The sequence below is a fragment of the Hippopotamus amphibius genome, chromosome 3 (assembly GCF_030028045.1).
Source record: "Hippopotamus amphibius kiboko isolate mHipAmp2 chromosome 3, mHipAmp2.hap2, whole genome shotgun sequence".
Taxonomy (NCBI): domain Eukaryota; kingdom Metazoa; phylum Chordata; class Mammalia; order Artiodactyla; family Hippopotamidae; genus Hippopotamus; species Hippopotamus amphibius.
In genome coordinates, this window is record NC_080188.1 from 115,717,432 (window position 1) to 115,850,759 (window position 133,328).

A 133,328-nucleotide genomic window follows, 5' to 3' on the forward strand; every position below is an offset into this window, starting at 1 on the left:
TCCACATGCAGTATTGAAGATCCAATGCAGCCAATAGATTTTAAACAAATAAATAAATTAAAAAAAAAAAAAGGTTGGGACTCTTAACTATGAACTATTCACTCCTACCTCTTTTAACTATTCTCTATTATTCTCACCTCTATTCTATTCTCTACGATTCACAAGAAATTCCCCCTAGAGTTTGACCTTGGCATTATCCAAAAAATAATTTTCTATGATGATAACTAGAACCCGGTAATGTTAACTAAATTCTCTTGAGAAATCATTATCAAAAAGTGTGCCCACTTGATGTTTCATCTGCATTCACTCATTCATTCAATAATTATTTATTGAACAACTGCTAAATACCAAGTACTAGTCTGGGCTCTAAGAATATAGTAACATACAAAACAGGAAAAAAAAAAAAAAAAACCTGTCCTTGAGGAACTAACATTCTAGTCAATGGGAAATAAACAATAGACAAGTAAACAAGTAAAATATTAACATACTGTGACTAAAGAACAAGGAATCTGCCTCTGCCATCCAATCTGCCTCTAATGAAGTCATGGGGCTACAATTGGGTGTCATCCTTGTCAATCACAGCTGCTCCAGGAGAAGATGCAAAAGAGGGCATGAGATTTTCTTCCTTGAGATAGATTCCTGATTATGAGGAAATACCTCCTGTTCCAGTTACTATTGCTGTGTAACAAGCATCCCCAAAACTTGGTGGTGTAAAACAACCAAGTTATTACACTCACAGATTCTGTGGCACAGAACTTGGACATGGCATAGTGGAGAGAGGTTGTCTCTGCTTCATGATTTCTGGGACCTCTGCTGGGAAGACTCAAAGTTGGCAGTGACCTGACAGGTGGAGGTTAGAATCATCTGGAAGTATCTTTGCACATGCCTGTCAAACAATGTGGGTTGTCAGCTGGAACACCTTCACTGGACTCTCCATGTGGTCTCTCCACATGGGATGATTTGGGCTTCCTCACTGCATGGCAACTAAGCTCCAAGAGTGAGAACCCCATAAAAGCCAGGCAGAAACATGGCATTCTTTTAATCTAGGCTCAGAAGTCACAGAGCAACAGTTCTGCCATGTTTTTTTGGCCAAGGCAATCACAAAGGTCTGTTGAGGTTCGGGCATAGGGATGTCACAGACCCTACTACTCAAGGGAAAGGGTGTCAAGGTCACATTGGAAGAAGAGCACATGGATGGGAGACACCATTGCAGCCAACTTGTTTAAAAAAAATTATTTATTTATTTATTTATTTATTTATTTATTTGGCTGTGCCGAGTCTTAGTTGTAGTTCATGGGCTCTTAGTTGTGGCATGCCTGTGGGATCTAGTTCCCTGACCAGGGACTGAAACCAGGCCCCCTGCATTGGGAGCACAAAGTCTAAACCACTGGACCACCAGGGAAGTCTCGCAGCCAACTTTTAAAAATGCAATCTCCAGGGACTTCCCTGGTGGTCCAGTGGTTTAGACTCTACACTTCTAGTGCAGGGGTGGCAGGTTCAATGCCTGGTCTGGCAACTAAAATCCCATATGCGGCACAAAAAAAAAAAAAATCCATAAAAATGCAATCTCCTACACCCTTTGTGTCTAATTTCAGAAAACAAAAAAAGTGGGGTATCTGGATCTACCCAGAGTCATCCCACAGGAAGAGAACTAAAACGACTCAAGCAGGGAGTGATAATATCTGAGTGTTGTGTAATATTTTACTTGGAATAGAAAATAAAAGAGCAGAATAATCCTTTGACTGATCTGCCTTGTTCTGTGTGGAAGGCATACAATTTCTTAACAACCTGAAATTTCTACCTTGGGACTTATTTTTAAATAATCAAAAATTAGGCCTAGGCTAAAGAAAGGACTTTTTTGTTTAGGTCAATTGTCTAAAATACAGAGGCAGAGAAGTGTAGGTGAAGGTATACCCGCTTTGGAGGCAGAGTCATGGATTCAAACCCTCACTCTGCCTTTCTCCAACTGCCTGTCCCTGGACACATTCCTTTACCTCTAAAAACCAGAGCGGTAGGACTAATTTCCTCATAAAGCTGCCTGAGATTGAATGAAATAACACCTGCAAACACCCTCCATGCTCGGTAGCCACTGTGGACAGGATCTCCATCATTTAAACTGCTTTTGGAATTGGTATATTTTTGTTTTTCTAATCTGCAGCAATAAAATGTCTTCTTATCAATATTGCTATAATTTATATGTCCTTAAAATTTACTGTAAACACAATGCCTTTAAATCTGTAGGCATATGAAGGGGCCTTTAGGGGAAATGATCTGTTTGTTTCTATAATGATCCTTTGGTAAAGCAAAGCTTAGGGTGTGAGGTCCAGAAGGATGAGCCTGGCTGATCCACTGGGCCCCAGGAGCATCAGGTTCTGGATGAAGTATGAGAGAACAGAGAAGCAAGACTATTGACTAAGAGGAAACCTCAACTCACCAGTTCCATCTAATACAGGGCTGGTTTTCGCTCACAGCTACAGTGTGCAGAGGGGGAGAGAGAGCAGAGATTCCCCTGCCAAAGGGCTATCAGAGTCCCATCCTCAAATCAGGGACCTAGTTGGTCTGTGCTTCAGAAAAGGGGCCTCATAATTTGCTCCTTGGTCCCAAGGCAAGATCACCAGGGGTTGCCATGGAGACGAGACTGCCATATTGGATAAGGGAGACCACCCTCGCTGGAGCAGATATGGCACTGAGGAAAGGCCAGAGCTGCAGAGGAACCAAATGTTAGAGGAGGTGAGAGGAGAGGGATAAGCGAACAGTGAGGAAGGGAGGGCAAGTGACTCCCTGTGAAACTCTGCAGTTATCCCAGTCTTAGAAGAACTGAGTTGTGTATGGGCATGTGAGGAGGTGTGCCGATCTGTCAAGCTCACCTTCCACCCATAAGGATGAAGCCCCCAGCTGTCACCCACGGACACAGGTCCAGGGTCTGTAGCTCTGTCATCTAAATCCAGCCCCATGAAGCTAGGATGGCTCACAGCGAGATTTTATTTATTTACTTATTTATGCACACGGGCTTAGTTGCTCCGCGGCATGTGGGAATCTTCCTGGAGCTGGGATCGAACCCGTGACCTCTACATTGGCAGGCGGATTCTTAACCACTGCGCCACCTAGGAAGCCCTCACAGCGAGATTTTGAATTGAGAAATTCTGAGTTCAGGTCCTGCCACTTAATATTCATGTGACTTTCAGCAAGGCACATAACCTCTCTGTGATGCTATTTCCCCACCGGTGAAACAGGGATGATGATTCTTGTTCAGCCTTCTTCCAAGGGTAGTTTGGAGAATCAAGTGTTTAATATCTGCGCCCCGAGGCAATGTAAGGAGGCAGGGACCACAACTGCCCTGCTCCCTGCTGTACTCCTAGTGCCTCTCAGCGTAAATATTCAATCGGTATCTGCTGAATCAGTAAATGGTAGGATAACGGGGAACTCAGCCCCTGCCCTGTCCAGGAAGGTAAAACAGGAAATCTCTCACTCCCTTCAGCAGGACACCGCTCCTCTAAGTGTGGTCCACGTGCCAACAGCGGCATCACTGGGGAGCTTGTAGAAATGCAAAATCCCAGGTCCACACCAGACATACTGAATCATCATGTCTGGATTTGGGTCCAGAAATCTGCATTTTAACGTCTTCCTTGTGATTTTGATGCTCACCCCACCCCCAAGTTTGAGAAGCATTGCTATTGGACACATTGGGGCGAGGGTAAGACGGGACATGAGCTACCATGCCCCCTTCTAGGGGTCTCTTCCTCCCACCTGGCACAGGCGTTCATTCCCTAGCCCACCCCTGCCCAGGGCAGGGGAACAGACTGTAGAAGCTGGCGAGGGCCTGGGGGGTGGGGAGTGGGTGGGCAAGGGGAGGTCTTGTCACACAGGCGGTAGCACACCTACCCCTTCCTGTTTCAGTGAAACCTGTAGATGCTGTGAGAGGATCAGGAGATAAGCTTTGCAAGTACACGAGAGCTTTGCAAAGGTGTCCCTTCCCAATCCAGTCAGCTTCTCTGGACCCTGGCAATGCCCAGGTGCCACTCCTGCCCGTCCTTCCCCCTGGCCCCTCTGCTTAGGTCTCTGCCCCTTCCTCTTGAGGATCTGAAACTCCTTGCGAGCTGCTGGGAACACGCAGAAAAGATGAACCTCCAAGATAAGAGCCCATGATAAGAAATGACATGATAACCCTGCTCTTGCTGCAGGTTCCCAGCAGAGCCTGATTCATGGTGCCCAGAGCAGCTGTTCACACACACAGAAGAGGAGGGGGCAGGAAAGACTGAAGGAGGAGAACAGGGTCTCCAGAGAAGTCAAAGCAACATGCAGCAAGGTCAAACGACACATCCCACACTTGTCCAGAAAAAGCCAACAGCTCACGTCCAGGATCCCGGGATCGGCAGCTGGAACCAGATGGAGGATTTCACTTGGCAGCTCACGAATGAGAAAGAGGATGGGTGCCTGGCCATAGTGACAGAAACCATGGAGCTGGGAGGTGAAAAATCCACTCGGCTCTCTGTGGGGCAGTCAACCCTGCGTGCCTGCGGGAGCCCTGGACACCACATTCTGGAAGGTTGTAGAGAACCAGTGTCTTCCCCAAAGACTGACTGTGTTGTGGGAGAGACAGCTGGAGGAGCAGATGTTTGGCCAGGATAAAAGACAATTCTGGGGAAATTGTCTTTTCCCAGAAAAACTGTCTTCAAATACCTGAGAAATTGAGTGGAAGAGAGAGCAGCCTGGACCCGTGTGACTCAGTGAAGGGCAGGCACTGGGCAGGCCAAGTCCGGTGATGCCTACACTTCATCGGGTCCTGCCCTCACTCCAGCCACACTCAGCGACGTCCCAGCCGTCAGATCCACCCTCCCAGACCAAGGAAGTCCTTACACATCCTCAGCCCCGGTATCCTGATCCTGGGCACAATGGATGTGAGAGTGAGGGCTTGGATTTAGAGTCAGGAAGCCCTGAGTTCCAGCCCTGACCTTGCATCTTGCAGCGTCTCCTTAGGTCACCCTGTACCAGACCACAGCCTCTTCCAGCCTTGGATTTCCTTGTGGGTAAACGTGGGATGTTCCTCCCTACCCATTCCCTCATTCAGTTAACACTCATCCAACACGTGCTGCAACTGCCCTCCTGCACCAACGCCCCAGCAGATTAATGAGCACCCGGGGAGGCCTGGCACTGAGTAAGTGCTCAATGAGTGTGGCTGGTGACTGCCAGGACCCATTCCCCGGCCATCTCTGAACTTGGTGCTGAGCAGAGGATACAGGGATACAGGTCCCTGACATGTCAAACCTGATAACGTCAAACCCTCTCAAGCACAACATGAGTGGCTGGATGACCAACGGCTCTGAGAAGAACACCCGATACATATCTTCCATCATCTGTGGGTGCACGGTTTCCTTCAGTCAGCACATCTCAGGTTACATAAATAAGCCGGATATTGCCGATTCAGCACCTTCCACCTGCGCATAGGCAACCCAGAACCTCAGCCGGCCCAAGGGGAGATCTGGTACCTGGCAACTCCCAGTGCGCAGACCAGGATCAGTATGAGGAAAGGGTTAGGGAGGCCCACGGGAGGGGCAGTTGCAAGGCAACTAAGCTTGCCAACTCCAGAACTGTAGTCCTCACTCTTCGATGTAGAGCTGTGTGACTTTAGGCAAACACCTTAGCTTTTCTGTGCCTCAGTTTCCTTACATAGATAACAGGGAGATTTACTCCTAAGAGTTGTGGCTCTGCAGTCAGGAGCCCACGTGTGGATCTCACCTCCACCGTTTCTCTGCTGTGACCTTTGTAAGTATCCCAGCCTCTCTGTGCCTCAGTTTCTTCATCTGTGAAATGGGGGTAATAACAGCAACACCTGCCTCACAGTGTGGTTGTGAGAATTGAATGAGTTTGTACATATAGAGCGCTTGAAAGAATGCCTGGCCCAATAATTGCTTGTCCCAGTGTTTTTGGCTGAGTTCCTCCACAGCCATCTCTAAGACAAGGATTTAAATGCAAATTGTCTATTCAGAAAATGATCCCAGCAAGAGGACTCTCCTGGTGGTCCAGTGGTTAAGACTCCTCACTCCAAACGCAGGGGACACGGGTTCAATTCCCTGGTTGGGGAACTAAGATCCCGCATGCCTCGTGGAAAGAAAGGAAGGGAGAGAGGGAGGGGAGGCGGGAGAGAGAGAGGGAGGGAGGGAGGGAGGAAGGAAGGAAGGAAGGAAGGAAGGAAGGAAGGAAATAAATAAATAACCCCAGCAAGCATCTATAAGGGAGTGGGAAGCTGAGACAGGGACGGGGGGAATCCAAAACAGGATGCATGAGTGACCAGGTTGCGTTCGTAAGAACTGGTGCTCAGTCCTGCCGGGGCCTCTGGGAAACTGTAGAAGACCCGCCCCCCCCATCAGCATCCTTTCCCCCAAGGGCAGGAGGCTGGGACACCTGCAGTAGAAAGACAAGGAGCATAAGAGAACAGAGTCCCAACAGCGACTGTCACACCAAGCATTTCTGAAAAATTCAGGAGTGTTCCCAGGGCCCCTGCACACCATTTATAATGACAATGATGAAGTGAGTCTGGGTGGGAGGGATGGTTCTGGGCCAGAGTTCGCTTGATGCCTCTGTTGACCGGGGGTCTCCTCACCTGATCTGAAGGATGTCTGTAAAACATCCCCTGCTCTTACATCACCTGGCAGGGACCTGAGATCACCTTCTGAAGTATTTTAAGCAGAACCGGGATACGATCCAATTGGCATTCAAGAGTGATCCCTCCAGCTGAGGACAGGAGCTCAGGAAGCTGGGAGAGCTGAGGGGACCCAGGGTAAGGCGGGGCAGTGGGGTGGCATCTGGTCTCCTCCACAGTCCTGATAATGCATGCCAGGTGTGGGTCTGAGTGGCAGGCCATTTGGGCATCCAGGCTGGGGCAGGGGATTTAAGGAACTGAGAATTGGGCATTGGAAGAACTGGGCAGGGAGGGGTCTGAGCTGCTCCTGCGGTGGTGAGCTGCACTGCTGGGCTGGGGCCCTGAGACAAAACCTTAGCTGCAAGGACTTCCTTTGTCTAGGAGCAAGGGGCCCAAGGGTGCTGAGCCTGTAGATGGAGCCTCTGAGAGCAGCCAGGAAAGCAGGGACTGACACAGGATTCCAGCACAAGGATGCAACTATTCTGACAACCCGAAAGGACAGTTGAAGAAGCTGTGTCATCGCCTTACCCTTAAGGAGGTGATTCCAACAGGCTAAACTCATCCGGATGCATTTTGGATCCTGAGTGGCACCAGCCAAGAGGTAAGACGTCCCCTGGGATCCTCAATCCACTTTTCCATCCTCCAGGAAATGTGCCTGGGTTTTCCTCCTCCTCACCTCCTCTTGATCAGCAGTCAAGACACCCTGGGCCCCATCTGATACTCTCACTCCTCCTCCAGTGTTGTGTTGGCGGTGACTCAGCAGGTGGGGGCTGTGCTCAGCACGGAAGTCACTGGAGGTCTCTGAGCACCTCTGGACAACTCCCCAGGCCCACTCATAACCCCTCAGCTGGAGAAACAATGGTTTCTAAAAGAAGCTGCTGGGACAGCAGAACCATGACCCTAGGATGCCTGAGGGCCATCCCCAGGCAGTCCCAAGAATACACTAAAGAAGAGCTGGGATGCAGTTGGTCAGTTTCCAAGATGTTCTCCCTAAGAAAGCTGCCTAATGTGACTCAAAGCCCCTGCCTGAGTCTCACGCAAAGGACAGGAGACAGGTCACACTGGGGCGAGGACCACTGTCTTGGCTGAAAGCTCAGAGATGATCCTCAGTTTCTAGAACTGAGAGGATGTGCAAGCGTGGCTGAGGGCCCAGGTGTGCCACAGGACAAAGGCGGTGCGTCTTACCCATACTTTAACTCAACATTACGTGTAAAGTGAAAATGTTGCAAAGGCAGAGCTGTAGATTTTATGCTTGAGCACAAAATGTGAGAAGAGAAAGCAAGGAATACAATTTTTTTTTCCCCACGCTGTGAGTCATGCGATTCTTAGTTCCCCAACCAGGGACTGAACCCGCGCCCCTTGCCGTGGAAGCGCAGACTCAATCACTGGACCAACAGGGAAGTCCTAAGAATTACATTTCACACACAGTGCAGGACTTAAGTTTCGCACCTCCAAGATCCGCCAGGTACCATTCACTCTGGCGGTTAGGAGTACTCCGACAGGCTCATTTTATATACACTAAACTAGTGCAAAAGCACCAAATGAGAAAATTGAGTCCCAAAGAGGGTAGGACCCCTGCGCAATTGCGCAGGACTGAGCAGTAAAGTTTCCATCCACTCTTGCCTACAGGCTCCGTGGATCTTTTTCCAATCCTCTTCTCTCGCGAAAATGGGACCCCCTCTACCTTTTTCCGCCTGCACCCTCCCCCGCCCCCCGGGAGACGGAGTTGGCAGAAGAGGCAGACCCTCATCTCAAGCTGTGACTCATCAATCTCCGGCAAATGCGCCGAAGCGCTTCGCGTATGCGCCAAGTCAACAGGGGCCCTCTTTCCCCGGACTCCGCCCCACGCCTTTTCGCCCATCACCAACATGGCCTCCCAGGCAACAGCCCCTACTGCCAGGCACAGACGTGGCGGGTTCTGACGTCATAGGACGGCGCCGGTAGTCCCAGAGACTGCACGTGGGCTCGGATTTAGACACTCTCGCCGGCTATGGATACGCCGCTGAGACGCAGCCGGCGGCTGGAAGGCCTAAAGCCTGAATCCCCTGAGAACCCCACCTCAGTTTCGCGGGCGAGACGGGCCCTTGTGGAGTTCGAGTCGAACCCAGAAGAAACGAGTGTGCGGCCACTCGGCCCAGGGTCTCCCAGACATCAGCCGGAGACAAGCCCGGGATCACCCAGTCAACGGGAGGAGGGAAGCTTGGGGCCCCCCCAAAAGCATGCAGAGCCGGGCCCAGGGTCCCGCCAGCATCAGCAAGATCCAGGCCTGGAGTCTCCCCAAAGACAGCCGGAATCGAGTCCTGAATCCCCCCGACTTCAGCCAAAGCCAAGTGGGGTATCACCAAAGTTTTCCCAGGACCAAGAAGAAGCGGACTCGGAGTTGCTTAAGAGTAAGGAGGAGCCGACCCCCGGGTCCCCCCGACATCAGTTGCAGCCGGGCCCAGGGTCACTAGAGCCTTACCCGGGTCGGCAAGCGCCGGGTCCCGAGCCCTCGCAGGCACTACAGGAGCTGACACCCCAGTCGCCCAGCTCCCCACAAGATCACCATGAGCCGAGCAAGCCACCGCCGGTCGGAGAGCCGGAGAGAGACGGCCTCGGGCCAAAGAAGCGAGAAGGTTCTTCAGCCCAGGCCCCAATGTCCAAGAAACCGAAGAAGGAGGAGGTTCCTATAATCCCGAAGGGGAGGCCCAAGTCTGGGCGAGTGTGGAAGGACCGCTCAAAGAAGAGGTGAAGTGGGGGACGGCTGGGCAGGGATGGGGTTCTTTGTGGTGCCTGAGCCTGGGCGCAGCCTGGAGATAGCCCGTGGGTTGGAGAGAGCTCACATCAGTGGGGGAGTCACACAAACAGGTAATTATAACCAGAATGTGGTAAAAGGCACTGGAATCTCAGGGAGGGGTGCCCTCAAAGGACCCCTCGATAGCACCTCATCTGTGTGTTCATTCAACAAGCATTTATCCTTGTCCCTGCCCTCTCTAGTAAGGGGGCAGAAGCAAGAAAACCAGCAATGAGGTCTTCATCCACCGTTATCTGTTACAGTTATTTGCCTTTCTGATAAACTTTACTACCAAGCGCGAGTATATAGGACGCTGCTAAGCACTCTAGTGCAGATTGGCGTTTCAAACAGGGACCAGCGTGCATCTTGGCATTTAATCTGCCCATCAGCTCCAGGAAGCAGCAGGCGTTACGATTATCCTCATTTTACATATGAGGACATCGAGGCTCAGGGAGACTAAATGAGTGGTAGAGGCAGGACCTGAACACAGATCTGATTCCAAAGTGCACGTGAAAGCCCTTTCCCAAAGCCCTTTACCTGAGCTCTGTAGAACCGCCTTGCATTGAATTGCAGACTTTTTCTTTTATATAGTTGATTAACAATGTTGTATAGTTGATTAACAATGTTGTGTTTCAGGTATACAGCAAAGTGATTCAGTGATACGCATATGTGTATCTCTTCTTTTTCAAATTCTTTTCTCATTTCGATTATTCCATACTATTGAGCAGAGTTCCCTGTGCTGTGCAATAGGTCCTTGTTGGTTCTCTGTTTTAAATATGGCAGCGTGTACATGTCAATCCCAAACTCCCTAACTATCCCTTCTAAAGGGTAGGCGTGAGGTCTTGTCTTTCTGTGCCGCAGGCAGTAAGTGCTCAATTAAATGCTTGTTGAGTGAAAGAACGAAGAGGTTCGACTGAAGAAGGAAATGTTTAGGCTGCCAGGAAGGAGAGGTGGAGTCCTGTTCATGTTTTAGCTCCTGGGAACCACTGGGCAGGCAGGAATTCATGACTGTGAGGGACCATAGGATAGGGGAAGGCAGCGATTTTAAGGAAGAAGTGGACATTTACTAAGGGTTGACTGTGTGTCAAGCTTTGTGCTAGGCCTTTTCAGATGTCATATTGCTGAACCGCTAAATCCCAAGGCAGTGGGTATTATTCTTCTCCCCCATTAAACAGAGAAGAAACTGAAACTTAGGGAGTGATTTCCTACAAGTCACCAATCAGAGACTTTGAAGATGGAGTGACTATTGCACTTGGAAAAGTGGGTGGTAGCACTACCCCTCCACCTTGGTCCCAGCAGGTCCCAGAGAATGGTGGGGCCACTGATGGCCATGCGGGACCAGATGAAGAGGTTGGTTCCAGTGGGAAGAGGGTGATGAGCAAGTTGAGTGTGGGAGCCTGGGGTCCTGGTGCTTGGAAGGTGGTGGGGAAATGAGCGGGCTGAGCAAGAGGGGGCTGTGCCCATGCACAGGCCAGGAGAAGAGAGGGTCAGCAGAGGGTACCAAGAAGTAAGAGAAAGAGGGTATTTTGTCCCAGCTTCCTACCCAAGCTGAAACCCTTCCCGACTTGCTGTTGTTTGCTTGGAGCTGAGCTCGACTTCTTCCCCTCTGCCATCCTGTGCCATCACTAAGCGTCTCCCACACTGACCTCCCCTCCGTGTGCCCACTATAGGTGATGCTCCCTCCCAGCTCAGGGCCTTTGCACATGCTGTTCCTTCTGTTGAAAGGCTCTCCTCCTGGCCAGTCCCTGCTCATCTCTCAGGGCTCACCCCCTGGGAAAACCCTCTTTGTCCATCCCAACCAGGGTTGAGTCCTCAAGCTGTGTATTGTCATTGTGCCTTGCACTTCTCTTTTGTAACCCCCCATTTGCACAAATGCATATTTACTTGTGTGATTCTTGTCGGCTGCCAGCTTCCTCTCTAGACCAGAGGCTCCAGGAGAGTGGGGATGTACCTAAAATGGCTAGATTCCCCCCAAAGCCCAGCACATGGTTGGCACTGAGCTGAACAAGTAGATGAACGAGAACAGAAGGTAGTTCATTCATTCAACCAATTTATATTGCATTGAGCTACGATCAGGGGGTAAACATGGCTGTAAACAAAACATTCTAGTTGTGAGAAATGGGTAGCCAACATGTAATATATGTATGTCAGTAATGAGGGCAATACAGGAAAACAAAAGAGCAGGGGGTGCAAGGGTGTCATCACAGTGATCAGAGATGACTTCACTGCCACAGGGATGTGAGCAGAGGCCTGAATGAACATATCGGGAAAGAGTCTCCAGGCAAGGGGCACAGAAAGTCCAGAGCCAGGAGTGTGCTCCTGTGTTTGAGAAATACTCCAGAGGCCTCATCACTGGGTACATGGGAAGCGGTAAGAAGTGAGTGAGGTCAGAGGGGTCACGGGGCCAGGTCAAGTGGGCCCTTGCAGGGGACCTGAGTGAGTGTGAGATCCACGGGAGGTGTTGAGCAAAAGAGTGATACGACCTGACCTCTGCAAGGACTGGTCTGGCTGTGGAGCACAGACCGTTAGGAGGGCAGTGAGGAGAGCAGAGAGACCAGTAAGGAAACAGCTGCACTAGAACTAAAGCACCTTCAGAAGCCTGCGGATAAGGGCCAGAGGGGCTGTTGAGTGGGTGTTTGGGATCTTTGAGGGAAGCAGCTTCAGCGGTGGGTGAGTGAGCCCGGAGACAGCGGGGGCAGCACCTGCTACAGGAGGTGTCCCAGCAAAGGGGAGATGCAGGTGGAGGCAGCCGAGGCTGGGAAGGCCCACCTTTCATGCCCAGGCCTGATGCCACCCTCTGCCCAGTCCTGCCTGGGTGCGCCCTCTCCCTTCTCTGAAGGGTGGATTTGCAGGGCACCCACTATATGCAGAGCACTGTGCTAAGTGCTTCTCAGGCTGCGAGCCATTAATCCTCCCACCACCCTTTGCGATGGGAACGGTTCTTTTCTCCACGTAGCATAGACCCAGAGAGGCTGCCTTGCTCAAGGTCACATGGGTAGTAAGTGCTGGATTCAGGCCTTGGAACCAGGCCTGCCTTCCTTCAACCGCCAGGTAAAACCAGTGCTCTGAAACTGCACTGTCCCCAGTCAATACCTTAGCCACCAGCCGCTGTGGCTATTTAAATTTAAATAGTTTTAAATTATAGGGGCTTCCCTGGCAGTCCAATGGTTAAGACTCCGCACTTCCACTGCAGGGATGTGGGTACGAGCCCTGGCCGGGGAGATCCCCCATGCCTCGCGGTGCAGCCAGGAAAAAAAGAAAATTAAAGTTAAAAATTCAGTTCCTCGGTCATCAACCACTTTTCAAATTCTCAACAGCCAGTATGACTCAAGGCTACCTTATTGGACAGCGTAGATAAAGGGCATTTCCACCATTACAGAAAATCCTGCCGGACAGTGCTGCTCTAGCAAGATGCAGCACCGTGTCCTGCCTATGGCTCTGTGCGTCCAGGTCCCCACTGCCTCATCCCTTCAGGGTTCTCTTACCCCAGTCTGAGATGCCCAGCTTTAGGGGCGGGAGGGACTCTATGCAGCAGGCCTTTGGGGGCAGGGGGTGGGGGTGGAAGGAACAATAATGGGTACTGGGGTCAGGCAGGCAGAACTGGGGAGGGGGCAGAACCAGGCTGAGGATGGACAGGCCTGGGGTCAGGGTCCAGGCTGTATGTGCCAGACTCCTGTGGAACAAGAAGCAGGAAAGATGAAGCAGAAGAGCAGGATTGAGCCTTCCCCAGCGGTGAGGTGGGCTCTGCCCGGTGCCCACTGCAGCCTTCAGAGCCCGGCCCGCGTTACCACTTGGGGCGTGATAAGTGGACATGGATAAACAGGAGCTCTTTTGAAAGTCAGGAAATGATTGAGGGAGGTGAGAAGGCCACTATGAAAGGATCTGCTGAGGAGGAAAGAAGGCCAGTGGGACACCCAAACAGGCTTCAAATCGTTCAAGGAGGAGGCTTACAGAAAAGGGGAGGGGGGAGCACGATTGCATGAACCCCCCAGGCCCTCATCACTAGTCTCAGCAGCCCTAAGCATTTTCCTGGTCCAGTTTCCTCCTGCTCCTCAATGTTTTTTCCTTCTTCCTGGAATATTTTACAGCACGTCCTAGATAATGTAATCCGACCCCCAGATCCTGGTGGTACGCCTCCTTACAGAGGTAACCTCGCTTCTCCTGTGACTGTGTCACTATCACTCTTTAGAAAATCAGGATTTCCCCAGTGTTCCCTAGCGCCCACTCCATTTTCACATTTCCCTGCTGGGGAGAGAAGTTCTGAATCACTGCAGGGGACTGGGACCATTTGCACTATTCTGCAATGAAACAGGCGCCCTGGTAGGGAGTGAACCCCCTCTCCAGAGGCATCCATGCCCAGGCCCTCTGCACTTGGCCAAAGTAGCAGAGCTTGGTGGCGGAGGCCGTGTGGCCTGGATTCTGGTCACAGACTGCTCCTCAGGAGCAAGATGACCTTGGGCAATTATTTAACTTCTCTGAGCCTTGGGTTGCTCCTCTGTAAAATGGAGCGAACAAGAGGACCAACCTCAGCATATAACTAGGGCTTAAGAAATGGCAGCGGGTATGATCAGGGCCCTTGTCTGCCCTGAGTTTCTGCAGACCCGGAGTGTCGACTGCCCAGCAAGTGGGCAGGTGGGGAGGTGATTCTGACCAGGTTCCAGGGAAGAAGGCCCAGAGCTGAGACGAGGGAGGACACGGGAATCCCACAGATTCCACAAGCGCCTGCTCTCCTCCATCCAGGTTCTCCCAGATGGTTCAGGACAAGCCCCTGCGCACATCCTGGCAGCGGAAGATGAAGGACCGGCAGGAGAGGAAGCTGGCCAAGGAGTTTGCCCGGCACCTGGAGGAGGAGAAGGAGCGGCGCCGGCAGGTGAGGGGCCTGCCAGGCAGGGGCTGGAGTCCGAGGGCTGAGCCGGTGTCAGCTGTAACAGGCCGGGGTTGGGGGTGGGGCGTGGTCTTGGTCAAGAGCCATTCTCCAGCCTGGGGGCCTCAGGGACACAGGGAACCTGGCCAGAAGCAGAAGCACAGTAGAGGACACCAGGGTGGGGAAGCCACGTGGAACATCCCATTTAGCCAGAGGGCTTATAAGAGGCCCAAGAATGGGGGGGAAGCCCAGGATGAAGCCCCCGTGGCCCTCACTGGTGATAGGAGCATTCAGTGAGATGGGCTCGGGGGTCCCTGGCCTGGGACTCGCTCGGGCTGGAAAGGCTTACAGATGGGGGGCCTCATCCTGGGTGTTGCTCCAGGCGTTCTCCGAGACCAGCTGTCACACATCAGCAAAGTGGGCGGCCTGCACGTCCCTCCAGCTCGCTCCCTCTCGCTCATCCCGGGGCTGCTTAGAGGTTCACGCCCAGCCTCTTTGGTCTCCAGGAAACCCCAGCAGGCGGAGAGGGAGGTGGTGGCGGTGGTCCACCAGGAGGGGACTTCTCAGTGGGAGGTCACTCGCCTGAGAGGTCCCAGGGGCGCCGGAGGAGTCAGACACCTCGCCCTCAGCCTGCAGTCCCTGACTGGCCGTGCGGGGAGGGGGCAGGCCACTCACTTGGGCATCTGTCCCCTGCTTTGAGTTGCCCCAGCGCGGCCTATGGCTGAGGCCCTGCAGACGGTGTGCCTGCCGCCGTGTGCTGAGGCCTTATCTCGCTTCCTGTGCGGCCCTGGCTCCCTCTTGGGCAAGCCAGAATCTTGTCACCATCTCCTTCAGAGGTGGCCCTGCCCCGCCCCCAGCCCAGACTGTCCCCTGCCTCCAGGAACTCAAGTGTCACTTCTCCTTTCTCCGCACAGGCCCAAGCCACCCCTTCTACCCTGAGTTACCAAAACTTAGGCCCCAGATCACACCCGGCCTTGTGCCCACCATCCCTACCCTGGCCACACCAGGGACAGCAGTCCGCGTAGCCATTCCCAAGGAAGACTCCGTCTAGATTTACCCTCTAACTGTTCCCAGTGGGCTGGTATCAATCTTACGTAATCATCTTCGCTTTACAGGTGAGGGGTTGAGGCACGGAGCTTAAACCACTTGGCCGAGGTCACACGTGTAGGAAGCAGCAGAGTCGGGATTCACCCTGGGACCAGATAGCCCCAGAGCCTCTTCTCTGCAGCCTCGGCCCTTCCCGGCCCTCACCCCGACCCTTGCACTCTAGGGCCTCGTGGGCTTCAGGGGGAGAGCGGGGATTCTGAGAGGGTGGGAGTGAGGGAAAGCGCCAGCCACCCCTCCTCCCCTGGCAGTCGAGGAGAGGCACGGTGTGAGGGACCGCTATCCGCGTGGGCCTGCGTTTCCAGATGGGGCACCACCCGTGTCTTACCTCGCCCCGCCCCACCACCCTTCACTCCAGTCCTGACCAGTGCCCACCTTCTCAGGTGGAGTCACGAACTTCCCACTGCAGTGGGCCTCTGCGTGCTGGTCCTGGGGGCACAGGGATGGTTCCTTGCTGGCCCTCCACCCCTACAGCACCAGGAACAACCTGGAGCTAGGAGAAGGGGGCCTTTTGCCCTCCTCCCTGGGAATTCTGTCAGCTCTCACTGCCTGGAAGACCAGGGCCACCTCGGCTCCCAGACCCAATCCCCTTTCCCTGCGTGTCCAGGAGAAGAAGCAGCGCCGCGCGGAGAACCTGAAACGCCGCCTGGAGAACGAGCGGAAGGCAGAGATCGTCCAAGTGGTGAGTGTTGCCCTGCTTGGAGGATGGACCACCGTCAGGCTGGATGTCCTGTTCCAGACACCCTGGCACCCCTGCGTCACGGCCCCAACGCGTGCCACGACCCCAGGCCCCCACAGTGGCCTCCCTTTCCCTGGGGAACAAGGCGGAGACTCCAGCCACTCTAACTCCCCCTCAACCTCCCTCAGATCCGAAACCCGGCCAAGCTCAAGCGGGCGAAGAAGAAGCAGCTGCGCTCCATTGAGAAGCGGGACACGCTGGCCCAGCTGCAGAAGCAGCCGCCACAGCGGCCGACAGCCAAGATCTGAGCTCGGGACAGCTGAGGCCTTTCGTGGCCAACCACCGGGTCACACGGCAGCCCTCAGGCCACTGGCCACATGCCTCTGCTGACCCGGCCCTCCAACTCTGCGGCTCCAAAACGGGCTCCACCCAAGACGGGGCTCTGAGCCTTCCAAAGGGCTCACGGGCTGGTCTTTGTGGCACAGGGCCCCAAAGGGAGCCTGGGACCTGGCAGAGGCTGGAGGAGGGAAGAGGGTCATTTCACTGCTCCTCCCTCCCCCGCTCCTCTCCAAGTGCCTCCAAGCCAAGAAGAGTAATTTCTGCTTCCTCAGGGAGCTAGTGACTGGAGGGTGACTCCCCCAAATGTGTATGTTCTGTCTCAGAGTCCTGGGTCTAACCCAGACCAGGAGGCCAGAAGTCAGGAATCCACCCGCCCTCCATACCTCCCCAAAGGCTGCTTTGGGTCCCTCTGCAACTCACTGACCCTGTCACCCAGCAGACTGAATCCAGCTCCGCCCCACTTTTCAAGATTTAAGGTTAAAATGGGGAGGTTACAGGGAGCAGGGTCTCTCCAGCTCCCCTTTTCCTGTACCAGACTCTGCAGAAGCCCCAGAGATCTGATCGACTCATGCCATCCAGTCTACAGCAGAAATATTTATTGAATACCTGCTCTATGCAGGCACAATTCTAGGTACTGGGGAATACAGACAAAAGTCCCTGCCCTCAAGGATCTTTCATCCTAATGGAGAAAACATAATAAACAAGTAAAATGTATTGTGTGTCAGATGGCGCCAAGTGCTGGGTGAAGCAGGGGAGCAGGTAGCAGGGAACATGGACGAGGTCAAGATGGGATGTCCATTCAGTCAGCTGTTCATTGACTTCCATTTGCTGAGCTTTTGCTCTGGGCCAGGCCCTACCTGGCATTAAGATTAAACACTGGGCGCCTGGCTGCGGGTGGTGATACAGGGAACACTGGACCAAGATCCCAGGAGAGTTTCTCCCCCAGCTCTTCCACTGACATCCTATCCACCTAAAGTGTACTGTAGCAACTCTGCACCAGGCCCTGGGATGCCAAGCTAAACGGACGTGGTACGGTGGAGGTGCAATGCTAAGTTAGCCCTCACACTTACAAATTGGGGGTCAGAGCTGCAGCCCCTGTGCTGCAGGGAGGGAGGTGGGTGCTGCACAGATCTAGGGGTTACCAGCACTGCCCAGAGGGCATCCCAGGGAACTGTAGGCCGGCACGCATATTAGATGAGATAGGAAATGTCGCAAGCTGTGGTCTGGGAGTTTGCCAGGCACATTCAAACACTAAAGACCTTCAGTAAAGGTGCCCATTGCACTTCGATTAGCCCAGGTTTCCCAAACATTTGACCCCTTGCTTTTTCCATTTCAGGCCATGCTGGGCAGGACAGGTAGAGACGGGGGCTCCCACACAGCTACTCTCTGAAGGATCGAGGGTGGGTGTGGGGTGCGCTTTCACATACTAAACACTAATTGAACAAGTAATGCCTGATGGTTAGAATGCAGACCCTGTAGATTGGGCAGGTTACTTAACCTCCCTGCACCTCAATTTGCTCATGGTAAAAAGTGAGGCTTATGGAACCTGCCCCTCAAGATTGTGGGAGAAAGCATTTAGTTCAGTAAAGGGCAACTAAATGACCAAAGTGAAAAGGTTAGACTGGAACAGTGCTTCGCAAACTCTTCCTCTCTCACTTTCTACTCCAAAACTACATCACTAGTTTAATGTGAAAATCCACCCCACCCACCATCTCCAGGGAGATGCCTCCTGTGTACCTTGGGGAGTCCAATACCCTAGTTTGAGACTTCTTAGGGTTTTAACCGTGCTTTACTTCGAGTGTGGTCTCGTCGCCTCTTGGGAGCTTCTTAGAAACACAGAACTCAACACACCCACCCGGCGGCCCGTTCAATCGTACAGCATCCCTGGGTGACTCCCGTACAATGAAGTTTGAGAAGCACTGCTTTAATTTACTGCGTTTCTGGAAAGGATTCAGAGTCACGTGGGGGCGCTTTAACATACCTTAGCCTAACATTCCTTAGCCTTCCACTAAGAGCCCGAACATCTACATTTTAACATCGGGGCCCTCGGGAAGCTGCTGCGCCCTATCGCTCCCTGCCCTTGCCTTCAGGGGAGAATGGTCCAAGCCGGGCGACTCCGGGCCCGCGCCTCCTACCCCGAGGTACTGCTCAGCGCCCGGTTCAGGGGGCCCCGCTCGCCTTGGGATTGGGCCCGGTCCCTCTGCTGGGGCGCCGCGCGGCCGCCCCGCAGCCAGCCGAGCAGACGCGCGGATCCAAGCGGCTGCAGGCGGCGGCCGCCCAGCGAGAAGGAGGAGGCCGAGGTGTTGGTGGAGGAGGCGCGGCGGCGGCGGCTGCTGCCCGCGCCGCCCAGCTCGCTGTCGTCCACCAGCACGCTCTCCAGCACGCTCCGCAGCGAGCGCCGCAGCTTGCGCAGCACGTCGGGGCAGGTGAGCACGTAGATCAGCGGGTTGACCACACTGTTGATGAAGGCCAGGCTGGTGACGAAGGGCAGCCCGCGCCACACGAGCGGCCGCAGCGCGGGGTCCGCGTGCGCCCGCGCCTCCAGCACGCTAAACACGTGGTAGGGCCCCCAGCAGAGCGCGAAGGCAGCCACCACCGCTGCCACCAGGCGCACGAAGCGGCCGGACCGCCGGCGGCCGCGGTGGCGCAGGTGCGCGCTCACGGCCGCGTGGCTCGAGGCGATGATGGTCAGTGGCACCGCGAAGGCCAGCAGGAACTTGCTGACGGCCAGGGCCGTCTGGCGCGAGTTGCACGTGGCGTTGCGATCGGGCCCCGGGTTCAGGAGCAGCACGTTGTAGTAGCACATGATGCGCCCGTCCAGCCGCGGGATGGTGTCCCGGAACACGAAGTAGGGCACGGTGTTGAGCACGGCCAGGGCCCAGAGCGCCAGGCAGACCTTATGCGCCGCGGCCACCGTGCGGTGGTTCTGCGCCCACACGGGCCGCACCACCTGCAGGCAGCGGTCCAGGCTGATGGCGCTGAGCAGAAAGCCGCTGGCGAACATGTTGAGGAAGAAGATGGAGGAGTGCAGCTTGCAGAAGGTGGTGCCCAGCTCCCAGGAGTGCCCCACAGCCAGGAAGTAGGTGAAGAAGGGCAGGGTGGCGGTGGCCAACAGGTCGGACAGCGCCAGGTGCAGCACCCAGGTGGTGACCACGGTCTGGCGCATGCGGCAGCCCACCACGAAGAGGATGAGTCCATTCTCCACCAGGCCCAGCAGCGAGGCCAGCCCGTGCAGCAGCACCGAGGCGTGGTCTATGTAGCGGATGCTGGAGTTGCTGTGGCTTTGAAGGCGGCTCATCTGCTCCAGGATGGGACAGAGGGGCTTCATCGTGACATTGGCCGACATGGTGGGCTCTGCGGCAGAGAGGAAGAGGCGCTGTGCCAGGCAGTGCCGGGTAACAGGGGACCCTGGCCAGGAGATGGGACTGTGACCCGTGACTGTTATAGGTGAGGCCCCTGGGGATCCGTGAAGGTGCGCAAGGGCAGTAAGGTGGGGGGATAACATCCCAGCCCCACCGCCTGCTCACTGTGCAACCTTGGGCAAGCCACTTAACCTTCCTGAGCCTGTTTCCTCCTCTGTAACACAGATGGCAGTCATAGGATCTAGGTCATAGGGTTGTTGGGAGACTTAAGTGAATTAGTGCATAAAAGCATTTTAAGCAAGAGTAAGCATGCAGTAAGCACTACATCAGTGACGTTATGATATCAAGCAGATGGCTTAAGATCACTTGGAGAAATAGGACCCCAGGTCAAGCCATGAAGGACTCCTTTTCTCAATCCCCAGAGCACTGGAGTGGGAGTGAGGCCCCCCTAAAAGGCAGGAGGATTCAGCTGGGCTGCGGAATGGGAATGGAAGGAGGAGTCTGTGCCTTTAAGGATGCCCCACCCACCCACCCCTGACCTTACCTCTCTGCAGATAGGCCCTTGGCTCCCACAGTGGTGGCTGGTTGGGTGTGTTGACTGCAAACAGTGGAGACAGCCTCTGCTTTAATAGTTGAAGAGGAAATAAGATAAGAGCCGGGAGAGAGCTAGGCAGGAGGAACTACCAGATTTGGGCTCTGGAGGCCCAGGAGGGCCAAAAGACCTCTCCCTTGCCCAGGGGCAGCCACAGGGGCTCTGCCAGCCCCAAGAAACCCAGCCCTGTGTATTCATTTATTCTCTCACTCACATACTCATTCAACAGCTATTTATTGAGCAACTACTCAGTTAAGTGCTGGAAAAGCCAGGGTCTGGCCAGATGTGCAGACCCACAGCCTCATCAAGAACACGAGACCATCTGATGTGGAGCCAGTGGAGATCAGTGAGGGCAGAGGAGGTCAGGGTGGGAGGCTGCCTGCAGGAGGCGAGGACGGAAGGGTAGGAGGGTTTGGGAATTCAGATTGTCCTGGGCCTCCCATGACATGCCAGGGACTGCGGTAGGTCCTTTACCTAGATGCTCTCTTGTTCACAGCTCTAGAAGAAAAGTACTGGTACTTCTCTCCATCCCGTTTTGCAGATGAGGAAACTGAGACTCAAGTGTTTAAATCACTTGCCCAAAGCTTCCTGAGCAACACAGGCATGTAGAGGAGCGACAGTTTAGCACTCAGCCTGTTCTCTGTCCTCTGCCTCTGCTCTAAGCAGATGATGGAGGAAGAAGAGAAGGAAAGTGGGGGAGGGAGGGGCAGATGGCCTTCAGTATTCCTCTTTCCATGGGAGACACTGTTGGCCAGGTTGAGAAAATCCACACCCCTTTCGGGACCATGGTTCTTCGTGGGGTGAGGGTGCAGAACATCAAACTAGAATTTCCTTGGCAGGTGAGCCACTCAGAGTTGGGGACCTGCAGGTAGCGGGGAGGGGAGCTGTTGTCCCCACGCTCCCTGAAAATGCTTGCATTTCCCAACCTCTAGAGTTTGTACAGCAATTACATTCACAATGACCCTGTGAGACCCCGTTTTTTGAGAAGAGGAAAGGTTGAGGATAGCACAGCAATTTGTCCAGAGGCCCTCAGCTGCAGCGGGTGGGAGGGCACTCGACTCCCAGTAAGCACACTGCCATCCCCTCTCTGTGCTGAAACATTCCCTTTAGCCCCACCTAAGTCCCATGGGGATGGTCAGAGAGCACATCCTACTCTGCCCTGGGGACCAATCCAGAATGGGCCTTCTAGTTGATGGCGTTCTAGCCCTCAGCCTCCCAGGATTCTCAGGGAACCCAGCAGCGAGGGTCCTGTTTTGACCGAGGGCTGGGGTGCAGAGAACATCAGCTTTTTGGTGTCAGAGCCCTGGCTTTGAATCCCAGCTCCTCAATTTCTTGGCTGGGTGAACTTGGGTCAGTTACCTTAAGACTGCTTATGTAACCCTCCCACCCAGATTGCTCCTGAGTCTGGAAAGAGAAGCTTTAATGGTCTACGACTGTGCCTGGCATCTAGCTATTCCCTAAGAAAATATAGTCCTTCCCTCCTTGGAGCAGCAAGTCCCCTCCAGTCTTTGGTAAACCCAACCCTCTGGCATCCTAGCTGGTAACAGCCCTCTCCCCTGATAAATCTGCCTTGTCTCTCGGGTCCAGAGAGGGCACTGAGGCTGCCCAGCCCCTGGGCCACTGTCCCCTTACCTGGGCACAGAGGGAGCACAGGACTCCAGCGCCGGAGGCAGTCAGCTTCTGGCGGCAGCTAGACAGGAGGCAGCGGGCAGGCAGAGGCAGGGGAAGGAGGCTGAGGGAGGAAATAGCTGGGTCAGCCCCAGCATGTGTGTGTGTATTTAGGGGTGGGGTGGGGGGAGGCGGGGACAGCTAGAGAGTGAGTTGTCACACTGGTGTTCAAGTAACATTCATCTTCATTGATAGGTACTGGACATAACTGCCGGCAGCCCAGCTCATCCTGTCTTCCTTTACGAAGGAGATTTTGCAGAAGCCCAGGGTTAAGTGCAAGTGCACATGGGGACATAGTTGTGAGCCAGAAAGTGTGAGCCTGAGTGTGCATGGGGGGGTGCTTTTGAGAGTGACAGGTGTGTAGGGGAAGTGCATGAGGCGAAGGGTGTCCTGTCCGTCTGTCCGCTGTCCTGGACTGCTCTCTCCTGGCCCCATCATCCTCAGGAAAAAAACCAGTGAGGCTCCTCCTATGTGCCTAGGCAGCATGGGGGGCCCTGAGGGCTCTATGGCCAGGAAGGCAGGGTGGGGCCATGGTGAGAACACGGACCTGGCTCTTCATGCTGCCTGCAGCCCCAGCTGGGAGGTGAGCCACTTCCCCTTGCCACCACTTGACCGTCTGTGACCAGAGGAACAGTGTCACCTCCCAGGCTGAGCGAGGTGCCTTCATTTACAAAACACTCAGGACACAGTAGGGGCCCATAAAAATCAGGTTTCTTCTCTCTGGGGGAAAAATGGGTATAGGCTGTAGGGCAAAGGCAATACAGCTTTTATTTAAAATGAGCTGGGAATTCCCTGGTGGTCCAGTGGTTAGGACTCTGTGCTCTCACTGCTGAGGGCCCGGGTTCCATCCCTGGTCGGGGAGCTAAAAATCCCACAAGCCATGTGGTGCAGCCAAGAATGATAGATAGATGATAGATAGATAGATAGATAGATAGATAGATAGATAGATAGATAGATAGATGATAGATAGATAGATAGATAAATTTAAAAAAAGGGCTGAGCTCAGAGCCCATGCATGAGATGATTAAACTGTATACATTTGCATTGAACTGTTCCCTGAGTCTTCACTCTCGTTGGCTGACCAAGCTTCCTGGGGTCAGGGACCTTTCTTCCAACCTCAGCATCCCAGCATCCAGGAAATACTCAAAACATGTTAAGAACTCAGTACCCCCAAATCAGGGCCAGGGCAACCCCCCATACGATTGACTCTACCAAGCTCCTCCATTTTGGTACAGACTTAATATAGGGCCTGGCGCGTGATAAATTTGCTGAGAGATTCTGAGTGAAGAATGTGATGGGGAAACTATTTCTCACTGTCTTCCAAGAAGGTGCTTCTCACCCGAAACCCTTGCTCTGCTGACCCTTCCCCCACCTCTGCAGCTGAACCCTTTTCCAGACTGAAACCCTCACTCCTCTGACCCTTCCCCCAACCCTAATTTCCAATCCTGTAATCACTGTGGTGACTCCTCTCCCAACCATCCCCAAGGACAATTTAGGAAAAGTTACTAAAACAAACAAAGACAGTACTCCAGATGAGCAGCGCCTTAAGGCATCTTCTAAACAAGGAGGCAGAGATGTTTTTCCCTGTGGGGCCCTCGGTTGCGCTCCCACGGTGGAAACCAGCCTCCAGTGTGAGTCCCACAGGCTCCACATGGAGGCTGTCTGGGCAGGAAGAAATTGGGGGAGGGGAAGGGGCGTGGGGAGGATATGCCTCCTCCCTGGATGTCAAGAATCTCGAGCATTGGGTTTCAGCACCAGACACTGGTGAGCAGTGGGGACTCTGAGCGGGCGGGGGGCGGGGGGGTGGGGAGCTCCCTGGCTGAAAGCAGAGGACAGGAGCCTCCGGGAGAAGATGCAATCAGAGAGCCTCATGGAGGCCTTTGCAGTGTCAGCCAGTGCTTCAGGCAGGAGAGCACTCAGGCTGCCAGATGGTCCCTCGTGGCGCTCAGAGTCCGGAGGAGAGTGACATGATCAGGACCTCGGCGAACAGACCAGCGAGCCTCACCTTGAATGTGCATCAGAACTTGCTGCAGGGCTTGTTAAGTCCAGACTGCTGGGTCCCCATCCCCAGAGTGTCCAATCCAGCAGGTGTCTAGGCGCGCAGCCTGGGCACTTGCATTCCTATCAATTCCCCGGGGGATGCTGCTGGTTCCACTGGGATGGAGAACTCGGGGTCCTTGGGTCTGGTGCTCTCAAAGCAGGGAGCAGAAGCTGGTAGCCCTGGGAGGGCAGGCTGTCCAGTGACCTCCAGGGCCTGGAGAAAGATGCAGCCACCTTGGAGCACAGGCCCTCATCCCTGAAGCGCAGCCTTCTCCGTGGTGTGCAACTTGATGTCAGAGCCTGAAAGAGCCAAAGTCAGGTCCGTCTCCACATCAACCACAGGTACTGCCCTGGACGAAACAGATCGGAGCCTAACAGAGCTCTGTGGGGGCTCTGCTGCCTGTGGGAACTGTCCAGACACCTAACGCAGCCTTCGAGTCCTCTTGAGATCCAGCGCACTGCCACCAGTCCCTGTCCCCTTTCCCATGTCCCCAGCTACTTCATCCCCTCCCCTACTCATCCTGCAGGACCCCTGTCTGAGATCATCAGTGTCTCTGGGCTCCCAAGAGGATGCTCAGGGCATCAAGTGTGTTAAACAAACAGTCGAGGGAATGGGCCGACTACCCCCCAGCGGTGGAGCCCAGCCTTCGCCCTCTGGCCCTGCCTTAGGAAACGGGTCTTTGTGTTCCGTTCTGGCCTCTTTAAAGCAGTCAATCAAACAGGAAGTGAGATGCTCGACAGGAAGCAGGTGAGGCCTGCCTTGGAACCTTCAGCCCCCCATACTCAGGAGGCCCTGGAGTTGGCCACACACAGCAGAGAAGCAGGACCCCACGTGACACCTTGTGGGAGGCCAGGTTGGAGCTCCCTAATGCCACCGTCACCCACAGATGGAGGCTTAGTTCCTGACATGGCCAGAAAGCCCCTCAGTGATCTGGCCCTGCCTGTGCCTCCTCCTTCATCTCAGCTGCTCCCTAATCACATCCTATCATCAGTCAGCGTTTATCACCACCTCCCCACACCCTGTACACACCAGACTGTTTCTGTGCCTTGGCTTGTGCTGTTTGCTCCCTGCTCTAGAATACCATTTCCTCCCTTGGCCTCTTTGTGAGGTCCTAGTCATTCTTCAAAACCCTGGTCAGAGGTTATCTCCTCTAGCAAGGCTTTGCTGAGCCTTTCAGACCCTACCTCCCACATCCCTGCCTGGCTTCCTATACTGGACTTTTGCCCTCCATGGTAGCTTTCACATGGTAAGCTCCCCACCCTCACCACGGGTAACTGGAGAACAGAGACAGTTCCTATTTTATCTCCTCATCACCAAAGCCAAGCTGAGGGCCTGACCTGTGGGAGGGGCCCCAATGAATGTTTGATGAACAGAATGAATCTCCAGTGTTGGAGATTAGGCCCAAAAAGGACCCCCAGTTCCTCACGGTGACCCGTCTGGATCCACTGTGACTCGTAGCCTGATGCAGTTCTCCTGGACTCTGTTTTCACCTGCGGTGAGTACAACCTTGGGGACTAGTAACTTACCTAATAACTTTTCTCAGACCAACCTGTGTGCTAGTTAATCATCACCAAAAAATACATGTGTATGTATTTTATATGCATATTTTATATATATATGAAACAGGAGGGCAGGGGGCAGGGCACAACATTTGAAAGAATAACACAGCCCGAGGACATGACATAAAGATTAGAACCAAATGGGTCCAAGATGGCAGACAAGTCAACTTCCAGGCGCCATGACCATGCTCGAGGCTGACCACAAGGGTCAAAAAGTGGGGGGTGGCCCAATTCTGGAATACTCCGTCCTCTCATTAGCCTATGAAATTACCCACCCTTACAAAAACTGACAACCCCCATACGCTGGTGCCTTTCTCACCTTCTGAGATGGCCCACACTGTCTGTGGAGTGTGTTTCTCTCTAAATAAATCTCTAAATAAACTTCTTACCCATCACTTTGTCTCACACTGAATTCTTTCTGTGATGAGACATCAAGAACCTGAGCTTCATTAAGTCCTGAAACCAGGTGTGTGATCTCAGTTGGAAGAGCTTGGGTCTTGGCAGGGTTTGAGTCCCAGCCACGTGGGTTCATGTCCCAATCTGAGTTTTGGCTGAGTTCATATCCCTGCCACATGGGTTCAAGTCCCAGTCAGGGTTTTGGCCAGGTTTGAGTCCTGGCATGTGGGTTCAAGTCCCAATCTGAGGTGCACACTTTCATATACACTGCACCCAGATAATCCGGGATCTCATTTTGAGGTCCTTAACTCAATTATATCTGTAAAGCCCCTTTCTCCAAATAAGCTTTACATTCACAGCTTCTAGGGGTTAGGCTGTGGATATATCTTTTTTTTTCTTTCAATGTTTGGGTACGTTGGGTCTTCGTTGCTGCACTTGGGCTTTCTTTAGCTGTGGCGAGTGGGGGCTCCTCTTCACTGCCATGTGCGGGCTTCTCATTGCAGTGGCTTCTCTTGTGGAGCAGTGGCTCTAGGCGCATGAGCTTCAGTAGTTGTGGCTCATGGGCTCAGTATCTGTGGCTCTCAGGCTTTGTTGCTCTAAGGCATGTGGGATATTCCTGGACCAGGGATCAAACCCATGTCCCCTGCATTGGCAGGCAGATTCTTAACCACTGAGCCACCAGAGAAGTCCCAGACATCTTTTGAGGGGCCGTCACTCAACCTATTTCATATAGTAACAGCTCTATTTACTGGGTATTAGTTTAATTCTCACGAGCACCCTCCAAGCCTTGAGGAAGGGACTGTTATCCTACTCACTCCCAGAGGAGAAAACAGGGAGGTTGAGTGGCCCAGCCAAGACCGTTCAGCCAGTGAGCAGAAGCTCTGGAACTCAGAAGCAGGTGCTCCAGGAATTCCCAGGGTCCAGTGGTTAGGACTCCATGCTTCCATGGCAGGGGGCATGGGTTCAGTCCCTGGTCAGGGAACTAAGATCCCACATACCACATGGTACAGAAGGAAGGAAGGAAGGAAGGAAGGAAGGAAGGAAGGAAGGGAGGGAGGGAGGGAGGAAGGATGGATGGATGGATGGATGGAAGAAAGCATGTGCTCCAGCACCAGAACCCAGCACTTCCAAGATGACTGGACTCTCCGAGGTTCATTGTTGCCTGCGGGAGAAGTAGCGCTGCCTTTCTGCTGCTAAACCTGCTCCACAAGCTTTGGGAAGTATCTCTGCAGCCAACAGGGTCCACAGGTGTTACAGAGTCCAAGTTTGTACTGCTCACCACATGACAGGCCAGTAAATTAAGAGATTTTGTTGGGGCAAGGAATAGCGACTTTATTCAGAAAGCCAGGAGACCAAGAAGATAATGAGCTCATGTCCCAAAGAATCATCTTCCATAAGTTAGAATTCAGGCTTCTTTTACATGAAGGGCAGGGTGGGAGCAGGTAAAGTCAAACATTTCTTGGTTCCAGTCGGAATCCAGAGGGGATGTGTTACTTTCTTCTTGCCTACAGCCATTCACAGGTGGCCTGGTCAGGATGTTTCCTGTGAGCTAAACAAAGATATTTTAGCTTAACACTCATTACATGGGAGGCAGGATTCCCAGAGATGGGCCATTATGTATAACTTAAGCTTGTAAGTCACATCCTTTAATGATTAACTTGTAGCAAAAGTAATAGAATACAAAGGTTAAAGCAAAATAAACAGATCCAATATGGAGTCAGATTTGTTCTTACCTGTAACACAGGGATCATGGCTAGGGCTTCCCTTGGGTCTGTCTGCAGGACCGTGGGTGAGATGACCTACTTCCTGCTGGTTCCCATATATGCTTTGGTCCCTATGATTATGTGTGGGTTTTGTTTTTTTTTTCCCCATGACACCAGCTGGATGTCCTACAATTCAATTCTGACGCTATCTCCATGGAGATATAGCATCAGATCCCACAGGTTAAGGACTCAGTCCTACAAGACTGTCCCCTCCCCCTACTTCAGACACCAATCACAAGTCCAGGTGTCACCTGTGCTTCTGATCAACCAGCGATCCATCCGAGGTTCCAACAACCCCCTCCTTGGGTTCGATTACTTTGTTAGAATGGCTCACAGATCTCAGAGAAACATTTTACTTCAGGAACAGCCAGATGGAAGAGATAAGCACAGGGTAAGGTGTGTGGGAGGGGCACAGAGCCTCTGTGCTCTCTGGGTGGTACTCTCCCCAAAGCTCCAGGTGTTCACCAACGTGGAAGCTCAGAACCCCATCTTTTGACGGTTTTATGGCTTCGTTACATAGACATGATTGACTGAATCATTGGTGATTGACCTCAATCTCCAGCCCATCTCCCCTCCCAGGAAATAGGGAAGGGCGGGGGAGGGGATGTGTGACCGAAAGTTCCAACTCCCTAACCAGGTGGTTGGTGGTTGACTCCCTTGGAAACCAGCCCCGATTCCTAGGTGCCTTCCAAAAGGAACCTCATCAACATAATAAAAGACCTTTGTTTTGCTCTCCTCCTGGGCAATTCCAAGGGGTTTTATGAGCTCTGCAGGATTGGGACAAAGACCAAATATATAAAAATTTCTCATCATAAATCACAGTGTCCCAGTCCTCCTCAGCCTTGTCTTTACAGCCTAGAAAGGCCCCTTCCTCTGCGGGCACCCTCCCTCTGTCCCTGGCTTTTATTAACAGAACAGATGAAGTGACGACTTCCTTGGTGGTCTGGTGGTTAAGACTCCATGATTTCCCTGCAAGGGGCACGGTATTGGATGGGGGACCCCTGGTCAAGGGAAGAAACAGATGGGGTGGAGAACTAACACAGAATTCTCAGCACCCCAGTGAGGTTTACCTTATTTTCAATCCCATTTTACAGATTCAGAAACTCAAGTCCAATTTTCAAAAATAAAAAAGAACCAAGTTTAAAAATGTTACCAAGTCCAAGCTTGCTCTGCTCACTGCACAACAGGCCAATGAATCAGAGATGAGGTGTTGAGACGAAGAATACAACTTTATTCGGAAAGCCGGCAGAACGAGAAGATGGCAGGCTCGTGTCTCCTAAAAATCATCTTATCAGGGTCTGCATGCCAGTTTGTTTTATAGAATCAGAGAGGGAGAGGCTGTAAGGAAGTAAAGTGAAGGAGCCATCAGTCTTACAAAAGATCTCTGGAAATGACCAGCCTCAGTGAGGGTATATGTGAATTTCAGCCATTCACACAGGTGGGCAGGGCAGATTGTCTGCCTGTGGGCTGAACAGAGGCACTTTAGTTTAACATTCAGGCAGAGGGGCAGGGTTCCCTGAGTCAGGCCATCATGTATGATTATAATAACAAAAGCAACAAAAAGCAAAGGTTAAAGTCAAAGAAACAGATCTAACATGGAGTCTGATTTAGCTCTACAAGGTTACAATAAGAAAGAGATGAGCAAACTGAGGTTCAGAAAGAGACAAAGAGGGAAGCCAAGATTCCAAGCCAAGTCCCTCTGATCTGACCCTCTCTCCTCATCCATAAAAAATAATGGTGAGGGACTTCCTAGGTGGCACCGTTATTAAGAATCCACCTGACAGTGCAGGGGACAGGGGTTCGAGCCCTGCTCCAAGAAGATCCCACATGCCATGGAGCAACTAAGCCTGAGAGCCACAGATACTGAGCCTGCACTCTAGACCTTGCGAGCCACGAGTACTGAGCCCGTGTGCCACAACTACTGAAGCCCGTGTGCCTAGAGCCCGTGCTCCACAAGAGAAGCCACCACAATGAGGAGCTTGCAGACCACAATCAAGAGTAGTCCCCGCTCGCTGCAACTAGAGAAAGCCCCTGTGCAGCAATGAAGACCCAATGCAGCCAATAAATAAATAAAATAAATAAATAAATTTATAAAAAGAAAAAATAGTGGTGGTTTTCATCACTATTGTCTTCAAATGATTACCACCTGCAGCTTGTTCCCAGTACTTTACATGGATTATATATTTAATCCTCAGAGCAACCCTACAATTTAGGTACCCTTATTAGCCCCATTATACAGATGAGGAAATGGAGTACCAAGTGGGTAGGTGACTTTCCCGAGGTCTCTAGTGGGTGAGCATTGGAGCTGCAGGCTTGCGGCAGGAGATAAGTGGGCCGCAGGCTGAGCAGCTGGAGTATGTCCCCTGTGGACAGATACTCCAAGTTGAGGAGCTAGAGAAGAGATGTGCCCTGCCCAGAAAAGAGATATAAGACCACACGTTCCTCATTCTTGAAGTCAAGGAGATATTCCCAACTAGACATGTGCAAGAAAGACTCCTCGGAGGTCAAAATGGAGGGGGGCCACCTTATCATAAGTGATGTCAACCTACCCATGGGCCTCTTCACTAGAATCTGTCTTGGCTGAAAGATATGTGTTGCACACATGGGAGGACCCTGAGATAAACCAAATACGGACTCAAAACCAGGCAAAGCAAGATGACTGGTCAAAGGCAACCCAGAAGGAATGCCCTATATAAGTGATTCAAACTATCACAAGGGCATGACTCTTTCTCTCTCTCTCTCTGAGTGTGTCTGGACACTCTCTCTGCCAGTGTGTCTATCCACACGTACTCTTTTTCCTCCTAATAAACACTTTCCTTGTTTCACTGCTTTCCTTACGTGGAAATTCATTTCTACACAGCTGACGGGCCAGGACCTTGTCACTGGCCACTGGTCCCTTGGGGTCTAGTGGCAAGGATTCAGCACTCTCACTGCCATGGCCTGACATCCATCTCTGGCCAGGAACTGAAACCCTGCTTCAAGCTGCTGCAGGCCGAGGCCACCCAAGATCGGGCTGAGGAGCTCTGGTGCCCATGAATCTTTGCAAGAATGTAGAGTCATGACCAAGGGCTCAGGGTTCACTCTCTCTCCAGCACAGTTTGGTCCCACTTTTCTCAAAGGCATTCTTACTGCCCTTGGCCATAGGGAAGCTCCCCTGCTCCTTCCCTGCCTTTCCAGGGACTTGGGAGAGACGGCTTCCCCACGAGTAAGGTCTGTGATCAGTTAGAAAACACCTCTCTGGGTATTATCTAATTCCATGCCTATTTTAAAGATGGGGAAGGCCCCTCAGCTCCTGAGAGGTGAATGCAGAGTAGAATCCAGGTTTTTTAGCTCCTCTGTCTGGTGATCTCTCTGCTACCTAAAACTCCCCTATCAGGGAAAGCTCTCTGTTACAATAGAAAACAAAGCAATGTGCTGGTAAAAGGAATGATGGATTGGAGAACCAGCACCAGCGGGTGAATGTTTGCTGAGAGGCAGGATAATTATGTAGTCTCAAAGTATCTCCCCATAAGATACTTCCTATTTACAAAGAGAAACACAGTAGCTGTAGAGTGGAGAAACCTGGCCAACCCCATCCCACCAGCCTCCAGTCAGAATGCAATGAGAAGAACACAACATCACCTCTGGGGTCTTCCTGTCTGTATGGGCTGAATTGTGCCTCCATTCGTATATTGAAGCCCTAACCCCCAGTACCTCAGAATGTGACCATATTTGGAGATGGGGTCTTTAAGAAATGATGAAGTTAAAATGGGGCTTAAAGGGACTCCCCTGGTGGCACAGTGGTTAAGAATCTGCCTGCCACTGCAGGGGAAACGGGTTCAAGCCCTGGTCCGGGAAGATCCCACATGCCCCAGAGCAACTAAGCCTGTGTGCCACAACTACTGAGCCCGTGTGCCACAACTACTGAAGCCCGAGCACCTAGAGCCCGTGCTCTGCAGCAAGAGAAGCCACCACCATAAGAAGCCTGAGCACTGCAAGGAAGAGTAGCCCCTGCTCATTGCAACTACAGAAAGCCTGTGCATAGCAACAAAGACCCAATGCAGCCAATAAATAAATAAATTTAAAAAATAAAATAAAATGGGGCTTATACGGTGGGCCTTAATCCAATCAGACTGGTATCTTTAGAAGGAGAATTTTGGACCCACAAAGAGACACCAGGGGTATATGTGCACATGTGAGGGCTTAGCAAGAAAGCGGCCACCTGCAAGTAAAGGGGAGAGGCTGTGGAAGAAGCCAGACTTCCTGACACCATGATCTTGGACTTTCAACTTCCAGAACTGTGAGAAAATACATGTCTATTGCTTCAGCCACCAAGTCTATGGCCTTTTGTTATGGTGGCCCTAGCAAAGCATACACCACCCAAAATGCTTAACCTGCATCTAAGTAGGAGGAAACACCAGACAAACCCAAATGAGGACCATGCTGCAAGATAACTGGCCTGCATTCCTCAAAAATATTCATGCTATGAAAGACACAGACAGAGGGACTGTCCCAGATTGAAGGAGACCCAAGGAACATGATCGTGACCTTGGACTGGATACTGGTCTAGAAAAAAACTTTCTCCTTTGCTGTAAAATCATGAGGACAATAGGTGAATTGCATAAGGTTTGTAGATTAGACAGTCGTGTGGTACCAATGTTGATTTCCTGATTTTGATCTTTTGACTGTGGTTACTTGTTTTCTAAGAAATACACACAGCTGTGTTTAGGGGTAAAGGGGGAGTCAGTCACGTCTGCAACCAGTTCTCTCATGGTATATGGAAGGAATTGCGTGCGTGTGTGTGTGTGTGCATGTGTTTGCATGTACGTACAATCACAGAGAGAGTGAGCGCTAAAACCAACGTGAAAAGAAGGTAGCAGTTAATGTTTGAGGAATCTGGGTGAAGGATGGATAGAACTTCTTTTCAGTAAGTCTGGAATTATTTCAAAATAAAAGATTTAAAACCTCCCATTGTCCCTCAGGAAAAATTCAGCTCACCAGCCCCTTCCCACACCGACTCCAGCCACAGCTCTTCCCTTTCCCAGCCAGCTTAAGTCCACTGCTTCCCCCCTCTCTATGTCCTGCCCTCCCTCCACAAATCCCCTCTGCCTCAACACATTACCCCCCGTGGCAGCCCTGCTGCCCACAGGCTCCTCTGCTTCTGCTCAGGCAGGCTTCCCTTCAGAAACACCCCACCCACACCCCCACCTCTAGGTTTGCAGCCTCCACCTGCTCTGCTCCCAGGGACCTTAACCAACCGAGCATCCCCCACCTCTGTGCCAATCATAGTAAAAGTTAATCATTACCAAGTGTTCAGTCATTACCCCCAGTATCTGTCTCTTTCAGTCTCCTATCTACCCTGTGAGGTAAGCAAGATCAACCCCAATACACAAACAGGAAACCAAAGCGCAGAAAGATGACCTGTCCCTGGTCACAGAGAGACAGTGGTGGGGGCTGGATTGGAACCAGACTATAACTACCAAGCCACATGCTCTCCCTACTGTTATGAATTATAATGACTGATGGGAACTAACACTTTCTGAGCTGAGCTGGGCTCCTCCAGACCCTGGGCTGAGGCTTCCAGGAGATGAGGGCGGTGACAGCCCCTTCCTTGGAGGATGGGAAGGATGGCCAGGAATGAGGTAATACACACAAGGCCTTGGGACCCTGCCCGGTGCGTCGGAAGCATCCCAGTCTGTGAACCAGGCTTATTGTTGTTAATAGGCTTTATTTCTTAGAATTGTCCTAGGTTTACAGAAAACCTGAGAAGATAGCACAGAAGAGTTCCCATATACCCCACATGCAGCTTCCCCTGTAATTAACATCTCACATTAGGATAGTACATTTATTACAACTAATGAATCAAAGTTGACACACTGTTATAACTAAAGTCTATTTCCTTAGCTTTTACCAAAGGTCTTTTCTGTTCTAGGATCCCAGGCAGGAGGCCACATTATTTAGTTGTCCGTTCTTGTTTGTTATAGGTAATGGCCGTGGTAGTATTAATGGCCTTAATCCCCAGGAGAGCTCTAGGAGGTACTTCTCCTGCTGAGTGTAGAGTCTTCAATGGCCTCTGGCTTCACTCTTCAGCATCTGTGACTCCTTCCCTCCATCCCTCACTCCCCTCCCACCACTGCAGATGAATTTGGGAACCAATTTGAGATGAACAGCTGCTCCATCTGCTACCATGGGTGACCACCAAGCCCCAGGGGCCCAGCAGTCTCTCCTGCCAATTTTAAAGGCTGGCATGTGCTGGAGAAGGTAGGGATCTCACTACTCTGAGGGAGACCCCACAGCTGGGAACCAGCTTGCACTAACACGGTGTCAGGCTAGAGAGGACCCCAGCGTCCAGGGACACATCAGAGCCCAAGACCGCTCAGTGGGCCGGTGGGTGAGGAAGACTAGGTCCTGGGCACCGATCCCTCCTCTGCCTGGATGCTGCTCCCCTGTCACCCTCTCTCCTGCAGGATGCACACTCCCATCTGAGGGTGTTCATGGAAGCTGTGCTGCCCAATGGTCATGTTGATGTCACTCTGATCTGTCCCAAACCTGATCACACCTGGACTCCAGACTCCCACCTGGCACCACCCATCACATTCTCACTTCCTGCTCTTTATCCTCATCCCCTCTGTCCCACCCCAGAACATAGCTTAGCCCATCTAACCCCTGCCTCACTGTCCCTGGACCCACTCACCCCACCCTGGCTTGACCCCAGCAGGGCACGTTGGAACAGGGGGCATTGATGAGCAAGCTTATGTAGGTATGAAGGACTCCTCCATCTGTGCACACTCTGTCGGGGGGCCTTCTGGAGGATCAGGTGGCCTGACAGCCCTTTACTGGGATCTACAAGGCTACTTCTATTTCCCTGAAGGTCTACAGCCCACTTGGCTCCATCTCATGCCCTCACCACTCTTGTCCCTAGCCCTAGGTACACTCTGACCCAGGAATATTGCCAGGTGGCCTCCAGGCACATCCCCCACAGAGTGAGAAAGATTTCAAAGGAAGCTGGTCAGCTGGCAGCTGCCATGACAACACCAGAGACGGTCCTTGTTACTATGGCAACACAAGTACCACTTTCCACACTGAGCAAGACCCTGGTGTCCTGAATGCTGAAGCAATAAGAGGGCTTCCTCCCCACCCCACCTGCCACTGATGAAACTGCTCCATACCCTGTTCCTAGGAGAGCCTAGCCCCCAGAATGGACTACAGGAGAGATCTTTAGATGCGATGACCACCTGTCCCAGCCTGATAACAGTTAATCTATCTTTACATGTACCCCTACCTGTAGATCTAGAACATCCCAATGTGGATGATACATTAAATGGTGACCCTGCTTTTAGAGTGTAGTTCACCGGTCTGTTCCCTGCGTGAAAGAGTCTGGTCTGTGAAGCCTTTGCTAGAGCTACCACTGCATGAGCAGGCATTGAGAGAAGCCAAGTCTCCCCTCCGAGGCCAGCCCTCACATGCTGACAGTCACCCAGCCTCTCCTCCCACTGTGCCTATGATGGGCACTGAACTCCAAGGCCCTGACCCTTGTCTTTGATCTGCCTTCATCCCAGTGACTGTCCAGTACTTCAGAAATAGTCACTTTGTCCTGGTGGTGTCCCAAGAAACAACCTTGGTGTGCAGGACACACTGGTCAATGTCCACCTGGCCTGCACCGCACCCCCAGCTACTCCCCACCCAGGAGATAGGATCGTCCATGATCTCCATGGCCCCTCTCCCCTGCTGTGACACCACAGTCCAGGTAAAGTTGGGGCAACGCTGGTGCCCACGACCGCCCCCTGAGAGGGCCTCCCTGGCTGTCTCTTCCTACAGCTGCACAGCATCTAGCTCACTCAGGAGAACCAGCTGGTGTCCGGCATCGGTGTCTGGGTGGGGCCACAGGGTAAAGTTCCATCACGTGGGATGGCACCTGGTGATGGGGAGCCTTCTTGGAACAGGCTGGGCAAAGGCTTGGGTGTGAAGGGAGCACAGGTGAGCTCAGAACAGGCTCTGCAGCCGTCTGATTTCACGTCCAAGCTCTTCTCACGTCCAAGCTCTTCTATCACCCACTGTGTGACCTCAGATGAGCTACTTACCTCTTCCCAGCCTGCCCCCTGCCCAGGCCGTGGCAACGCCCCTCAACCAGAGCTGATGTGAGCATTAAACCGGGCCTGCCCACACCTGGCAGGCAGAAGCCACAGCAGGGCCTGAGAGGGCCGGAGTCCTCAAGGGCACTCACCTTTATTCCTCCGGGAACCAAGCTCAAGCTCAGAAATGAAGTATCAAGAAGCTGAAAGCATCCTCTGGAAGAAGCCGAGGCTGTGCCTGGCCGTTGCCGCCTCCTGACCTCAGAGGTTACGAAGCCGCAGATGAGGCAGAAGATACCTCCGACTGAAGCTCTGAGGGTGTGGGGCAGAGTGGGGGAGGAGCTGAGGGATAACCCCTCATTGAAAGGAGCCATCGGCACCTGCTGACTCGGGTGGCAAAACCAGCCGGGAGCCCAGGATGCCAGGGGGATAACCCCTGAGGACATCTGTGCTTGTCATACCTGCCTCTGAACCCCAGGGGCTGGGCACCAACCTCAACCTGAGCTAGTATGCTAACCACGGGCTGTAGGAATTCTGTGCTTGGCACTGAGTGGGCTTCCAGATGTCTTTTCCCCCACCCTTCCTGCCATGAGGGTTGGGGTAGGCTGCTGGCATCAGAGTTCAAATGTCTTTTGCTTTAAAATGCTATGTATTCCCAGGGGGACCAAAGGGACAAATCTGTCATGCTTTGGATGTTGGGATTTAAAAGCTACGGGAGATGGGGAGGGTTGGGGGCAGGGGGGAACGAATTGGGAGACTGGGATACCACATTGTACACTCTAAATATATGCAGTTTATTGTAAAAAATAAAAAAATAAAAAATAAAAAAAATAAAAAAATAAAAGCTATGGGAGGGCTTCCCTGGTGGTGCAGTGGTTAAGAATCCACCTGCCCACAGATGTAGAGAACAAACATATGGACACCAAGTGGGGAAAGCGGGGAGGGTTGGGGGGGAATGAATTGGGAGATTGGGATACCAAATTGTACACTCCAAATATATGCAGTTTATTGTAAAAAAAAAAAATTGGAAGATATGAAGGGGAAAAAAAATGACTAATTGAGGGTATTAAAAAAAAAAAAAATCCGCCTGCCAATGCAGGGGACACGGGTTCAAGCCCTGGTCCGGGACAATCCCACATGCCGTGGAGCAACTAAGCCCGTGAGCCACAACTACTGAGGCTGTGCTCTAGACCCCGTGAGCCACAACTATCGAGCCTACGTGCCACAGCTACTGAAGCCCACTCACCTAGAACCCGTGCTCCGCAACAAGAGAAGCCACTGCAATGAGAAGCCCACACACTGCAACCAAGAGTAGCCCCTGTTCTCTGTAACTAGAGAAAGCCCTCGCACAGCAACAAAGACCCAACACAGCCAATAAATAAATATATTAAAAAAATAAAATAAAAAAATAAAAGCTATGGGAGCTAGCCAGAATTCACTGCAGAAGGGAAGCATAAGGGAAAACAGCTGCAGCCCATCAGGAATGAGCAGGAGGGCTCCTCAGAGGAAAGGCTTTCCGATCAGGGTGGAATAAGTTGTGTGTACTGACACCTCATTTGTGCCAGGCCCTGGTCTCCATCAGCAGGATGTCCTCCACAAGGACCGAGGCTTGAACCCAGGGCTCTATTTCAAGTAGAGGTCAAGGTAGAGCACTCAGGAGGCTGAAGTAAAGGTTGATGGGGTAGGGTGAGGTCAGCTCCTCCTGTAGAACATCTCCGGGTGTGGGTGTGCCCCCTCCCCCTGCCAGGCGTGTGCAGTGCCACACAGGCCAGCCAGGGACACTGGACCCAGTAACAGATCAGCAACAACTGCAAGGACCATGGTGACCCCAGGGCGCTATCTCATGAGCTCACTTGATCCTTACCACCACCTTTGGAGGGAGGGGGTCAGTGCCATTGTATAAATAAATGAAGAAATTGAGGCTTAGGTTAAACAGCCAATAAATGCTAATAAGATTCAAACCTGGGTCCATCAGACGACAGAGCTTCCAGAAGGGGGTGGGCATCTTTCAGCCCCATGGGGGCTCCATCCTCTCCATCTAGAAGACTGCCTGGCACAGCTGGCTCGAGCTGTCCCAAGAAGACAAGACGAGGTGGGCGGAGGATGGGGCAACGGTTGCATCACCCAGGTGATTGCAGGTGGCGTCCGTCGCCCTGCTGGACCGAGCCTCATATGTTTCATCCGCATAGCTGTACCTGGCTTATTAATTGGGATGCACTGATTCTGTGTCCTCTCCAACTTGGACTTCAGGCTTCATGTCTACTGTGTCTTCAATGCCAGTGACTTCCTGCCCCTCCGGGCATCCCTCTTTCCTCCCCCATCCAGTCACTGTGACCCAGTCCATCCCCCTGCGGCTCCTGCTGCAGATCATCAAGGGACAAGGGTACGGCGTCCCTGTGCTTTCTCTACCCGCCCCCACTTCCCAGACACACAGCCCACCGAAGCTCACGAGCCCCTCTCCTGGCAGAAGAGGCTTTCGGCTCCTACCAGAGGGAGGGGAACCACCCCATCATGAGGCTGCTCTGAAAGTCTGACCTCGTGGAGGTCTGGCTCCTACAGAGGACAGACCCCAGTCCGGTCCTGGTGCTGCACCAGTGCTGGGCCACTCCCAGTGCCAACCCCTTCCAGCAGCCTCAGTGGCCATTTTGGCAGGAAAGTGACGGTGGTGCTGGAGCTGCCCCAGGGCTCCCACCCATCCCCCTCCTTGACTTCTCTTCTTCCCAGGTGTCCTTTTGGTGACAGCTCAGGACCCAAGTGATGGCCTTGGGAGGACAGCTCTGCCCTTCCAGTCTCACTATCAGTGCTTCACCATTGCCACCTTCGCCCTCTTAGGCACTGGCTCCCAGAGGGCCCTCAGGGGACCCGTCAGAAGCATGTGTTCCTCCTACCTGCTCTCCATCTGCTAAGTGGGAATAAGCTGGTCATCGAATCCCTCCAGCCCCCTGCGAGCTAACGTGGACAAAGTTCCCCAGATGGGACCTGATCTTCCTGAGTGCTGTGGAGGGCAGTGAGCCCTGACCTGCAAACCACTCCAGAGGGAGGAAGGAAAATGCCAGATCGTGAAGGCCGTCAACCCTAATCTGAGCCGGACATGATGTTCTAGAGTGGCCTCACTCCTGACTCTAGAAATAACGTGTTCAGCGTAATTCTGCTTTGAATTTTTATAACTTAACTTCTGCAGAAGGTAAAGATGGATACATTTAGGGTATATTTAGGTTTTTCTGCATAATCTGTAAATAGCACTACAGGCCACATACTACTGTTTAACTTTCATTCTACTGAACGGTATAAGTCTTTCAAGTTAATATATATAGATAATGTATATAATACATGTAGATCTCTATGTATATTAAATAGTTGCATGACATTCCATCCGATGTAGACAGATGTCACTGGTTAGCACCTGGGAGGGTGGCTGAATAGTCCAGCTCAGCCTTGTGCCTCTTCCTGAGCCAAGAGACCCTAACCTGCTGGGTGAGGGGTACCTGCTGGTTGGGCTGCTGGGTGCTAATTCAGGTCAGTTCCTCCTGCTTCTACTCCTTTCAGGAGCTGCCTGTGGCCTTGTGTTTCTGGAAGCCGTGGTAACCACACATCCCCCCTGCCCCACCCCCAGTCATTGGTCATCAAGGGCCAGGAAGAGAAAGAGAGGGCGCTAGACATCTGCTCTCCTGCTGCTGGGTCAACCCCAAGTGAAGGGAGCAAGCTGGCCCCCCCAGGGATGACTCTGCTGGCCGGGGCCGGGGCTCCACCAGGCGCAATGGTTCCTGCTAGCAGGGTCCTCCACTGTAGACGAGAGCCATCCTGAAGGAGGAAGGCACAGATTCCGACTTGCGGAGCAGTACTGTGGCTCTGTACCTCGTGGGACTGGGGCTGGTCAGTGCACCCAGATCTCTCCCCGCCTGCCTGGCTGGCAGCAGCGTGGACCTGGGCTAGGTTCTGGACCCTATGTCCCTGCCTCAGTACTTCCTCCTGTGGCTCCAAGCCAGCCCCATGCCTTGACCTTATCCTCATCCTACCAGGTTTCCTTTCTCTTGAGGCACCTCCGCCTGCTGCCCCTCAGGGCTGGAGACTTGCTTGACTACATGCAGCTCTGGGGCTGAAGGTGAGTCTGGGGTGAGGGACAGCGTGGGGGCAGGGGGAGGTGTTCTTTGTTCTTTCACATCTGCAGACCTGTTCCTGGCTTCTGGGCCACATGGGGAGCAGGGCAGTAATCATCCGCAGATCACCACAGTGACATTGCCAGGCCCAGAGCGTGGTGAACTCTCCCGGGCCACTGGGCTTTGAGGATTCCTACAGGCAGTAGCCTCCGCTGGGGCCTGCAGGTATGAAGCTGTGGGCAGGCACCCTCAGGCCTTGGTCCCCCAAAATGAGGAAGCTCTGGTTGTAGTGAGGGCAGGAGATGGTGTAACTGCATTCATTGGGGAACTAAGCAAAGCTAGCTATGGTCCACCTCATCTGCAGAAGGGCAGCTTCAACTCTGCCCATGTGATCACAAAGGGCTAGAGTAGGGGAGAGTTTTGGAGGGACCTTCGCCCAGCCCTGCCACCCTCCAGATCCCTTCTGTCTGGCAGGCTCCACCAGGAACTGCAACCCAAGGCCTCTCCTCTGGGTAGTTCTTCTGCTGTTGGCTGTTGCCCTGGTCCAAGGAGTTAGGGTCTTCATGGGCCTGAGCCAGGCCAAGCCCAGAAGCTCCAGGAAGGCAACAGAGGGTGAACAGGCTGTCTTGTTTCAAGCCCAGTGAAAGCAGATGTAGAAAAGCTACTTGTGGTGACTGGACACAATCATTCTTATCTTAGACACTTGTGCCTCAGAGTCAGCTGTCCTTTCAGAATTGTGGCCTCTGTTACTGGGTAGAGGTCCAATGCCTCCCAGGACTGAATTTGGGAGATTTTGTCTCTCTGCAAGGAAAGGCAGCTTTCTAGGCAGAGAAAGCAGGCCTAGAGAAGGTAAGGGGTGGTCAAGTCATGGCAGAGTCAAAGAGCAGCAATAGCTGGGAATCGGACACCTGGGAATCGATGGCCTGTGAAGGCTTGTCACCTTCCCACAGACACAGGAGTTCTAACTGGGTGTCCTCAAAGTGTGCTGCTCGGCTGCCAACGTGGATGAGGGAACCCAGAGTCCCCGGGGCCAACAGAACTAAACTTGACTTGAAAAAGCTCCTCCCAGTCCCCCTCTTAGCCTCCCAGCCTCCCACAAGGATGTTGGCCACTTCTCCCATCACCAGCCCACTTTGGCCCCCAGGACTGGTCCACAGAGGGATGGGCAGCACAGGCTGAGTGGCAGCCTGTTGGCCCTGATGCTGCCTGATGCCATCGTGGGCACAACCACCAGACAGGTCAGTACCAGCACCAGCTGTGCTGCTGACAGTCTGCTCATGGATGACGGGCCTTCATCTCTGACTTGTCAGTCAGAAAAGGTCTTTGCTGCCACATAGTGCCTCTAGGGTGGGAAAGGTAGGGCTGGGTACCTAATTCAATCTAGGCAGGGTGGGTAGGGTTCAGTCTCTGGCGGCTGGAGAATCTGGTGGGGAAGTCAAACTTGGTTTCAGACACCTCTCTGGCCTTTGGTAGGGCATGAGTTACAGAGTTGGCACAAAGGGAACCACAGTGCTTGAGTCACACCTGTGGCCTTGACACCACGTAGGTGCTCTCCAGCCCTGGCCTACTCCATCTTTTCTCTCTTCAGGTTACTGGTTGAATACAAACTAGCCTGTTTGAGTTATAACCCTGGCTCTGCCTCTTACTAGCTGTGTGATATTGAGTTATTGTACTCTTCTGGGCCTCAGTGTCCTCATCTGTAAAATGGGAATAATACCTATCCCCATGGGGTGTTAGATACAATGAATTAATAGATAAGAATTCTTAGAATAGTACATAACAGCCAATATTTACCGAGTGCTATTAACTACTAGAATTTCTCCTCCTTCTGCCCTAAACCAAGTTCTTACCTTTTTATTTTTCTTCCCCATGTGAGGACAAGCTTATAGCCCAAGATGAGGAGGAGCTAGGGGAAGCAGCTGCCTCAGGCTTTTCTAGCAGAATAGAGCACTCAGGCAGAAAGATCCAGACACTTGCTATGGAAGTTAGTTAAGGGACTCCCCTTAGCTGGGAATGTTTCCCCATCTGTGACTAGGGATGACCTGTCCTGAACAACCCCCTGGCTTGTGCAAGGTCTATGGGATATGCTCTTCAGGGTGTGAAATAAGTTCAGATTCTCAGCTTGGTTGTTGCTTGGAGGAACTGGGCTGACATGCTCTGAGGGGTCAGGGATCCAGTTCCATCCGGGGCTAACTCTTTTTAATGAATTAATTTTTATTTATTGGCTGTCTTGGGTCTTGATCAAACCCGTGTCCCCTGCATTGGCAGGCGGATTCTTAACAACTGAGCCACCTAGAAAATCCCGCCAAGTATCTTTATAGCCGCTTATATCTTATACATTGCCTTTTTGTGTCCTTATCTATACTCTCAAGTTTGTTTTCTTGTCTGTAAAGAACTTTCACAAGGGGTGGATATCCTCATCTTTCAAGTTTCCCACTGAATTGGCCATTGGTTTTTCTTCAATGTCCTTCCATCTTGCTGTTTGAAAGGATTATGTGACGAGTATTTTTTCCTTCCTATTTTTAGCTTTGAATGTGGCAAAGACCTTCCCTACTCTATATATACACTCATAAAAGTATCCATTTACTTTTTTTATATAAATTTATTTATTTATTTTTTATTTTATTGGCTGTGTTGGGTCTTTTTTGCTGTGCACAAGCTTTCTTTTAGTTGCGGTGCGCGGGCTCCTTATTGCCGTGGCTTCCCTTGTTGCGGAGCACGGGCTCTAGGTGCATGGGCTTCAGTAGTTGCAGCACATGGGCTCAATAGTTGTGGCTCACGGGCTCTAGAGCACAGGCTCAATAGTTGTGGCGCACGGACTTAGTTGCTCCACTGCATGTGGGATCTTCCTGGAGCAGGGCTCGAACCCGTGTCCCCTGCATTGGCAGGTGGATTCTTACCCACTTCCCCACCTAGGAAGCCCCATTTACTTTTTTGTGATATTCCTATGACACGGTTTTTCTCCTGCTGTTGCATGCATGCAGGTTTATGATTTTGATAGGTAACTTTGGCAAGCGCTCTTTCCACTGTACATAGATTTCTGTCCACGCTTCCATGTCAAAGGGACGCTTCCACGTCAAAGGGTTCTGTTCGCAGAAACAAATGTACAAAGTATGTGAACAACGAAGGTCCTTGCAGTGCTAAGTTCCCTGTGCTTTCCCTGGAGGGAAGCAGTCTAAGCTTTGACTTACCTGGATATCAAAATCCAGTCCAAATTTGCCCAATTTAAAACTTCTTCCCTCCCTTAAAACCACCTCTTAGTATAAGAAGGCACCTGAGGCTTGAGAACAGTTGAGTCAGAACTGATGGGGATGATAACAAGCCACTTTTGCTGACCTGTGGCAGGAAGCAGAGCTGCTCGGCGGCCCGTCAGGTTTTCTCTCTTCCTGCCTTTTGGGGTGGGGGCCAGGTACTGTGGCTATAGCTAGGTGATACCCAAAGGGGATCCCTTCCCTCTCTATCTACCCCTGGCTCCCTTATCTTTACACTGAGATCATGGTGCTTTTGTCTTAAATAAAAAGGAGAGTACTTCACAGGCTGTTTTTTCAGCTTAAGTAAAATTCAACTCTGTAAAGTGTGACTCCATGCCCAGACATTTCCAGAAGGGTGTTTTATATAAAAGTACCACTCTGTTCCAGCAATAGGAAGACCAAATATCCAGGTCAACATTCAGAAGCAAACAACTAAAATGCCAGATTATTTATTTGTTTTAAAAACATGTTCAAATCATTGCTAATTTAAAAAAAAAAAAGAAAAGAAAAGAAAAAAGGCATGCACAGAGGCCAAAAATAAAGTAAAAGCAAAAACTCTGGGAAGTGAAACCAGTTTCTATTCTGGGGATTTCTGCGGAAGCCTGGAGGTCTTGATGTTCTACTTTGATGAACACAGGGGGTTGCAGATCAGCCCAGAGGTTGCCAGAGGTGGGGAGCCTAGATGCAGGCCTCTGTCCAAGCTGGGACTCAGGGGGCTTCATCCTCAGGCCAGAGTGAAGGAGAAACAAAGCACTGCACAGAAGGGGGCAGCAAGGGATCTGGCCTACATTGACTGTGGTGCTGGCTGGCTGGCTGAAAAAAAAAAAAAAAAAAAAAAACACCTCCCCTGAGAATTAAGAGTACAGTTCCCTCTTCTCTGGCCCAGGTTCTTAGTCTAGAGCAGGGGTAAGAATTCTCTAAAGTTCAATCTGGAGAAAACCTCAAGGGCTGAATTTAATTTACAGTGATCCCAGGGTGATAATTAAAGTAGTCTGGGCTCAAGCAGAAGCAAATGCAAATCCTGATGGGGGAAAAAAAAAGATTTCAGCCAAAGTTTCAAAGAATTCTCAAAGTCACAAATAAAAAGAGCACTTCACAAACCAAAACTCACAAGACACCATAGAAAAGAGTGAAAAGACAAGGCTCCAACTGGGAAGATAGCTGCAACAAGACAAGGGATTGCTATCCAAAACATACATACATTTTAAAACTCCTACAAATCAACAAGAAAAAGACAACCCAAAGAGGAACATAGGCAAGGGCACAAACTGGCCTTTCGCAAAAAAACTCAAACAGCCTATAAGTGGAAAAAAGATGCTCAACCTCATTAGTAATTATGGATGTGAAAATAAACTTCAAGATGATGGTATATATCCCCCAGATAAGCAAAAATAAAAAAATCAGAAGGGTTGACAAGGGTATGGAGACAGGTACACTCATCTACTGCTAATCAGAGTGTAAACTGGTACAACCATGTTGAAAAATAATTTGTCATTAGAGAACAGACTTGTGGTTGCCAAGGGGGAGGAAGGGGAGGGAAGGGATGGATTGGGAGTTTGGGATTAGCAGATGCACGCTGTTATACATAGAATGGATAATCAGGTCCTACTGTATAACACAGGGAACTATATTCAATATCCTATAATAAACCCGAACGGAAAAGAATATGAAAAAGAATGTATATATATGTATAACTGAATCACTTCACTGTACAGCAGAAATTACCACAACACTGTAAATCAAATACACGAGTAAAATAAATTTTCAAAAAATTTTTCATTATAATATGATCTATACAATAAATCCTCTCCTAGGTTTATATCCTAGGAAATACACTTGCACCAGAATGTTCACAGAAACAGTTTATAATCACAAAAAAATTGGCCCATATGTCCATTATTGACAATAGGACACAGAAGTGCCATGTGGGGTGTTCCTATAATGGGATTCTACAGTGAATGAGCAGTAAGGGTTAACATGTCCAAGTTTATCCCTTGCAGACCGGCCTCCCAGAAAAGAGTTGGCCTCTTCTAAGGCTCCATGGAATCCAGTCACTGTCAAGTGCCTGAGGCGCTGATCAGTTACAAAGCTTGGACCCCAGCCCCTTAACTATGTCCAAGGAGGGGCTGGTGCTTCTCCAACCATGAATGTAATGAGGTGAACCCTGTTGCCTGCTAGCCACATCAAACAGCTGCAACGGCATCCTCTGGACCCTAGATCCATGAGCATATCAAGGGAAAGAGCTGGTACAAATCCCCCACCCACCCACTCACCCAACACAAAATACGAGCTGGAAGATTAGGGCCTGAAGCAAGGTTCTGCTACATCACACTGTTACTGTTCTCCCTTCCGCTGAGGACAACAAAGGAGAAGCTGTGCTTCCCAATCAGGCAGCTCAAATGCACCTCAGCCCAATGGTGGGAATCCCTCACCCTGAGCGCCCTGCCCAGGATGAATGATCCATGCAGGACCTGCACAGCTGCCCCCGTCTCTGGTGAATGCTGTTCCAGCAACCTTGGGGGAGTTGTTTGGCCATTTGACTTTGTTGGCACAACAGTGAAGAAACACAGCTACGTGTGTCAATACAGGTAAACCTCAAGAACAATGTTGAGCAAATGAAGTCAAAGAAAGTGAGTTGAACGACTTCATTTATACAAAGTTCAAAAATAAGCAAAAAAAAAAAGGTAAGAAAAATATATAGTGGCAAAATTATAAAAACAAAGGAATGATCACCCCGTATTTCAGGGTAGCAGTTTCTTCTGTGAGGGGAGAAAGAGGGACACATTCATGGAAGGGTCTACAGCAGACCCCTGATGCTCTTTCCTAAGCTGGGTGGTAGATACGAGGGTGTTTATTATCTTTTCAACTGAAAATTTAAACTTTTAAACTATCCTAAATTTAAACTTTTAAACTATCCTTTAAACTAAATGTTTTAGACCCTTTTGAATGAATGTTTCACAATTAAAAAAAAAAAAAACTTTTAAAATGTTGGTTAAAGACCTGTTCCAAATTTTGAAAAACTTCGGATGAGATCTTAGACTTCACGCTGCTGGTTTGAGATGAGCCACCTCCTGACCTGCCTTAATATGATCTGCTGGGCATTATTCCAGCATTCCTGCCCCCCACCCTGTCTGTCTTCCCCTCGTGGCTCCCTCCTCCCTCCAACAAGGCAGTGGGGCTACCAGAGCCTCTCCTTACACCAGCCACCCCTACCCTGGGTCTACCTAGTGAATGTTCACTTCTCCAAAATGTGCTTATGTGGCCTCTCCCCAGATTTACCTCTTTCAAAATAGCTGTGCCCCATGCACTGCGTTGGCACCTCTATCAGAACTCTACAGCCCCAAGGTTGTATCACCTGTGTACTCCCACCTCCCTGCCTAATCACGTTCCATGTGGTGTTATCAGAGCCTTGTAAACGTAAGATTTATGAACAAAGAAGGCCATGTCAGCCTTCACCTTTATAACACAGGTGTGCAGGGTCAAGGGCCACCAGGACCCCAGCAGTGTCACTAGATGCCAGTGCAGACAGGAGCAGAGAAAACGGCATCCAGCTATGGAGTGCTTCTCATACTCTCTGCACACAACAGCCCTGGGCAGAAGGCACCATTAACTCAGTTTTACAGATGCAGAAACTGAGACACAAAAACGTGAGTCACATTAAAAAAAAAAAAAAAAAAAAAGACGTAAGTCACAGAGCGCTGCAGCACTGGAATTCAAACCTATCTTTTGATTCCAGAGCCCACAGCTAACCACAGCACTACATCCTGGAATACTGTGGAGCTGCCTGGTCCTGCCTCAGCTGATAATGGAGCAGTCAGCTGTCTCTGAAGCCAGACGGCTTAAAATCCTGGCTCTACCAATGATGGTTTCCTTTTTGTGGAACTGGGAGAACAGCGCCCAGCTGTGGTGCTGACAGCTTGGTCCTGGTGCCAGTGTTACTGGGGAGACTAGTGTAACTACAGCGCCCCCAGGTGGAGGCCTTGGTCAGGGCTCCAAGGCCAAGCAACCTTCAACAGCGGATAAACATGGGTGGGTTTGTGCACTGGGTCCTCAGGCACAAAGAATCCAGGAGTGGATCGTCTAAGGGCTCAAGTTCACGTAGGATGCAATAAGCATTAATTACAAAATTCATGAGCCTAATTAGGATCCAGAAAAGGTTGAGCCCTTTAGAATCTACCCACTGAGCCCTGCTTCCAAAAGGTTCACCTACAAGACAGCTGAGGTGAACTATGGAGACGTGGCAGAGGTGAAAGCTGTCCATTCCATTTGGCCTGAAATAATGAAATCTGTCATCTCTGCCTCCTCCCCCCTTTTGTGTTCTGAGGAGAAAGAGAACCTGAGCTTTGGTCTCAGCCCCAGGGCTGAATCTGTCCATCCCTCAGCAGTAATGAATTGAATGCCAGCAATGAGTACACGGTCTTGCCCTCAGGAAATCAAAACCTAATTACAAGAGACAAATGCATAAACACCTCCAAGGTGACATGGTAGAGCTATGCCAGAAGCATGAACCCGGGCTGAGTGAGGGCACTCGCTTGGCAGGGCAGGGATGCCAGGGAGACCAAACAGTGTAGCAGAAATAAAAGTAGCAGCAACAGTTAAAATAGGTACGGCATTCATCATGTTCACCACTGTCCTAAGTGCTGCTCACACACTAACCTACTTAAGCCTTACAGCATCCCTAATAAGCACACTATCCCCATCTTACAGATAAAGATATTGAGCAGAGAGAAGTAAAAAAATCTGCCCGAGGCCCCACACTACTAAGTGCCAGAGCTGGGATTCAAAGCCCAGAGTTTGCCCCAGAGTCCCAGAGCCTACCTTTCATCCTGGACTGCAAAGGGGCATGAAGGTCCACGGGGGTGCGGGAAGCTGCCCAGTTACTGGACAGCTAAAGGCAAGGTTGTTTCAAGTATAAAATAAGAAAATATATGTACAGTGTCTGGCACAAGGCCCTTCTGTCCATGAGAGTGGACAGAGGGCAGGAGAGGTGAAAGCACTTCAGAGCCTTATGATGCACGTGCCAGTCCTTCTAGGGCAGTGGTCTGGAACTGACTGGGGGCGGGGACGGGACTATAGTCCCTCTGAGATATTCTAGGCCTCACTCTCCAATGCACATTTGCATGGATACGACACATACTTCACACAATCTGAGGGGCACCATGGTGCCCTTTCCAACCCACGGATCCCCCAAGAACCTTTGTCCTTATCTCCCGCAGCTTAGTTTACCTGGAAAGTTTTTCTGAAAATGAAGGCAGACCTTAAGAATGCACATGGTGGGAGGACACAGAGATCGCGACTCCCCACAAATAGATAGGTTGACGGAGGCCCAAGCAGACTGCAGGAACCCCGGAGCAACTGGGTAGGACCTGGGGGAAGTCAGGGGGGCAGGGAAGGGAAAGCCTGATGGGACTGGCATCCCTGGGGTGGTGGCTGGGTGAGGGGCGAGGTTCCAGCCTGGAGAGACCCTTGGGGGCTGGGGAGATCTGAAACCGCAACTGGGTTTCTCCTGCCCAGGAGGTCAGGAGGCCTGCTGAACTCCTGCGCTTGGGAGCTTGCTGGGCTCCCCAGCTGGGTCCTCCACCCTCCAAGGCCCCTTCCGGGCTGCCAGGGTCCTGGGGGTGTGGGAAGGAGGGAGGAGGGGTAAGGAGGTGGAGAGGCAGATAGGTGGGGGTGGGGGCTTTGAGATTGGGGGACGGGGAGGCGAGAAGGTGGTTCACCTGCCCTCTTGGCCAGGGAGGCCGACTGGGCTCCCAGGCCTGGTCCTTCATTCTCCAGGCCCCGCTCTGGAACGAGCATCCTGGAGGTGCTGGGGGGGAGGGGGACGGGGGGGAGGGAGAGAGGCAGACAGTGGGGGTGAGAAGGGATCTCTCCAGGTCAGAATAGGGGAGGCGCCGCCGGGTATTTCTTCTGGGCAGGTCCTCCACCTTCCAAGGCTCCTCCCAGTTGGTCCTAGAAGTACAGGAGGGAAGCGGTGGGGGTAAAAGAAGAGATGTGGAAGGGCGCAGGAACCCTCTGGGACCAGAGGATCGGGGGAGTAACAGAAGGCATTTCCGCTGTCCACTGGCCCGGGAAGCCTGCTGGGCTCCCAGGCCTGGTCTCCAACTTTCCAGGGTCCCCTCCCAGACGCGTTGGTCCTAGGGATGTTGGAGCATGGCAGGGGAAGAGGAAGAGAGGCAGACTGGTGGTGGGATGTTCCAGGAGCAGAGGACTAGGGGAGGTGCGGAGGACCTATCCCCTGCCCACTTGGGCCTAATGGGCCTGCTGGGCTCCCGAGTCTGGTCCCTCGATCTCTCTGGCTGATTGGGTCATACAAGTGTGGGAGGGAGGAGAGGAAGAGAGGCAGACAGTGGTGGGGAGGACATTGCAGGACCGGAGGATCAGGGGAGACGTTGCAGGAAATCTCCCTATCTACCTGGCACCAGGAGGCCTGTTGCACTCCCAGACCTGGTCTTTGGTCCTCCAGGGGCCCCTCTAGGTCTCACTGGTCCTAGGGGTGTAGAAGGAAAGCAGGGGAGAAGAGGAGAGGCAGACAGGTGAGGGGGCCTTCTGGGACTGGAGGATCAAGGGAGGCGGAGGAGGTATTTCCTCTGCCCACTAGCTCTGGGAAGCCTGCTAGGGTCACGGACCTGGTCTTTCACACTCCAGGGCCCCCTCCAGCTGCTTGGGACCTAGGAGAGTGGGGGGCGGGGAAGAGGAAGGGAGGCAGACAGGGAACCTACGAGACTGGGAGATCTGGGGAAGTGCCGCAGACGTTACCCTAGCCCAGTTGGCCCTGGGAAGCCTGTTGGGCGTCAGAGTATGGTCTCCTGCCTTCCAGTGCCCCCTGCAGCTGTGAGGGTCCTAGGGGAATAGGAGAGAGGGGGTGAGGAAGATGAGAACCCAAGGGGGAGGGACCCTCCAAGACTGGAGGACTAGGGGAGGTGTCTAGCATTTCTCCCACCAACTCGGGCCTAGGGAGCCCACTGGGTACCTTGACCTGGCCCTTTGCTCCCAGGAGCAGAAGCATTCCTGGGCCCCTCTGCCTCATTGGGCCTAAGCTCTATTCCCCACCACCCCCAGGGCCTTTTCTAAGCGTAAGTCCTGCCCATTGCCTAACCTCCCCCCCACCCCCGCCCCTGCCTAAGCCCCACACCCAGAGCCAAGGCCTTTTCTGGCTTTTCCTTTTTCCCCTCCCACCTCCTCACTTAGGCTATTGCAGTTGTTTTACCTTCCAGCTGTTGCTCTCTCTTTTTTAAGTTTTCTAACACATCTGTTAGTTTCCTATTATCGTATTTTTTATCTTTCTATTGTTCTGCTGTTCTCCTACTTTTTTTTTCTTTTTTCTTTTTTTCATTTTTCTTCATTTTCCTGCTCCACACGGCTTGTGGGATCTTGATTCACATGCCCAGGGTCAGGCCTGAGCTCCACAGGTGGGAGCTCTAAGTCCAAAACATTGGACTAACAGGTGAACCCAGTTCTGAGGGAATACTGATCAGAGTGAGGTGTCCCAGAGGTTCTCATCTCAACAACAAGACCCAGCTATACTCAACAGCCTACAAACTCCAGTGCTTGAAACCTCAGACCAAACACCCAGTGGGACAGGAACACAATCCCGCCCATTCAAAGTCAGGGGAAAATGAGACGACAAAAATTATGTCACAGATGAAGGAACAAGGTAAAAATACACAAGACCAAATAAATGAAGAGGAAATAGGAAAACTGCCTGAAAAAGAATTCAGAGTAATGATAGTAAAGATGATCCAAAAATCTCAACAAAAAAGAGAGAAAATACAAGAAACCGTTAATAAGGACTCAGAAGAACTAAAGAGCAAACAAACAGTAATAGATAACAAAATAACCAAAATTAAAAATACTCTAGATGGTATAAACAGAATAACTGAGGCAGAAGAACGAATAAGTGAGTTGGAAGATGGAATGGGGGAAATAACTGCCACAGAGCAGGAAAAAGAAAAAAGAATAAAAGAATGGAAGACAGTCTCAGAGACCTTGTTGACAACATAAAGCACACCAACATTCGAATCACAGGCATCCCAGAAGAAGAAAAAAAGAAAGGGTTTGAGAAAATATTTGAAGAGGTTATAGTAGAAAACTTCCCCAACATGGAAAAGGAAATAATTAATCACGTCCAAGAAGCACAGAGTCCCATACAGAATAAACCCAAGGAGAAATATACCGAGGCACGTATTAATCAAACTAACGAAAATTAAACACAAAGAAAAAATATGAAAAGCAGCAAGAGAAAAGCAACAAATAACATATAAGGGAAAACCCATAAGGATAACGGCTGATCTTTCTGCAGAAACTCTTTGAGCCAGAGGGAGTGGCAGGATATACTGAAAGTCCTGAAAGAGAAAAACCTACAGCCAAGAATACTCTCCCCAGCAAGAATCTCATTCAGATTCAACAGAGAAATCAAAAGCTTTACAGACAAGCAAAATTTAAGAGAACTCAGCACCACCAAAGCAGCCTTACAACAATTGCTAAAGGAACTTTTCTAAGTAGGAAACACAAGAGAAGGAAAAGACATACAAAAACAAACCCAAAACAATTAAGAAAATGGTAATAGGAGCATACATGTCAATAATCACCTTAAATGTAAATGGATTAAATGCTCCAACCAAAAGACACAAGACAGGTTGAATGGATACAAAAACAAGACCCTTACATATGCTGTCTACAAAAAACCCACTTCAGACTAAGGGACACGTATAGACTGAAAGTAGGGGGATGCAAAAAGATATTCCATGCAAATGGAAGTCAAAAGAAAGCTGGAGTAGCAATACTCATATCAGACAAATTAGACTTGAAAGTAAAGAATACTAAAAGAGACAAGGAAGGACACTACATAATGATCAAGAGATCCATCCAAGAAGAACATATCACAATGGTAAATATCTATGCACCCAACATAGGAGCACCTCAATACATAAGGCAAATGCTAACAGCCATAAAAGGGGACATCGACAGTAACACAATAATAGTAGGAGACTTGAACACCCCACTTACATCAATGGACAGATCATCCAAACAGAAAATAAATAAGGACACACAAGCTTTAAATGACACATTAGACCATCTTGACTTAATTGATATTTATAGGACATTCCATCCAAAAACTACAGAATACACTTTCTACTCAAGTGCACATGGAACATTCTCCATGATAGATCACACCTTGGGTCACAAATCAAGCCTCGGTAAATTCAAAAAAATTGAAATTGTATCAAGCATTTTCTCTGACCACAATGCCATGAGACTAAGATATCAATTACTTGAAAAAAAAAAAAAAAAACCTGTAAAAAATACAAACACATGGAGACTAAACAATATACTATTAAACAACCAAGAAATCACTGAAGATATCAAAGAGGAAATCAAAAAAAACCTAGAAACAAATGACAATGAAAACACAACAACCCAAAACCTATGGGATGCAGCAAAAGCAGTTCTAAGAGTGAAGTTTACAGCAATACAGTCCTACCTCAAGAAACAAGAAAAATATAGAATAAACAACCTAATCTGACACCTACAACAATTAGAGAAAGAAGAACAAAAAAAAACCCCAGAGTGAGCAGAAGGAAAGAAATCATAAAGATCAAATCAGAAATAAATGAAAAAGAAATGAAGGAAACAATAGCAAAGATTAATGAAACGAAAAGCTGGTTCTTTGAGATGATAAAAAAAATTGATAAACCATTAGCCAAACCTACCAGGAAAAAAAGGGAGAAGATGCAAATCAACAGAATTAGAAATGAAAAAGAAGTAACAACTAACACTGCAGAAATACAAAAGATCATGAGAGACTACTACAAGCAACTATATGCCAATAAATTGGATAAACTGGAAGAAATGGATAAATTCTTAGAAAAGTACAATCTTCCAAAACTGAACCAGGAAGAAATAGAACATATGAACAGACCAATCACAAGTATGGAAATTGAGACTGTGATTAAAAATATTCCAAGAAACAAAAGCACAGGGCCACATGGATTCACAGGCAAATTCTATCAAACATTTAGAGAAGAGCTAACACCTGTCCTTCTCAAACTCTTCCAAAATATAGCAGAGGAGGAACACTGCCAAACTCATTCTATGAGGCCACCATCACCCTGATACCAAAACCAGGCAAAGATGTCACAAAAAAAGAAAATTACCAGCCAATATCACTGATGAATATAGACGCAAAAATCCGCAACAAAATACTAGCTAACAGAATCCAACATCACATTCAAAAATTCATACACCATAATCAAGTGGGGTTTATAGCTGGAATGCAAGGATTCTTCAATATATGCAAATCAATCAATGTGTTACATCATACTAAGAAACTGAAGGATAAAACCATATGATCATCTCAATAGACGCAGAAAAAGCTTTTGACAAAATTCAACATCCATTTATGATAAAAACACTCCAGAAAATGGGCACAGAAGGAAACTACCTCAACATAATACAAGCCATATATGACAAACCAACAGCCAACATCATTCTAAATGGTGAAAAACTGAAAGCATTCCCTCTGAGAACAGGAACAAGACAAGGGTGCCCACTCTCACCATCATTATTCAACATAGTTTTGGAAGTTTTAGTCACAGCAATCAGAGAATAAAATGAAATAAAAGGAATCCAAATTGGAAAAGTAAAACTGTCACTCTTTGCAGATGACATATTATACATAGAAAACCCTAAAGATTCTACCAGAAAACTGCTAGCACTAATTGATGAATTTAGTAAAGTAGCAGGATATAAAATTAATGCACAGAAATCTCTTGCATTCCTATACACTAATAACGAAAGATCAGAAAGAGAAATTAAGCAGCAAAAAGAATAAAATACCTAGGAAAAAACCTGCCTAAGAAGGCAAAAGACTATGCAGAAAACTATAAGAAACTGATGAAAGAAATTGCAAGACAGTATCGTACTGCCACAAAAATAGAAAGGAAGATCAATGGAACAGAATAGAGGGCCCAGAGATAAACCTACGCACATATGGGCACCCTATCTTTGAAAAAGGAGGGAAGAATATACAATGGAAAAAAGCCTCTTCAATAAGTGGTGCTGGGAAAACTGGGCAGCTACACGTAAAAGAATGAAATTAGGACACTTCCTAACATCATACACAAAAATAAACTCAAAATGGATTAAAGACCTAATTGTAAGGCCAGACACTATAAAACTCCTAGAGGAAAACATAGGCAGAACACTCTATGACATACATCAAAGCAAGATCCTTTTTGACCCACCTCCTAGAGTAATGGAAATAAAACCAAGAATAAACAAATGGGACCTAATGAAACTTAAAAGCTTTTGTACAGCAAAAGAAACCATAAACAAGACAAGAAGACAACCCTCAGAATGGGAGAAAATACTTGCCAATGAAGCAACTGACAAAGGATTAATCTCCAAAATATATAAGCAGCTTATGTAGCTTAATAGCAAAAAAGCAAATAACCCAATCCACAAATGGGCAGAAGACCCAAATAGACATTTCTCTAAAGAAGACATGCAGATGGCTAACAAACACATGAAAAGATGCTCAACATCACTAATCATTAGAGAAATGCAAGTCAAAGCCACAATGAGGTATCACCTCACACTGGTCAGAATAGCCATCCTCAAAAAATCTAGAAACAATAAATGTTGGAGAGGGTGTGGAGAAAAGGGAACTCTCCTGCACTGTTGGTGGGATTGTAAGTTGGTACAGCCTCTATGGAAAACAGTATGGAGGTTCCTTAAAAAACTAAAAATGGAACTACCTTATGACCCAGTAATCCCACTATTGGGCATATACCCAGAAAAAACCATAAACCAAAAAGAAACATGTACCATAATGCAGCACTGCATTGCAGCACTATTTCCAATAGCCAGGACATGGAAGCAACCTAAATGCCCATCAACAGATGAATGAATAAAGATGTGGCACATATATACAATGGAATATTACTCAGCCATAAAAAGGAATGAATTTGAACTATATGTAATGAGGTGGATAGACCTAGAAACTGTCATACAGAGCGAAGTAAGCCAGAAAGAGAAAAACAAATACCGTATGCTAACTCATATATACGGAATCTGAAGAAATGGTACTGATGAACCTAGTCACAGGGCAAGAGTGGAGATGCAGATATAGAGAATGGACTTGAGGACACCGGGCTGGGGTGGGGGGTGGGGCAAAGGGGAAGCTGTGATGAAGTGAGAGAGTAGCACAGACATAGATACACTGCCAAATGTAAAACAGATAGCTAGTGGGAAGTTGCTGTATAACAAAGGGAGATCAACTTGATGATGGGTGATGCTTCAGAAGGCCAGGACAGGGAGGGTGGGAGGCAGTCACGGGAGTGAGCAGATATGGGGATATATGTATAAATACAGCTGATTCACTTTGGTGTACCTCAAAAACTGATACAAGAGTGTAAAGCAATTATATTCCAATAAAGAGCTTAAAAAAAAAAACCCCAAAAAACAATGCATGTTAATTACTGTCTAGCCAGAAGCCATTAGATGGTTTGCTGCTGTGCTGGCCCCAGGACACTTGTAGCGCTTCAGCCACCCCCACCTGAATGATGCTGCTCCACCACCTGCAAACAGCGGACAGCTCTACAGGTCTGCCTTCGCTCAGCAGTTTCTCTTCTCCTTTTGAGTTGGCGTGCTTCACAACTGCATGATGGGTCTTTTCTTAAAAGGATAATCATAATCTTTTTAAATCAGAAGTACCCCAAATTGGCTGAGGATACATAAAGTTAATAAGGTCACACATTAAGCCAAACCTTCAAATTGGTACTCTCTTGCTTGGCAAACATGGGAAAACCTCTAAGTCTCCAAAGCTGCCTTACCACTCCACTCTGGGGGGGTTACCTGTAAGAACTAACCTAATCTAGCAAAGGCTGCATGCTCAAAGGTGTTCACTGCAGCACTGCTTACAAACAGTTAAAACTTTGGGATGTTTTCCCAGAAAGGCGAATTCCATGGACAACAGGGGTCTCACACACACACACAGGCTCTCCTTGTCAAATATTTATGAGGAAACTGGGTCAAAATGTTAAATGGTTCCTTTGCTGCAGGAGTTTCAGATGTTTTACTAGCTAAGAGGCATTCTGATACTCCTCGGGAGACATGACATGCCCATACTGACTTGACCACACAACAGGGACCCAGCAAAACAATGCGGAGGGCTCCACTGTGTCAACATTGACTGCTATGTTTGAGCCCAGCCCCCATCCTGAGGAGACCCTGTGTGTCTCGGCTCGCCTCCCTGGCACAATTCCTTACCTACAATCACTGCCTCCCGCCTTCTCACCTCACATTCTCTTGCCCCAACACTCCACTGGGACCACTCTTCTCAAGGGTACTGATGTTCTTCCGGGCCTCCTTTCACTGCTCCTTGCACCTTGACCCTTCCAGCCACATTCCTCCAGCCCTTTAGCTCCCAACAATCAGGCTTCAGCTCAATTATCATGTGAAACAGGCCGACCTTGACCACCCAGAGCAGCCACACTGACCACCCTACTTAGCTCCCCAATTAAATAGGACATTCACTGATCTGCTTATTTACTGTTTGCTGGCTGTCGTCATTCTGCCTCCACTCCGTGGGGGCCAGTTCTACTTCAAATCTTCAAACACCAGAGTTATAGAACCCCTTCTGATTCAAGCCAGTTTGGGACAGATTTCTGGTCACCTCTGACGGAAGGACTCCTCAGCAGCGGGTCCCTCAGCACCCCCCCGTCCCTTCCAGGCTCATGTGGGAGCCAACCCCACAAGGCAAGTGACAGAGACCCTATAAAACACAAGGTCAAGGCCTGCGGGGATGTGGAAGATTCATCCTGGCAAATGGCTTGTAGATTTCTTTTTTATTTCTGTGGTGCAACTGGAGAAAAAAAAAGGAATGGTGGGTATCCTGGTGGTCAAAGTCCTACTTGGTGTTCCCTCCCCTTGATTTTCCCCGCTACAGACACACATAGGAAGGTAGCTCTGTTTGGTGCTCTTTTTTTAATGAAACTAGATCGCTGCTTACAAAACCCTGCCTGAGCCCTCGGCCCAGCCCCTTCACAGTTCCCTCAGCTCAGCCTCTCCCCGACTCCCAGGAACTGAAACACAGTGGGTGTGGAACGGCCCACCAACTCCAACTCCATCAACGCCTCGAGGGGAGAGGCCCCCAGGTGCCAACCCTGAGCCCTCAGAGGGTGACGGCCCCGCCTCCCACGGCTGTTCCTGGCGGGCCTGGAGGCTGCACGGGTGAGGGTCGTCCACGCCGCAGCTCTCAGGCCACCATCCAGACCAGAGTGAAATGATGCGAATGTCCCGCCCCATATACCCCCCCACCCCCCAGTAGTCTCTTCTCCCCTGCCCCCCACCCCTACCCCTAACGCTACCCCACTACTGAGACAAGGCCCAGCTCTGGTCAGGAGAGCCAGGGCCTACAGGCTATAGAATTTGAGGCTCCTGTCCATGCCCGTTGACGCGATGAACTTGGCGTGGTGCCCAAAGGCCACTCCTGTGGTCAGGCCGCTATGCTCTGTGGAGAGAGACAAGAGATGACAGTGTGGAGGCTTTTCTTCCTCGGGGTCTCAGCATCGACCCCTGACGATATGCTCCCAACCCATCCAGTCCTCCCCCATCAGTGCTCCTCACCCTGCGGGCTGCTGCCCATCTGGACCTCCGGGTGGCCTGTCAACCCCCAAGGCCAGAGCTCTAGTTTGACCTGCACAGCACTGAGCTCCAGGCCCACAGCAGGCACTCACATTTCTGTGGCTGGGCTGAGCGAACAGAGGAACACCAGCCTGCCCGCACCCCCCTGCCCCCGCCCCCCAAGCTTAAGCTTTCGAGGCAGCTGCAATTCGGCTCTGCTTGGCTCAGTTCAAGTCCGAGAACTGACTGGGAGCTAGGCTTGTTGGTATATATTTAATTCTAACTCCATGTGTCTAACTGGAACAGTCTATCAGCTTGTTCCAGCTCACAGGGTTCTGACTCCAGGAAACCTGGGCCTCTGGCACAGGGCAGGGCTGGGTCAGAAGAAGAAGCCAGGCAACCCTCCTTGCCGGGCTCAGGTAGTTCATGGGCAACAGTGCAAATTCCTAGGATCACAGCCCCCACTGCAAAGCTGCCCTGTGCTTGCAGCCCACCATTCCACCTAACTCTGCTTCAGATCAAAGTACCAGGGCCCAGTGAAGGTTAAAATCTGTGCGCCACACAGCCAGGCCTGGCCGCCTCTGGAACACACACACTTGAGTAGAATCTGGGGTGGGTGAAGATTCTTGTAAACTGCCCACAACCCACTAACGAGGACAAGAACTTCATCAACAAAGACAGCACCAGCTGCCATTCATTCGGCTCCCGAGGGTGCAATGGGCACCCTGTCGCCATGCAGGCCACCTCCACGGCACCAGTTGGTACAATCTGCAAAGCAGTGTCAAAATACCCGTTTAAAGATAAAGAAGCTAGAGCTCCGAAAGGGTATGTCACGTACCCGAGACCACTCAACTATTAGGAGGTTGCCAACCCTGTTATCCACTGTCTCAGCATTTCATGCTTTTTCCTCCAGCACTTATCACCACAATTAAGTAATTACCTGTGAAGTCATTCTGTATGTGTCTTCCCAACCTGACCAGAAATTTTGTTAGTGCAAACAGTGGGTCTGTCTTATTTACTGCTCTAATCCCACCACGAACTAAGACACAATATTGAATGGTAACAGCAAATCCTTCCTATGTGCCAGATGCTATTCTAAACATATATATATAGCTATTTTATACTTTCATATTTACACATTAAGTACATCTGTGTATGTTTGTATACTTATATAAACTCATCTAAACCTCACAACAACCCCACTAGGTATGTACAGTCCTCCCTTGGTATCAGAAGGGTGCTGGTTCCAGAAACCCCTGCAGACACCAAAATCCATGGATGCTGAAGTCCTTTATATAATACGGTGTAGTATTTGCATATAACCTACGCACACTCTCCTATATACTTTAAATCATCTCTAAATAACTTATAATTCCTAATACAACATAAATTCCATGTAAATGGAATTTATGTAAATTTAACGTAAACGCTACGTAAATAGTTGCTAGTGTGCAGCCAATTCGAGTTTCGCTTTTTGGAACTTTCTGGATATTTTCCCCCAAATATTTTTGATCCACAGCTGGCTGAATCTGTGGGATCAACTGTACTATTATCACCCTGCAGAGGGGTTAAGTAACTTGCCCAATGTCACAAAGCTTCAAGTGGTAGAGTTGGCATTTAAAGCCAAGCAGTCTGACTCTTGAGTTTGTCTTAGCCACTAAACTCTGCCTCAGATGGTGATTAAAAGCGGCCTTGGCAAATTCATGCCTACCCCTAGAAATTCCTAACTCAGTGAGATTTTCCCACTTTCCTTTGGCCCAGCGCACCAGACACCTCAGGATCCCAGGGCCAGCCTCTACCTGTAAAGTGAAGAATCTCCGTCCACTGTTTGCAGATGTAGATCTGGACATCCGTGCCCCCAAGGGCCAGGTAAGTACCGCTCTGGTCAAAGATCAGTGACTTCACCTGCCAGAATCAGGAGAGAGGGCACATGAGGGGAGCAGAAAATATGGGCAATCGGGGACCAACAGAGGCCGTTTAGAGCAATACAGTGAATAACCGACAAGTGAGGAGGAGAGGTGACCGAGAGAGCTGGGGGGAGGGAAAAGCGCACCTCAAAGTTGTTATCCAGCTGCAGCGTCTTAAAGTTCTTAAGTTTGCGCAGATCCCAGAGCTTGACAGAAGAGTCATCTGCCGCCGTAGCCAGGTAGTAGCCATTCTCAGAGAAGGCAATGCTGGTGATGGGGCCCGAGTGGCCAGGGAAGTTGGCCACGTTGGTGCGCTCCTACAGTTGGGGGGCAGAGAGGAAAAGGTCACCCACCAGTCAGGAGGGAGCAAATGGAACTCGTCAAACTCCTATTTCTGAGATGTCCTCCTTCATCCTTCAGGGACAACCAGCAGGACTGGCAAGGGTGGATGCTCAGCCCGGGGCCCCCAGACGACATCTCCTGTGTCACACACACAGCCACTGTCTCTCCACTCTAAGGATACTCCCGGAGCCAGGTGCCAGAAGCACTTCATCGTACCACACAGTCGCAGGAGCTCCAACCCTGGGCCGCAGATGGAAGCCATCATGTCCTACCTTCAAGTCCCAGATCTTGATCTGCGAGTCCATGGTTCCTGTCCCAAAAATGAGCCCATCAGGGTGGAACTGCGCACAGGTGAGAGCTGTGGAGAGGGGAGACGGACATGCGGTCAGAGCCCACCTCGGGATACTAAGCGCAGCAAAGGCAGGCTCTTCACTCTTCGCACTGCTCACTGGGCCAGCACCATGTCTGGAACTCGGCAGGTACTGGTGGTAAGTATATTTTTAGAGCAAACGACTAAATAAAACATTAAAATAAACAATACACAGCAAAAGAAGAAACCAGTGCTTCGGAGGCAACTTACAGCAGCCAGAGGTCTCATCGGTCACCTTGGTGAGCACACGTCCTGTCTGGATGTCAGAGAAGGCCCAGTACTGGAAAATCAGAGACAATGGAGCCAGTAAGACAGTGGGTCCCCAGGTTCTGGTGGCCCCTCAGGAAGGCAGAGACCCTGGTCTTGGTAGAGGGAGGGAAAACACTCCTTGGGGTTCTGGGGAACCGGCTGGGGTTGGTAAGATGTTCCCTCTTCCCATGACATAGGAGTTTGGGGACCAGGAGGCCTCTCTAGGGCCCTGGCTGGGACCACACCTGGTCATCAGAGGAGCTCAGGAGATAGTCACCAGTGGCATGGAGGCTGAGGCCTGTCACAGCACTCTCATGGGCCCGAACAACCTGTACACAAGAGGCGTTCGGAACCGACCAAATCCTGATAGTAGCATCTGGGGAGGCGGAAAACACCAGCTCCTAAAGGGAAAGCAAAGAGGCAGACGATCAGAGAAAGAGAAGAGCTGAACCACAACCATCTTACAAAAGGGGACTGGGGACAGCCACACCCCACCCTGCCTAGAACCACCCATTCACCCAATGCTGCCTAAGAGGTAAATGCTATTAGAATGGGAAATTAAACAGCCTTTGGCCAAGAGGAGGAGGCCCGCCATCTAGTGGTAAATAGGATAATTGCATCAGAGGGAAATTTCCCACAACCCTTTTCCAGGACCAGAGAGAAATGTGGCTAGTATAATTGAGAAACTGAATTTTTAATTTGTTTATTTAAACAGCCACATGTAGCTAATGGCTACTGTCTGCGGTGGCACAGGTCTGAGCAGTATCAGGCCTGGAAGGGGCTGCAAGGGCATGTTCCAGTGCATCCCACACTTAAGGATTTTGGGGGCAAGTTAGTTCTCAGAAAAACTTACATAGTGTCACCAACCAATTATTTTGGTTAGTTAGGATGTTAAAAACTATAAGATGAGACCAACTACCATCTTCCATCAATGCAATTGCATAAAACATATAACATATTAACATGTAATAAGCAGGAAAGCAGTGCTTCAATTTGAATGTATTGTGTTATGAGAAATACATCATGTTATTCTTCTATTTTTAATTTCCTTAAAAGTACGGAGAAAAGGCTCTGGGAAGAGCTGATCTGGCCACTGTCCTATAGTCCCAAACTGCCTGAGACTTAAAAACTCAAATTCCCTAATGTCATTAACCTGGTCTCACGAGCTGCTTCTACCTTCTAAACAGTGGCCCTTCACCTGTTTTAACCCACACGCTTTCAATGGTCAACATCAACTTTTCAACCCCAGCCTGAAGGACCATGGGAATATGGACCCATCTGTCCTCCTCAGACACACGATGTGAGATTTTGTTGAGCTTTGTTTTCTGCATTTTGTATTATAAACACTGTAGGCGTCCTCCCTTTCCTAACATTAAACATTTCAATGAATATGCTTTTCAAACTACACATTTCCTTTCCCTCCTGGTTTGAAGGCCACTGCTTCAGGAATTCTGACACAAAGTAAAGGGCAACCCCACGACCCCAAACCCGGCCCCTAACTGCTAGTGCTAGAGAGTCAGCACTCTTTCTCAGGCCCGTGTCACTTCACCAAGGAGGCAATGGGGTGAGGGGCCTGATTCTGGGACCCTGGTCAGGCCTCAGGAATGAGGGCTGAGGGAGCTAGGAGAGCCCTTACCTGGGAAGGGTGAAAGACCACACTGGTGACTTTCTTGGTATGGCCTTTGAGGGTGGCCAGGATTTGCTCAGAACTCTTGTCGAAGACGACAACATTTTTATCCGCCCCACCTGGAGAGGACAAAAATGAAATCCAAAAATGAGTCAGGCCGAGCCAGGTCCCTCTGCTAAGAAGGTACTTTTGTCCCCAGGCCCACATAGAGACCAAGAGCATGCACCTTCCCCACCGCCCACCCCGCCTTGGCCTGCTGGGCCAGGCCTGCTCTCACCAGTGAGGATCTTGTTGGTGTCAGAGGGACAGAGGTCCAGGGCAAGGATCCCAGGAATGCTAGCACTGTGCAACCCCTGTGCAGAGAGAGCCACATCAACCCAGTCACAGCTGAATCAAATCAAGGCAGGCCACAAAGCCACCCAGCTACCACAGCCCTAGCCCCAGCCCCGGCCCCGGGGAACAAATCTGTTCCTCATTCACTGCGCTTGGCTTTCTGCCTGGATGCAGTAACTCCCTCACTGACTACTGGGAGAGCCAGAGCTGGGCAGGAAGAGAAGCCCTGACAACTCAGCAGCCACGGCTAGAAACAGAGAGGCCCAGAGGCCCTGGCGGTGCTCCATGCTGGCCTGCCCCACCCCAGAAACAGCCTGGGAGGGCCCTGTCTCCAAGCCTGTGGGACCCGACCACTCACCACATGGGATGCCACCTGCCGGTATTTGCTGAGCTCTTCCGGCTTCACCAGCTCCTCAGGCACTGTCTTCCCTCTCTGAGAAAAAGAAAAAGCCCCCCCAAGAAAGGCGGCAGTGAGTGCAGGACTCAGCCATTCCCCCTCCTCCTAAGGGGCCAGCCACCTCCCCCAGGCCACTCCAGCCTCTGGCCCTATGAAGACTCACCTTCTTCCGCTCCGTGGTTAGCACAGTGGCCTTGTCTTGAAGCTGGGGAAGAGAGAAGGAATGTAGACAAATTATTTTGCCAAGAAAACAACCCAGTAAATGCTGGTCACATCTAGGCTTTCACAAGCATCACCAAGAACTCATCACCTGCCAAGCTCTGTGCTAAAGGCTTCTGTGCACTCTCTTTTTACTTTCACACCAACCTTATGAGGTAGGTGTGGATGATTCACAGAGAAGGAAACTGAGCGTCAGAGAAGTGAAGTCACTTGCCCAAGGCCACAGAGGCAATAAATGGCAGGGTTCCCAGACCATGCCTGCGCCACTAAGATGAGAGCTGAGATGCATGCGGGCAATCTGAACAGCTTGGAAAAGACACAAACTATCGACTCATACTAAGGAGGATCCTCTGAGTATAACAGTACTGGACTTGGAATCAGGGGCCAGCTCTGCCTCTTGTGAGCTATGCCTTTGAATCTGAGTCTCAGATTCTTTACAGATTCTTCATCTACATTTTACAAAATGAAAGTGATAACTCCTGTCCCATCTCCCTCAGAAAAAAAAAAAAAATGAAAACATGTAACAGAATGTTTTACTATCTGCAAAGAACCCTAATAAGAGCAACAAATTGAACTTAACAGTAATAAAATCTTTAAAATTCCCACAAGTCTATAAAGTTGGTACTATCATCCTCACTTGAGAAGCAAGGGAAATCAGACACAGGACTGGTTAAGTCAGCCCAAGGTCATAAAGCTTATAACTGGTGACATCAAACACAAAGCCAGCCAAGGCAGTCTGGTCGGAGTCTGTGCTCTGTACCACTCCGCTTCATCTCAAAATGGATGGGATTTTTACTCTTATTGGACTCCAGGCAGATAGTGGAAAAGGAGGGCCCATCAGCCTTCCCACCAAGTGAGAGCACAACGTACCTTCTGAATAATCTCGGGGGTCATTCCCACCAGCTCGCCCAAATCCATCGGCTCGCCTGCACCCTAAAGAGCAGGTGAAGAAAGGTGAAGGTAAGAGGAGCATGGAAATGGCAGAGACCCTTGCAGAGGAGGGCTGCGGGAGCCACTGCACACACGTGCGCTGCTGGCGGGGCTCAGGGGACACTCACCACAACACTTGGCTGGGAGCTCGGCACAGCCTGGGGCACGATCAGACCAGCCTGAGGTTTCAGGGTCGCCAGAGCTGGGAGAGAAGACAACATTAGAGACGGGCTCTTATAAAACAGGCCCAGCCCAGAGTGGGGGATGGCAGGCGAGAGGCTGTACCTTCTCGGGCAGCAGTGACTTCCTTGGTGAGACGGGCAATGACACGGCAGGCAGCATCATGCTGGTACAGAGCGTGGGACAACTCTTGGCGGGTGGTCTGCAGCTGCTGGCGCAGGGTGAAGCTGTGGAGCATGACTGCGTCCTGGGGGAGGGAGACACCATGTGATGGGGCGGGGAGATGTGGAGAGCACCTAGCAGAAGCGTTAGCCTTTGATAAGAGGACTAGACAGTGACCCAAGCAAGAGCTGAGTGACCCTGAACGCACTGGCAGACGCTCCCAAGCTCCTACGCGTGCCAAACCCTGGGCAGGCAGACAGGAGTGGGAGCCAGCTCTTTCCCATCCCCATCTTCCCTAATTTACTGGCACACCTCAGATGTCATGCTGTCACCTCATCGAAACGGAATAAAAATGCCATAGCTGCTATCTGTTGATGGCCCTCATCATGTCGGGCACTGTGCCAGACAGTCCTCAAGATGCAGTCGTTTATTCACGTTTTAGAGCACCTGCTATGCACCTGGTGCTGCTCTCGATGAGTAAAATAAGTCCCTGGCATCGTGGAGTTTATACTCTACTCTCATTCTAATCCTCCCAAAACCCTGAGAGACAAGCACTAACCCATATCATATGGTAGGAAAATCAGGGCTGGGATACGAGCACCTTGCCCAGGACACAGCAACTGGGTAATGGAACTAAGTGTGGAGCCCAGATCTGTGTGAGGCCAACAAGCAGGCTCCTCCTGTGCTCGTACCCTCCCCCCAAAACAGAAAATAATGCTCCATCCCTCCCGCCCCCATGGCCTAGTCCAGTGATTCCCTCTTTTCACATAAGAAAGATATCAATTCTCTTCCAGGGACTCACCCACTCATCCTGCAAGGCTTTCAGAATGGCTGGGATGCTGGTGGCTGAGGGAGGCTTGGGTCGGATTGGGTGAGCAACTGCCAAGAGAGGGAAAGTGGGTGTGAAAATCCGCAAGCCGGGGCGCTGTGTCCCTTCCCTACTCTTTCCCCTTCCGCCTGCATTAACAGACCACCATCTCCTCCCGGGTGCACTGGCACCCCTCCCACCCTCCCAGGCTCTGAGCCAGGACGTCCCTGGACTGAGGCCAGCCAGCAGGCACCTTTGATATCAATAAGCTGCTCCTCGGACAGAGGCTGGTTGTTGATGGGATCTGTGCCATTCTCTGCAATATACTTCTCAATAAGCCGCCGCTCATAGACGTGATTAGAGACGGGGGACACACACGGGTGCTCTGGCACTTCATTGGAGACTGCGAAGAAAAGGCGGGCAGTGAGCTTGGGGTGGTGGAGGGGACCCTGGGCCAAGGGGATGCTTCATCTACTGCTGGCCTCCACAAGACCATGCGTCCCTACACTCAACTAACAAGAATGTGATCCAAGGCAGTTTTGAACTGTACCCAGAACGTTTTCCAGTCACCTAACTAGCTTCTCCATCAGTCTCCTGACAGTCAGAGAGTCAACAAATAATTACTGCACAACTACTAAACACCAAGCACCTCTAGAGAGCAGTCAATAATCCCCGCCCATCTCATTTTCGAACAAACATACTTAGGTACCTTATTATACCGCAGGAAATGGAGATACACAAGAAGCTATTCAAATCTCAGGCTAGAGCCTAAATGGATTCTCAGACAAAGAAATTACAAAGCGACATGACAAGTGCTGTGATAACAAAAGGTATTTACACGGTGTTTACTGGGTGCCAAGCGCGACTGTAAACACTCTCCATTGATTAACTCATCCTCACAACAACCCCCAACAGAGGTACCATTTACATCCCTTGAGGATAGGGATTATAAGCTGGTCTCTGACTTTCAGAACAATGCAGGTGCCCAGCAGGCACTCGGTAAACGTCTAACTGATGAGCAAGGAGAGGAAGGATGGAGCTGGGAAAAACAGAAAAGAGCTTCCTCGAGACTGAAACAATGAACGTGAAAATACTTTGCACACTGTCATTTCTTTAAGGTGTAAGGTTCCTTTTTTCTAGATACCTTTCCCTTCACTGCTTCTTCCCTCTGTTTTGGATTTATGGAGAGGTTCTGGGAGGGGTGGAGGGCTTGAGAGTTAGGAAGCCAAGAGAGAAAAAGATGAGAAACTAATAACCCGATGAACAATGAGAATGCAAAACATCCCGCACGCCTCAATAAAACACCAAAACGAAAGACAGGACAAGGCGTCTGAAAAAAGCGTGGATTCAGGGTCCAGAGAACCTGGCTCCATCACGCACCTCTGCCACTTCCTAGCTGTACTGTTTTACAAAAGCCACGTTCTCCTTGAGCCTTACATCCTCAACTCTAAAACCGGACCTTCATTTCCGCTCTGGAGAATTCTTGTGAGGATATAACGAGATCACAGGCTTGCAAGCCCCGCTGCAAACCCACAGAGGCTTTTATTTTATAAATGTGCGCTTGTTTTCATTTGTCCAAAAGGGTAAGGCTGCGAGCCAGAGACCTGGCTTCCAGCCCTGTCACTGCCTCTCACTCACTGTGCGACCTTCGCAAACTGCAGAAGCTCTGTCTACCCCGAGCGGGGCTTAGACATCATCCAGTGCCAGGGCCCTCATTTTGCAGATGAGGAAACTGAGGCCCGCATCCTGGCGCCAGATCACGGAGCCAACGGGAGGCGGATCCTGCACAAGCCCTCGGGTTTCCTGACTCTACGGCAGAACTGTTTCCCCAGCACCAGCTCCCCGCTATCCAGGCCTCAGCTCCACTGCGCAAACGAGGTGGGTGGCCTCAGTGCCGCCTGCGACAACACACTTGGGGCGTTATGTAAACTGTGAAGCGCTGCGCAAACGCACCCCACGCTCGAGGAGGAGGATCCCCCCGCCGACAGGCCGCCGCCCTGCCTCCCGGGAGCCCCGTTTTCACCTCCGCCCCCCACACCCCGGCGCCGCAGCAGCCCTCAGATCCTCCCGCTCCGTTCTCCCGCCTCCTGCGACCCGCGATCCGCCGCAGCCGATACTCACTAGAGCAGATCAGGGACATGGCGCCGTCGCTGCGCTCCGAGGCTCCTCACACCAGACTCCGGGATCAGCTTTCTGAGCCCCCGCGGGCCAATTCCGGTTCTCTGATGCTTCCGGGACGCTCCGCTGCGAGCGGGGAGCAGCCCCGCGGAGCGAGGCTCGCGTAGTGCTTCACGTGGGACTGCGGCCGGTCGCGCGCCTCAGCCTCCAGCACTTAACGGAAACTGCCCTTTCCCAGAATGCAATCGGGCAGGAAAGGGCGCGCCGGGAAATACTCGGCTATTTCCGGTCCCTCTCGGCTGGCTCCGTAAAGCGCTCCCGGGAGCTGGGAAAGGAGAGCCGAAACTACATTTCCCGTGATGCAATGGGACTTTAAAGGCAATCAATTCAGCTACACTCTTATGAGCCTGGAGCTGGCAGGGGCGGTGGGACTGGAGTCTTGCAAATGTTGTGGGAAATTATTTTTTTTAATTAATTAATTAATTAATTTTATTTATTTATTGGCTGCGTTGGGTCTTCATTGCTGCACACGGGCTTTCTCTAGTTGCTGCAAGCGGGGGCTACTCTTCATTGTGGTGCAGGCTCCTCATTGTAGTGGCTTCTCTTGTTGCAGAGCACAGGCTCTAAGCACATGGGCTTCAATAGTTGCGGCACATGGGCTCAATAGTTGTTGCTCACGGGCTCTAGAATGCAGGCTCAGTAGCTGTGGCGCATGGGCTTAGTTGCTCTGTGGCATGTGGAATCTTCCCAGAGCAGGGCTCAAACCCATGTCCCCTGCATTGGCAGGCAGATTCTTTACCACTGCGCCACCTAGGAATTCCCTCTGCGAGAAATTCTTAATGAACTTCTTAAAATGGATCTTCCTGGGGTCTGCTTTAGAGTCTGCGTTGTCAGTGCGTGCCCCCATGTGATTCTCAGGCAAGTATTTCTCCAACTAAGCATTGAAAATACCGAAAGAAGAAGGCACAGATGCAGATCGGTAGAGAAACTACCACTGACCAAGAAACTTGTTCTGGTCCTGCCTCTATTACCAATTTGCTCTGTGATTTTGGGCAAGTCCTCAGCCTCTCTTCAGCCACACTGGCCATTCAAGTCCTCAAACTTACCCGCTCTGGCTGGTTCCAGTACGTGTGCCTGGAACACTCCTCGACTCCCTCCCTTCTTCCCCTCCTCTCTCATCCCCTCCAAAGTAAACTCGACCTCATCTTAAGTGGTACTTTCTCTGGAACCTCTTTCTTGACCCCTGCCTGAATTTTAGCCCCCAGGGCACCCTGTAATTCTCCTCTGAGCCACTCTGGATCACTACAATCATTTCATTAATTATGTGCAATAACTGTTTGCTATCTGAGTTCTCCGCTAGACTGTAAAGTCTGTGATGGCAGGAACCACGCTTGTTCTGGTCACAGCTGTTTCTCAGAGTCTAACACAGTACCCGACACATAGCAGGAACGTGATAACTATTGTCGGTTGAATGGTAGGCTGCCTGACAGGCCAGGCATCTTAAGTACTTGGATGAGGTGAGAAATAAAATGGGTCCGTTTAGAGGGGACCTCGAACCAGAGGTGGTTAGACTTGATTGATTCTGGTCAGCTATGGAGTGATAATGACATTTGCAGAAGATTCCTCTTGAAGACATTGACTGGATGGGTTGAAGAGGGAGGAAGACCCAATAATTCATTGTTGGGCAGATCTTTATTGAGTACCCAGTTTGTGCCAGTCAGGCACTGTATTTGATATTGGGGACAGCACTTTGAGCAAAACCAGAGGTGTCCCTGTGCTGGGGAGCTTATGGCTGTGACAGAAGATGGAGGAAAAGGGGAGTCATTTTAAGGCTTTTGAGTTTCAAAACAAGCCCCTTTGGGGATAGAAAGGATTCATGGCAATTGATTTTGGAGTAACTATTACAGGTGAGAACGTGATCTCAGGTTTCTCCCCACTTCCCCCATCTCAATCTCCCCACAAAGGAGATAAAGGTTACCTAAAGCTGGGAAGGAAAGAGGTGGGGGAGACAGGCTCTATGCATAGCTGTCAGTGGGTTCTTGACACTAGAACTCACTCCCTGCTCCCCCAGGCCAAGGCTGCTGCTGCTTGGGAAGCAAGAGTACACATTGGTCAATAACCCAGAAGGTCTACTTCCCAGGTAGATTTAATTGCAACCTGTGTGGACCACTGACAGAGGATTAACCTGGACAGTGCAGCTAAACAACTAAGAGGATTAGGTGAATTCTCCCCCTCCACCCTTTGGCCCTATGTGAATTTTCCTAAAGCTATGCACAACCTGTAAAACAAGGGCAGGAGGAACCCTGAACTGTCTAAGAGTGTTCCTACCACTCAGATGGAAAAGAGAGTTGAAAAGAAATTAATTTGTCTTAAGAAAAAAAAGTTGTATTTCTTGCACAGGGAAGTCCGAATGACATGAGCTTGTTAATCCTACAAATCAGAAATGCTCTCACAAGCAAATGTGAAGTTGCAACTGTTAGAAAGGCTGGAAGATGTGGCCCAGGATGCTACCAGAGCCTGTTCTGGAAGAAACAGATCCTTGGCCAAGGCAGGAAGTAATAAGGGTCCAGAGGAAGATGGATGTGTCTGAGAAACATCTGAAGGAAAGAAATAATTTGACATGGGGACAGACTGGTTGCTACTTGTATGTAGTCTGTGTACAACAAAGAATGTCCCTTATCATCCAGGCCTATAATGATTAAGTTGTTAGCCACTACAGTTGCTGCCCTATAGTACACCCTGCAAGGAATTCAGGATAAACAACAGAATAAGGCATGCTGTGCTTTGGGAAAATGCACAAAACAAGCCCTTAGTTAGCTATAACAGGAAAAAATTTTTATGAACCCCAATTCCTGTGGCTTCCTATACTTTAGAAAAGCACTAAAATCATGAACTGAGACCGACTTCCCTGGGCCTCCAGTGGTTGACTCCGCTCTCCCAACACAGGGGGCCTGGGTTTGATCCCTGGTCAGGCACCTAGATCCTGCGTGCCGCAACTAAAGATCCCACATGCGGCAATGAAGATCCTGTGTGCCACAATTAAGACCCGGCACAGCCTAATTAATTAATTAAAAAATGAAATCCCAAACACTAAAAAAAAAAAATCATAAACTGAGCTACCTGTTCCTTGTGACTAGCAGTTACCTTCTACTGAGAAAACGGATTGTACATACTGCTTGGCCAAAATCACAGACATACTGTCCCCACCCCCCCATCTCTTTGGAGCAGCTCCTCAGAGCTATCAGAGAGGATGTCTCCTGGGCTACAGTCCTCAGTAAGACAGTGCATAAAGCTCAACTCACAGCTTGTATGTCGTGCACATTTTTTTTTTTCAGTTGACAGTTTTGGTGACCATGAAGGGAGAAACCCAGAGCAGACTTCTCTCCTTTGCCTGAACTCTAGGATGGTCCAGAGCCTTGGTACCAGCAAGGGTGCCTTGTGCCCATCCACCTCCTTGGTGTGTCCCGATGAATTTAGCTGAGTCTCTCCTAAGCTCAGATCTCTCATCTTAGTTGATAATCCTGAGATTTATTCAGAGGTTCTTAAACTCCTTGGTATGAGGAGGGGGTTATCCTTGAACTTAGGTTCAAGAAGAGATGCCTGTATTCCCAAGTTGAGAGACACTGAGGAGGTTTAGACTGGGTGATCAGGCAGGAGGCTGATCTGATGTCTTTCCTCAAATCAGCTTCATAAACTTTAACAGGGTTTGTCAGAATAAAAGTGAAGATACCATATGAGAGCTTTCAGAGAGCTCCAAAGATAAGAGACACAGCTCCTCCCGGCTGGTTCTGACTTTCTCAGACAACTGAGAAATTTATGGGAGAGGGGTAGGTGAGTCCTCATACTGTGCAGCAGTCTCATAGGGAAACCCACTTGTTAATTTATTTTTTCTATAATTATTTTTCAGCTGCACCATGCAGTATGCAGGATCTTAGTTACCTCATCAGGGATCGAACCTGTGCCCCCTGCAGTGGAAGTGTGGAGTCTTAACTACTGAACCCCCACTCATTTTTTTAAATTAATTTATTGATTTTAATTTTTGGCTGCACTGGGTCTTCACTGCTGCCAGTGGGCTTTCTCTAGTTGCCGTGAGCAGGGACTACTCTTTGTTGTGGTGCACGGGCTACTCAGTGTGGTGGCTTCTCCTGTTGGGAAAGCTCTAGACATGCGGGCTTCAGTAGTTGCGGCACATGGGCTCAGTAGCTGTGGCTCAAGGACTCTAGAGCGCAGGCTCCATAGTTGTGGTGCATGGGCTTAGTTGCTCCAAGGCACGTGGGATCTTCCTGGACCAGGGATCGAACCGTGTCCGACCCTGCATTGGCAGGCGGATTCTTAACCATTGCGCCACCAGGGAAGTCTGTCCCCAACTCATTAATTTAAAAAAATCACTAATCCAGCGATGCACTCATAAGGATTGGCCATCCAGTGCTCCAAGCACCTGTGAGGGTTTTAGATTGCTAGAGGGAGAAACTGAGATGGGTAAAAGAGCTGAAATGATGCTAAGGTGACACCTTAGAGGAATTAAGTTCACAAACAGTACCTGGGCCCACCATACAGTTTTCGGTAGCAATTTTATCCTGACCAACCAACTTTAAGATTGGGACTAGAGCTTCCCAAAAAGAAGAAAAGAGGAGCATCAAACAGCCAACCTCCAACTAACATCCCAGTCAGGTTTATGTATTTGCAGAACTTATACTTTTGCAAGTACTTACTTAATTGGAAACTAAAGGAAATCCCTCCCCGAAATGGCTAAGATGGGACTCTTTTAACATTCCAAAACTGGTTTTTGCATAGAGAAACTGGTCTGATAAAACAACTTCTCAAAATTCTGAACCTAATGGAACAAAACTCTTTCTAGGAGGAACTTGCATTTCTCTCCATGTGCCTTTGAGATGTAAATGTTCTACCAGGGCTCTTAGGAACTCTTATCTAGACCATCTCCAATTCCTGAGACTGAGAGGTAAAAATGGAAAAGAGGTCTTTTTAAACTCAAACAAGTAAACTTAACATATTCTGTTGTTTTTAAACACCTGAGTTTTAAACTGTAATATCCAATTCATGACTAAATTTTTATTTTTATTTTTTTTTAAGATTTATTGTATTTATTGGCTGCATCAGGTCTTTGTTGCAGAAAATGGGCTTCTCTCTAGTTGTGGCATGTGGGTCTCCTCTTCTCTAATTGTGGTGTGTGGGCTGCAGGGTGTATGGACTCTGTAGTTTGCAGCACACAGTCTCTCTAGTTGAGGTGCGTGAACTCAGTAGTTATGGTCTGCAGGCTTTGTTGCCCTGAGGCATATGGGATCCTAGTTCCCTGACCAGGGATTGAAACCACATCCCCTGCGCTGGAAGGTGGATTCTTTACCACTGGACCACCAGGGAAGTCCCCATGACTCAGTTTTTAAGTGAAGCTATGAGATCTCTGGTTGTTTATGTCTATATGTTTGTGTGTATGTTATAGATATATTTCTACTTCCAGGTGGTACTACCAAAATTAATTTGTAAATGAGTTCTGTTTAACTGGCTTAAATGAAATTAAGCACTTATATAAATTCTCAGAAATATAAATAAACTAGCCCAAATGGATTTTAGGTTCTTATGATCTGGGAAGTATTCAGTATTAAATTAATAGTTGGCATTAAGTTAAAGTATGTTGGTTTAATTAACACTGAGATGTCTTTAGAGTAATCAGCATTAAGTGTAATATTTTTATTGTATGTAGGTTTAACAAGTCAAATAAGATCTTATTATCTCTATCACAAAATTTGTCAGCAAGAAAAATAACTTGCTAGAGTAAGATTTTTACAAGTAAATTAAATGTAAATGAGATAAGAGTTTTTAGATGAACTCTTTAGGAAGAATTATGTTTTATGGTATGTCTTCTTAAAAATAGTTTCTCCAGATTTTTGGTAAGTTGAAACTTCAGAGTTTTGCTAAGTTAAATGATGAAAGTGTATTGAATATCTAGATAATTTACAAATAAAATAAGATACTGAAACATTAACATAGGCTTCCTTTTACAGAGAAATTAATGATATTTAGGACTACTAATTAATGAGACTTTTTTTTTAGTAAGAAAGCATGTTTTATTTATTTATTTATTCATTTATTTTAGGATTTTTTTTTGGCCTTTTACTTTTTATTGTTTTATTTTTTAAGAACTTTTATTGAGATACGACTGACATACAATAAACTGCATATATTTGAAGTGTACAATTTGATATTTTTTTCCTTATTAGTAATGTATATATGGCAATCCCAATCTCCCAGCTCATGCCACCCCAACCTACCCAACCCCCCCCCCCGCCGCCTTGCTCTCCCCACTTGGTGTCCATGTGGTTGTTCTCTACATCTATGTCTCTATTTCTGCCTTGCAAACCAGTTGATTTGTATTGTTTTTCTATATTCCACACATGTGTTAATATACAATATTTGTTTTTCTCATTCTGACTCACTTCACTCTGTATGACAGTCTCTGGTCCAACCATGTCTCTAAAAATGTCCCAATTTCGTTCCTTTTTACGGCTGAGTAATATTCCATCGTATGCATGTACCACATCTTCTTTAGCCATTCATCTACTGATAGACATTTAGGTTGCTTCCATGACCTGGCTATTGTAAATAGTGCTGCAATGAACATTGGAGTGCATGTGTCCTTTTGAATTATGGTGTTCTCTGGGTATATGTCCAGTAGTGGGATTGCGGGTCATATGGTAACTCTATTTTTAGTTTTGCAAGGAACTGCCATACTGTTCTCCATAGTGACTGTATCAATTTATATTCCCACCAACAGTGCAAGAGGGTTCCCTTTTCTCCACACCCTCTCCAGCACTTACTGTTTGTAGATTTTCTGATGATGCCTATTCTAACGGGTGTGAGGTGATACCTCATTGTCATTTTGATTTGCATTTCTCTAATAATTAGCGATGTTGAGCAGCTTTTCATGTGCCTCTTGGCCATCCGTATGTCTTCTTTGGAGAAATGCCTATTTAGGTCTTCTGTCCATTTTTTGATTGTGTTGTTTGTTTTTTTGATATTGAGCTGCATGGACTGTTTATATATTTTGGAGATTAATCCTTTGTCGGTTGATTCGTCTGCAAATATCTTGTCCCATTCTAAGGGTTGTCTTTTCGTCTTGCTTATAGTTTCCTTTGCTGTGCAAAAGCTTGTGTTTCATTAGGTCCCACTTATTTATTTTTGTTTTTAATTCCATTACTCTAGGAGGTGGGTCAAAAAAGATCTTGCTGTGATTTATGTCAAAGAGTGTTCTTCCTATGTTTTCCTCTAGGAGTTTTATAGCATCTGACCTTACATTTAGTTCTTTAATCCATTTTGCGTTTATATTTGTGTATGGTGTTGAGGAGTGTTCTAATTTCATTCTTTTACATGTAGCTGCCCAGTTTTCCCAGCACCACTTATTGAAGAGGCTGTCTTTTCTCTATTGTATATCCTTGCTTCCTTTGTCATAAATTAGTTGACCACAGTTTATTTCTGGGCTTTCTATCCTGTTCCATTGATCTATATTTCTGTGTTTGTGCCAGTACCATATTGTCTTGATTAGTGTAGCTTTGTAGTATAGTCTGAAGTCAGGGAGTCTGATTCCTCTTGCTCCATTTTTTTCCCCTCAAGATTGCATTGGCTATTCGGGGTCTTTTTTGTCTCCATAAAAATTTAAGGATTTTTTGTCCTACTTCGGTAAAAAATGCCATTGGGAATTAGGTAATTCCCTATCAAATTATCAAGAAAGAACATTTTTTAGAAATTATAGAATTAATAAGTTTGCCATTCTACAGAATGCTAATTGAGACAGTTCATAATTGCTTACTTCTTAGCTTTTACTAGAAATTAAGGTTTTTAAAGGTTAAGGATTGTAATTGAAATATATAATTAAAACTTCCAAAATTTAATAAGGAAAAAATATTTGTATGCAAAGGAAAAAGAAGGTATAAAGAATGGAAATGAAGTTTGTTAAGGGAAAAGGAAGTAATTTTGCCCTAAAAAGAGGTTAAAGAGAGAGAGAAAGGGAAAGCATAGGACAAAATCTGAAGGTAAAAAAGAAACTTATAGAAGATTGTGGAAAAGAAATTCTAGGAAAAGAGTTTTGTATGTGATCAGGACTGGTGAAGATTGGAATGAATTTAATTGATTGAATGAGTTTTAATATTAAAAATAAGCTGGTACAAAATTAGAATTTTGTTTTCTCTCTCTGATAAGAGGGGCAAAGTTTTCTTGGAATATTGATCTTTTAACAGTAGATTGTGAAGTTTCTTTACCTTTTAAACAATTTGTTGTAACTTTTTGTATTTGCCTTTGCAATTTTCTATTGTCACTTGGTCAAGTGAATAAATACTGTCTCACCATGACCTAAGATCCTATCTGACAAAATGTTTTGAAATCTTTTGATATCTTTGACAAATGTCCTCACCGCGCATCATGGGGGATCTTATTTCCGCACCCACCGCCACCAGGAATTGAACCGTGCCCTCTGCAGTGGAAGGGCGGATTCTTAATGGCTGGACCACCAAGGAACTCCCAGCTCTAAACGAAGTTCTTTTGACTTCTAGCTAACTTTGGGATATTTCAGAGAATACTAAAACATCTCAAAGAGAGATATTAAACTAATTAGGCTTATTTGGTATGTTAAATTACAGGGGAAGCATTGTTAACCTTCTTAGGATATAGTGTACGTGTAATTGTTATTAACATAAATGTTCTAGAAATTACATGAAATTTCTAAAATTTGAATGTGTGTCCTGATATAATGTTATCAGTCATAATTCTAGGTATTATTTCAATAGTCCATGTCACAAACATAACTAAATTTCTCTGACAATTGCATTGTAATCAGGTCTTTAACCATGATTAAAAGTTAATTTAAAGCCTCTTGTCATTTATAGACAATTATTGGGTTTTTTTTGTCATTTTATAGACAATTTATAGACAGTCTTTTGTCATTTATAGACAATTATTGTTTTGTCTTTTGTCATTTATAGATAATTTAAAGTCTTTTGTCACTTATAGATAATTATTGTTTTGCTCTGTTGCATTTGCAAAAATGCTTTATCTTCAAGAAAATTAATAGAAAGGACTTTCTGATAAGCACAGGTTTCTAATAACTTTCAGTTTATACTGCTGAATTGGGTAAGAAATTAAAGAATTCTAATGGAAAACCTGATGGCTTCATAAAACTATGAAGTATCAAGATCAACAAGTATGATTTTTTGTCTGAAATATTATTGACTTTTAATCTTTATTTTCCAGATATAAGGAAACCTTTTTCCTTAAGCTGTGACGTACAGCAATTTGGTAATTACACCTTCGTAAACAGAACTGAACCATTATCTTTTCTCTCTGTCTGATCCCTCCAGAATTTGGAAACCCTTAGTTTCCAAACTCTTATTTTCATGGTAATACGGTTATTGGCATAAGTTCAATAAGAATCTGCTCTCCTTATAACAGCACACAGTTGGAAACATTGGGTATACTATCAAGGCTTTGATTAGAATGTCATAATTGAGAGAGATGGGCATAGACTCAGATATGACCAGACAGATTTAAGGAGTTAAGATTGACTTTGTGGAGCCATAAATCCCTTGAAAAAATGTCTGGTTCCTTGTATACAGGGTCCCCAGCAGCCTTATCATGTGAATAAAGAAAGCCACTTCCTGGCAGATGCAAGGACTTCAAGATATTTTACACCTCAAGAAGAGAGTGATTCACCCAAATTTACAGATATTCCAAACAGAATCTCATGGCAAGTCCTTGGCATGCCTCTCCTGGTCTTGAGAGGACTTTTAAAGTTCAAACCTGAGAATCCTTGTGAAAAGTTCCAGCAAAGCCAGTTTAAAAGACTGTATATGATCAATTATACTCATGTAAATAATCAGGCCAAGTTTACTGAAGCTGGACTCATTTTGCAAGCAAATTAGTCTTAATTTGGCTATATTTGGTAGAGATGAAAGTGGTTTTGAAGAGAAGAATTATGTTTCAGTAATATAACTTTGTGGATATTAAGTTCTAGTGCTATCAGTTGTCTTTGAGTTTTGGTATTTACTGCCTAAGACTCACTTCCTAGATGGTCCCTTTCTACTAAGTTGCATTATTGTAAGGTTTAATTGAATTATTAAAAGGAGATTCTAAGCTTGTTTCTGAAGCTCATCCTAGTAATCTATCTTTGGATGAAGATCAGATGCCCCATGACCTGCAACCAGGAGAATGTGCATACTGGAAAAGACATCATTTAAAGAACTCTCTCCAACCTAGATGAAAGGATCCTTATCAGGTACTCTTAACTAGCTCATGTTCAGTGAAACTGAAGGAAAATGACTCTTGGATTCATATCTCCCACTTTAAAAAGGGACCCTGTACCAGACTGGTCTATAGAGAGGACTGCTGACTTCAACATCACCTTAAAACGATGCTCAGAGGAGAAACTACACCCGCAGCGGGAGGAGAAGAAGACAACATCAGAAGTAGACAGCTATTCCAGGATGCTGGGCCTGACTTCTGTGATCATCTATAGTGTTTTCTTGGTTTCTATCATGGGTACATAAATCTTATGCAGAGTTTAAAAATAAATCCAATTGTTGGGTTTATGGTCAACTACCTATGTCCAGTACTTCTGGTTTACCTTGGCGGACTTCTCCACGCCAAGGCTCTGATTGAATGGCCCTTAGGAAATTTACTCTAGAAGAAAGAAGTTCTATTTCTGTTCAGGCCACTGTTGATATTATTAGATGGGATCCCTTTACTTGGTCAATCAATCATACCTGTTTTGACCCTGGCCATAAATAAAATTTTTCTTTAAACGTCACTCACTCAAGCTCAATTAGAACAGTGAGCTAAATTTCAGTCTAAAACCATAACCTCCTGCTTACTGGGAGAGACCGTCCCTCAATTATGGGATGGGTTTGTATGGTTAACACCAAGCTACAGTCATTTATATTTAAAAGCCCCCTTATGTTGGGAACAATTAAATTACACGAAGAATAATCAGGTTAATAACATTAGGGAATTGGGCTGAGTGCCTTATGAACAATGCCAGTTATTACCCTTAAAGATAATGATTGGTATGGAACAGACTGGGTCAGATGACCAGGGGCTGCACCTGTCATTAGAAAGTTTTTGGTTTAAATTCCTACTTAAGACTTTATTAATGCTGCTAGCTACACTACTTGTATTCTGCCTATTTTATAAGATTGTTATTTCTTGTATTACCCAACATGTAACTGAGCCTCCGACAAAAATAATGATGACTAAGTAACTTGAAACAGTTGACCAAATATGTAGTTCTATATAAAATTAAAATGATTGTAATAATATAACGCGAGATATGGGAAGAAGCAATAAGAGGGAAACATTTCCTGAACCATAACAGACTAGTAAGACAGGTGGTTCAGATACTTTTATGGCTACTGTGAACAGGATCTAGTCCAGTAATAGCACATTGAGCGGCATATCAACGAAATCCTCGCCTGACCTAGGAATAAGCCTTACTGGCGCCATGGGACATATTGGTTATGAAAAGCCTCCCAAACCTTCATTAAATTTATGACCACAAGGGAGCACTGTAAAATAAGGAAATGTCATGCCATCCAGTTCCTCAAGTCTACTGGATATAAGCCCTTAACCACTCACTCCCTGACATACAACACACCTTGAAAGGAATTCAGGATGAAGAACAGGATGAGTTACCCTGTACTTTGAGAAAACAGGCAAAACAGGCCCTTAGATAGTTAGATACGACAGGAAAAATTTTTACGAACCCCAATTCTTGCATCGTCCCATACTTAGTAAAGCACTAAAATCATGAACTGACATACCTGTTCCTTGTGACTAGCAGTAACCTTCTACTGAGATGTATGCTGGGTTGCACATGCCCCTAAGCAAAAGTCACAGATATACTGGCCTCTCCCCCTACCTCTCGGGAGCAGTTCCTCAGAGCCTACGGAAGGCAGAATTAGAAAGCTGATTCAGGGAGGGAGGGAAAAGAAAGAGTTCTGTTTTATAGCATTGAGTTTCAGGAACTGTTTTAACATCAAAGGGGAGCTTGCCTATGGCAGCCGATGTGATAAAAGCATTTGGACATCAACTTGGATGTTTACTTCATTGAATCTCCACACCCACTGTGCAGTGAAGATATATTTTAGGACCTTCTAGCACTTTATACAGTTAAAAAACAATTCAACCCCGTAAATTTCAAAGATCTAATTGGCTATGAAAGATTCATGAATCATGCAGCATCCCATCTCTCCAAAGGGCTACAGTAAGGGAAGGGAAGGGTTTTTTTAAAGGTAAGATATGGAAGTAACAAACAGAAAAAAAGAGTATTTAATGTATATGTAACCTAACTACCGGGAACCGAAAGGGTCTATATGACAGATTATCTCATCTTCCTTTGGGGACAAGAGCGAGCCCATGTGACATTGCCTCATTGGTGCTGACCAAAAAATTCCTAACTGGTTAAGACTACATTTCTGGGGGAGGTTGAAACTTCAGCTAGCTTAGGTATTAATCCCTGAGTTTGGGGACCTGTCCTAGCAATAAGCGACCCCATTTCGAGACTATAGTTTTCTTTCTGACAAGAGCAAAGTTGAAACAAGCAGATGCAAAGAGATGAAGTGACATGGTAGAATCACAAAGCAGACAAAAGATCACTTCATTCCAAATCTCCTGGCGTTCACCCTCATACTGCTGACTTTTTAGACGCAGAAATGGGTCTGGGAGCTGGTTCTTTTCTCTCTCTAAAATTGAGAGAACATTTAGGAGTCTTCTGCAGAGTTTGGGTGTGGAAATATTCTCAGACGGAAAGGATGCATTTTCCCGGTTGTGCGCCTCTTACTGCTCCTCTAACACCCTTTCTCTTTGTGCTTTTTTAGCGCGGAAAGTTTCTCAAAAGACCAGGTGCTCTGAGGCTCCTCTTCCTTAGAACTACATTTCCCACAATTCCCTAGGAGGCACCACACAGCTAGAGAACTACATTCCCCGAAATGCCAAGCGTTTTTTTTTTTTTTTTTTTAGAGGAGAATAAGCTTCCACCCCAAATTCAAAGATCCAGTTTACCCACTCTATAGCCCAGATATAGTCAGTTCTCTCTCCTTTCCTGCCAGAGACTTCCGTTCCCAGCTCGAACTTCCGACCCCATTCTTCTTTCGGTGAGAACGCTTGGGGAAAAAAACGTAATCAGAAGGTAGGGCGCATGCGCTGACCAGCACCTGGTTTGGGCTTTGAGAAAGGCCAGCGGGTCTGCGGGCGCGTCCCGCCGTGCGCATGCGCAGACGGTAAACCAACGCCCCAGTACTGGGGCGCGGGTTTAGAGGCGCGTTTTAGTGAAGTCGCACGTGAAGAGCAGCGGTGGCCGGAGTCCGGTGAGTGCGAGCCCAGACCGGCGCTCGGAGGCTGTACCCGGGACGGGGTGGCGGCGGCCGCTACAGGTGAGACCAGGGCGGACCCGCGAGGCCTGGTGGGCACCAGTGGGGAGGGGTCCGACGTCCAGCAGCGGGGAGACTAACTGGGGACCCGGATCCTCGTTGCTATGCAACAGGGGGCGTCGTTACTAGGTGACAGGGGAGGCGCGCGTTTCCGGGGAGAAGGGAGTTCCAAGAACTGCTGCGAGGTCCGGTCGAGGCCGTGTGGCTGTTAGGCTGGGGGACGAGGCTAGCGCTGAGCCTCTCGCCCCCGACTCTCGCCCAAGGCCCAGCCTCTCGCGGCGTCTCTCCGAGCCCTTTGGGGTACTCCGAACCCCTGGGACGCGCCGCGTCCCTTGCCGGCAACGCCACCGAGCAGCCTTGGCAGGGGACACGCGGTTCGAAATAGCACATGCATGCCACTGACACCCTGTCTGGCAAGGCTGGGCTCTGGGGAAGGCGCCGTGCGCCTGGGAAGCTGCTCCTTTGCCCGTCGCCCTGCCCCCAAACAGTTGCGGGGCAGCAGCTGTCAGGGGTTTAGCGGGGGCTGCCCTCACCTGCCAGGACGCTGACTTCATTCTCCTCAGTGGCAGCTTCACCCGGTCTAGGAGCTTCCTTTCCACGCAGCTGTGCTTTTCGGGTGGCCGCAGCATATTTGGATCAACTTAAAATAGCCTCCTCTCGGGACCTCTCCAGGGCTCTCTATTGCTACCCTCACCGCTTCTTGGCGGGCTTCTAACACTCACTGAACAAGCATTTATCAGCCATTGTTCTGTGCTAGGCGCTGGCTATTCCAAGAAGAGTTAGCCGTCAAGTCTGACGGAGAGGTGCTCAAAGTCTAATGGAGGAGGCAGGCATAGAAACTGCTAAATGATGCTACAATGCAATGAGTGGTATATTGGGAATTTGTGTACTGCAAAGTTCTTATAGATGTTTACAGTTTACAAAGTTCTTGCAAAAACTTATTAACTCCTTGCAATAACTCTTAACCTCATTTGACCCCATTTTGTATTTGAGGAGGCTGAAACTCAGGTTAAGTAATAAGGCAGAGGATGGTGACTTCTAGTGTGTGGCAGAATTGAGCTTGGGACAGAAGGAAGTCTAGAGTCCTTTGTTCACTGCTGCACTTTGGGGGCTTTGCTCACAGTAGACTTTTCCCTGTGCTGCTGATCATTTGGGGCAGCTGTCCCGTTATGCATCAGAAATCCCTGAGGAACTCTAAAAACAGAAGTCTGAGCCCATCTCTGGGGAGAGTCTGAGTAAGGAAGCCCTGGGGTGGATGGAGGGTGGGGAAGACACTCTAGGTTGAACAGGCTCCGGCCCTTCTGATGGGCAACCAGAGTTGACAACCGCTGCTCCATAGGGGGCAGTTCCCATAATGATGGGGAAATCAGAGCCGCCAGAGGGCGTTAAGTCAGCTGCCCCTCCTGCCACGTCGTGATTCATAGTGCTAGAGGAAGCTACCAGGAGGAAGGAGCCTTGGCAGGGGGTGTGGGGACCGCCTCACCCTGCCCTCTTAGCAAACCACAGCTAAACATATGTGCCTCCTCACTACCATAGTTAAATGAAGCAGTTTCCCCAACTCAGCCTGTCTCTGCCAGAGCCATATTGCAGCTGCCTGAACAAAAGTGGCAGTTCTAGCCCCAATTTTTTGCTTTCCTCATACCTCTTGCTGCAGCACCATGACATGTGAGCCCAGCAAGTGGGTCACCTTCTGGTGGATGGTCTCCTCGTGGGAGTCTGGATGTCCTCTCACTTTGAGATTGTTGATTCGGGGGCAGAACTTTAAGCACCTTGAGGGCAGGGACCATATCTTACTGAGGTAGGATGGGAGTGTGGAATGAGCAAAAGGGCAAGGTTTAGATCCTGGGTTCTGGAGTCAAGTCCCAGTCCTGCTGTGTGAACTTGAAGAAGTCACTTGATTTCTCTAAGCCATTCTTTTCGGAGTAAAATGTGGAGTGTAGCAGTATCTTATGAGATTGTTGTAGGAATTAAATGAGATGGTGAAAGAACAAGCACTTTGTAAATTATAAAGCACCCCACACACTATACACACCACACGCGTGCACACACACGCACACACACAGTTTCTTGTTGTTGTTGAGTGCCTGCTATTTGTCTGAGGTCAGGCATTGCAGGAGGTGAAGACGTTTAAGACATCCTTCCTCACAGAGCTCAAGACTGCTTCAGCTCCTGACTACCATGGCTTCTCTTTATTAAAAGTATTTGATGGGGTCGAAATGAGGAGGCGTAAAGGTGGTGGGTTAGACTCTTGCTGAAGAAGAAATGAGAAGGAATCCTGTTAAAACAACTGGAAGAAAGGGACCAGCCAGTAATCTGCTCTCTTATCTGCAAAGGGCACACGCCAGAATCCTGTTAGATTTGGTTTCCGGTGCCCTTCGGAAGGTAAGCTGGCAGGGCAATGCTGGCCTCACCATGGAGAATTTATTTCAAGGTCCCTCAGCACCCCTCGACTAAAGCAAACGGCTGCCTGAAAGTCCAGGCTGGCATAGAACACAGAAGTCTGCCAAGGGGGCAGCAGCTCACGTCACCCTGACCTTCTAGAAAGGAAGAGACGACATCTGATCCCTCCTGGTGGAGGTCCTTGGATACAGAATCCAACCCAAGAGAGCAACCCTGCTCTTTAGGTCCCCAGTGTGGTCATGACCCAGATAGACCAGGAACTGACCTATGCATTCCTCATCTCCGACCACTGGCAGGCAGGAACCATCTGGTTCTTGATTTCAGCCAAAAAGAGTAGAAAGCTTCCCAACTGGAGGTCATTCCCTATATACTGCATGTTTTGCAGCCCTGCTTTACCCACAGGTCTCAGGAGGGAGTTAGAGCAGCTGTTTCAGAGCCAGAAAGTGCCCTGAATGTTATATTTTTATAACTCCTTCTTGGACCCTGCTCCTTCCCACTAAACAAGAATGGGAATATCTTCTCTTCGCTCTCCTTTATCCTGATGGCTCTAGATTTCTGGCCGACTCCGAGTGCCCTGGTAACTACAAAAACTTCAAACACCTGGCTGCACCTACCTCAGGGTCATGGCTTAGCCTCTGTTCATCAGGTCTGAATCATGGAAACTCCCTGGAGCTGCAGGTTCATTTCTGAGCCTGGAAGAGAACAGGGGATTTGCTGGTGCCGTTTGACTTTTCTCAAGCATGGTGGCAAATAGAAGTTGGAACTGAAAACATTTTTCTTGGCTGAATCCACCTGTACTTCAATGAGTCAATACTTGTTGGGTCTTAACTTGCCTACAGCATCACATTACAGACAGACAGACGAGACCAGAGCACAGAACACAAAGCGGTTAAGGGAATTGTCACCAGTAATTCATGGAGTGGATCAGTAGATGCCAAGTCTATTTTAGCTTATGAATAATCTATTGTAGGATTTTCCAAATCACTTCTGAGGCTTAAGTTGGAGAGGATACAGCACAGTGGTGTGTGTAAGGAGTCTCATGTCAGATGCACCTGGATTCAAATCTTGGCTTCCCCACTTCCTACTTATCCTTCCTCAGTTTCTTCATCAGTAAAATGGGGGATAAGAACAATACCTACGGGATGGGTTGTTGTGAGGATTAAACGAGATAGGTGGCGCGTGGTTAACTTTTTGCTAATAATATCTTTCCGTGAAAGTTGTGCTTTAACTCCTTGCCTACATTGAGGGCTGGGGAGTTGAGGTCATTCTTTGTCAGTGGGTCTCAACTTTGCACAGTGGAATCCCCTGGGGCGCTTTTGCAGATCGAGGCCCAGGCCACACCCAAATGGTGACTTGAGAACTTCAGGATTTGGGCAGAGGCATAGGTCTTTTGTGAAGCTTCCAGGTGATTCCAATGAACAGCTCTTGTTGCTTCTGCGATTTGGAAGCAGAAGCTTGGGTTTAAATCCTGGCCTTTCTCCTTAGCCCAGTGACCTTGGGCAAATGCTTAACTCCTAAGTGTCAGTTTCTTCTCCTCACTACCCACAGTGGCAAGGAGGATAATGCCCACCTCATGTGATGCTCCTGCAGAGCAAATGGCCTATGTGCATCTTATTTGAGCGCCTAACTGAGCACTTTTCTTTATGTCATTATATAGTGGTAATCCTATTTGAGTGCTGTTTTTTAAGTTTTTGTAAAATATGAATATCAGCTTTATCTTAAGTAGCTTATAACCTCCTTGGGGACAAAGCCTTTTAGTCTCATAATTTTTTTTTAATGCCCAAAGCACCTAAGACACAAAGGCAGGCCTTCAGGTTTTTAGGACTGGAATAAGCCTTAGAGACATATTCTCATCCACCTGAAGGCATTGACTAATACTTGCTGGTTAATATGCAGGTGGTAAAGAACGTGAAAGAGGAACCCGTGAATCAGATGGTTTGCCCAACTTAAGTTAAAAGTCCCAGTTCTGCCTTTCTCAGCTAACAGGGAGGGGCGGAGGAGGGTGCTGGGGCCTGTCTTGCCCGGGACAGTGGGTTTCTCTGCCAGTTGGGGCCCTCTGCTCACCCTGTGCTTCTTCTCTAGCAGACCCAGCCATGGCAGGCTCAGGCAGCAGTTCCCCATGGGGCAGGCAGCTGTTCAAAGTCGTCCTGATGGTCCTAGTGGCCCTCCTTCTCCTCCACTCAGCATCATCCCAGTCCCATCGAGACTTTGTGTCACCAGGCCAGCAAAAGAAAGAGGCCCCAGTTGATCTCCTGAGCCAGATAGGTCGATCTGTGCGGGAAACTTTGGATGCCTGGATTGGGCCAGAAACCACGCACCTGATTTCCGAGGTAAGGAAGGTGTTACTGCTGCGGGTACATGCATTGAGGACAGAGGAGCCGTTGTTCACGGCCGCCCACCTTGGCTCCACATCCTCTGTGTATCATAATCCCCGGTGCAGAGAGCCCCAGGTCCACAGAATGAAGCCAGACAGTCCCTGCCTTTTGCACTCCCATTGTTTCATTCCTACCCCAGGGCCTTTAGCTCTACCCCCATCTTTCCCTTATTCCTGCCCTTTTTTGCCCGAAAGGCTGGGAAATAAGCCATCTTTATCAACCCATGTTTCCCAGCAACCATAGAGTCTGGCTTTGGTCTAAATCTGACCCAAAGTCTTAAATTGGCAAAATATCAAGACCTGAGTCCATACTTTCACCTGTAGAGGTGGGGGTGCAGATGACTCAAGGGCTTAAAGCAGGCCTGGCTCTTCTACCTAATGGCATCCCAAGCATCTTATTGCATGCTTTCGATAGGTCGTATTAAACAGCTGAAACAATCATTTATAAAATTCATAATATAGAAAAGCTGATTGACTTTTTCACTGAAGCATCTTCACCCTTCACAGATGTTACTTCACACACCTTCATGATTCCCTGGGAGGCTAGGAGAACCCCAGTTTTACAGGGTGGCTACTCCAGGGATTCGATGATTCCCCTACAGGCCCACATTCACCCACTACCACCACCAAAGCACTCCAGCACATCAGTTGAGTCAGGGCCCAAATGTCCTGGGTTCCAATTCAGGAAGGAGAAATGGCCTGCTGTCCATCCCCGTGCACTGGAAGGTGGCTGTGGAAGGGACCACTGGGCCAGGCCAAGAAGCAGGGGGAGACGTTCGTGGGCAGCGGTGGTGAGGCTCGGAGGAGAAGAGCATCATTAATTATGGACTCATCTCATACCCTGCTCTTCCCACAGACCTTGGCTCAGGTGATGTGGGCTATCTCATCGGCCATCTCTGTGGCCTTCTTCGCTGTGTCTGGGATCACCGCACAGCTGCTGAATGCCTTGGGGCTAGAAGGTGAGTGGCAGAGAACTGGTTAGGTCAGCCTGAGTTTAGCCTGTCATTTCTTGTTTGTGGGAGTTTTATCTTTTCAGGGTCTAGACTTTTCCCCAGGTGTGTGTTCAGCACCTCCCATATCTCCCCAGAGGCGAGCAACTGCCACATTGTGCTCAGCCACAGCATCTCATGTAATTGTCACTCACAGCCCAGAGAATTACTCCCATTTCGTAGATGCAACAGGCTCAACCAAGGGAAGTAGTCTCCCCACAGTCAGTTGGAGCCAGAGCTGAGATTTAAGCTCTGTGACCCAATGGGAAAGGATTTTTCCTTGGCAGGGGGGTTTGGCTCCTCCCCCTTTTTTTGGTTTTTGACCCCTTCTCCCTTTACCATGCCGGGGTGGCTGATTCTGTGACTCTCTCCCCTTCCAGGAGATCTCCTCACCCAGGGCCTGAAGCTCAGCCCCGCCCAGGTCCAGACCTTCCTGCTGTGGGGAGCGGGGGCCCTGGTTGCCTACTGGCTGCTGTCCCTGCTCCTCGGCTTGGTCTTGGCCTTGCTGGGGCGGATCCTGTGGGGCCTGAAGCTTGCCCTCTTCCTGGCCGCCTTTGTGGCCCTGGTGAGGTCAGTGCCCGACCCTTCCACACGGGCCTTGCTCCTCCTGGCCTTGCTGACCCTCTTTGCCCTGCTGAGCCGGCTCACTGGCACCCGGGCCTCAGGGGCCCAGCTAGAGGCCAAGGTGCGGGGGCTGGAACGCCAGGTGGAGGAGCTGCGTTGGCGGCAGAGGCGAGCGGCCAAGGGGCCCCGGAGCGTGGAGGAGGAGTGAGAGGAACACCCGCCGCCACCACCTTCATACCAAAGAGCCGAGCTGCTTCTGGGTCGCACAGCCCTCCTTCCAGCCCCCGGCCCCTTTCTTGCCCTGTCTCCGAACCCTCAAGACCTTTATCTCTGCACCAGCCCCCTTGGCCAAGAGAGAGGAAGGCCACCCCCTCGCTGGCCCTCAGGGGCCCTGTCCTTGGAGGTTCTCTGTCTGGGGTTGGTTGTCCTCACCCTTTCCCTGCTCCAGCCTGTCTTACCCAGGGCAGGTGGGTGGCTTCCCGCCAGCTTCCACGTCTGCTCTCAGCGAACACCTCTGATCACTGCCAGTGGCTTCCCGTGACTCAGCCGCTGCCTTGTCTTCCTCCAATGCTCTTGCTCCTGTCCTTCTCTAGCTTCTCCTTTGCCAAGTCCCCAGCTTCCTTCCTGTTTCTCTCCTTCTAGCCCTGCACTCCAACCGAACCACAGTTCCTCAAGGCATGCACCTATTCCCTTCATTGCCCAGTGTGGGGAAGAGGCAGGGCACATGGGGCCTGAGGGGAAGGGAAGTGGGGAAGTTCCTACGTGGGGCTGGGGCAGGATATACATGGAGTCTGATACAAGTGCCTTAATCCAAGCCGGCAGGGCCCTCTGCTTGCTGGCTGCCGTACTGTATGCAGCAAACTGCTCTGGGGCTCCTTTGTGTCAAGAGGAAGGTGGTTCCTCTCTGAATCTTGGTTCCCCTTCAGCCAGAGCAAAAGATGACTGCTTTGTAGGTTTGTGCCTGCAAGTGTGACCCTGCAGTGGCCGTGAGATCCCCTGTGGGGATTTCAGAGACCCTGAAGGAGAAAGAAGGGCTCATCTTCCTGTCTGTACAGCTCCAGGCAGTTCTCCATCTCTCTCTTCATCACTGCCACTGAGGAGTCGCTGATCAGTGGCCTAGGAGGAGCGCAGAGCAGACAGCAGATATGCACCTCACAGCACCTTCCCTTCTCATGCTCTGCTCTGCAGCTGAGCACCCCCCCCCCCCCCCCCCAACCAGGGTGCTCATTCTTCCTTCGAGGCTTTGGTGGAGGTGGGTGGCCTCCTCTGTCAGGCCCCACACATGATGTGAAGAGTGAGAAGCCCAGTTCTTACTGTTGAGGTTGGATATGGAATCACAGCTGCAGTGACATATATATTTTTATCAGCGCTTGGTTGATTTTAAATAAAGTGCACGCTATTTTATTATCTCGTTCCAAATGAAATGTGTTTGCTCAACATCTGGCTGGGTCTGATTGCTCCCTCTCCAGCTAAACCCATTTCTGCGGAGCTGCTCAGCTTTCAAGACTCTTCCCTGCAGATGCCAGGTAGTGTGAAACTGGGAGAAAGGGAGGGAGCATGAAGAAGGGTGGTACCAGGTACCCTTCCCTCCAGGGGTGTGAGGAATGAGGAGGGCATGCCCCCGTTACCAAACTTCCAGGAACTGACCAGCTCTGTGGAATGGTGTGCCTGTTGGGGAGGGGGAGGAAGGTACCCTTTCCACCCCTGTGTGTGGAAGCAGGGAAGCTGGCCCCCAGCCAGGGAAAGACTTGCTTGCCCTCACTGCTTCCCCGCCAGATGGGCGTTTCTGCGCCATGGTTCTCAACCAGGTCCATAGATTGGATTGGGCGTTTTGTGGAGGGGCCGGGGTGTGGTTTTTCCTTTTTAAGCTGCCCAGGAGAGGCCAGTGTGCAGTGCAGCCAGGTGCCCTGCTCTGGATCTCTCCTAACACTCCTAGCAAGGCTGGGCCGGGAGGCTGGACCTGGGATGCAGGCTTTCCCTCTGGAGCAGAGAGCAGCCCTCACTCTTCATAGGCCTGTGGGTTTCTCCCAGGGATGGGGCTGCCTGCACCTGGAGCCCTTCCTCTGTCAGAGCAGGTTCAGGCAGTTGTCACCTGGCCCTCCTGGCCCCCTCACATCCCCTCTCCACCCCTGAGCTCGGTTCCTTATGTCCCTGAATTCTGGTTCTGGTTCAGGGGTCAGATGCCTTCATAGGTGAGCTGCCTGTGGGGCGGGGTGAGGCAGAGGAGGTGGCTTTTTCCTCTTTGATCAGGAGCTTCCGAGAGGGAGCGAACCAAACACGTCGCCGTGTCCCTTTTGGCAGAGGCAAGTCAGTCCCCTACTGTTCAGTCCCCAGGGAAGCGGCCTTCTGTCGGACCTCTAGCACGGGGGCGCTTGGGGCTCCGGGATCCGTAGGGCACTAGGACCCGGCGGGGCCGAGGGGCAGCCCGTGAGCCGTGCTCGCTCCCTCCCACCCTCCTGCTCCAGCTCTTGCTCTTGCTCCCGCTCCATTGTCTGGGAACTGCAGCCGCGGGGCGGGCGGACCCGCGGACTGGCGGGCGACAGTAATCCAGTCGGCCGGGTCGGGCCGGGAGATGCCGGGCGAACCGCGGCCACCTGAGCCGCCCGCCTAGTCCCCGCCTCGCATGGGAAGGATGTGCCCCGGGATGGCGGGGCGCGCGGCAGGGGCTCCCCGGGGGCCCGGCGGCCCCTGGCTCTGCCTCCTGGTGGCCCTCGCTCTGGACGTCGTGAGAGGTCAGCGGGAGGGGCGGAGCGGGGCGGGGCGAGGGTCAACCGGGCCGGGGCCCGGGCCGGGGCCCAGGCCGGGCGCGAGGGATGCTCGGGAGCCGGGAACGTGCGAGTTCTGGGACTAAACCCCGAGCGGGGTCGCCCCGCAGCGTGCCCTGAGGGTTGGAGAGGTCTCACCCCTGGGATCTGGCCCCTAGCCGCGCGCCTCTATTGCTTTCCTCACTTGCATAACCTGGCAACTCCTTCCTGACCCAGGACCACTGGGGTCCCCGGGCTCTCACCGCCATCCTCCCACCCCCGGCGTGTCCCCGCACCTTCCGTGAGTTTCCCCTCCAGCCAGGACGTCTAACCTTGCTGCCCGCTGCCTGGCACGCACCAACTCCTTAATCTGCGGTCCAGAGAGCTGTAGCCCCGTGGTTCCTAGCCTCCTCCCCGCAAACATCAACCCAGCCCCCACGGAACGGGAAGCAGCCCCTTTGCCCAGGACGTGCGAGATCCGCAGCCTCCTTACCCCCACCCCAAGGAGCTCTCTGACCTTGGAGTCTCCAGGAATTACCCGTGCCTTCCTGAGTATGGGGATCACTGGAGGAACGGGCAGCGCCTCCCCTGTGCCCTGGGGTGGGAGTCAGACTGCCCTTGGCGTGGGCTGAAGCTGCTACTGCTGCTGATGCCACAGAGAGTGGGGAATAGCGAGGCAATCTCTGCCCCCCTCCTCCCCACAAGAGAGCTGGGCCCTGAGTGATGGGAGTCCGTGGGAGTCAGGCCACAGAGAATCTTGTAATTATCCAGGCAATGGAGTAGGAGGAGGACCAGAAGCCAGGGTCTGCCCCCAGGGAGCCATAGTCACTCACCTGTTACACTTGGGGGGTGGGGTGGGGGGGAGTGGAGATTCTCAGCCATATGCTCCTTGGTGGGGAGGGTCTTGAAGGAGGTTGAAACCATCAAGTCCCCCAGCCCAGCAGTGGGGCTGAGAGTGAACTGGCTCTAGGGCTGCTTTCAGCCACCTGCTCCCCTCCCCAGGGGACCCAGCAGGAGCCCTAATAACCCCTGCACAGAGAGAAGAGGAAAGCCTTGTCACATCTATTATGCAGCAGCAATAACCCCTCCTCTAGATAGCGTGCCACAGTTTACAAAGCCCTCCCCTGTCCACCCGTGTCACTAAATGCTCCTTCTACATGTGAGGAAACTGAGGCTCCAGGATGTTAAATGACCCAAGCTTCATCGAAGCAAAGTTAGGATGTAAACGCTGGTCTCCATGCTCCCAGAACATCCTCTCCAGGGATGGGGGATTCCGGGATGAGTAAGACAAGGCTCCCAGCCAACAGACAGGAAGATAACTAATTCAGGGGAGGCAACCAGGGATGCAAAAGACTGCGGAGACGGGTGGGAGGGCAAGTAATCAAAGAGGGCTTCCTTAAGGAGGCAACATTCACTCTTGGCCCTGAAAGAGGAGGGAAGAGCCACGCAGCTGATGAGGGGAAACTCACAGTCTAGGGAGTGAAGCCCGCAAGGTTCACAGTGGAAAGCAGCACAGGGTGGAGAGAGGTGGAGGGTGGAGAGGCAGGGTGTGTAGTGGTTGGTGCCTGAGCTCTGACTCCCTGCTCTATCATGGTCCTGCTGTGGGACCCTTGAACCTCTCAGTTTCATTTTCTACAACCATAAAATGGGATTAATAGTAATAGAACCTAGTTCTCAGAGCTATTACGAAACCCAAAAGAGTTAATACATGTAAAGTGTTTAAAATAGTAGCCAACATATCGCTTGCCTTTGAAAAAGTTTGATTATTATTATTAGGGCTAACTAATAGTCAGCTGATAGAAACTAAACATGATCTTGGGGTCCTTTGCCCTTCCGATTGTTGAATACTTTGACTCTCTCCCCAGGCTTATGGTTCCTGACCGCCCCCCCCCCCCCCCATCCTAGACTCGCACTCTAATACCCAGTGGGGATGGGGCAGATGGGAGCAAGTTTGGGAAACCAGTGCAAGGTTGCCATGGTGATGATGCAACGGGAGGAAGGGTGGATGCCCAGCCAAGTCTGGCCAAGGACCCAGGGGCAGAGAAAGGGTCTCTACTTCTACAAAGCTCACCATCACCATCTTTTACCACATAGACCCTGTCTGGGGAGCGTTGTACCCTACAAATGCCTCAGTGTCAGAGGCACGTAGGTAGAGGCAAATGACGGGGGAGGAGGAGACATTGAGAAGGTTCTGCTGGCACAAGGAAGGCCTGGGTCTGTGGAAGGCAGGAGAAGGAATGACTCAGAAGCTGGCAGTCAGTCCTAGATGTAGATTCAAATCCTGGCCCCAGTTACTTCATCTGTGAAGTGGAGAGACTTCCCCCCACATCCTGGGAGGATGGGACACTTACAGCGCCTTTCTTCCTCCACCACCCACCACTACTGTGTCCTGGGAGAAAGCCGAGTTCAGCCCCAGCCCGCTCTGAGGCTGTCACCATACTGCCCCCTTCTCCCTCTTCAGTGGACTGTGACCAAGACCCCCTGGACCCAGTCTACCTGCCGGCGGCCCTGGAGCTCCTGGATGCCCCTGAGCACTTCCGCGTGCAGCAGGTGGGCCGCTACCCACCTGCCAACTCCTCTCTGGGCTCCCGATCTGAGACCTTTCTGCTCCTGCAGCCCTGGCCCAGGGCCCAGCCACTTCTCCAGGCCTCCTACCCACCCTTCGCCACTCAGCAGGTAAGAGGGGCCACCAGAGTCTCCTGGGCTAACAGGACTCAGAGCCAAGGTCTGCTGTGTGCAGCTCAGGGCCCTTCCCCAGCCATGGCTGTGCTACCCGTTTTCCAGAGGGGGAAAAGGAGGCCCGTAAAGGCTCTCTGCTGCCAGCCTGGGATTTTGCGTCTCCCCGTCCCCTGCTTTGTTAAGCATCCCTGTTCTCCCTCCAGGTGGTCCCTCCTCGGGTCACTGAGCCACACCAACGGCCCGTCCCATGGGATGTGCGGGCTGTGTCAGTGGAAGCAGCCGTGACTCCAGCGGAGCCCCACGCCCGCGTCCTCTTCCACCTCAAAGGGCAGGATTGGACCCCGGGGCCCGGCAGCCTGCCCTGTGCCCGGCTCCACGCCACACACCCTGCAGGCACTGCTCACCGAGCCTGCCGCTTCCAGGTGAGTGGGAGGGCCCCACCTGGGCTGGTCCTGATGCTGGGCCTGCCAGAGGGTGGTCCCAGAGTAAGGAAGAGAGGGCTCACCACTGACTCCATTCCTGCTGTGCTGGCTTTCACGAGTCCCTCTTATTTAGGGCCCCTTAAGGAGTTCAGTCCGTTGTACATGACTTTGGGCAGGTAACTTTATCTCTCTGAGGCTCAGTTTCCTCCTCAGTAGAATGGGATAATAATAATTCTTACTCTCATATGGAGTTGGAATAAACGATAAATGAGATGGGTGCAAGAACAGCTGTTAGCACAATGCCTGGCACAAGAGCAGTCCCTCAGCGAGTGCTTATATTATTGTTAGTATTACTTTTATTATTGCAATTTCCACTCTTCTGCAGTCTAGCACAGGAATGCACTGGACAGAGGTGTTCTGTGGGCTATGGGATTCTGAGAAGCCTGAGCTGTAGTTAGGGTGGTCCTGGAGCGTGATTACGGGGAGGCATTGGGGTTGGTTCACTTTGGAATGAGGCTGTTCCCAAAGGTGGAAGAATGGCCAGGAGATGCGTTCTGAGACCTAGCCTGTCACAAGGCCAGCTGGCTGTGTCACCTGAGATGAGTCTCTGGCCCACGCTGGCCCTGGCTGCATGGACCCCTCCAGCTCTGGGTTTCCTGCCCTGAGTGCTGGGACGCCCCTCCCCCACCACACCAACCGTGGCCATTGTGTCTCTGCAGCCATCCCTGGGCGCCTGCGTGGTGGAGCTGGAGTTCCCCTCACATTGGTTCTCCCAGGACTCAGCCACCCAGGCCGAGCTGGCCTACACACTGGAGCCGGCAGCCGAGGGCCCTGGGGGCTGCGGCCCTGGCAGGGAGCAGGCCCCCGGGGAGGAGGCCCTCCCAGTGGGCGGCGTGGAGCTGCGCCCGGCAGACCCCCCACAGTACCAAGAGGTGCCCCTGGATGAGGCAGTGACCCTGCGGGTGCCTGACGTGCCTGTGAGGCCCGGTCAGCTCTTCAGTGCCACCCTCCTGCTTCGGCACAACTTCACAGCCAGCGTCCTGACCCTGCGGTGAGCACTGGGCCCCTGGGGGTGGGTCAGAGGCCAGAACCTCTGCGGGAAGACTGGGCAGGTGCCTCTTCCTCTTGGGGTCTTTAGTGGAATCCTTGGCCTCTGCAAAACAGGGGTCTGCCAAATGCCCTCCAGGCCAAGTGCCGTGACTGCCCTTGCAGCAGGCAGGACCTGGCGATTGGGCACGGCCCTGAACTTGGAATCAGAAGTAGGAAGCTCCCTGGCAGTTCCCTGAGACTCCTTTGCCCAGTGGGGCTAACATTGCCCACAGGGCAGCTGTGGCTCCAGGGAGGGGAGACAGGAGAGGGCTTCAAAACTGGAAAGTGCAGTGCCTGGGAGTGGTTAATGCTCGGATGCCCCAGGAGAGGTACTTGCCCTAGTCCCTTTCCTCTGCATCTTTTCCCACTTGCCACCCTCACCTCGGGTCCTTAGCCTTTGGACAGAGCTGGCTCCTCTCCATAGGAAGGCCCTCCTTTTCATGTCCCTTTCTGCAGGAAGTCCTTCCAGCAGCTGTCCCCCACCCCAATCTCACTGCCGAGGATTTGCAGAGCGTGACTTGCCTATCCCATAATCGGGTGTGTGTGTGTCCCGTTCCTGTGTCTCTCGGGTGCCGTCCCATCTCCCTGTCTCTCACGCCCTTCTCGGCTCACTCACATCATCCTTAGATCTTCCCTAGACTCATAAAATATGCCAAGCTCCAAGTCTCCACTCTGGAGCTTCAGAAAAGAGCAAGGCCCGGTCCCCCTCTGGCACTAAGGGACCCGTAACAAAGTGCTGCCGGGGCTGGGGTTATGGGGTCTAGGCCGGGAAATTCATCCTGCCACAGGGAAAGCTTTCTAAAGGAAATGGTATCTGTGTTGCTGGAGACGTGAAGAATGAGCAGGTAAAGAAATGAAGGGCAGACCCGGCTGAAGGCCCAGCCTGAGTAAAGGCTTAGAGGCGTGAAGGGCATCGCGCACGTGTACTTTGGGTGTAGCTGAAGCTAAGAGTGCACGGAGAGATGTCATAGCCAAAGAAGAAACTGGACCAGACCCTGGAGGGCCTCGGATACCAGGCTAAGACTTGACCCTGTGGGCAGTGGGGAGTCATAAGCGGTCTTTGAGTGGGGGAGAGCTGTGTGGCAGGACCTACATTGAGATCAGGTCCTTCTGGGTCGGAAGATGGCAAGGAGGAGATTCAGACCAGAGCCTCTTGTCTTCCCACTCCAATCCAGTCCACACTTCAGCACCCCTCTGACAAACTGGACCTGTGTCCCCTCCCCAGGATCAAGGTAAAGAAGGGGCTGCACGTGACAGCTGCCCGCCCCGCCCAACCCACCCTCTGGACAGCCAAGCTGGACCGCTTCAAGGGCTCCAAGCACCACACCACCCTCATCACCTGCCACCGGGCCGGGCCTATGGGGTCAGACTCCAGGTGGGTACTTCCTTCCCGTGAGGGGTAGGGTGGGGAGGGATGGTCCTAGAGTGCTAGTGGGCAGATTTAGGGCGCTCGAGGGGAGGGGGCTGCTGCATGGCCCTGTATTCCCATGCAGGCAGGCATAAGAGCACACTCCTTTGAGGAGGCAGTCAAAAGCAGATATATCTTTTGTTCATTCAGCTACTATTTATCCATCCCCAGGCATGTGCCAGGTACAGTGAGTGTCTGTGAGTCTTATTCCAGGCAATGACAACCTATCCTGGCCACCCAGTCACAACCCTCACAGCTGCTACCCCACCTCCCACTACCACCAAATGGGTCCCCTTTCCCTGGCCATTAATATTCCCCCAAAGCCCAGTTGCAGTTCTTAACACTTATGAACTCTTATTATTCATGCCCTGAGTCTGTGTCAAGGCTATGGGCTTTGTAGCCCCCTTTGAATCCTAGTTGTGACACTTTTTGGATAAATAACTTAGGAGAGCCAGTTAAACGCCGCCCCTCCTCCCCTTGCACCAGAGCCTCTATTTCCTCATTTGTGAAATGGGTATAATGACACATTCCTTATGGTTTGTGAAAATAAGGTACCGCACAGCACGCATCTAGGCCAGTTCCTGGCACATAGTAGGTGCTTGATCAAAGGAAACTGTGAGGTTATTTATTATTCAGAGGGTCGAGCGCCAGTCCTGCGGCGTGGAAGTGAATCTTCCTCCTTGGTAGAAATCCACATTGGTGCTTTATGCCACCCCGGTGGCTGTGGAAGGCAGAGGTCTGAGTGGAGGGGGCCCAGGAGGCAGGAGAGCTAGCAAGCATCCCAGGGGTTGGTGAAGGGACCACATGGATCTTGAGCGGATACAAACTTGAGCTCTGGAGCCAGGATGCTTGGGTTTAATCCCAGCCCTGCCACTTTTCACTGTGTGACCTTGGGAGAGTTCTATAACCTCTGTACCTCAGTTTCCTCATCTGTAAAATGGGGATAATCATACGACCCACCTCACAAATACAGGAAATGCTCACAGCAATGCCTGGCCACTAGCAAGCACTCAGTTTCTCTCTCTTCTGGCCAGCAGCCCCCTCGAACTGTCCGAGTTCCTGTGGGTGGACTTTTTGGTGGAGAATGGCACTAGTGGGGGCGTGGCGGTCACTCGCCCTGTCACATGGCAGTTGGAGTACCCAGGCCAGGCCCCCGAAGCAGAGAAGGACAAAATGGTGTGGGAGATCCTGGTGTCAGAGAGGGACATAAGAGCTCTCATCCCACTGGCCAAGGTAAGTGGTCCCCAGCTCTTTCTGGCCAGGCCGGAGGCCAAGTGAGGTGAAGAGCTTGGGGCTGAGCTCCTCCTGCACCCCTAGGCTGAAGAGCTGGTGAACACGGCGCCATTGACTGGAGTGCCACGGCGTGTCCCCGTGCGCCTTGTCACCGTGGACAGTGGGGGCGCTCTGGTGGAGGTGACAGAGCACATCGGCTGCGAGTCAGCCAACACACAGGTCCTGCAGGTGAGTGGCGTGTATGCGCTTGTGCACCTGTGATGCACACAGTGTTCCTCCTTCCCGACTCAGGTCCCCAAGAGAACAGTTTCTTGGCACTGGTAACCTCACACGGGGAACCACAGCTTTTGTTCCCACCAACTCTCTCCAGCGTCAGGTGGGAGCTGTGCAACCCCAAAGCCCCCAACTCAGGCACTTTCAAGTTCATTACTGCATTGGCAAATGAACTAACGTGGGAGAGTTAAGAGCATGTACTTTGGGATGGGAAAGTTTTCATTTGACACCCATCTTTGTTATCAACTAGCTGTGTGATTGTGAACAAGTTGCTTAACCTCTCTGAGCCTCCATTTCTTAAGCTTTAAAATGGGAATCTATTTTAGGGATGTTGTAAGAATTAAAAGCCCTCTAAGACAGTATGCAGCAGAGAGCAGGGGCTGAACAATAGCAACTACTACTGTTATAATAAGAATACAATATAATCATTATAGAATGGTAAAAATAATGACAACTATTATTATTGGAGCCTCATAATGACCCATGAGATTTGAAAAAAAATGCAGGGCAACATCCCCATTTTGAAGTTCTAAGAGGGGAAGCACAGAGCCTGCATTTCCTAAATCTTGGCCGCCTGAGTGAAGGTGTCTTTGGCTACATGTGCCGGCACTTTGCCTCTGTGTAAATGGTCCCTACCTGAACATTCGTGGGTGGATAGGTCTGCCTTGCCCCCAGCCTCTGCCTACCCACTTGCACCTGATGGCTCCAGCACCAAAGTCAGAGGCCAGCACTAACGAGGAGCCAAAGTTGTGGATTCAAACCCTGCTCTGCCAGGAAAAAGATTTTGTCCTCTGCAAACAGCCAGTTCCCCCAACTGGGCCCCAGGTGAACTCAGGGAAGGGTGTGTTCCTCCCAACGGAATGGATCTTGGCTGCATGGAGAAATCTTAACCTGAGGACATGCATTACAGTAAAATACAGAATGAATTTCAACCGTACCCCTTTCTTAAGGCATGGGGTCAGGGCTGCCCTCTGGTCCACACCTGTCCCCGGTGGCTGAGCCCACCCCCTGCCCTCTGCCCTCCCACAGGTGTCTGAGGCCTGTGACGCTGTGTTTGTGGACGGCAAGGAGAGCCGGGGCGCTCGGGAGGTGCGGGTGGACTTCTGGTGGCGCCGGCTGCGGGCCTCGCTGCGGCTGACCGTGTGGGCCCCAGTGCTGCCCCTGCGCATCGAGCTCACCGACACCACCCTCGAGCAGGTCCGAGGCTGGAGGGTACCCGGCCCAGCCGAAGGGTGAGTGGAGCCCTGGGGAGGCTGCCAGGCTTTGGCAAAGTCGCTCGGGGACTGAGTGTTCAGGGGACGCAGCCACATGCCGGAGCTGGGGTCTGAAGAACGCCCTGTTGCCTGCTGTTTCTTCTACCCCTGCCCGCCCATCACCCAGCCTCTGATCGCTGTTTGTGACTGTAGACCTCCGCTCCTCTCCTCTTCTCCTGCCTCATTTCTCTATAGTACGCATCACTTCCTAACATACCACAGGATCTGATTAATCTTGTTTGTGGTCTGACTACCCGCCTCCACACTCCTTCCCTAGAATGTAAGCCCTTGAAGGCGGGGATTTTGTCTATTCTATTCCCTGCTGTGTCCTCAAAGCCTAAGATGGCACTTAGCTCACTAAATATTGAGGGCATCCCACCAGAGCCCAAAAGGGCGAGGTGGCCTCGGGCCTCTGGAATCCGAGCTCCCAGGCCCTCCAGAGAGTGAGCACCGTGGGTCTCCCCCAAAAGCGAGGGTCTCCTCACGCCTTAGCCAGAGTTCCAGTTAGGAGTAAGGGGAGGGCGAGAGCGGCTTGATGAATAGGCAAAGACACCAATCAGGAATGGGACTGCGGTGCGGCGCCTGCAGGTGTAAGGACCTGACCTCCGAGGTGCGGCTGTGGTTGGTGTTCGGAGAACGTGCACCCAAGAGGAGCCGGGGTTGGGGGGGGGAGGGGGGTCCTGTGAGCAGGGCCCGTGCTGACGCCCCGCCCCCGGGCCGCCCCTCCCCGCAGGGCGCCGGATCCTGAGGCTGCAGGGGTGGAGGAGGCCGAGCGGCGCGCGCGTGGCTGCCACCTGCAGTACCAGCGCGCCGGCGTGCGCTTCCTTGTCCCCTTCGCGGCCCACCCGCTGGACGGCGGCCGCCGCCTCACCCACCTGCTCGGCCCGGACTGGCTGCTGGACGTCTCCCACCTCGTGGCGCCGCACGCCCGCGTGCAGGACCCGCGTGTAGCCTCGCTGGAGGGAGGCCGCGTTCTGGTGGGCCGGGAGCCCGGCGTCACCTCCATCGAGGTGAGCAGACGGCCAGAAAGGGGTGTAGGTGACTCCCAGAATGTTAATGGGCAGGTGTGAAGAGTGTCGGAAGGGCCCAGGGTATACCTGGGGAGGTGTGAACCGAGGGGTATGGGGGATTGGGTCAGGATAGGGCGGCCCGTGTAATGGGGGAAGTCCTCAAAGTATGAAGGGCTGGGGTTAGGTATGTAGGAGGCAGGTCTTGAGAGAGGGGGGAGCTGTCCCCTAGGTGTGGGATCGGGGCCCAGGTATGTATAGGGTGTGTGGTCGGGGGGCAAAGGGTGGGAAGACAGCCTGTGCGGATGCTGGGAGCATAAACCAGATACTTCTGTAGGAGTGCTGGGCTCTCAGAGGGGAGAGGCAGTCTGTGTGCGAGGCCCCCCCACTTCCAGCTCCCTCTCACCCTCAGGTGCGCTCCCCGCTGTCTGCCTCCATCCTGGGGGAGCAGGCGCTGGCTGTGACGGAGGACAAGGTCTCGGTGCTGGAGCTTCGGGTGCAGCCGGTGATGGGCATCTCACTGGCCCTAAGCTGGGGCACTGCCCACCCTGGGGAGGTCACAGCCATGTGCTGGGCACAGTCAGCCCTTCCTGCCCCAAAGCAGGTGACAGCTGGGGGGTCAGGGGGATGCGGTCAACATCTCCAGGGGGATGGGGAGGTGCCTCCACCCTTCACCTTAGGGTTTTCAGGATGAGGACTGACTCCCTGTAAGGTAGTGAGCTCTCTGCGGCTGGAGGTGATCAAGCAGTGGCTGGCTGGAGTGTGGCAGTGGGAGGTTATTAGATGGTTCTAACTGAGGGCCCTGCCGATGACTCAGACCCGGGGGCTGAGTAGCAGACAGGAGATTGACGCATGTCCCCTCTCTCCCTGTGTTTTGTCCCTCTGCCTATGTCTGTTTTCTCTCTGGTCCCTCCTCCTCCGTGTGACCTGTCTCTGTGGGAGTGGTCTCCGTGTGCATGCGTGCTTGCCCTCGCGTGTCTCTGCCTGTGTCTGTGTGCCCCACAGGAGGTGGCTCTCTCCCTATGGCTGTCCTTCTCTGACCACACCCTGGCCCCGGCTGAGCTCTACGATCACCGTGACCTGGGACTGTCCATCTCAGCCGAGGAGCCTGGTGCCGTGCTTCTGGCCGAGGAGCGGGGTGCCCAGTTCAGGGTGGTGGTGAGTGGGGCGGGCGCCGAGGGGCTCCCCCTGCATGTGGCTCTGCACCCGCCTGAGCCCTGCCGCCGGGGCCGCCACCGTGTGCCCCTGGCCTCTGGCACTGCCTGGCTAGGGCTGCCCCCTGCTCCCACCGCGGCCCCTGCCCTCCCATCCAGTCCAGCTCGGAGCTCAGCAGCCCCGGAGGCCAGCGTGGGTGGAGAACGGCGGGCAGCAGGCAGTGTGGGGGGCAGCGGGGACGTGAGGGGCAAGTTCGAGCGGGCAGAGGAGGAGACCAGGAAGGAAGAGGCAGAAGCTAGGGAGGAGGAGGAAGAAGCGGAGGAGATGGTCCCTGCCCCTCAGCGGGTCACCGACCTAGAGCTGGGCATGTACGCCCTGCTGGGCATCTTCTGTCTGGCCGTCCTCATCTTCCTGGTCAATGGCGTGGTCTTTGTGCTGCGCTACCAGCGCAAGGAGCCTCCCGACAGTGCCGCTGACCCTGCCTCCCCCCAGCCCCACAACTGGGTCTGGCTGGGCACTGACCAGGAGGAACTGAGCCGCCAGCTGCACCGGCAGGCCCCTGGCCTGCCCAAGGGGGAGGGAGGCTGCCCTTGCGAGAGTGGCGGAGGTGGGGAGGCCCTGACCCTGGCCCAGGCCCCTGCCGGGGGCACCGCCAGCTCCCCGAGTACCCTGGCCAGGAAGGAAGCCGGGGGGCGGCGGAAGCGCGTAGAGTTTGTGACGTTTGCGCCAGTGCCCCCAGCCCAGCTGCCCGAGGAGCCCGTGGGGGCCCCTGCCGTGCAGTCCATCCTGGTGGCGGGCGAGGAGGACATCCGCTGGGTGTGTGAGGACATGGGGCTGAAGGACCCCGAGGAGCTGCGCAGCTACATGGAACGGATCCGGGGCAGCTCCTGACCCTCCCCAGCCTGCCTGGCCCGGCGCCATGGGCCTCCAGCCTGGGCAGCCTCCGGCTCCTCCTCTGGTGCTTGTTGACGCGAGTCCCCGGCCTCGTCCTTTGCGAGGACTCCCACCCAGGCCCCCTCTGCCCTGCCCCTTGTCTCGGACCGTGGTCGTGAGGAAGGGCTCAGGGCTCTTATTTATGAGAACAATTTCATCCTTATGTTGGGTACAGAATAAACTGAGAAGAAAACCCCAGCTGGGCCTGCAGCTGTCTGTGTTGAGGGAGAGAGGGGATGGGGTGGGGTGGGCGCCGTGTTCAGCCACCGTCCCTCTTTGGACAGCTTTGGGAGGCTGGGCCCTGGGCCACCCTCTCGTAGCGACCAGCGATCCCAATGAACAGCAAGGCGGCGGCAGCCTGAATGCCAGCCAGCAGGAAGAAGTAGAGGTCCATCCGGCATTTGTTGATGTTCCCTGGGGAAAGGAGGGGTTGGCATTTGGGTCAGGCCAGGGCTCCCCCGGGGCTGGCAGCTGAAGCCAAAGCAAGCAGTGGGTGGGATCTGAAAATACCAGGCAGGTAGTCCTTTAGCACGGGGCTGTCCTGGGTGTCTCCTGTGGCGTCTCTGATGCCCTCATAGCTTGCTGTTCTTTCAGGGGCTTAAAACGTAAGAACCGCAGAGAAAGGTGACCCTGAGCCAGAATGGCAGAGTTCCAGAAGCAGGAAGGCACCTTGGAGGTCTGCTGAGTTCATGGATTCCTTTTTTGATAGTTGGGGTATCTGAGGCCCAAGGAGGGGGGCCATGCTGTGGGCAGTGGGCCAGGTTTGGGCTGGAACCCTGTGACCCTGAGTCTAGCGTGCCATTTCCATCTGCCTGGGGTCAAAGCACTTAGCGGTTGCCACCACCTTTGCAAGCCTCCCTCCACTCGTGTCCCACCCCCAGGGAGGCCCCCACACTCACCAGAGTCCTCCGGGCAGTGCAGCCAGCCCCCCGGCAGTGACAGCAGTGCCACCAGGCTGGAGCCCAACAGCGAGCCCACCCCGGACAGGCAGAAGAAAATGCCCATCATGGCACCCTGCATGGAGCGCGGGGCCTCTGAGTATGCAAACTCCAGGCCTGCAGAGAGGGAGGAAGGACAACCCAAGGGGCCGGTGGAGGAGCAGAGACCGGGCTCAGGTCCCAGCCTGCCGGGCCACAGCCTCCACCCCACCTGCACCAAGTCTCCCTTCTGGCTTCCCCTGGGTGACCCCTTGCCTCTGCCTGCTCATCCCCCCCATCCAAACACCTCCACCTGGATGCTGCCCCACTGCTCTGTCTCCCCCCTTCCCCTTCCTCTTGGGTCTGCCACTTCAGTGACAGCACCACGGAGCCAGCCCCATCCTCACCCTGTCTCTCCTCTGCTCTCTCTGCCTACCTTCAACATCATCACCAGATCATTTTGATTCAACCTTAGAAGTCTCCTCCCAATGTCTCCCCCCTTCTCTGTTCCCTCTGCCCTAGGACACATGAACAAAGGGAAGACAGAGAGGACCCTCTTTGCCCAGGGGCCTTGGAGAGGGCCTCATGGAGGAGACGGCAGTTAGACTGGGAATTGAAGGGGAAATGGGAGTTCACTTCCAATCTAGGAAATGGGAAGGCAGAGGGAAATGCAACCACAAAGACACAGAGGGTGGGGAACGTGGCACCAGGGGGACTATGGGGGAAGTTGGTATGAGAAGTGTCTTATTCACCTCTAATCCCCACTGCCTATTGCAGTGCCTGGCGTGAGCCCGTGCTGACAAAGCCCCACTGGGTGAATGCAGCCCCACTGAGAAAATCCTGCCTTCCTCCATGCAGATAAGCTCCAGAGGCTGTGCCCATGAGACCTCTGACCTCGAGGCATCACCAGGCAGAGCCCATCTCCCGTGTGGGAGCAGGGGAGGGGTCCAAGGTACCTGGGATGCTGGCAAAAATCTCGCTGATCCCAATAAGCAGATACTGAGGGGTCTGCCACCAGATGGACAGTGGTGCTGCGTAGTACGTGTTCTGCCCAATCTGCTGTGACACTGTCTGGTTGTTATGGATGTACTCTAAACGCTCCATCTCCAGGACTCCTGTTTGGGGGGAGAGGGGCTATAGTCAGGCCCACTGTAGGTAGCTTAGCCCATGACAGAGCTGGGCATGTAGTGGGTATTCACTCAGTAGCCAGTGATTGACTAGGCCACAGGTAAGGGAAAGAATTCTGGCCCCTCCAACTCTTCTCTTTTTGCCTTGGCTGCTAGGAGGCTCAGAACTAGATTTTGCACTCAATAACAGTAACAGCTCTTATTAACAGAGAGCCTGTTATGGGCGAGGCATTTGATACACATTCTTGTAAATGAGAAAGAGAAATTTAGGTTAAGCAACCAGCCCCGAGTCACACAGCTGATAAGTCATTGGGGCTGCATTTGTGCCCCACCGTGTCTGCTTTCAAAGCCGGCCCTGTTCCCATGATATCACATGACTCTGCTATGGCACCATCAAGAATTCCAGTAGCATTTCTAACCTGGCTTACAAGTTTATTTTATCTCCTTCCCCTTCACTGCTTAGGAGACAGCTGTGCTCTTGTGAAATAAACACTGTTTATGTATTGATAATTAGGTGACTTGGGTTCCAATCTTGGCCCTGCCACTGGCTGTGTGATCTTGGGCCAATCACTTAACCTCCCTGAGACCCAGTTCCCTTATGCAAGAAGTAGGAATAAAAATCCCAGGATTATTGTGAGGATGAAATAGGACAAAATGCACTAAAGCATGTAGCTGAAAAAGAATCTAGTTTGGTTTTCATCCTTACAACACAATACTCTTTATTGAGCTTTAATTCCTCTGGGTCCTCCTTGTGTTGCAGGCATGGTGCTGGGTACTTTTCCGACTTCATCTTGTCTAATCCTCCCAACACTCCTGCTAGACCACATGCCATGAGGGCAGAGCCCAGGGCCTGCACAGGGTCTGAATGAATTACTCTCCCCATTTTAAAGATGAAGCTCAGAGACACCAAGTAACTTCAGGATCATGGAGTCACAAAGTGAAAAGGGCTGAGGTTTGTGCAGTAGCGTGCAAGGCTTCTTTACCAGATCCCTTTCTTAGAAGTGGCTTCAAATTCTTTTGAAATGGAAGAGGGAAGAGAATAAATAATACTCTTTGGAAAAGTCCTCCAACCACTAAGTGGCTGTGTGTCTTTGGAAAACACATTCAGCACATTTATTGAGCATCCACGTGCATTATTCATAGCAGTGAATAAAAAAGAAAAAAAAATCCCCTGCCTCCAGGGAGCTTACATCCCCACTGGGGAAAATCTTTTTTCCTATCCTGGCCTGAGTTTCCTCATCTGTCAAAACGAGGGGAGGCTGGACTCCAGGAGGAGGGTCTCTTTCAGCTCACATCTTCCAGAAGCCAGGACTGGCGCCCTTGAGTGGAGGGTGTACTTGGCCCAGGCCCACAGCCTCAGCATCAGTCCCTGGTGGAGCGAGTCTCCCCCAGCCCCAGACAAAGGCCAACCCCCACCCCAAGGCCCTCCACTCGGGCCCACGCACCTGCCACAATGACCGAGGTGAAACCAAAGAACATCCCCAGCGCCATCTTCTGCAGAGCCGAGGGAAGCAGCTTGCAGCGCAGCAGTAAAGGATCGAGCAGGTGGTCCTTCACGGGCACCAGTATTAGCAACACCACCACGTTGGCCAGGAGGAGCCAGGCTTCTGGGATCTGGGCAAGAAGGAACCAAGAAAGGCAGGCTAGCAGAGAAGAAAGAGCTCTGGGCTGGAGTCAGGAGACCTGGACTCCATCCAGACTGTCCCTGGGTAACCCAGAGTCAGTCCGTTCCCCTCCCCTGAACACACACTCCTCGGCTGTGTAACTAGGGGATGGATTAGATCAGGGATGGCAAATAGTTTCCTTTAACTTCTGTCAGTTGGTAGTGGCTGCCTGGAACGTTCATGGGCTCAGCATGAAACAAAGTCATGATTGATTAGTGATGTCTGCCATGGGCAAGGAAGGGCAGTCTAGTAGCAAATAAGTCATTCGTCTGCCAGCTCTGTAGATCTTTGATTTTAAGAGTCTCTGAAATGCTAAGGTACTGGTTTGGAAAGTCCTGGTGAAAGGCAGATATCTGAGAATCCAGGAGTCCCAGAGAGGGAGGGAGAGAGGTAGAGCTGAGGACACCCTGAGTGCACCTGATCTGAGGGCCTGGTGCAAACTGGGCAGGGAGGCCCGCTTCAGAGCAGCAGTGGGTGGAAGTGAAGTTGGCCTGAAGTCTTGTACGCAGTTGAGCTTTTCGGCGGGATGTCTGAGCCTCCAGGTGCATTTCCTGTATCCTGAAGATGCCTTGCCACTGGGGGACGGGAGTGAGGAGGTAGCTTTATTTCCTCCTTTTCTCGGAGGAAGCCCCTGGCCCGGCCTGAAGTGGGGGCTGAACACACACACGTCTCTCACCTTGTAGCCGCTGCTGCTCTGGGTTTTCAGAGCCGTGGATCTGTTGGCAGGGTAGTCTGGGAAGATGTTTGGGATACGGAGGTGAAGACCTTGCAGGACATACGTGGACTGCATCTGCCGAGAGAGCGGGAAGTAAGGCTGGAACAGAGTAGGCTGCCTCATCTCCATCCCAGGATGCTCCCAGCTCTAAGGCAGGCATTCTTCCGCGGCAGCACAGGGCAGCCGGGCAGCTGTCCTCTCTCCCAGCCTCCAGGGGTAAGTGACCTTCCCAGCCTCCTCCCTCCCAGGAGCTTCCTTTGCTCTGCTTCTAGGCTCGAGTGGTGTGTGTGCAGCTTTGCTCCAGAGCCCGGGCCCAGCTGGTCTGGCTCACATGCATGTCTCTAGGGCCTGGGGCAGAGTAGGCATGGATAGATGTTGACATGGGGAAGATAATGACATGGCTGTGCCCATGGGGAGCTCTCAGATGACACTGAGGCCAAGCTGAGCCCCACAGGTTGACACAACTGGGGACTGTGTAGGTGCTGACCCTCCCGGATGGCCCTGGACACAGTGGCAGGAATAGGCTCCAGGGGGTCCCGTCATACCAGGCATTACCTCCTTAGTTGCTGTATGAGGGAGGAGAATCTGGGAGAATCCCACAGGAGAGCCTGGGGGCAGGGGAAGGCACTTGGGTTGCTCAGGGCAGCAGCTGTTTGCTGACTGGCATGGAAGGATGTCAGTATTCTGACAACTGGTATGTCTGGGGATCAACCATGGGCACACGAGTCCCATCACAGACACCTTCTGCCTCTGTGCCACCCCCAAGTAGCAGGCTGGCCCTGCCTGACCCCCATCCTCTGCAGCTCGCAACAAGCTTCCTACAGAGGGGGTGTGGAAGGCAATGCCCTTGTGGACTGGAGATTAGAGGCGGGGGTTAGGCTGCTGTCCACCGTCCACACACCCCCCTCACACACTCACCCCAATAACCTTGCCCTTGGGGAGCAGGAGGAAGCAGTGGTTCTCAACCCAGGCTGAGTGTCAGCATCAACTGGGAAATTTACTGCACTAGAGGCTCCCCCGGCAATTCTCTTTCAGTAGTCTGCGGTGGGACCTGGCAATCTGTATGTTTAGAACGCTCTACAGGGGATTTGAGGCACAGCCAGGGTGCGGAACCACTGTTGCAAAGCACTTGAAGCTCTGAGCTTGCCCCTAACTTGCTGCGGGCCTCAGGCAGCCTACACACCTTCTCTGGGCCTCCGCTGCCAAGTCAGAGAATCCGAACGCTGCAGAGCTGTCAGAGCCTCTAGTCTAATGTGAGGAAGCTGAGGCCCAGAGAGATGGGGTGACTTATTCAGTCACTGGGCCTCAGACCCATCTCCAGAGCTCCTCGTGCTCTACCACCCAGGGAGTGTAATTATCAGGACAGCCTGGTGCCGGGGCCCCACCCCAGCTGCTACGTGGCAGCAGTTCACTTTGTGAGCCTCTCCCCCTTTCCACATGTCCTGAGAATCTTTGGTGAGAGATGAGGCCAGTGAGGGACCTGTGGATCCAGCAAAAGGGCAGGGTGCTGACCTGGAAGTATACCATCCAGTAGGGCACCAAGGTCACCATGACAGGCAAGATCTTCACCAGCACCTGGAAGTTGGCGATGTCTTCTTGTGGGGAAGCACCAGGCTGGGGAGACCTCTGGTCAGGTAGCAACTGGGCACCTGGAGGGTCTCTGAGGGGCCATAGAGGCAGCAGATAAAATGGCTGCTGCTGTCACCACCACCACGGCCACCTTCCCACCTCCCTCATAATCCCCTACTTTAATCCCACCCCCCATCACCAGGTATCACAGCCATCATCTCGGAAATCACCGCCCTCATCTCCTCCACTCCACCATCAGCATCGCTTTCGCCGTCATCACCATCATCATCAACGCCAGCATCCCTACCATCACCATGAGTACGGTCATCACCTCACCAAAGCCATCCCCTCCATGGAGTTCTCATTACTATCACCATTAATTTTTTCATCGCTGGCACTGCCACCGTCAGTGCCATCACTGTCATCCCCGCAGTAGAGGCGGCGATCAAGACCCATTCCATCCTACAGCTGTGGCCTCTTGGGTCCTGGGGGAAGTAAGACCAGAGGCTGCAGCGAGCAGAGTCTTGGGGGACTTTTTGGCTTGTAGTGTCGATTTGCCATGGGAAGCAGGGAAGCCCCAGTTAGTGCCTGACACACACAGAGAGGCTGTCACAATTTGAGACACCTCAGTTCCCCCAGTGTGGTCTCCAAGTCCATCTTCCTCAACAGGCAACATGAGAGCCCTCTCCCTATAGAACGGAGAAGCAGGGGTGGAGGGAACTTAGTAGGAGATGGGAAAGATCAGCCTTTACCCTTTGCCCTTTGTTCTGAGAGTCTTCTAATCCCTTCTTGCCCAAGAGCCTTGCCTCATCCTTTGAGATTCCAAAAGGGATGATACCAGTGTGGTTTTCTCCAAAGACAGCCACCATCAGTTTCTCCCCGCCCAGTTTGTGATGGCGCTCCTCTAGTAACGGGTGGAGTTTATCTGCTCTGCCCTTGAGTCTGGGCTGACCTGTGACTGTGCTGACCAACAGAATGAGGAGGAAGTGATGCTCTGGGACTCCAAACCTCCAAAAGGCCTTTAAGAGACCGAGACCTTCCACTTCCTGCCCTTTGGAACATTCCCTCTTGGAATGTGCCCTCCTCTTGCAGCCCAGACACCTTGCTGGCAGAAGCTCCAGCTACCTGGAGGCAAGGCCACACAAACGGGAACCAAGGTGCCCTCGTTGACAGCCAACATCGACTGCCAGGCAGGAAAGTGAGCCGTCTCGGATGTTCTAGCCTCTCAAGTCCACAGTGACTGCAGCCCCCCCACCCCACCAGCCCCGTGATACCATAAGAAGCAGAACTGCCCAGCTGAGCCCAATTACCCACAGGATTTTAAGAGGCAAAAAAAAAAAAAAAAAAGGTAATTGCTTAAGCCACTAAGCTCTGGGGTGGTTTGTTAGGCAGCAATGGATCATTCAAACAAAACCTTACAGCAATGCACCAGGTTGGGGCAAAGCATGTTCTATACCTTTTCTGTCTAGATCCCACTGACAGGCACAGTAACTGGGTTCAAGGTCTGGAGACAGGTTTGCTTGGCGTAAGTAGTCAATTAACTCAAGGAAGAGAGAGGCAAAAGGAAGCCACTGTGCACACGCAAGGCCATTCAGAACCTTCCTCCCTTGGATGCCAGCTAATGGGAAAGGGAGCCGGTCTGGCTGACTTCTTAGCCTTTTATACTTAATATCAGGGTAGTGTAGAATTCTGTCCCAACAACTTTCACTGGTACCATCATCTCCATAATCACCACCTCTACTGTCACGGTTACCACCATTGCCAGCGTTTACCTTCATTGTTGCTAATAACACCATCCTCCGTATCCTTACCGCCACCCTCACTGTCAAGACCGTTAACACCCTCGCACTCTCTACAGTCAGTCCACTGCCAACAACGCCACCACCACCCTGACCTCCATCGCCATCCTCGGTCACAGTGGACAGCTCTAGCCTGCTGGGGAGCTGGTCATCATAAAGGGCTCCCACTGGAGCTGATCCGGAACGTCTTTAAACTGGACCATGTGGCCTCTTCACCCAGAGCCCCCTCCTCACCTGGCCGAGTGTCGGTGCCACAGCCAGGGACAGCACTTTTGGAGAGCAAGTTTGAGCATGGAGGACACTTGGCTGCCTGTGGGGGGCTTGGTGATGAAGCTGGGGGTGGCAAAGAGGAAGATGAAGAAGGCCAGGCCCACACAGCCCACGACGATGCCGTAGCCCAGTAGGAAGTTGATGTTTTGTTGGATAAAGGCCAGCACCAGCAACGACAGCACAGCACCCACGTTGATGCTCCAATAAAACCAGTTGAAGAAGCGGCGGTTGGCATGGCGGCCAAGATCCATCACCTGCCAGGCAGGGGTGAGAGTGAAGGCCAAGGTGGTGGGGGGGCACCTTGCCATGACATACTTTCTGTGCCTGTAGCCCCTCGCCCACAGAGACACTTCTTGGATTAGTGGGTGGGACTTTCTAGCACTTTCCTAATCCTGATCACTAAATAGATGCTCCATAATATATGTTGAATGAATGAATAAACCCTTCTCTTGGGAGTCACTTGTTAATGATCAAGACATTTTGCCGCAGCTCTTCCTTCATGCCCCTGACACACATTGCTTTTTTATTGTCACTAAGTAGACAACAGATGTCTCTGATGCCACTTGGTTCAATTCTAGCTGATTTATCCCTTTGTCTTTGAGCAATCCACACTGTATATCACCTTCACAGTTAGAAAAAAGCCAACCGAGATCTCAGGTCTGTTCCACATTGTTAAATATGATTTGTGCATATTACTGAAAGAACTTAGAAGTCTAATTGAAAATTTCCTCTGCAGATTGAAGATGCAAATAGAGTCTTCTACTGTGCTCCCACCCTAACTTGCCTCCCAGTTAGACAAAATTGGTTTAATCAGGGAAAGCAGAAGTGGTCCTGGACACAGCCCCAGGAGTGGGTTCTGGCCTGGTGGAAAAAAAAAAAAAAATCAGGGCCCCAAGCAAGGGCAGAAGGGCTGAAAATCTTTACCCAGGATTTGGATCAATCTGCAACAGCCAGGCCTCAGGCCCCTTCCAGTCTGCTGGCTTGGATCAACTGCACTGGCTGCCTGCACCTCTCCTAGACCCTGGTCCCAGATTCTGACTCAGCAGGTCTGTACTTTTAAAAAGCAGTAAGGTCTGGAGGTCACCTCTCTAGATAAATGATTTTGTACCCCATCACCCTTTCAATAACTCCCTAAATCTCAGAATCCATTATTCTTCTTCCATCTAGAGATATATTTATATCCATTAGCCAAGAAGATTTTGTCAAGCTTTAATTTCTGTAGCTGCATTAGGAAAAGGGCAACTAGGTATTTTGTTCCTTTTCCAAATGTAAAATTATAATCCACACAGGTGCATTTAAAACTGCATCCCCTTGGAGATTCTGAGGGGTCCTCTTGGTGATGAGGAGGGGCGGGCCTTCCCGCTCACTAAGAATCTGTGCTGTAGACTTTCAAGCAGAAAATTGAATCAGCTCCATTATGAGCAGGCACTCCATTTATTAATTGGATGTAAATGAATACAACAATTGCAACTCTAAAGGGAAGACGAGGCAGCCCGTTCAGGATATAAACGAGTCCTCCCAAAACGAGCAGCCACTTTGTCGAGAATGATGGATGACCCTTTCTGAAATCAGCAAGTGTGTTAAACACGCAGCTCTTGGGTATGGCTGTCTGCCAGATGGTGCCACCCCCTCCCATCCGCTCTCCCCGTCTGACTGCCCCCCTGAATTCTGCAACAGCCCCCTCACTGCTCTGGTGTGCCTGCTCTTGTTACCCCCATGCACTCTCTACCCTGTAGCTAGAGCCATTTTAAAGAACTCAAATCTAATGACGTCCATCCCTGCCTCAAATCATTTCAGTGTTTCTGAACTGTGCTAGGGATCAGGCTGGATCCCCAGGCAGCCTTCCAGCCTGGGCTGGCCCCACCCAGAGTCCATGTGGCCGAGCCTCTGAGAGACCAATTCTGCCACCAAGAGGAGGGAGAGACAGGAGGCAGTAGATGGCTGAGGACTTCTGGAGGTCAGTGAGATCAAGGGCACAGATTAAGGGCACACGGTGGGTGGGGTGGGATGTCAATGAAAAAGCAGAATTAAGGGAAGGTGAGGGAATTCCCTGGTGGTCTAGTGGTTAGGACTTGGCACTTTCACCGCTGGGGCCCAGGTTTGACCCATGGTCAGGGAACTAAGATCCACAAGCAGAGCAGTGCAACCAAAAAAAAAAAGAATTATGGGAAGATGAGAGATTCCCATGCGCAGATATTGGGTGTCTCCCGGTCTGAAGGAAGGTCAGTGGTGGCTGAGAAATGGACAGGGCTGTCCTGGGGGCACTGAATCCCCCATCATCAAAGGAATCCAAACAGGCAGGCTGGATAACTCCTTGGCAAGGACACTGGAGATTGTGTTGGATGCTGGATTGTGGATGCCAACTGGCTGCAATGATTCTTTCCAACATGTCCCCTTTCTGATTGTAATACATGCAATTAAAGAACATTTTAAAACAGACAATTAAGAAAAAAAGTACAACTAGTCCAGTGGCACCTGATCACATTATTGTTATAATTTTTTACAGTTTCCCCTTTTTTTTGACACCTGGTCTTGTCACATGGCTGTAATCATATTCTGTATGCAATTTTGCATTTCTTTTGCCCATTAACACTGTATGTGGTTTTTTCCAATCATGTTACATATTAAAAAAATTACTGTCTAATATCCCACTGAGTAGAGCTATCAAAATATAGCCACGTTATTAGGTATTTACTCATTCATTTAGCAAATATCTTTGAATTTCTCCTATGTGCCATAGTCTGTCTAAAAGGGTACAGAAAAAGGCTCAGAAATTAAGATATTGGCCCAAATGCCTCTGACTGGTGAGCGGCAGAGCTGGGATCTGAACAAGTAGGCCTGACTCAACCTCTGGCACAGCTGGCAGGAAGAGGCTTGCCCCCACCAGCCCCTAGATCCCTGTAGCACACAAAGATGGGGCTCATGGTGGGGCCTGAAGTCCAGCTACCTTTACCCTGATCTTTGACCTGCTCTGTATGAGACCTTGGACAGGTTGATTGATGACCTGAAACCTCAGTGTCCTTATCTGTAGCATGGACATAATACTACCAATCTCCTGAGTGGTTAAGAGGATGAAATGCGTTAAAACACTGAAAGTGGCCTATAGTCAAAGAAGGCCAACTATGGTTATCCCTATTGTCCCCAGGGCTCCACGCCCCCACCCCTAGCTTCTTTCAAATAAGGAAACTGGGCCCAGAGAGGGGAAGTGGTTTGTCCGAGGTCACGCTGCCAGCCAGAGCCTTCTGACCCCCGGATCCATCGCTTTCCCTCCTCACGCCACCCGCCTCGCCCGAGTCCTCCCTACGGGGCGGGCCCTCCTGCCACTCACCTGGTCGGCACCGAAAGAGGTGAGGTTGCTCCTGACCGAGCTGGCGGCCAGGGCGAGCAGCAGCAGCACCGCGTAGAGGGTGGGCGCGCAGTAGGGAGGTGGCGAGGTGTGCCCGCAGTCGGGCGAGTGGCAGGCGGGCCTCAGCGGCACAGGGCTGATCTCGCCGCAGAAGGAGCTGCGGCCGTCGGGGTAGGCGGTGGCGGCCAGCAGGACGGAGGCGGCCAGGTAGACCAGCAGGCTGAGCGTGATGGCTCGGTAGCGGCCCAGGTACACGTCGGCCAGCCAGCCGCCCACGGGCGCCAGCAGGTAGGAGGCGCCCAGGAAGACGAGCGCGGCGCGGGACGCCTGCTCGCCCGCCCAGTGGAAGTCGGCGTTGTTCAGGTAGAGCACGAGGTTGCCCGCGACGCCGAAGAAGGCGGCGCGCTCCAGCATCTCCACGACCAGCACCGCGGCCGCCGCCGCCTGCCACCACCGTCGGGGCCTTCGCGGCCTGCGCGCCAGCAGCGGCCGGCGCTCCTCGGACTCGCCGGGCTCCCCCCGGGAGCGCGGCCCGGGCATCCTGGCCCCGCGCTGCGCTTCTCCTACCCCCCGCCCGCTCCCGAGTCCTCCGCCCCTCCCGCGCGGCCTCACTCTTCTCCTTTCCACTCCTCCCTCCTTTTCACCCCCTTCGGTCCCCTTCCTCTCCTTTCCCCCTCTGCTCCCCTGTCCCCTCTCCCTGTCCTTCTCGCCCCTTCTGTCCTCTAGGGCTACCCAGATGCTACCTCCCGCTCCCTAATTCTCTCCTCTCCCCTCTTCCCGCCCCTAACTCTTCCTCCTTTCGCCACCGGTCCTCACTGCCCACCCTTCTCTCTTTTCGTCTCTGCCCCTCCCCCTCCTTTCCTGTTGGTCTCCCCGGTTGGTCGCCTTTTCTTAACCGTTGTCCCCTCTCTGGTGACACCTGGCCCTTACTTAAGGGAGAGGGATCCTCTCACAGGCGCTCCCTCTGCCCCCACCACCCCGCTGTCTCCTCCACCTCTTCCCCGTCTGTCCGGAGACTGCCTCCCCTGCCACCCCTCCCAGTCCCTCTCCCTCCGGGCTCAGCCTCTGTCCAGCTCTCTGCTTCTTGAGAAACTCAGGGAGCCCCTAGCTTCCCCTTTCACTCCTTCTGCGGCGGAGCTGCGTCACATGGTGTCTTGGGGTGTTTAGGAGAAGTGAAAGCCTGGGTCACAGGGACCCTGCCCGCCCAGCTTTCTAAAAACCTCCCTTCTTTCCTCGCTCTTTACCCTCACTCCCAACTCTGCCCACCTTCCTGGAGGCTGGAGGAATGTTTTCCAATTTTCACTTTCATTTCTCCCCTGGATTCCACTTTTGCTGCATTCTCTTCCAATCACAAACCCAAGCTAGAGTGCTGGAACCGGAAGGGCCATATGCATCATTTGGTCCTACCCGCCCACTTGGTGGGTGCAGAGACTGAGGCCCAGTGGAGGGGGACGAAAGGAGGTTTGATCTGGGGATCACTGGTTTATGGTAGCTGAACTAGGGGTAAACCACTGCCCGGGCTCCTGAGAGACACAGGAAGCTCTCAAATGCAATTCAGATTGTGCAAGTGCCATCATGAGGAAGGAAGTGGGGGCACCTCAAGAAGCTTGTGGCACTGTAGAGGGCCCACAAGTAAGTCGAGATTGAGGGCTATTGACCTCACATTAAATCAAAATCAGGCCTCAGCCCTCCCCTCCTAAGAGCCCTGCATGAACTTGGATTAAGGGCCAGCCCTCACCCTGACCTAAAAGCCCCATGACGTGGCCCCTGCCCTCCTCCAACATCACATAGTCCCATGTCCACTCACGTCCAGCGACACCGACCTGCTTTCTCTGTTCTTCTCAGGTGCTGAGCCCCTTCCTGCCTCAGGACCTTGGTCTCTGCTGTTACCTCTGCCAGAACTGCTTTTCCTCCAGATCTTTGCATGCTGGCCTCTTCTCTCTCTCTCTGTTTTTAAAGGACTTTTATTGAGATATAATTACATACAACAAACTGTGTATATTTAAAGTGTATAATTTGATATGTTTTTCTTATTAGTAATGTATATATGGCAATCCCAATCTCCCAATTCATCCCACCCCAACCCCCCCATCTCCTCGCTTTCCCCTCTTGGTGTCCATATGTTTATTCTCGACATCTGTGTCTCTATTTCTGCCTTGCAAGCAGGTTGATCTGTACCATTTTTCTAGATTCCACATATGTGCGTTCATATACGATATTTGTTTTTCTCCGACTTACTTCACTCTGTATGAGAGTCTCTGGGTCCAACCATGTCTCTACAAATGTCCCAGTTTAATTCCTTCTCATGACTGAGTAATATTCCATTGTATGCATGTACCACATCTTCTTTATCCATTCATCTGTTGATGGACATTTAAGTTGCTTCCATGACCTGGCTATTGTAAATAGTGCAGCAATGAACATTGGAGTGCATGTGTCTTTTTGAATTATGGTGTTCTCTGGGTATATGTCCAGTAGTGGGATTGCTGGGTCATATGGTAATTCCAGTTTTAGTTTTTTAAGGAAACTCCATACTGTTTTTCATAGTAGCTGTATCAATTTACATTCCCACCAACAGTGCAGGAAGACTCCCTTTTCTCCGCACCCTCTCCAGCGTTTATTGTTTGTAGATTTTCTGATGATGCCCATTCTAACCCATGTGAGGTGATACCTTATTGTCGGCCTCTTCTTTTTATTTAGGTTTTGGCTGGGATGTCTCCTCTTTGTGGAGGCCTCCCCTGGTATCCTATCTAAGTAACTGCCTGCCAGATTCTCAGCATCCTTTCTCTGTTTTAATGTCTTCAGAGCACATAAGACTCACTCAATTAATGATTATTTCCTCCAGAGGAATAGAAGTTCCATTGAGTCAAGGAACTTGCTGAACTTTTTTTTAAAATAATTTATTTTTTTTTAAGAGCAGTTTTAGGTTTTTAAGAATATCAGGAGGTGACTTAGAGAGCTGGGATAGGGAGGTGGGGAGGGAGTCGCTGGAGGGAGGGGATATGGGGATATATGTATAATAACAGCTGATTCACTTTGTTGTACAGCAAAGACTGGCATAATAGTGTAAAGCAATTATATTCCAATAAAGAAATTTAAAAAAAAAGAATATCAGGAGGATGGTACAGAGATTCCTTATACACCCCCACCCCCACCCCCACACGTGCATAACCTCCCCTATTATCAACATCACTCGCCAGAATAGTACTTTTTTTTTTTTTTATCCAAGGATGAGCCTACATTGACGTATTATCGTCACCCAAAGTTCATAGTTTACCTTAGGGCTCACTCTTGGTGTTGTACTTTCTATGGGTTTGGACAAATGTACAAGGGTAAGTCAAAAATTATCCGCACTCTGGCTGTGGACTTTATTTTAATTAACTTTCAGAAAAGACAAATACATCATTTTCCGACATAATCTCCTTGCTTTTCAATACACTTTGTCCATCTGTCAACAAGCTTTCGTATTCCCTCATTAAAAAATGTTTTAGGCTGAGCTGCGAGCCATGAATGTACCGCTGTCTTCACTTCATCAAAAGTGAATCCGGCTCCTTCTTGTGGCTGACACTTGTGCAACCTTCCTTGAAATTTTCTATCCATTCATACACACTTCTTTGCGATGAAACACTTTCTCCATACGGTGCACAAAGTCTTCGATAAATAATGGCATCGGGCACACCCTCAGACCACAAAAAAGAATCACTGCTCTTCTTTCATGCAAATCACAAGGAGGGCATCCATTTTTGCTCACACCGCAGTTACAAATGAACTGGTGTAACACATTCACACCTACACAGCAGTGACTAGGGAGACGGTAGCCTTGAATGGAAAGCACTGTAAGACAGTGTGGGCAACAAAAGTTTTAATGTAACTGGAGTGCAGATAATTTTTGACTTACCCACGTATACTGGCATGTATCCATCACTACAGTATCATACAGAGTATTTGCACTGCCTTAAAATTTCTCTGTGCTCTGCCTATTCATTCCCCTACCCTCCCAACCCATGGCAACCACTGATGTTTTTATTGTCTCCATACTTTTGCCTTTTCCAGAATGTCGTATAGTTGGAATTATACAGTACGTAGCCTTTTCAGATTGGCTTCTTTCACTTAGTACTATACGTTTGAGGTGATTCCCTTCCTTTTCATGCCTTGATAGCTCATTTCTTTTTAGCACTGAATAATATTCCATTGTCTGAAGGACCACAGTTTATTTATCCACTCACCTACTGAAGGACATCTTGGTTGCTCCCAAGTGTTGGCAATTATGAATAAAGCTGCTATAAACATCCATGTGCAGGTTTTTGTGCAGACGTGCATTTTCAACTCCTTTGGGTAAATATCAAGGAGCATGATTGTTGGATCAGATTCCAGCTGTTCCAGCACTATTTGTAGAAGAGACTTGTGTAACCTAATGACTGCCCAGTGCTTGGCAAACAGTAGGTGCTCAATAAACATTGGTTGAATAAATAAATGAGAAGAGTGTCCCAAGCCAAGATTTGTAAGAATACCCTCAAGAAGGCTAAAAGCTAAAATAAATGGAGTCTTGCAAAAGCTATAGATACCACCAAAAACTAGGTTGTTTAAATTTTCTATCAGGTAAGAAGCCAAGTTTGTGATGTATGGGACAAGCCCGTGCAGGGGTAAGAGTAATGGAGAGAAAGCAGAGCCTTGCACCCTGGATTCTGTTTCAGTCACATCAGTCCAGGGCAAGCCCTGTGGGTGAGGTAGGCAGAGACTGGAATCTCCCAGTCCCTCCCAGACACTTGCATTAATCTGCCTCTACCTCTACTTGGTAGAAGCTCAGGATCATCAGGGTGTCATAACAAAGTGCACATCACATTCAGAATCTACTCTATCCTCTCTTGACAAGGTCATTAGGGTGGCAGAGGTGACAAATGCCATCTGAGAGTTCTGAGCCTCGTCAATGAGAGTGCTCACCTGCCACTAGTGACCTTTACGGGGTGGTGGATGAAAGAAAATGTCCTAAAAACAATGTGGCCAGCAGAGAAAAACCAGGAGAAGAAAGGAGCAAAGAAAGGATAAGTGCAGTTTCTTCCTTGCTGTCTTGTCTCCGTCCCTGGAGGTGTGTGGGTGCCAGGAACTAGGGAAGGGTGCCTGGGGAAAGTCCTGGAGACCTGCTTTAACTGGGTGGGGTGATTTGCGTCCTGCAGGCAGAGGAAGTAGTGTTCTGAAGATACTTGTGACTGCCACCCAGGCATGAGTTAACATCAATCACCCGTGTAAGGGGCTGGAGAGCAGAATTTTAGTCTGAGGAGACCCAGAGATGGTGGCCCATGACCGTGACCCCTAAACATACGTGGTTTGGCCCAAACAGCATTTGGCCATACGATGTGTAATTTCTGTTCTTGTTTGGTTTTTTAATTTTAAAAAATGTTTAAATTGAATTATGGCCTTAAAAATTCAGAAATGAGACGCCTTGGAGGACTGGGACGGGGAAGGTAGGGAGGACTCGGGGGAGGGTGGGGGGGAGTCAGGGGAGGGAGGGAATACGGGGATATGTGTATAAAAACAGATGATTGAACTTGGTGTGCTCCCCCAAAAATAATAAATAAATAAAAAAAAAGAGTGATAGGAAACAAACAAACAAACAAAAATTCAGAAATGTTCACATGAAAATCAGGACTTCTGGCTGCTCTTGAAATTGGGGAGGGTTTGGCAACTCTGGGCCAGCAGGCTCACATGGAACCAGGTGGCAGGTACCCCCCCTCACCCCCCCATCTAGAGAGGCCGTCACTGGAGGAGCTCTGCAGGGGCCTTGGTTGGAGACTGGTGAAGGAGGCTTTTCACGTACACATCGAGCTGCAGCTACTGGTGAACGTGAGAAAGGCGAGGATGGCAGTGTCTGCAAGCTGGGGATATTAGGTAACAGTGGCTTCACCCAGGTCCTCCTGACAGCCCTCTGCCAGGCCAGGTGAGAGACGCCAGGTTGTGGGAAATCCCAAAGTGGGGTTTACCTAACCTCTTAGACCTCTAACCCCACCTTCTAAAACCTGACACAGTTACTTTATGTGGTTGAAAAAAAAGGAAGCAGTGACACCCAGATCTAACTTCTAGTTCGCAGGTACCGTTTCTTAGCAACACCCCAGTGCCATCCTGCTGCATCACCTGCAGGTGATACCGTCCCCGGTAAGCATCATATATGCACAGCCTCACTGCAACTCTGTAAAGATGGCCAGGATGCAGCCCCTGAAGTGGGGCCAAGTTTGTCTCTCAGGCCCACGCAAGGCCTGCCACACACGTGCAGGACACTTTGGGTTTCTCTTATACCTGGCCAACCTCCACCCTGTACCTGTAGGGAATCCTGGGTTTGAGGATAGGTGGGAATCAAAAACAGAGCTGGGTGAAAGCATAATAGCTGTGGAGTGAGGAGGGGCAGAGCGGAGGCGAGGACAGCGACAGCCCAGGGCAGTTCCTGGATGCCTGTGCAGGTGTCCACCCACAGCTTCCTATGCTGGGGTGGCCAATCCCAGCACGTCCTGGGGTGTAGCAGGCGCACCAGGAATGGCCTGCAACCTGCAGCTGCCACGTCTGTGCAGGACTCGCGTTCTCCACGAGGTGCGGAGCAGCGCACAGAGGGCCGTAGTTCCGCTGGGTTGTTGCAGGACAAGGTTGAGAACTGCTGGTTTATTCCGTTACCATGGCCACCAGGAGAGCCAGGGGCCTTTAAAGGAGTGGAACAGAGAGGATACCGTTCCAAGGCCATGAGTGAAAACAAGACATTCCCAGGGCTGAAGGTCTGGCAGGGATATGGACTGGCCTGTGGAAAACGGTGGCCCCCAGGGGGCAGATGGCAGTAGAGGATGCATCCTTTCATTGTCTTCCTGTCCCCTTAGCACCCGTGAGTGTGAACATCCATGGATTGTGTGTTTGGGTGGGGCAGCAACGTGTCACAGATGAGAGTTATTCCATACTACTTCCTTTTACTAAATGTCCTCTCTCAACCTTTTAGAAAACTGATGGGCCAGCAGGCCTGCCCCTGTTTCAGAATTTCCTAGGGTCCTGCCCCCAAGTCCCATTGATCTTGCCAGACAACTCTTACTTTTCTCCACCCACCTCTCTCTGTCCCATGGCGCTCAGCCCCTTCAGGCTGCGTCCTTCCCTGCCTGGACCACCGCAGCAGCACCTTCTAGTCCACTGCAGGTGTGTGCTCGAGACCCTATAGGGGCTCCCCCCATCCCCTGCCAAATCTTGAGTCTCACGACTGCAGTTCCCTCTCCACGGCCCCTGCTCCCACTCTGCCTCCCACCTTCCAGTCCTGTCTCTCATCTGGAGCTTGGCACATGCTGCCCCACCCCCTCCCCCCAGCCTAGAGTCTCCCATGACTAATGAATCCTGGTCCCTCAGGACTTGACTGAGATGTCACTCCTTCCAAGAAGTCTCCCCTGATTTCCCAAGGTTGTGTGTTAGACGTCAGAGTCCCCTGCAGTGACTCGTGTCATAGCTGCCTGCTTCTCTGTTTCTCCCACTGGACTGGAGACTTTTGGGGACAGGGATTGTGTCTTCTTCATCCCTGTGTCCCAGGGCCTGCCACCCTGCCTGGCACGTGGTAGGCACAGCCTCTCTGATAGAATATACCCTAGAGTTGGACACCTGAGAAAAGGCTCTATTCTGACCTCTTAAGAGCTGAGTGATCTTTGGTAAGCTACTTAACCTCTTCAGTTTCCTTATCTGAAAAGTGGAGAAGAACAATACTCCTTACCTTATAGGGTTTTTTATGAGCATCAAAATGGGATAACCCAGCATGGTGGCTGGTATACAGTAAGAGCTCAGGAAATGCCTGCACTTTGATTAACTAATAAATAAATTAAATAAATGTCTAGACTGCTTACTATGTGCTGGGGGCTGTTCAAGGGACTGAGGGCACAACAGGGAACAAAACGAACACAAATCTCTGCCCTCATTGAGTTGACGTGTTGGGGGAGACAGATGACAAACAAATGAATAGAAGAAAAGAGAATAAAAGAGAGAAGCGTGTATTTCGTGTCACAAGTAATAAAGGCTATAATGAAAAAATTGGATAAAGAGATGAAGTTGACTGTGGAGGTTTCTTAGATAGAGTATAATATAAAATCATTTATTATAGATTAAGGTTTCTCAATCTCAACACTGTTGACACGTCAGACTGGATAATTCTTTGTTATAGGGCTGTCCTGTGCATTGCAGGCTATTTAGCAATATTCCTGGCTTCTATTAACAAGATGCTAGCTGCATCCCTCCCCCTCAGTTGTGACAACAAAAATGTCTCCAGACATTACCAGATGTCCCTGGGGGAAAAAATCATCCCTGGTTGAGAACTATGGCCATAGATAAATGTCTGCTGTGAGAGGGTGTAGGGGGCTGAATGGTGGGTCCCCCAAGAGATTGGTCCACATCCTAATCCCTGGAACCTGTGACTATTATCTGATAGGGCAAAGGATGTGATTAAATTAAAATCTTCAGAGGAGGAGCTTATCCTGGATTATCTTGGTGGCTCCTAAATGCCATCGCAAGTATCTTTATAAGAGAAAGGCAGAGGACTTCCTAGGTGGCGCAGTGGTTAAGAATCCACCTGCCAATGCAGGGAACATAGCTTTGAGCCCTGCTGTGGGAAGATCCCACATGCCGCAGAGCAACTATGCCCATGTGCCACAACTACTGAAGCCCATGCACCTAGAGCCTGTGCTCCACAATAAGAGAAGCCACCACAATGAGGAGCCCATGCACCACAATGAAGAGTAACCCCCACTCGCAGCAACTAGAGAAAGCCCATGTGCAGCATTGAAGACCCAACACAGCTAATAAATAAATTAAATAAATAAATTTATTAAAAAAAAAAGAGAAAGGCGGAGACAAGAGACAGTAATTATTGGTGCGGATGTGGAGAAAGGTTACCCTTGTGCACTGTTGGCGGGAATGTAAATTGGTGCAGTCACTATGGAGAACAGCATGGAGTATTCTCAAAAAGTGAAAAATAGAGCTATCGAATGATCTAGCAATTTCACTGCTGGGTATCCACCTGAAGGAAATGCAATCACCATCGTGAAGAGATATCTCTCCCCCTATATTCACTGCGGCATTATTCACAGTAGCCAAAACAGGAAAACAACCTAAATGTTCATTGATGGATGAATAGATAAAGAAAATGTGGTATATATACACAGTATTAGTCGGCCATACAAAAGAAGGAAATATTGCCATTTGCAGCAACGTGGTTGGAACTTGAGGGCATTATACTAAGTGAAATAAGTCAGACAGAGAAAGACAAATACTATATGATTTCACTTATACTTGGAATCTTAGAAAAATGAATTCATAGAAACTGAGAATAGACTGGTGGTTATCTGAGGTGGGGATGGGGAGTAGGGAAATGGGTGAAGGGGGTCAATTTAAAAAGAGAGAGAAAGACAGAAAGGCAGAAAGAGATTAGACAGACCCATACAGAGGACAAGGCACCAAGAAGACAGAGGCAGAGATTGGAGTGATGCTGTGACAAGCAAGGAATGCCAAGGAACTCCTGTTGTCACAAGAAGGTGGGAAAGGCAAGGGACAGATTCTCCCATAAAGCCTCTGTGGCCCTGCAGGCACTTTGATGTCAGATTTCTGGCCTCCAGAACTGTGAGAGAGTGAATTTCTACTTTTTGTTTCTTTCCTTCCTTTCTTCCTTTTTCTTTCTTCCTTTCTTCCTTTCTCCTTCCTTTCTTTCTTTCTCTCTTTCTCTCTTCTTCTTTCTTTCTTTCTTTTCTTTCTTTCTTTCTTTCTTTCTTTCTTTCTTTCTTTCTTTCTTTCTTTCTTTCTTTCATTCTTTCTTTCTCTTTCTTTCTCTTTCTTTCTCTTCCTTCCTTCCTTCCTTCCTTCCTTCCTTCCTTCCTTCCTTCCTTCCTTCCTTCTTTCCTTCTTTCTTTCTTGGCTGTGTTGGGTCTTTGTTGCTATGTACGGGCTTTCTCTAGTTGTGGCCAGTGGGGGCTACTTTTTGTTGTGGTGTGTGGGCTTCTCACTGTGGTGGCTTCTCTTGTTGCAGAGCATGGGCTCTAGGCACTCGGGCTTCAGTAGTTGTGGCACATGGGTGTAGTTGCTCTGCAGCATGTGGGATCTTCCCAGACCAGGACTGGAACCTGTGTCCCCTGCATTGGCAGGCGAATTCTTAACGACCAGGGAAGTCCCTAAATTTCTATTGTTTAAGCCATCAAATCCTTGGTAGTTTATTACATCAGCCACAGGAAATAAATCTAGAAGGGATGTATCATCAGTAAATGTGGTTTCACTCTAAATGTTATACTCCAAGACTCACATTTCCGTGGGAGAATTTATGAAAGAGGCTGTTGACATGATGAGGGGGACCCCATTTGCAGATCACACGAAGCTGTAAAAACTTTAGCCAGTGGACCCCAGACCCCAAAAGATGTCTACAGGGCAGCTTTGTATGGATGAAGTATACAAATTTAAATGTTGGGTCCTTTTCTTGGGGTCCCAGACCCAACTAGAAAGGGCCAGGATGACGTGGCTTAGCACTAGTAGGACAAAAAAAGCCTTGGGGATTTTCATCAATGGTCAATTCAGGATGAATCAACATTGTTGGAGGTCACCCTTGGCCACAACCTAACAGTGGTTGTCAAGGTGATGAGATTATAGTGATTTTTTTTTCTTCTCTTAATTTTCAGAGTTCCTCTATTGTGCTTCTAAGGCTTTGATTGTTCACAAAGGTCAAATTTAGTATCATTCTGCTCACCTCCAGGCTGATCAGGCCCAACATGGAGTGTTGGGTTCAGCAGGTACCACATTTAAAGGTTCACTGGGGAGTCATCAGGAGAGGTAATGGATTTGAAATCCTGCCCATGGGAGAGGAAGGACAACTAGGCAGCACATCCCTGTCGTCAAATCTTCACAAGGCTGCACCTCCAAGAGGCCTTATAGGTCACCGGCCATGCTTAGGCAAAGAACCAGGATATTTAAGATGCTAGTGTCAGCTCTCAGCACCATAGCCCTTCCCACTGAACCAGCAGTTCTCAAAGTGAGGTCCATGGAAACCTAATGCGTTCCCTGAGACCCTTTCAGGAATCTATGAGGTGAAAACTATTTTCATAAAGAAAGTAACTTTGAGATAACCAACAAGGACCTACTGTATAGCACAGGGAACTCTACTCAATATTCTGTAATAACTTATATGGGAAAAGAATCTGAAAAAGAGTGGATGTATATGTATGTATAACTGAATCACTTTGCTGTACTCCTGAAACTAGCACAACATTGTAAATCAACTATACTCCAATATAAAATAAAAATATTTAAAATTTAAAATATGAAGGCATAATTTGCCTTTTTACTGACCTAATTTGCTTGATACAAAATAAATGATGGGTAAAACTGGTGGTGTCTTAGCATGAATCAAGGTGGGGGCATTTGGACTTCCCTGGTGGCCCAGTGGTTAAAAATCCACCTGCCAATGCAGGGGACATGGGTTCGACCCCTGCCCCAGGAAGATACCACATGCCACGGAGCAACTAAGACTGTGTGCCGCAACTACTGAGCCCATGCACTGCAGCTAGAGAAAGCCCACATGCAGCAATGAAGATCCCCCCCCCCCCAAAAAAAGTAGGGGTATTAAATTCTACTAGTAGCCATTGAATTCTTCACCCCCATGCACTCAGAGTAAAAAATAAAAAAATTTGCTAGTTTTACTTAAGAATGTCCTTAAGGAAGCAGTTAAAATGATTAATATTATTAAATCACAATTCTAATGTTCACAAATTTATTAATATTCTAAGTGACAAAATGAGGATTATAGTATAATAATAATGTCTGAAACACTTCTGCTGAATAGTGCAGTATAGTGGCTGCCTCCAAGAAGAGCAATTGTGCTATTGTTTGATTTGCCAGCTGAACTAGTTTTTTGTTTTTGTTTTTTTTTTTTTCATGGAACACCATCTTTACTTGAAACTATGGTTATTCAGACTTAAGGATTTGTCAATTTTTTGAAAATCAATGAAGTAAGCTTGTCACTTCAAAGAAAACAACTGAGAGTATTTGTTGCCAATGATGAAACTGGAGCTTTTAAGTGAAAATTGGAATTTTAGAAAACTCATATTTACCACCATGATCCTGACAGCCTCCCAATACTTAAAGTTTCCTGATAAGATCAGAGATGATATTAATGAATGTGATTTTTTTTTACATTGTATAATGAAATATGTCAACATTTGGAAGATCTACATCACTCTGTGAAGCAGTAAGTTCCAGAATGACCAATGTGTGTTATTTCAAAGTCACGCATGGATAAAAGATCCATTCCAGTGCAAGACAGACCAATGGATTTTAATTTAATAGTGCATTAAAGTTCATTGATATGATTTCAGATTCTATATTACAACTAACCTTTAGAGATTATCACTTCTTAAGTTTCGTAGTAGTGTCAGAGAAGACTATCTAAAATTACTAAAAAGGCAATTTAAAAATTCCTTCTTTTTCCAACTGCATATCATTAGGCCAGCTTTTCTCCATACACTTCAACCAAAACAACATATCTCAGCAGACTGAATGAAGAAGCAGATATGAGAATCCAAGTGTCTTCTATAAAGTCAGACACTAGAGAGATTGCTAAACATGTGACACAATGCTACTCTTCCCAATAATTTTTTTTTTTTGGTTTGGGACATGTATTAATTTTTCATAAAAACTGTTACTTAGGTTGACATGTAAGGAGTTTCTTACTGCTATTTATTTACTTATTTTTAATTGAGCTGTAGTTGATTTACAATTTTGCGCTAGTTTCAAGTGTACGGCAAAGTGATTTTGTTATACATATATGTATTCTTTTTCAGTATTGTTGCTATTTTCAAACAAATTACAGATATATTTTAAATTTCTCAGTTTAATTTCTCATATGGTAAATATGGACAGATATAATCCACACAAACAAAAGTTCTTTCATGTCCTTGACAGTTTTTAAGAATATCAAGAGATCCGGATTTCCTTGGTAGCTCAGTGGTTGAGAATCCGCCTGCCAAGGCAGGGGACACAGGTTCGACCCCTGGTCTGGGAGGATCCCACATGCTGCAGAGCAACTAAGCCCATGTGCCATAACTACTGAGCCCACGAGCTCTAGAGCCAGAGAGCCACAACTATTGAGCCCACATGCCACAACTACCGAAGCTCGCATGCTGAGAGCCCTTGCACTGCCATAAGAGAACCCACCGCAATGAGAAACCCGTGCACCACAACGAAGAGTAGTCCCTGCTCGCCACAACTAGAGAGAGCCCACGCATGCAGCAATGAACACCCAACACAGTAAATTAAAAAAAAAAAATTAAGAGATCTTGAGACCAGAAAATGTTGCGAGCTGCTTCCCTATTTGTGCTGAAAGGTGGGAGATAAATCACACAAAGATTTAGGTGGTTGCCAAACTGAGGAAGATTTGGGGGTTGCAAAGGTCCGGGGCTTGCTGGGGCATTGCCTCTAGGGTAAAGGACAAGGTTTTGCACCTTACATACCCTACCACTAAGAATGGCACAGTACCTTTGGATTTTGGAACGTGTATCACCTTCGGGAATTCTGTTCGGACTACTTATCATGTGAATTGGGGGGGGTGGGGCTGCCCATTCCGAGTGGGGCTCAGAGCAAGAGAAATTTCTTGTAGCAAGTCCAGGCAGGGGTGCAAGCCACTGTGCCATCCTGGCCGTGAGACCCATACAGTTTAATCGTGCCAGAGACACCAAGGTGGATTAGGGTGCTGTGTGGAGTCTCTGGAAGGCTCTAATGGAGGAGAATTTGCAGCACAAAGCTTTAGGGTCCTGGAGTGGAGCCATGACTCCTGCCACAGAGAACCACTTGTCGTTTGAAAATCATCTCCTAGTATGTTACTGCGCCCTGGTTGAAACTGTGCCTGATGATGGGTTGCCAATGACTAGGCAACCTGAGGGCCCGTCATGATCTGGGTATCATCATACACGCCAGCCTGTAAGATCTAGGGAGAGGGTAACAGTGATTCACTACACAACAGCTTCAGGCCCAAAGAGGCCCAGAAGGTACAAGTAAGTTACATGAACAGAAGGTGCTCACCTCTGTTGTCTGCATGTTTCTCTCTCTCTTTTTTTTTAAATTAATTAATTTATTTATTGGCTGCGTTGGGTCTTCATTGCTGTGCAATGGCTTTCTCTAGCTGCAGTGAGTGGGGGCTATTCTTTGTTGCAGTGCTCAGGCTTCTCACTGCGGTGGCTTCTCTTGTTGTGGAGCATGGGCTCTAGGGGTGTGGGCTTCAGTAGTTGTGGCACGTGGGATCAATAGTTGTCGCTCTTGGGCTCTAAAGCACAGGCTCAGTAGTTGTAGTGCACGGGCTTAGTTGCTCTGCGGCATGTGGGATCTTCCCGGACCAGGGATCAAACCCGTGTACCCTGCATTGGCAGGCGGATTCTTTTTTTTTTTTATTGGAGTATAATTGCATTACATTCTTGTACCAGTTTTTGAGGTACACCAAGTTCAATCATCTGTATTTATACACATATCCCCGTATTCCCTCTCTCCCTTGACTCCTCCCAACCCTCCCTGTCCCAGTCCTCTAAGGCATCATCCATCCTCGAGTTGAACTCCCTTTGTTATACAGCAACTTCCCACTGGCCATCTATTTTACAGTTGCTAGTATATATATGTCTATGCTACTCTCTCACTTCGTCTCAGCTTCCCCTTCACCCCCCGCCCCACCAAACCTCGAGTTCTCCAGTGGCAGGTGGATTCTTAACCACTGAGCCACCAGGGAAGTCCCTGCATGTTTCTCTTTTAACTCATTCCTCTGCCCTCAAGGGAGCTGCCCTTGTTGAAGGAGGCAAACCTCAGGCCTGGTTCACAAATGGGGTGGAACAATAGTTATTAGTAACTTGAAATGGACAGAAGCTGCATTACAGCCTCCCTTAGAGGTGGTCCTAAAGGATAGAATGAAGGGAAATGCTCCCAGTGGGCTGAGAGGTGAGAGTACAGTTGGTCATCCTCTGCCCATGGAAGGAAAAGCGGCTGGAGGTATGGATATACATGGACTCCTGGGCAGCAACCTGGAAGGAGCCAGACTGGAAAACCAGAGACAAGGATATTTGGGGTAGAGGCACAGGGACGGGTCTGTGGGAGTGGGCAGAAAGCAGGCAGTCCTTTATGTCTTATGTTAGCAGAGCAGGTCTACAGAGGGAGGCCTCCAACAAGCAAGGGAGCATGATGGCTTTGCCTGCGGGTGCTTCCAGCATCTCTCCTTTGGCCACACTGGTGCTGGTGCACTGGGTGGCAGGCATGGGGGCGACACGTGGGGTGAACATTTCTGAGAACCATGTGATACGTCTGAGGTGGAGCGCTGGTTGCACATAATGTGACCAACTCAATGGTGCATCCTTTTACTGACTTTCCTTCTTTTGCTATTTCACTACTTCTTGTTCCCCTCTGCTCCCTGGGATCACATTCCCAAATAACCTACCTGCAAGCAAGGCTCTATTTGGGGGTGGGGCAGGCTAAGATACTACCTTATTTAAAATTCTAACTCCTTCCTGGCTTTCCTCACCTCCCTTCCTCATCTCTGTGTCTTTTCTCCACGTAATTTACTTATTTATTATGTCTACTGTTTATTATGAGACTCTCCCACTAAAATGTGAGTTTTGTAAGAACATTTGTCTGTTTTGTTCAGTGCTGTGTCCCCAGCACCTAGAACACATGACAGAGTTGTTTGAATGAATGGCTAAGTGATTAGGACTAATGTGTGTACTTTTAGGGGCTGAATCTTTAGACTGTGGTAGAAAACTCTGGCCCTCAGGAAAGACAAGTGTTGTCTGTGGCTGGTTTGAGGATTGTGGTTAGGACTCAGGAGTCTCAGGACTGAGGAGTTGGGCTGGGGTCAGGGCTGGTCCAAAGTTCAGAGTCCCATGAAGCCAGAGCCTTTCCTGGCAGAAGTGCCCTGTTTCAGCCCAAGTCTTTACTGTTGTCTAAGTGAAAACTCACCCCTCCTGCCACCTCCCCGCTGGACTGAATTGCCTGCGGTTAGAACTCAGGATCCTGGGTCAGACAGACCTGAGTTCAGAGCCTAGCTCTACTACATTTTAGCTGTGGAATCTTAAGCAAACTATCTCTCTAACTTCAGTTTGCCTGTCTGCAAGGATGTGTTAAGGATGGTACCTATTTAGTTGGGTTGTGAGAATTGAGGGGAGAATCCCATGCCAAGTATTTAGTACAATGGGAAGTGCTCAATAAGTATGAGTTGGCATTCAACTTTCCCCTATGTCACATGGTGGGGGGGAGGGTGTGCAGCCCTAGGGCCTCCCTTCCTTCTGGTCAGAGTCAGATTTCCCTCAGTAGTGTTGCTTGTTCCTCTCTGCTGGGTCAAAGTCAGGAGAGAGATACAGCCTGGATGAAAAATGCCTGGCTTGTCCACAGGATGCAGACACATGAGGTACTCTTGCAAATTGAGTTTAAAAAGTCCTGGCTCCAAGAGTTATAAAAATGAGCACATGAACGAAGCAACAGACAAAGGATTAATCTCCAAAATACACAAGCAGCTCATGCAGCTTAATATCAAAAACAGTAAATAACCCAATCCACAAATGGGTAGAAGACCTAAATAGACATTTCTCCAAAGAAGACATACAGATGGCTAACAAACCCATGAAAAGATGCTCAACATCACTAATCATCAGAGAAATGCAAGTCAAAGCCAAAATGGGGTATCACCTCACACCAGTCAGAATGGCCATCATCGCAAAATCTGGAAACAACAAATGCTGGAGAGGGGTGGAGAAAAGGGAACTCTCCTGCATTGTTGGTGGGAATGTAAGTTGGTACAGCCACTATGGAAAACACTTTGGAGGTTCCTTAAAAAACTACAAATAGAACTACCTTATGATCCAGTAATCCCATTCCTGGGCATATACCCAGAGAAAAGCATAATCCAAAAAGAAACATGTACCATACTGTTCATTGCAGCACTATTTCCAATTGCCAGGACATGGAAGCAACCTAAATGCCCATCAACAAATGAATGGATAAAGAAGATGTGGCACATATATACAATGGAATATTACTCAGCTATAAAAGGGAAAGAGATGGAGCTATATGTAATGAGGTGGATAGACCTAGAGTCTGTCATACAGAGTGAAGTAAGCCAGAAAGAGAAAAACAAATATTGTATGCTAACTCATGTATACAGAATCTAAAAAAAAAAAAAAAAAAAGGTACTGATGAACCCAGTGACAAGACAAAAATAAGGATGCAGTTGCAGAGAATGGACTGGAGGACTCGAGGTTGAGGGGGGCGGGGGGCGAAGGGGAAGCTGAGACAAAGTGAGAGAGTATCATAGACATATAAATATACTACCAAATGTAAAATAGATAGCCAGTGGGAAGTTGCTGTATAACAAAGGGAGATCAACTCGAGGATGGATGATGCCTTAGAGGGCCGGGACGGGGATGGTGGGGGGGAGTCGAGGGAGGGAGGGGATATGGGGATATGTGTATAAATACAGCTGATTGACTTTGGTGTACCTCAAAAACTGGTACAAGAGTGTAAAGCATTATATTCCAATAAAATAAAAAAAAATTAAAAAAAAATAAAGTAAAATAAAAAATCCATTCTACTGGAGGAGAAAAAAAAAATGCACATGGATTTGGGCACCCAACACGTATACTTTCCAGTTTCCTAGAGTTTTGTGTCCATGAAACATGGGCTGCTTCAGGTGTATCATATCTGTTCCCACGGATGCTTCCACCATGTGGTCCTGCCTCTTCTTACCCTGTGCCTTCTGCCAGGAGTATGCTTCCCCTCACCCTACACCTGCCTCTACCTGCTGAAACCTACCCATCCTTCTGTTTGTCCTGCCTTTCTTATTTCATTTCTTTTGCTTTCCTTTTCTTGGTTTTATCGAAGACTTTCCCCACTAATTGTTCCCACTAATTTAACAGGCACATTTAATTTAACAAAGTCAAAATCTAGTCAAAGTTTTGTGCTCCTGCAAATAATAGACCCTTTTACCACCAATCATCCTTACTGATTCCTTTGTTATTGTTTCCTGGTTCTTTATTTTTATCTTGTTTTTTTCTAACCCAACAAATTAGACATTCTGACAATTATTTTATACCATCAATGCTTATTTAATTTATGTCCATGTTCACATATTCCTTTGATCACTATTCCTACTTAAATCTTATACTCGCCTTCTGGGATTATTTTCCTTGTCCTTGAAGAACATCTTTTAGAATCCTTATGTGAGGGTCTGTTGCAAATACTCTCAATTTTTATCTGAAAATGTATCTGAAACAGTTATTTTCTCTTAGCACGTTGAGATGTTATTCCACTGCTGTCTGGCTTCAATTATTGATATTAGGAAGTTAGCTATCTGTCTACTTTATAGCTAGTCTTCTTTCCAGTGATTAGCAGTTTTGCTACCATAGGTATTTGGTGTAGATTTTTTTTTTTTAATTTATCACATGTGGGTTGGGGAGCTCCCCGGATCTGAAGATTGCGTCTTTCATCAATTCTGGAAATTTTCCATTTAGACCTATTCAAGTCCTTGTTCCATCTTCTATATGTCTTAACCTCTGTTTCCTATGTTCCATTGCTTTGTCTCTCTGTGCTGCATGTTTCACAAGTTCTTCAGATATATTTCCAGCTCACAAGTTCTCTCTGCAGCTATGTTATTCTGCTGTTTAATCTGTTCGTGGGATTGCTAGTTTTTTTTGAAGATTGTGTTCATCATTTATAGAAGTTCTATCTGATGGTTTTTCAAATCGTTCTAGTCATTTAAAATAGTTTCATTCTTCTTTTCAGGATCAAGTACTAGGTTGAAATGTTCCTTCTTGCAGATTCTGTGTGGCATGGTCTGGGGAGGAGCTGGGCACCGAGTGGGGCCGAGGCGATGGCCCAAACCAGCAGGCCAGCCTAGCCCTGGGTCGAGCCTCAGCCTGAGCTCCACCTTGGTCCTCAGGATTCTACATGTTTCTCCTGCTCCTCCCCCAGTTCTGTCAGGGAAGTCCAAATCTTCAGGTCTACTTCTCCCTACAAGACCATCAGTGACCTGGCTGGAGACCTTGAGTATAAATCAGCAACAGTCAAGGGGCCTGGTGGGAATGCAGAGTCCATGTCTATATAGATCTGAAGTGCTTATCAGAGGTGGTGAGTTAAAAAAGAGTTAATAAGCATGAAAAATAAAAGAGTCTCGTTCCTTATCCGTATCATTGGTTATTAATTTTATCTCCTTAAGCGTATGAAACATCCTTATTTTGTATTATGTATACCATAATTCTAGTATCTAAAGTTTTTGAAGGTTTGAGTCTATCATTTATTGCTATGTGTAATTCTCACTTAAAATGCCTTGTTGTGATGGTTAGTTTTATGTGTCAACCTGACCGGGCATATGCCCAGATATTTGGTTCAAGGTTATTCTGGGTGTGCTGTGAGGGGGTTTCTGGATGAGATTCACATTTGCACTGGCAGACTGAGTGAAGCAGACTGCCCTTCCCATTGCGGGGGGCAGGCCTCATCCAGTCCATCCAAGGTCTGAATGGAACGAGAGCGCTGAGTAAGAGAGAGTTGTCTCTCCCGGCCTGTCTTTCAGCTGGGACACTGATCTCATCCTTTGAACTTGGGCTCAGACTGGAATGTACCATCAGCTCTGTTGGTTTTTAGGTCTTTGGACTTAGGCTAGAAGTACGTCACCAGCTCTCCTGAGTCTCCAGCTTGCCAACTGAGATCTTGGGACTTCTTAGCCGCCATCACCACATGAGCCAATCCTTATAATAAATCATATATATATATATGACATATCATATATATATCATATACATATATTTATATATCTCCTACTAGTTCTGTTTCTCTAGAGAACCCTGACTAATACACTTGTGTCTGGCCTTTTATAATTTTTTTTTTTTTTTGGCATATGAACTCATATTCCTGTGAACCTTTTCTGTGGGGATTCTTTGAGGCCTAAGTTACTCCAGAGAGGATTTACCCATTTGATTCTGCTGAGTACCTAGAGAACAACTATCTACTTTCTTTAAATTCCCCTGTTGTTTTTTCTGTTGCTTTGTGTGTTTGTTGTGTTGTTGCCACACATATGCTATGAATTCCACCTCTGGGCCCATTTGGGGTCAGATTGGTGGTTAGGAGAATTCAGGGTTGACGTGCCTTTTTCTTCCACTCAGAGTGAAGGCCTGAGCCTAGCAAGCTCTGATTAGTTCCCGTCCAGAGCTTTTTCTCTCCTAGGTCATCCGCCGTGGGTGTTGTTTTTCATTGTTTTGTTTTAAGTGGGAGGTTCCGGTTCTGGTTTTCACTTTGCTCAAGCTCTAGGTTTTGACCCATTACAGTGAAGTTCTTGGCCACCTGGGACTAGCAGGTACCGCAGGGCAACCTCTGCTTCTGCTCTCAGTGATCTGTTTGGATTTGTGATTTTGTCCTCTCTGACGTCTGATAATTATCCTTAATTTCTTGCCACCTCTGCTAGGTATTTCTAAAGATGCTTTAAACTATTTTTATCAAACTTTTTTTTTTTTTTTTTTTGGTGCTTTGGT

At 50.0% G+C, this 133,328-nt stretch overlaps 7 protein-coding genes across 12 annotated transcripts; 4 read left to right on the forward strand and 3 right to left on the reverse strand.

The window, feature by feature from the left end:
* Window positions 1-8,610: 8,610 nt before the first annotated feature.
* CCDC86 (coiled-coil domain containing 86) lies at window positions 8,611-17,333 on the forward strand. The gene is made up of 4 exons (XM_057725521.1): window positions 8,611-9,367; window positions 14,154-14,283; window positions 15,989-16,063; window positions 16,249-17,333. Exons 1-4 carry the CDS (start codon window positions 8,631-8,633, stop codon window positions 16,366-16,368), a joined length of 1,062 nt encoding a protein of 353 aa, XP_057581504.1. The 5' UTR covers window positions 8,611-8,630; the 3' UTR covers window positions 16,369-17,333.
* Window positions 17,334-18,452: 1,119 nt separating this feature from the next.
* On the reverse strand, window positions 18,453-22,061 carry PTGDR2 (prostaglandin D2 receptor 2). Its single transcript, XM_057729397.1, has 2 exons — window positions 21,986-22,061; window positions 18,453-19,753 (listed from the first exon to the last, which is right to left on the reverse strand). Exon 2 carries the CDS (start codon window positions 19,743-19,745, stop codon window positions 18,531-18,533), a length of 1,215 nt encoding a protein of 404 aa, XP_057585380.1. The 5' UTR covers window positions 19,746-19,753; window positions 21,986-22,061; the 3' UTR covers window positions 18,453-18,530.
* Window positions 22,062-33,746: 11,685 nt separating this feature from the next.
* Window positions 33,747-41,265, forward strand: ZP1 (zona pellucida glycoprotein 1). The gene is given in 17 exon segments (XM_057727136.1): window positions 33,747-33,795; window positions 33,899-34,020; window positions 34,227-34,462; window positions 34,682-34,764; window positions 34,767-34,826; window positions 35,319-35,506; window positions 35,593-35,736; window positions 37,874-37,923; window positions 38,082-38,150; window positions 38,152-38,219; window positions 38,299-38,496; window positions 38,607-38,708; window positions 39,868-39,933; window positions 40,035-40,079; window positions 40,082-40,130; window positions 40,413-40,568; window positions 41,073-41,265. Coding segments are annotated over 17 exon segments (1,878 nt in total).
* A 16,272-nt stretch (window positions 41,266-57,537) lies between these two features.
* PRPF19 (pre-mRNA processing factor 19) lies at window positions 57,538-67,669 on the reverse strand. The gene is made up of 16 exons (XM_057729918.1): window positions 67,450-67,669; window positions 65,582-65,731; window positions 65,323-65,399; window positions 64,464-64,605; window positions 64,307-64,380; window positions 64,119-64,181; window positions 63,193-63,234; window positions 62,991-63,065; window positions 62,577-62,652; window positions 62,309-62,418; window positions 60,918-61,073; window positions 60,634-60,703; window positions 60,326-60,411; window positions 59,858-60,028; window positions 59,604-59,709; window positions 57,538-57,691 (listed from the first exon to the last, which is right to left on the reverse strand). Exons 1-16 carry the CDS (start codon window positions 67,466-67,468, stop codon window positions 57,594-57,596), a joined length of 1,515 nt encoding a protein of 504 aa, XP_057585901.1. The 5' UTR covers window positions 67,469-67,669; the 3' UTR covers window positions 57,538-57,593.
* A 13,008-nt stretch (window positions 67,670-80,677) lies between these two features.
* Window positions 80,678-88,612, forward strand: TMEM109 (transmembrane protein 109). 4 transcript variants are annotated; one of them, XM_057727907.1, is made up of 4 exons: window positions 80,678-80,810; window positions 85,359-85,603; window positions 86,504-86,606; window positions 87,017-88,612. In XM_057727907.1, exons 2-4 carry the CDS (start codon window positions 85,367-85,369, stop codon window positions 87,406-87,408), a joined length of 732 nt encoding a protein of 243 aa, XP_057583890.1. In that variant the 5' UTR covers window positions 80,678-80,810; window positions 85,359-85,366; the 3' UTR covers window positions 87,409-88,612. The 4 variants fall into 4 exon arrangements, with proteins under 4 accessions (XP_057583890.1, XP_057583888.1, XP_057583889.1 ...); XM_057727905.1 differs by having other exon boundaries at window positions 80,711-80,876; window positions 85,356-85,603; XM_057727906.1 differs by having other exon boundaries at window positions 80,711-80,876.
* TMEM132A (transmembrane protein 132A) lies at window positions 87,146-101,594 on the forward strand. 3 transcript variants are annotated; one of them, XM_057727903.1, is made up of 12 exons: window positions 87,146-87,206; window positions 88,670-88,726; window positions 92,406-92,620; window positions 92,827-93,045; window positions 93,765-94,096; window positions 95,360-95,509; window positions 96,577-96,775; window positions 96,860-97,003; window positions 98,078-98,280; window positions 99,035-99,311; window positions 99,721-99,912; window positions 100,314-101,594. In XM_057727903.1, the coding sequence occupies exons 2-12, from the start codon at window positions 88,720-88,722 to the stop codon at window positions 101,352-101,354; spliced, it is 2,979 nt and encodes a 992-aa protein (XP_057583886.1). In that variant the 5' UTR covers window positions 87,146-87,206; window positions 88,670-88,719; the 3' UTR covers window positions 101,355-101,594. The 3 variants fall into 3 exon arrangements, with proteins under 3 accessions (XP_057583886.1, XP_057583883.1, XP_057583884.1); XM_057727900.1 differs by lacking the exon at window positions 87,146-87,206 and having other exon boundaries at window positions 88,681-89,932; XM_057727901.1 differs by lacking the exon at window positions 87,146-87,206 and having other exon boundaries at window positions 88,681-89,932; window positions 96,580-96,775.
* SLC15A3 (solute carrier family 15 member 3) lies at window positions 101,529-114,070 on the reverse strand. The gene is made up of 8 exons (XM_057727904.1): window positions 112,786-114,070; window positions 109,422-109,711; window positions 107,332-107,479; window positions 105,781-105,894; window positions 104,886-105,054; window positions 103,270-103,428; window positions 102,296-102,451; window positions 101,529-101,810 (listed from the first exon to the last, which is right to left on the reverse strand). The coding sequence occupies exons 1-8, from the start codon at window positions 113,341-113,343 to the stop codon at window positions 101,656-101,658; spliced, it is 1,749 nt and encodes a 582-aa protein (XP_057583887.1). The 5' UTR covers window positions 113,344-114,070; the 3' UTR covers window positions 101,529-101,655.
* Between the last annotated feature and the right edge of the window lie 19,258 nt (window positions 114,071-133,328).

What these genes read in the sequence shown, in the direction of transcription:
- SLC15A3 (XM_057727904.1), bottom strand. Translation starts at nt 113,343, where the DNA reads ATGCCCGGGCCGCGCTCCCGGGGGGAGCCCGGCGAGTCCGAGGAGCGC. An exon ending in GATTTTTGCCAGCATCCCAG is followed by an intron (nt 102,452 to 103,269) that starts GTACCTTGGACC and finishes CCCTCTCTGCAG; the next exon opens with GCCTGGAGTTTGCATACTCA. An exon ending in GCACTGCCCGGAGGACTCTG is followed by an intron (nt 101,811 to 102,295) that starts GTGAGTGTGGGG and finishes TCCTTTCCCCAG; the next exon opens with GGAACATCAACAAATGCCGG.
- TMEM132A (XM_057727900.1), top strand. Translation starts at nt 89,824, where the DNA reads ATGGGAAGGATGTGCCCCGGGATGGCGGGGCGCGCGGCAGGGGCTCCC. An exon ending in GCCAGCGTCCTGACCCTGCG is followed by an intron (nt 94,097 to 95,359) that starts GTGAGCACTGGG and finishes TCCCCTCCCCAG; the next exon opens with GATCAAGGTAAAGAAGGGGC. An exon ending in CTCTCATCCCACTGGCCAAG is followed by an intron (nt 96,776 to 96,859) that starts GTAAGTGGTCCC and finishes CTGCACCCCTAG; the next exon opens with GCTGAAGAGCTGGTGAACAC.
- PRPF19 (XM_057729918.1), bottom strand. An exon ending in TGGTCTTTCACCCTTCCCAG is followed by an intron (nt 61,074 to 62,308) that starts GTAAGGGCTCTC and finishes CTTTCCCTTTAG; the next exon opens with GAGCTGGTGTTTTCCGCCTC. An exon ending in AGCTGGATAACAACTTTGAG is followed by an intron (nt 59,710 to 59,857) that starts GTGCGCTTTTCC and finishes TGATTCTGGCAG; the next exon opens with GTGAAGTCACTGATCTTTGA.
- TMEM109 (XM_057727907.1), top strand. Translation starts at nt 85,367, where the DNA reads ATGGCAGGCTCAGGCAGCAGTTCCCCATGGGGCAGGCAGCTGTTCAAA. An exon ending in CCACGCACCTGATTTCCGAG is followed by an intron (nt 85,604 to 86,503) that starts GTAAGGAAGGTG and finishes CTCTTCCCACAG; the next exon opens with ACCTTGGCTCAGGTGATGTG. An exon ending in GAATGCCTTGGGGCTAGAAG is followed by an intron (nt 86,607 to 87,016) that starts GTGAGTGGCAGA and finishes CTCCCCTTCCAG; the next exon opens with GAGATCTCCTCACCCAGGGC.
- PTGDR2 (XM_057729397.1), bottom strand. Translation starts at nt 19,745, where the DNA reads ATGTCGGCCAATGTCACGATGAAGCCCCTCTGTCCCATCCTGGAGCAG.
- CCDC86 (XM_057725521.1), top strand. Translation starts at nt 8,631, where the DNA reads ATGGATACGCCGCTGAGACGCAGCCGGCGGCTGGAAGGCCTAAAGCCT. An exon ending in AGAAGGAGCGGCGCCGGCAG is followed by an intron (nt 14,284 to 15,988) that starts GTGAGGGGCCTG and finishes CTGCGTGTCCAG; the next exon opens with GAGAAGAAGCAGCGCCGCGC. An exon ending in AGGCAGAGATCGTCCAAGTG is followed by an intron (nt 16,064 to 16,248) that starts GTGAGTGTTGCC and finishes AACCTCCCTCAG; the next exon opens with ATCCGAAACCCGGCCAAGCT.